This window comes from Gouania willdenowi, chromosome 9 (genome assembly GCF_900634775.1).
Source record: "Gouania willdenowi chromosome 9, fGouWil2.1, whole genome shotgun sequence".
Taxonomy (NCBI): Eukaryota; Metazoa; Chordata; class Actinopteri; order Blenniiformes; family Gobiesocidae; genus Gouania; species Gouania willdenowi.
In genome coordinates this window covers 30,057,811-30,201,989 of record NC_041052.1, presented here as the reverse complement: position 1 = coordinate 30,201,989, position 144,179 = coordinate 30,057,811, and the positions used below count along the sequence as shown (strand labels likewise).

The following is a 144,179-nucleotide window of genomic DNA, read 5'->3' as shown; positions in this document are numbered from 1 at the left end:
TACTGCAGTGGAGGAGAGAGAAATAATAGATATTGTAAATAAATGTATAAGCAAGACGTCACTTGACTGTGTTGGTATAGATATGACAATTGTCAAAAAGGTTATTGAAGAAATTGTTCATCCTCTAACATACATCTGCAATCTGTCTTTCCAATCTGTTAAATTCCCAAAAGAAATGAACAAGGCGAAAGTCATCCCACTTTATAAAACTGGAGACAGACATCAATTCAATAACTACAGGCCCGTTTCTCGACTGCCACAATTTTCCAAAATCCTAGAGAAGCTTTTCACTCATGGATTGGACAAATTTATTGATAATAAACTGCTGTCTGAAAGCCAATATGGATTCAGATCACAAAGATTCACCTCAATGGCATTAATTGAATCAATAGAAGAAATCACCAGCTCCATAGACAAAAAGAAATGGGCAGTAGGCGTGTTCAATAAGTCATGACATTTTAATCAATAAACTGGAGCATTATGGTATCGAGTGTGGTTCTACAGTGGATGAAAAGTTATCTAAGCAGTTTGCAGTTAACAGCAGTTTGTGAAAATGCTTGGACATTGTTTGTGGTGTCCCCCAGGGGTCTGTGTTGGGACCTAAACTATTTATTGTTTGCTGACGACACAAACATTTTCTGTATAGGGGAGGACAACAGCTCAGCATTGAAATCACATCAGAATTAAACAAATTAAAAAAGTGTAGATAAAACAAAATGTATGGTGTTTGGTAAGTGTAAGGGGAAGACTGATATGATATAAAACCTATGATAGAGGGTGTAAAAGTAGAAAGGGTTAAAGAAATGAAGTTTCTAGGTGTGATAATTGATGAAAACATCTGTTGGAAACCTCATATTAAACATGTTCAAACTAAGATATCCAAAAGTGTTTCAGTCCTCAGCAAAGCAACATACTTCTTAAACAACAAAGCATTACATATTTTACACTGCTCACTAATATTGCCTTATTTGAATTACTGTGTGGAGGTGTGGGGCAACACCTACAAATCCTCGCTCCGATTGTTGTGCATATCCCAGAAAAGAGCCATCAGACTGGTTCAAAAGGCAGGATTCCGGGACCACACTAATGCCTTTTTTATTAATTCAGGCTTACTAAAACTCTAGCTTAACTAATGCACAAAGCTAGAAACAAGCAACTTCCAGACAACATACAGAAACTTTTTTACTAGAGAGGGGGATTATAACTACATGGGGAATCTGGACTTCAGAACTAAGAGTGTTCAAACAACAATGAGGAGGATGTGCACTTCAGTCAGTGGAGTGGGGATTTGGAACAAACTCAGTCAAGACCTGAAACAATGTCCATGCATGAGACTGTTTAAAAAAGGCTCAAACTTTAAATATTAACTGAATACAGGTATGAAGTACGGTGAAGAAACTATAGGGTGTCTCTACACTGCAAAAAGGAATATGAGCAATTGTAGATATAATTGTATATATAGGTTTCGGGTGTTTACAGGCATATTGGGAAGGGGAGCACTGTGTGAATGAATGTATATGAATGCAAACTTGAGATTTTATGTTTATATACAGTATGTGTGTGTGCGTGTGTGTTTATATCTGATAAATATGTATATGTGTGAATATTGTATATATACAAATATATGTATATATAAGTCATCTATACTTACATATATAACACTATTTTCAATACAGAAATACAATTATAATATATAACTATTAAATATTGAAGAAGGGGTAGGATTTGACAAGTTTACTTCTTCCTACCCCTATTCAGGCATGCTAATCTGACATGAGATATGTATGTATGTTGATAAGTATGTGTATAACTACATTTTTATAAGATATAATTAATTTTATTAATTAACATCAAATGGTGTATATTTTTTGAATGTTTGTAGGTATAGGAATATTTTAGATGTATGTGATTGCACAACATTTATTAAATGTCACGTCTGAAAAAAAAAAAATAATTTGTTTATTCTGTAGTGACGCTGAGAGCCTCAGTCCTGTGAAATATTATAAAATACAAATATTGTCCACCTTATGATGTAGGCTGACCTATATGAACGCAGCATCAGAGCCACAGACAAGGTAAAAGTAAAAGTGAAACTCATCAGAGTGTCTGTTTATAATCTCACAAATTTAAGCATTAGCACTCATCAATTCCTGCATTAATTACTTGCTGCTTTTACTGCAGCAACAGCGTTGTTTTTGGTCTGAATTATTGATATTAATTCTTCATATTTTTAAAGAATTATTCCTCAATTGTGACGTAAATTGCTTTAGACAGTTTCTCCGAGTGTGATTGGTCTGAAGCTGCAATGTCCACCCGTCACAAGAGTGTGCACGAAGCCAGGCTGAAATCAACTTGCTTAATTTAGCAAGTTGATATCAAGGTTTGTAGTCCAGCTAACGGAGAATGTTTGGCTAGGTAAAGCCTGCTAACAGAGATAAATCCAGGATATAATTATCTAGCTTCGTAATACAGGCCCTTATGAATTAAAGCCTAACAATCATTAATTAGTCATTCATCAGATGTGATAATACGTCTATTTGTGATCAGTGTTTCTGATTAAGTGATGATTGTTTGTTGATAGTTATTGATTATTAGTAAATATCTTAATTTGATTCTCTGATCGCTGATTCTCTAGTTTGTACAATTATTCATTTTATCATTTATTTAATATTTATTCATCTCATTAATCAATTACCTTTTAATTAGTGATTGCCTGTTAGAGATGGATTATTGATCAATTGATTGATAAATTTGATTAATTATATTGATCTCGGCGTGGGCCTAGTGTTACTGACTGAAGCTCCTCCCTCTTTTATGCAGATGAGTTCCTGTCCTTGGAAGGCCCCCCCCCTTGCTCCACCCCTTGCTCCTCATTGGGCAGGATGCGCTGCGTCATCTGTCATCGAGGCTTCAACTCGCGCAGCAACCTGCGCTCGCACATGCGCATCCACACGCTGGACAAGCCGTTTGTCTGTCGCTTCTGCAGCCGCCGCTTCAGCCAGTCGTCCACGCTGCGCAACCACGTGCGTCTGCACACAGGCGAGCGTCCGTACAAGTGTCATGTCTGCCAGTCTGCCTACTCGCAGCTCGCCGGCCTGCGTGCACACCAGAAGAGCGCTCGTCACCGTCCACCTGCCGAGCCCGCGCATGCTACTCACTCACCGCCCGCGCACACACCGCAGCTCAGCGCCGTCACGCATGCCGGCCTGGTTCACCACATCCCTGCGATGGTGCTGTAACTGCTGACATGATACAGTGAAACTACAGACATGATACAAACTACAGACACGATGTAGACAAACTACAGACATGATACAGACAAACTACTGACACATGACAAACAAACTACAGATACCATACATACAAATGAAGGACAGCCCACTGACGCTTTGTCTGTTGCTTTGTGTTGCATGACGACTCGTGTTGTGTCCGTGGTGTTAGCATGTTGGCAAGTTTTGCTGCTTCCCTGTTAAAGTGTGTGACGTTGGAAGCTAATGGGCTAAGCTCACTTCCTGTAGAAGACGAGGACTTCCTGTGCTGTAAATATTGTAAATAGATGCTGAAGTGTGTCGACTTTAATGCGGTCTGCGCTCAGAATAAAGTATTACTGTAACCACGGCAACCACCCACACTGTTACTACAGTTTTGTGTGAAACTAATGACAAAAGCAACAGATGGACAGAAACAACGTTTGGCAGCGTCTTCTTGAGGTGATGATATGACCACAGCAGTGACGTCACATTTCATTAGTGAATTAATGTCCTCTAAATGTCTCCACTGTCCTCCCAGTCTCTGGAGAAAAGCTACACCAACTTAAATAAAGAGTTTAATCAGAATCAATGACTTCACATCACCATGATTGATTTAAGCTAAAAAATCATTAAAAAAACTACTTCAATATATTTGTTTTATAAATTAATTTGGACAGATTTATTTTATTGGTAACACATGACGTTCTTTACATTTATACTGCAGCTAGCCTTTAAGCTAACTTATAAACAGGCTTGTACATGTGCACAGTGTGCTCTCAGTGAACTTGTGTCTCCAAATATTTGCTTGTATCGCTTTGATTTGATTAGCCTCTGAGGAGCTGCCAAGAAAAAAGAAGTAGGTTTTACGACTAAAGTAACGATCAGATATCCTGACATAATTGTCCCACATCAGAACAGTTAGGACCTAACTGCTAGGAAGGCTCCACATACACGTAAAGAAAGCTTAAACATTAATGAAAGTGTCTATTTATCCAGTTGCCGTACAGACAACATCCGGTGCTATTGTTACAGTTACCTAAGTACAAGTACGTAGCATCTCAGGGTTAGGGTTAGGTTATAACCCAATATTTCAACAATTTTTAGAGTCAAGGTTAGGTTTAAGCAAAGCCGTATGAAGAGAGAGTTGCGACAATGGAAGTCCAAAATGTTTGACCGTCACGTGATTCATGTAAAACTGAATTTGTTCCCGGAAGTTAGTGGCGGGCCATTGGAATCCATTGATTCCTAGTGACATAACTTGGATTTTTGGTAATTTTTCATCAATAACTGCATTGATTGAACATATTTATACAAGACACCGTCATATGTATGTTTATATACAATATATGTTTATGTAGTTCCATAAATAGTTTTTACTGAGCAGCCAAAACACTTTACTAGTTAACTAGTTGAACACAGATGTCCACTAGTACCCTGATGTGTTGACTACTAGTTAGCATGTGACGGACACTTTATCTAACTAGTTAACTAGTACTGCCAAAAATATCCTGACTAGTACAATAAGTGGACATTAACTGGTGCAGCTAGTGGACATTTTGACTATTTGTAATTAACTAGTACACATTTAAGTACTCACTAGTTTACTAGTGAGGACTTAAAGACTCAAGTAGTGATACAAGTGTGTGTTTTGACTTTTACTAGTACTGCTAGTAAACATCTTGAACCCTACTTGTACAAGTAATAAGACTGACACTAGAGGTACTAGGGACATTTATGCCCTTAGGAATTAACTAGTTAAGCGTTTTGAACCTAATTACTTTACTAGTAAAGTCCAAATGTGTTTTACAAGTGTAACTATTGGGCATTTGGTCCTTACTAGTTAACTTGTAAAGGTCAACATGCAGTCCACTAGTAATACTAGTGCCACTAGTGGACTGCATATTAATGAAGCAGGCGGGACAAAGGTTTTGATTGGTCAGTGTCAAACCTGTGTTTTTGCCAGCTTTAAAGGGCCAGTTCTGAATAATATCTTGAGTTATACCAGCAGTAGATTTTTCAGAATTTGATGACCCATGCACGTCCGATGTCACATTTTTATTTCTCTAGTCCAATAAACTTTTTTATTTGTACTAAAAATTTCTGATGAATAATAATCCTTGCAGTATTTGTGGGAAATAAAACAATAAAATGTCACTGAAATATACAGGTGTTAATGTAAAAAAATAAACCTTTTAAATAGTGTTTTCTTTGTTTTTTTAACAATAGGATTAATTTATTTTTGTTATTTCAAATGACACGTTTTCATGTGAATTGGAAATAAACCAACCTAGTCATAACGTGATTTAAAAAAGCAAAATAAAAGTTGTATCAAACAATGTCTTCTTTTAAGCAACATATTACATTACAAAATATATATTTTATTTAAAATAAATTAGTTTTCAACTGTTGGCGATTGATGGTGATTGGAAAATCAATATTCAACCATGCTGTTTTTTAAATATTGTTTCTAAAATGTGATTAGATTTATCATAGCAGAATTTTAATGGAAACTATTGTTATTGTAAAAACTACATTCATTATTACAGACAAATAAAATAGTGTTTTCATTGGAATCTAACATTTTCATACACCCAGACACAGCCTACAGCTGAAGCATTTTAATCTTTTTCTTTTTTTTTTTTTTTTTAAAGATATTCACAGTAAGACTAGTACTAGTTGGAGTCAAAATGTCCACTGGTAGTAGTAGGAGCTAAAAACGCCCACTAGTAGTAGTAGGAGCTAAAAACGCCACTAGTACTTCTAGTAAGTAGGGATGTCCCGATCAGGTTTTTTGCACCCGAGTCCGAGTGCTTTGATTTTGAGAATTGGCCGATACCGAGTCCCGATCCGATACTTCTATAAAAAAAATTTTTAAAAAAAAGAAGAAGAGCAAAAAAACTGATCCAGTGTAACCAATGGGAAGGCAGGTGTTCCCTTTTTGTGAATTAAATATCACTGCTAGTCTGGCAAGAATATGAACAGAGGCCAAAGTGGTAGCAATATATGTTATTTTATTTATCTTCAACAATCGTAATAAAAATACTTCTTTTATTTCATGATATGGTTTAAAAGCTTGACAAAATATAATAAACTTTCAACACCAACAAAACTTTACTAAACAGGGTGAAGTTTAGAAAATGAAAATATTAACAAACTTAAGGTTAGTAACTCAACCAAAAACAACCCAAACGTTAGACAAAGATTAACAAAATCAAACTAATCAGCTAAACCTCACTTCATTCAGTGTTGTGCATGGTGCTTCGTTTCGTAAACATGATTGAGAGCCTATTTGAACATGATTTGAAAACTGACAAGAGCAGCATTTCTCCATCAATGCAAACTCCATCTATAGCCTAACCCAGTGACAGGGCAACAATAAGTTAAGTACATTATTACTAAAAAAGTTTGAAGAGACTAGTACTGACATTTAGCACCTGACAGTACAGCCTAGGAGCCCCAAACACGCAGATGCTACGGCTTGCTCACCTGCTTATAATCCTTATAATCAGAGGGTGCGGTTAAGAGAGCGTCCGGTAGACGGGGTATATGACGGTGGGAAACTACCACACTTTAACTGTCTGATTACATCTACCCCCCTAAATGAATCGGTGGCCCACCGATTAATAAAACGACCTATGACCATGGGCGAAATATGACAGTCGTTAGGCTGCTAGCACCTTGGTAAAGACCCAGAGCTGTGAGGCAAGACGGGAACAGGAGGAGTTGGAATAGGAGGCAGTTTGTGGGTGAGTGGTTCAACCGGCGTAGATGAAGCACCGACCGTTTCTCTGACCATCAACCAAGCCCCCGACTCAAACTCATCATCACTGGCATCCTCATCTGCAGGTAGTCCTTGTGGCCAGACCTCCTGGTTCATGTCTTGAGGAGGGAGCACAGGCTTTAAGGCGGAACGGTGCATTTGCCTTACTTGGTTGAGCCTGTTGACTGGGGCAATGGAGTAGACCACACCTCCAGGGGTAGGTGTTAGTCAAAGATCAACTCCACGTTAGGTCTTTATTTTTTTCAGTGAAATCATAACCACACCGTCCAGATAAAAGTTACAACTGAACCACACCCAGCATGTGTACATGTGTCCTCCAAAAAGGAGCGCTAGAGCCCCCTAGCTGTAGGGCATGTAAGGTGAACATAAAACCAAGAGCTAACAAACTCACTCTCTTTAAACAAAAACAAAAAAAAATATTATTTAATTATTTATTTTTTTACCCTAACAAAATGGGCATACTAACCATAACATTAATGAACAGAAATATTTGTCAAAACAGCACATTCAAGTGTTCACTCAACAGCCCACTGTCCTTCATGGAGCGTCTTAAAGGGGACATATCATGGTTTTAAATCCTTCCTTTTTACATATAAATCATACAGGTGTGATCTATATAAAGCAGAACTGCAATGCTTGGGTCTGAATTCCTCATTATTATAGCTCCACCCCTTTTCTACCCCTTTTCTGATGTGTTTCTGAGAGCAACTCGTTTTGGTGCGGTCTCTTTAAATGCAAATGAGACACTCCATACCCCGCCCCCTCTTCAGGTGACACTCGGTTCAACTCCACCCTGCTCGGCCATTTTTGTAGTGTGATAGAAGAGATATGGCTATGTACCGGTGCATTTTTATTCAGAGGTTATTTACAAAATGTCAACAACAGAAGACTTGTCCATCCAGCCTTACATGTTCGAGCCAGAGTCTGACCCAGCGGAGCAAGATAAAAATGAAGATGATGAACCTGCAGAACCCTAACAAGTGAGCTAACACAAGCACCGAGCTAATGCTAGCGCCAAGCTAACGTCACGAAATGCATTTTAATACAGTCTTTTCAAAGACAAAAACGGCAAAATGAAATGACTAATGAAAACTTTAGACTTAAATTAAATCACGTAGGCCATATAATCAAGGATCTAAAACGAGCACACAGTGCTAACATATGAAGTCTGAAGACGGTGCAACTGCTAATGCTAACAAAACAATGACAGGGACGTCTTATCATCACACTTTTTAGCATTATTTACAGCTTACTGAAGTGCTCTGTTCGTCGTCTCCAAAGATAGAAGGAATTGAACCCTCAATCAAAGTCTTTCGGCAAATCCTTCTTTATACTGGCGGAGGTTGCAGAAGCAGTCATCCTTGAAGTGCTTCGCGCACACAAAAATGATCTTACCCACAGATGTGGGTACATTTCAGTGAAAAATAAAACTCAACCAGGCACTTTGAAAAGGTTCTGATGCTGGGAGACGGTGTAATGAAGCGTGTGGGTTACTACATCCAACAACCAAACATTTTGACTTATCCTCTCGTAACTTTGGCATCCTTGAGCTTGGAATACAAAATAAAAGCGAGAAATAAAAATGGCGGATTGCTTGAAGTGTTGGACCTGGAGTTGATGTCTTAATTTGGCAGTTCCGCTGCAAATACTGTGATGTAATAGTTCAAAAAACGTAATAGAGAATAGAAAAATCAAAACAGATTGAAAAATATGAGCAAAACAGAATATAAAGATATCTACGGAGCACCTGAAGAGACTAATTTGATTTTTTCTGTACTTCTAAGCACTCTAAATTTACAACAAAATGCATTTAAGGGCTAAAAAAGTGGATTTAGCATGATATGTCCCCATTAAAGTAAAACTGGAAAATTGAAGTAATATTTCTGTGTGTAATAAACTGGTAGCCCTTTGAATTATTTAGTAACTTTGAAGTAGCTCATGGTTTCAGAAAGGTTGGTGAACCATGGTTTAGGTCATAAACTAAAACATTTCCGTTAATGATGCGTGACTGTTAACGTGACGTTGTGTTGGTTTGAGATAAGACGGTGAGCAGGTTACATGTAATTTTTTCCTTCTGTGTCTTTCTTTGCAGGTTTGATTTGAAGAAACTCAAAAGCAATCAGTTACATTACTTAATACGGAATTTATGAATTTAGTCAAGTTAAAAGGATTTAGAGATTGTTTTCCAAGTAGGAAATTAAAGCCTTCCTTTGGGTATTATATCACTTCTTAAACAAAGAGAAGGAAAATATAATTCAAGAGGGATTTGTGTTTTTGAACAAAGTACATTTATAACAAATGATAAAGGAATATATGTTTCTGTTTATGGTGTTAAAGTCTGGAATAATCTTGAGGATCATTTTAAGTTAATGAGTTCACGGTCTGTTTAAAAATTCTTTAAAAAAAAAATCTTTAAAAAACAAAAGGCTTTGCACCTATTGAATCATAAGTTTATAAGTTGATGATTAGAGCTGTTATTGAGTTGGATTTATTGTTTTTATCATGCTGTTTGGGGATGGGCTCCGATAAGCTGTTACTGATTCAGCTCATTCCATTTTTACTGTTTAAATGAATGTTTATTCTTTGTATTGAATTGTCTATGTTGGAAGACAGTCAACAGCCAAGAGCAAATCAATCAGTTGATCAATATTAGGAGTAAGTTGCTGATTCAATTTTTGTCAGGTAATTTGTAATTGTGCTAGATTATTAAAAAAGAAAAAGTTACCCTACAAACTCTGCCTTTTTCAAAACGGTGTTTATGTTGTTCAAATCATTTTGCTATAGTTATTTTTAGGATTTTCCTACGTTTAATCTAGATACATCTTCCAGTTATTCATTTGTATTAGGATAATTACTTAGCACCAGAAAGATAAATAAGTAAAATGTGAGAATAAAATGGTCATGGACAGATGTTGTGAAAATGTGGATAAAGTATGGATTGCTTTGATACTTAATGAGAAGAATGTTGGTGGTTTGGGAGCAGATTGTATTCTGGGTGAGTATGTTTGTTGGTGGATTTAAAGTAAGTGGAGGTTTTTTATGACCGCTACAGGAAGTAATGAAAACAGATGAGCTGAGGAAGTTTATGTAACAGATGTGGATAGGATAACTGGTGATGGAAACAATATGTCATGAAGAAGGTTGGAATTCTCTAAAATTGTATATATTCACAAATAACATTTTGTAAAAGTAAACAAATGACCAAAATACTGAAATATGTCAAAAGGCTAAAGGAAAATGTTAACACCACAGATCATTATTTTAGTAGATTCTTCACTGCACGAGTGTAAAAACAAATAAAAATTCTGTTCTTTGACCTGAAACTTAGTAAATTTGAAAATAATACGAATACAGCCTGTCTTGTTTCAGCAACATTGGAATTAATTTTACTTACACAAGTTGAGCGTTATGAATTGGTTTATAATCTATTACACTGGGGAAAATTTAATGGGTTTATTTTAAGATGGTCAAGTTTCCGATTTAGAGTTGAATCAAACTCTTACAATGTATGGTGTGTACCTACTACAGGCCACTGAGATGAAGTGTATGTAAACCTTTTGTATGTTGTTTCTCTAATATGTTTTCCTAGTTTCTATAGGTGACAGAGTTCTTCATGGATGTGTTTGAAAAGTTTGGATCCTGAAATGTGTTGACAGGTCAGATAAACAGGACCACATAAGATCACAAAAGAGATGTCTGACCAATAACAGGTGACACGTGACACTGACATGGGATCCCATGACTTGACTGTGACTGACAAAATGACCAAACATCTGAACAAAAGCATTCTGGATGCAGCAGGAAAGCTGTGTTCATAAAATGCAGAAATGTCCTTTTCTTTTTTCTATTCTTTCTCCATCTATATTAACATACTAACCTCTTCACTGATTCTGTTGGAAAGAACACAAAGGTCCTGTTTGGTTTACAGGTTTATATGTTTCAAATGTTTAAAAGTTACATTTGTTGGAGGTTTGACACCTCCAACAAATGTCCACCAGAGAAACCACTGAGCACCTGGAAGGCTCTGGGGATGACATGAGTATATTGAATTATATCAGGAGATGGAGATGGAGCAGCTCGTCTGTGGAGTTGTGTTTGTGTTTTTTTGTCTGTGGTGGTGTGTTTTTGTTTTTACTATCTGGAGCCACACCCAGGAAAGCAAGAACAGAAAAGGAGGAGCCAAGAGCGCCAAACCCGTGAGTATGGGAAGAGAAAGTTTGGGGGAACAGGTGATTTACATTATAGAGACACGACCACCACATTTAGATTGTTTTGTGATGTGATAAATTGTTCTGAAAATGAAGATGAGTTACCAAAAGTATGATTTGTACATGTAATTTATACAATGATCTAATATTTGACATCACTTAGTGGTAACCTGTGGGAGTTCTGGTTTTAGATAGATAGATAGATAGATAGATATAAGATAGACATAACATCAGAGATGCACTGCAGAACAAAATTATGTTGCATTTAGCGACAACAAAAAGCGGTTGGATAAATAAGAATAAAAGGAATTAAACGGAATGAAATAAAACCAGGTTAGGAAGTTTATGAATAATGTCTAATTATTGGGAGGAGTCAACAATGAAGCCACTTCTTTAATGAACTTAGACATATGAAAGCCCCTTTGGGTCCAATTTCGTGTTATTTCTATGAAAACACAGATAGTTGATTGTATGAAGACATTTGACACTAATAAAGGTTAATAGACTACTATGGCTGTAATAAAAACAGGTTACAGTTATTGTGGGGTGGAACACTACATGTTTTTTTGGTCCTCCAAATTGGAGGCGACCTGTGTATTTGTCTCTTTAAATCTCCCCATACAGGTTTATGTAGTGGGTTCAAGATGGAGAAGGTGTGGAAGAAGAAGAGGTAGAAGGTCACCACCTATTGTGGAGAAGTTCAGCCACTGATCCATCTACATTGACTCAATAGTCATCTCCAGGGGGCTGGATGAGTAGAAATTAGCAGATCTAATCACTGAAGGTTTGGACACCACCATCTATGGTAAACTGGATGAATTATGTTTGAAAATGTGAATAGTGGTGGGTTTATATCCCACCACTAAGGGGGGATTAGGAGTCTTACGACAGCCTTAGGAGGCTAATAAATCTAAGGAACTATGGGACATAACATGCCCTAGAAGTTCTTTTCAGAATAAAATAAATGAGATCATCATTTGATAAAGACAAACATGCAGGAAGGTGTTTTTCATTTATACCTATCAGTGTTGTTTAATTAAAAGAAGGTTAATTAATCAATTAGGAGATATGATGATGTCAGCATAAACATAGATTAATGGGTTAAACAGAAAAAGAACAAAACAAGACCCAGTTAACTACAAATAGTTAGAGGATCTAAATGAAAAATAAATAACATGTGTACATGTCTGGAAAAGGGAAAGCTATTTTTATCAGCTAACAGTTAATTTTGTCTGAAAACAGTTTAATTATGAGCAAACTAAGTTTAAATGGTTGTGACATTTAATAAGAAGACAGCAAAAGGCATTTGAATTTATTAGATGAAAAATTAGTGGAATTAAAAATACTATTGGAACAGATAACCATCTGAACACAGTCAAAGATGAAGTCATCACTTTTTAATAAAAGTTCTAGAATAAATGACTGTAACACAACTAGATAATAGATAAAATGACAAGAAAAGATGAATTTAATTGTTGAAAATAACAATCTGACTAAGTTTGAAAAGTTCAACTGTTAAACTATAAATAAATAGATTGGGGAAAGTGTGCGTTTATTTGTTGTCCTGGTTGATGTTGTATGAATGTGATGGAATGTTTTTGGAGTCATCAGTCCAGATGCCAAAGGTCAAAGGTTAGAAGTTCTACCATTGAATCATGTATCTATACAGTTAGATCAGATTTATTTAGGAGAGTAATATTAGAATATGACAAATCAGACCTGACGTTGTAAAAATATGAATTGAAAGTACAGCAGATTAGATGTTAACAAGAGATAAAATAGAGTTGTGGTGACAGGATTATAATGAAATAGGCTATTAGAATTAACTTACACTGTGTGATGTCATGATTTAAGGGAAATAAAAAGGATGCGATGAACAAGTATGAATATATTGGGAGAAATATCTAAACTAGATTTGATTTGTTATTCGTCACTTAAAGAGAAAGTAAAGTTGGATTCATAAATAAGAAAAATTTTATTAAAAAGAGTTTTCTAAACAATGTGTCTTTACCTAACACTTAAATGATGCAATTGAAATGTGTTTTTAAGAGAGAGAGACAGTCCACCTGCATTCAAACCATGGAATGCTTTATCAATTACAGTTCTTTTTATTAACATATAAGCTTAATTTCATACATAAGGAAGGACAATTTCAGTTTTACACAGAAGTCCATTGCTGTGCGGTGTGTTGTGTAGAACACAGAGCTGTGTGAAGAGTATAAGATTAGTGAATACTATGGTGTGTAAGGTAAAATGAAGACATAACAGAATTAATCACAGTGGAATGTGAGAATAATTTGGGGGTACAGAAATTAAGCTAAATTACAACAGAGCCAAGTGATTGTTTGTCAAATGCAAAAAGTTTCAGATATAGGAATATAACTTTATTATTAAGCAAAATTTAATATGGTTTGATAAAGTTTACACTTGAATTGGTAGAGGGTTTATCGATAGAATAACCAGTCATAAGAGGACTGTTTGGCGATAAGCAGATGAACATCAATACATGGAAATATGGACACTAAAACGTTTGTGGCTGAAAACTGACCACTCTTTGCCCTGCTGTTCAAAAGAGGCCTAAAACTGGGAGAGACAATAAAACCACCTGTGAACGCTGTGCGGTTGGACGCTAAGAACAACCACGTCATTGTGCTAAAGAGGAAATAAAGAGGAGCAAAGCAACTGAAAGAAAATAATTGGTTTGTAACCTGACATACAAGCCTGTGTTGAGGAGAAACTTTGTGCTGCAGTGATCTTATACGATTCGACTGAAATCCCACGGGGACAGGCCGGGGGTCCTGCTGCTGTGTTCTGCTGATGCTTTTTCATTCAGTTTGAAAACAGCTGTGCTTTCTCATTTAGGAATTCATGTCAATTCATATGCATTACTTGATCAAATCTGTTTATAAATAGATTATAAAGACACCACTTAAGATGAACTATTAAAATATGTTTATGGTTTCTATCCTGAGTGAATCCTGGGTTACATCCTAAAATACCTTAGAAGATGCTGCACAATGGGATTTCTGTGTAAATATTTCTCAGGAAAACATTTTTTCTGTAAATGTAAGGTCACTAATGGATATTTCAGTTTAAATTATGAATTTAAAGTTTCATTGACACAATGAATTGTGGCTGTGAACAGGTCAAGGATTGGATAAAGAAGTGATTCTGATACACAAAGACAACAATAAAATAAACAGAGAGGAGCCTATCAGATAGACAAATAAATTAGAATAATGTCAGCAAAACATAGGTTACATTTCCTGTTGCAGTGGAGAGTATATGTGTTCATGTGAGATTATTTGGTTTAATATAAAGGGTTAGAATTCTCAGATTAGATAATCTGATTTTATCTTAAACAGCCAGGCAGAGGCGTTGCAACGGGGTAGGCAACACAGGCAATTGCCTAGCGCCCTGAGCTGAAGGGGGCCCCCGAGGGACGGCTGACATTAGTCAATTTCAATGACAAAATAATGTACAGTAACTGCTTTGAGACGCTGCAACAACAGCGCAACAAAAATTCCCTGCACGGGGCCCTTTCAGAGTAGTCACTGGCTAGTTGCGAGTAGGGGGCCCCGACAGACGGCAGATATCAGCGACACAACTTGAAAACCCCAGGACACATTACAGTGTTACGTCGGGAACCTACCTAATGGGGCCCCTCTACTACCGGTCCCTGCATCAACTTGCTGTTGTTATCCAACACACACCGAAAAAATGAAACGGACATATTTCTCAGGGCACATAAAAAAAAACAAAACAAGAAGATGATGAAAAGAAAAAAACGTGATAGTGGTAAGTGTGAATGTGTAAGCTGTGTGTTACATTATAAAAAAGTTAGTCCCAGGCACTTTCTTCCAAACTCCCAGTCATCCACCCAGCACCAGAAAAGTTAACTGCACATTTAAGTCAGTGTAAAGTGAATTCAGCCATTGTCTTCTAAACACATTGATAAAGTATGTTTATATGTATATATTAATCATTCAAATTTAAAAGTGTGATTAACTACAAACTTCTGTGGTATGACAAACTTACTTTACACCATTTTTAACAGCTTTATGTTAAGAAGTAGGTCCAGCTTTGCTTACACAATCATGAAATCTTGTTGCCAATGGCTGTGTACATACTGTACATTCATAGTCACACAATAAGTTGGTCCTTTGCTGCCAATGATATTTTCTTCCAGAATAAAGTATTTGTTGTCAAATGGTAAAACTTTTATTTTTTTTTTTTTCTCTTGTCTGCACATGCTGTCAAAGGTCAACACTACAAGAAGTGCAATCATTATGAGAAAGCAATGCATGTTTTGTTATTGCAATAAAATAAATTGAATTATTTTATTGCTTAATTGTGACCATCGCCAGCCCTCCCTAAGGAAGGGTAAGAAGTCTTTTATTATAGGGAGGATATAAAAAGGGAGAGCAGTGTTACACCTAAGTGGAGGGGGAGGGGAAAGGGAGCAGGGAGGAGAGACTCAAGACAGGAAATAGAAAAGGTGGGGAAGAATAGAAGAATAGCATATGTGCAAAAAAAAAAAAAAAAAAAACGCTACTGCAAGCCCAGGAACTGCCCTGGGCCCGCAGATGCAGCCAGACCAGCAGAAAGAGAGGAGGCCAGGGAGCCCCAGGCAACCCCCCCGTGGCCGAGCAACCCCCCAGATGCCCCCAAGATCCCAGGCCGAGAGGCAGCCACCGCCCCCCACACACACATCCGAGGAAGCCCCAAGCAGCCGAGCACCCAGCGCATCCCCCCACCGACCTCAACCCCCAACCCCAAGGCCCCCCGCCAGCATCCAGCCCCCCCCACCCACCCACACCCAAGCACCCAACCCCCCGAGGGAAGGGCCCAGAGGGCCCCCCGCCCGAGACCCCAGCAGAGGAGCCAAGGTCAACACTACAAGAAGTGCAATCATTATGAGAAAGCAATGCATGTTTTGTTATTGCAATAAAATAAATTGAATTATTTTATTGCTTAATTGTGACCATCACCAGCCCTCCCTAAGGAAGGGTAAGAAGTCTTTTATTATAGGGAGGATATAAAAAGGGAGAGCAGTGTAACACCTAAGTGGAGAGGGAGGGGGAGGGGAAGGGGGAGGGGAAAGGGAGCAGGGAGGAGAGACTCAAGGTAGGAAATAGAAAGGGTGGGGAAGAATAGATTGTTTTACAGTGAGGGTGAGATGTGAAGTTGTAGAATATATTGTGCTTATTATGTTGTGTAATCAAGCCAGTATAGTGACAAGTGTGAAGCTTAGCTATAATGGTGGTGGCTGTGGACAGGGGGAATGAGTGAGTGGTAATACCTAAAGCAGGTATTTGGGATTAACGTGTCTAAAGTTAAGCCCAGTATGAGTTTTATCCCACATCCCAAGGCGTGCCAGTGCATCGTATACCAGTAAATGTGCATAAAACCGCTACCGCAAACCCAGGAACTACCCCGGGCCCTCAGATGCAGCCAGGCCAGCAGAAAGAGTGGGGGCCAGGGGGCCCAGGCCATCCCCCTCGGCTGAGCAACCCCCCAGACGCCCCCAAGATTCCAGGCTGAGAGGCAGCCACCGCCCCCCACACACACATCCGAGGAAGCCCCAAGCAGCCGAGCACCCGGCGCATTCCGCCCCCCCCCAACTACCCACACCCAAGCTCCCAACAACCCAAGGGGAGGGCCCAGAGAGCCCCCTGACCGAGACCAGCAGCAGAGCCAAGGCCCACGCCTAGCATACGGCCAGAGCCGCGCCGAATGGGCAGCCGGTGGGCAGCCGCCGATGGGCCCAGAGCCAGCAGGCACCGGACCCCAGGCCAGAAGGACCTGGAATGGAAGCAGCACCGAGAGCAGCGCCCCCACGCTATAACTCTCATTTACAACGTTCAAACAGCCTCATTTTTGATACACATGATTACTGTCCATCCCTAAACAAGACTCAATGTCAAAATTACCCATCATGCTTTGCGTTTTCAGAGGGTGCCGCTTTTAGTGGTGTCCGACGCTAACAGCTCTAGCAGAAAGACGATGTGTCGTGTTGACTTCAAAATAGTGTTGGATGAATCTTATAAGATGGGAGCAGGTCGCTTGCTAGGTTAATGCCAATGTTAGGCTAATGCTATTGCTAGGTTAATGTTATTGCTAGGCTAATGCTAATGTCAGGTTATTGCTAATGCTGGGCAAATGCTAATGTTAGCCCAATGCTATTGCTAGGTTAATGCTATTGCTAAGCTAATGCTAATGCTAAAACATTTTAAATGCAATATGTCGGCTATTTTTCCACCCATTTGCACCAAATTTTATCAGCTCGAAAACCGATATCTAGCAATGCTAGGCAGATCCCCAACAACTCCGGCCACTTCTTTGAACCCTAAGACGCCCCTTGCAGCTTTAATTTTAGCTGTTTAGACCAGGTCTGGCTGATTCGATTGATGTATAACAGAAGTAGGCATCTTTTATCACAGCGGGGCCACAAAAATGTGTTTGTTTGATCGGAGGGCCACATGATCTACATTCATGTCAGCATTTAGTAGAACAAAGAGTGTTTATATAAATGTTGTGTGTTTTTCTATCATTCTGTGTATGTTTGTTGTTGGTGTACTCGTTTTGAAGAATTTTTTGCATTTCTGTAATCCTTTTGTGTATTTTTCCTGTAAAATGTATTTTGTATCTATTATATGTTTTTTGAAGTCATATTGTCTGTGTGCTATAATTTTGTGTTTTTTGGAGTAGTTTTTGTTTATTTCTGTAGTCGTTTTGCTTGTTTGTTAGTACTGTGGGTTTGCAGAGTCATTTTTCATGTTTTTCTAGTATTTTTGTGTAATTTTCTATATTTTTGTATATTTTTCTGAGTAATTTTGTGTATTGCTGTTGTCGCCTTGTTCATTTTTGTTGTATTTTGTGTGTTTTTCTCTTGTCTTTCTCTGTATTTTCCTGCAATGTTTTAATGCTTTGTGTTTTTTAATGTGTTTTTGCTCTTGCTTTGTAAACATTTACTTTGGGGAACGTATACAATTTGACCGTGTGTCAAATTTCACAATGTTTTCATCAAGTTATGCCTTTTGTCATTGAGGAAAAAAAGTAAATATTGTGAATCTGTACAGTGTAATAGTAGATAGTTGATGAGTGAGTTAGCAGATCTTGTGAATTTTACCTTCTTTCCTCATAATTGTCATTTTTTATCATAATTTCAGTTTTTTTCTTATGCTCGTTTTCATTCACTTTACTGCACAATAACATGGATTATCTTTATCTTTGATACATGGATTATATAAATAGATCCGATGGATCTCTTGCGTGTGTCTTGTTTGTGTTTCCCCTTTCGCTTATCTAATGTTGACATTAACAGTTTGTTAATAAAATCGGTGCTTACCACTAAAACAAACGTACAGACCGTTCAAAAACAAAAACACAAAAACAGAACCCAAGCTGCCTGAGGTCCAGTGTGAAATATCTGCAGTCAGTCAAGATTTTGGGTGCAATGTTCTGTTCTGTTCGATCGCATTCCTCCAAACCCTTGGACATTGATTCCTGAATGAAAGCCATACCTTACTTTCATCAGAAAAGAGGACCTTAGACCACTGGCCAACAGTCCAGTCCTTCTTTTCCTCTTTTTTTCTGCAAAAACTGAGAAATAAATGGTGATTTCGTCACAGTATTCAAATTTTTTGAAATCCTGTTTTTGTGGGTTTTATGAGCTGGAAGCCCAAATTATGTAAAATTAAACAAATAAATACTTGATATCGTTAAATTGTGGGCCTTGAATCTATAATCTATGAAAGTTTAACTTTTTGAATGGGATTATGGAAATTAAATGACTTTTCCATGACATTCTAATTTTTTGGAAAGGGTCTGTACATATGTCTTTTCTTTAAGAAAAAAAATTTGCTTTTTACTGTTGGGTCGGACTTGGATGAGAAAATGCGGCCTGATCCGCACTCTAACTGTGACACTGTTATTCATTTACTCATCGTTCATGTGACTGTTCACTGCAAGACCTGTGCACATGCCTCTGTGTACATCTGTGGACAAGTACACTCATCTATATACTACTAGTGTACTAAGTATATACTTTTTGTCCACATTTTAGTTTATTAAAGTATACTTAGAGTATACTTTTATGAACTACACATTTTTTTTTTACTATTTTACTTGTTGTTACACTTTAAGCATACTTATAAGTTTGCTATTTGTTGCATACTATCTATATACTTGAAATATGCTTCTTAAAGTTAAGTCATTGCAGTCTAGTAACTGTATGTACACTAAACTGCAATGTACTTGATCAAAAATGTCAAGTCAAATGTTTCTCTGTTTTTGAGTATGTTTTTAAGGTACATAAAGTTAATGCAGTTGAGCACACAAACTGTTTACTGTAAACTTTTAAACTCCAGCACTATGTGATGTTGAACATGTAAGTTTATAACAGGGGTTATAATTCAAAGTAAATGTGTGTACTTTTTTTATTCTGCTAAATGAAATGTAAGCACAATGACTTGACCTTATTCTGTACTTGGATCAAGATACTAAATAATAATACTTTGTGGTAGAAAGAAGTAAAAAAAAAAAGTATACTAATGTACAAGTATAAGCTTTTGTATTAAAGTACAAGTGCAAGTCTAAGTTCAATGTACTTAGTCTTAGCTTATACTGAAAAGCATAAAGAAAAGTCTAAGTATACTTCATTATACTTTTCTTAAGTATATAAAACATAGTATATAAAAAGTATACTTGAAGTATACTGCTTCAGTTTTTGTATAAAATAAGTATACTTGTAGTACAAGTATAAGTTTTAGTATTAAAGTGTAAGTCTAAGTATTATGTACTTAGACTTCTTTATACTTTTCAGTATAAGCTAAGTATACTTCACTATACTTTTCTTAAGTATATAAAACATAGTATATAAAAAGTACACTTCAAGTATACTGCCTCAGTTTTATTATACAATAGGTATACATGTACTGCACTTGAATAATCTACTTTTTGCTAAGGGTACCACAGTCTTACTCAAAGAGGTTTGTCAGTGCACTGTGTCAGTGAAGATTAAAACACAGGAAGTGATTTAAAATGACCTGAGATAATGCTGACTCACGGCTTCTGTGTATGACTAAGATTCACAATGGCTTGTGTGTTTTTTGTGTTTGCATGATCATGGTGCATGAGACCAGTGTTTGGCATAAGAGAACAGTCACACACACAGTCAGTGTGAACCAATACTTTAGTACAAATACTTGTGTGTGTGTGTGTGTGTGTGTGGCCCAGTAATGGTTTATAAGGACAGAGTGAAATATACAAGGTCATACAGTAAAATACACTATGTCACATCACAGTTTTACATGATTTTAAATATTGGCATGACAAAAGCATATTTAGGATCAAATTTCACCATGTTTTTATCAAGTTATGCCTTTTCTTATAGAGGAAATACAGTAAATATTGTAAATCTGTACAGTAATGTTGAGATGATATTTGATGAGTGAGTTAGCAGATTTCACCTCATGATTGTCTTTTTTTTTTATCATAATTTCAATTTTTCATCTAATAATTTCACTTTTTTATTATGCTCGTTTTCATTAACTGTTATTTATTTTATAATTTATTGATAGGAAGAGGTGTGTTTGCATTGGAGCCAATTAATAAAGGCTCATTCATTTTGGAGAAGACTGCAGCATGGAATGAGTATACATACTGTACATTCAAATATAAAGGAACGGAATATTGGTTAGTAAGATGAACTGCAGGATGTTATTCTTGATCAAAAGCCAAACCACATATGACCAGTGTTGTACTAGTTACTGAAAAAAGTAACTAGTTGCTGTTACTAGTTACTTCATTCACAAAGTAACTCGGTTATTATTTTGATTACTTATACCAAAAAGTAATGCGTTACTGGAACAAGTAACCTTTTGAGTTACTTAGAAATTGTGTTATTTTTTGGGTCATTAGTGTCCGTACAGCTTCATATCAGTGCTGTATCAGAAAATAAACCACTGATGATCAGGTGGACGAATAGTGGTTAAGGAAGCTGGCTTGTAATCAGAGGTTCAGTGGTTTGAATCCCTCCTACCCCTACTGCTCCTGTATTAACATTGCTTTGGATAAAAGCCTCTGATAAATGAAATGTTTTTGTATCCAACCCTACAGTTTCTAATCATTTACATTCACAGAACTAAACTCTACTCAGTATTAGTTTTTACAAACACCAATCTGACTGAAACACTGAGTATTCTTTCAATGCCAGTTTATTTACTTGAAACCAGCAGAAATTGAAAATGTTACAAGGAATTGTGCAATCTGAATTAACATTCGAAATAAATTCTGTAAACTCTGCTTTACAAAAACAAACAAAAATGATGTGCATATAAAGCACAAAACCATTGCTCAAAATATAAAACTGCAATTTTTCAACCTTAGCACAGTAATGTAAAGTAAATTATTCCAGGTGCACATTCTGCTGTTGAAAATGCTTATGAATAAATACAAATAAATGTGGAAAAACTAATTCACATCATTTTTCTCAGCTACACAATGCTAAACATACCAGTCTAACGAGCTGCTGTTAGCGGTAACACAGCAGTAGCGAGACTGCTTATTTACGACAACATACCGTGCAATAGCTTTGCTAATCTGTCCCTGGATAATAGTTACAGTCCATTAAAATCCAGCCACTGTTGTTTTGGTGCAGAGGCTTCCCTCACGTCCACCAACGCAGTGTTAGCTTAGAGCTTCACCGATGCATGTATCTTTTGGAGACAAATTGGTAAAATGCGCGTATTTCAACTCTGAGAAGCTCGTCCTGCTCTCGCATTGACTCACCATGATTGGTGCACGTGATGTAAACAGAGACACGCCGGCAATGCTTCTTCTTCTTCTGTTTTATCGTGGTTGGCACGGCATCCCGCAAAAAAATGGAGCGCCACTGTAAACAGGAAGTACACTGCAGCTAAAAAAGTAACGGGCAAAGGCACAATATTGTAACGGTAACTGCGTTATTTCTTTAAAAAATATTGCATTAGAGTATTACTGTCAAAAGTAACATTAACACTGCATATAACCCATGCTTCTACTATCAGGCAGAGAGGTTCGATGTCCGTGTAATCATAAATATGGCCTTACACTTCATATCAGAACAAAAATGAGATCCATGAGGTCAAAAGAACTGAAGAAGAGCTTGGAGACTGCTGTAGCGAGACACAGATCTGGACAAGGCAGTTTATTGGTGTTTTTTCTAAGAGCTCAGTGGTCTCCATAATTCTGATATGGAAGATGTTTGGGTCAACCAGGACTCTTCCTACAGCTGACCGTCCAAACAAACTGAACAGCTGGGGAGAAGAGCCTTGGTGAGAGAGGTAACTAAGAACCAAAAGATGACTGACTGAGCTCCAGAGATCCTGTGAGGAGATGGAGAAAGTTTCAGACTACACGAAAGGCAGGATAGGGTTTTCAAAAACACACCTGAAGGGTCCAGGCTGTGAGTAACTCAGTAACTCTGTGATGTCTTTTTATTTGTCTTTCACTGAGGAGAAGTTTTCATTAGTCCACTCTGCTATAGAGCCCAGTTTTGGTGCAGAGCTGCAGCAGTGGTTGTAGGCCTGGAACTTTCTCCATCTGCACACAGGATCTCTGGAGCACAGTCACAGTCGTCTTGAGGTTCCTAGTTGCCTCTCTCCCTGAGGTCCTTCTCCGCCAACTGCTCAGTTTAGCTGGACGGCCAGTCCTGGTTGACCTGAACTTCTTTCATATCAAAATTTTGGAGACTACTGAGCTCTTAGAAACAATAAATGCAGCAGATTTTTTTCTAGCCTTGTCCATATCTGTGCCTTCTACAACTCTGTCTCTGAGCTCTTGGGGCAGTTCTTTTGACCTCATGGATCTCATTTTTGCTCTGATATACAGATACATTGATTTAGACAAGAATTCAGCTGAACTCCACAGCTGGACTGTGATGAAGGTATAGAACCATCTAATTTTTTGACATGAAGTTGTAAAACTTCATGTCCACGGGCGACCGTGGCTCAGGTGGTAGTGGGTTGTCTTCTGATCGAGAGGTTGGGGGTTCGATCCCAGTACCTGACTATGTGTCGAAGTGTCCTTGGGCAAGACACTGAACCCTAAGTTGCTCCCAGTGGTCGACTAGCGCCTTGCATGGCAGTCCTGTCCCACTGGTGTGTGAATGTGAGAGTGATTGGGTGAATGAGCTGATGTGTAAAGCGCTTTGAGACTGCTTCAGTGTGGTGATAAAGCGCTATATAAAATCAAGTCCATTTACCATTTAAAACATCCTCACCCTCGGTGCCAACAACAGTGACTTTTCCCCCATTGCGTCCTGTGAGCAGAGTTCTGTCCTGGTTTTGGTGTTGAAGTAGATAATTCTAGCTTGTTTACTGGGGTCTATAATTATATAAAAAATATAACTAAATAAGAAACGATCTATCTTTCGAGACAAATAATCATAACTCTTCCGCAATATAAAAAATAAATAATATTTTGGCTGCAAGGAGTTGACGTTGTTGATCTGGGCTGCTAAGGCATCAGCCGTCGCCGGACCCCGGACAAATCTGCCAGCCTGGACACATTTGGTATTTACAATGGCAACATCTGGCAGGGGGACAGCCAATGTAAATCAGCCTCTGGCTGCAATAATGTTTTTTTTTTTTTTTTTTTTTAATATTCAATGTTGCACATTGTCCCGTTAAAATTAAAAAATTGAAATTGAAATCTCTTAATTGGGATAGCAAATGTTCTTTAGAATTGTTAAGTCAATATGTAATGCTACACAAAAATTGAAGGCTTCAAATTGACCCTGTGATTGGTAAAGGTTATCGTGCCAAAAAATCCTAATAGGAGCACCTTTAACGTCGACCACATTTTTATGGGTGAGTAAGGCTCCAACACCAACAACTGCTGCATTTGCACTCCATTTTGTGTTACAACAGCTTGTGTTTGTCAAGTTTCATACTCTTTCTCAACATGCAAAACTTGAAAGGCCTAGAAAACGCAGATAACTCGGTTCCTTTTCCTTTCCTTTTTTGAATTAATTTTGTTAATTCAGAAGGACGTTCAGTTTCAGGTTCATAACCTTAACAAATCATAAAGGAAAAACACAATTACTGTATTATCAGCATTCATAAACAATAAGAAACAAAAATTACTACTACTTTACGTGCTGTTAGAGATTTTAATCATACAGCTCCATATGTCATTGGAGAGAGGAGACAGGAGCCCAGGATGCCTTGTGTTGAAAAGGTTTATTTACTTGATCAAGGAGAAGTGAATGAAAGATCAGTACACATTAGGTTCTGACGCTCCCTTCAATTCGGAAGTGCCTGTTCTCTGGGGAAAGTGCACAGATAATGCCATAGGTTTGAGTCATGCCCAAATATGGGCAGGTCCAACACATTTACAATATACAGAATTTAGTCTACTGGTCTATAGACAAAACATTGCTTCGATGCCACTCAAGATCTTCTAAACCCAAGGTTTGGTGTGGCCTTGCCATGACTGCAAAGCCTAGTTTCATCCAGTGCATATTAACAATGGCAAATTCCCTAACATGTGCTGCTTAAAGTAAACAAAAGATCAAACTGTAGCTTGGCGTCTCCATTAGCTATTCTCTCATATAATCTTGAAATTAATAAACAAATAATGCAAACAATCAGTGCCTTTTAATGTTTGTCAGTCCTCTTAAACCATTACCTGGTTTGTGTTTGTGTGTTATATGTAAAAAGGCCTCATAAACACTGTTGGTTTCACAAACCATGTCCTCCTAAGCATGTGATATGTCACATATTTTTCTAAAAGAGAAATTATGATTTTGAAGTCAGATTTGTGTTCTGCTAAAAAAAATCTAAAATTTTGATGTCTTTTAAGTTCACCAGAAGGGTATTCCATAAAGAAGGGTTAACAAACTCTGAGTCTATCCATATACTTTCGGTCAACATACCCCGGGATGGGAAACTCTGGGTATCAGATTCTATTACAGCTGGTATGAAGTGGGTCAATCAACCCTGAGTACGTAAACCATGGGTTAATTACGTGCACGCACGCGATAAAAAGCCATCATCAATGGATCGAAGATGACTTGAGCTGCCATGACAACCACCCGGAAAATAGTGATTTATTCACCCTAATGCGTGACAAATAAGCCAGTGTTGAGGAATATGAGCCTGTTCTAAAGGTCTTCAGTCTTCAGTGACTATAGTGGCTTAAATCATCCGTAATTAGTCACACTTTTTGGTCGCTTCATCACTTTATCTCTTCAGTGATGTGACGAGCGGTGAATAATATGAATAAAATGTGTTTGAGGAGACGTGTCAGCAGCATAGGATGTCTGCATAGAGAGCCCTCCGTGTTACACTGGATATTAAGACAGTAAACGCCGCTTGATATTGCATCATTTATATTGACTTTTAATGTAATATTGTCGCCAGAGTCATCTCAACGTCCTAAAAATGTCATAGAAAAAACACTGAACAGGACACGAACCCGCAACCCATCGCTTTCAAGAGCAGCGTCACAACTCACTGCACCATCATATCTTGAAAGAGATGCGAGTCACAGATGTAACTGAATAACAATATAAAACAACAATCGAGCCTTAAAAGTGGATTCATTTAAATTATCATCTCCTCCTTTACATTATCCACAGGTTTGTATCCAGTGAACTTTACTACAGACGTCAGTAGATGTTTTAATGCAGATCAACCTCTCACTGTCTTTCACTTAATGATCTGCATCCACAAAGAAAACCACCGTTTGCACACAAAAAAAAAACAAAAAAAAGTAAAGCCTGTGTGTGTGTGTGTGTGTGTGTGTGTGTGCGTGCGTGCGTGCGTGCGTGCGTGTGTGTTTTATGCTGTTTATTGTGTGTTTGTTGTAATCATTTTTGAGAAATAGCGGGATATCTGCTTACCGTCAGACCTGGAGTTTGATTCAATATTTGCGAAGGTCACTGAACTTAAACACTCCTGGTTGTGTACACACATCTTTGCCCCCCTCCATAATAAAGCCCTGCTGTGTGCGTGTCCCTCAGTGTTGCCTATATGTGTCTCCAGGATGAAGGTGTGTGTCCTGCTGTGTGTGTGTTTCTTCAGCCTGAAGATGGGAGCCACATCCAGGTCGTAAGTCAACAAGTCTTTGTTGTTGTTATTGTTTAGTGTGTGTGTGTGTGTGTGTGTGTGTGTGTGTGTGTGTGCGTGCGCGCGTGCGTGTGTGCGTGTGTTAAGAAGAGCCACTGTGGCTTGGCTGTCGGACGCGACACAGACAACCTACTGACATGATGTAGACAAACTACAGACACGATGTGGACACACACGATATAGACATACTGCAGACACAATACACACAAACTACAGACATGATACAGACAAACTACTGACATGATGCAGACATACTACAGACACAATGCAGAAAAACACAGACATGCTGTAGACAAACTACAGACACCATACAGACAAATGAAGGACAGCCCACCGATACTGTCTGTTGCTTTGTGTTGCATGACGACTCGTGTTGTGTCCGTGGTGTTAGCATGTTAGGATGTTTTGCTGCTTCCCTGTTAAAGTGTGTGATGCTGGAAGCTATGGGCTAACCGCTCACTTCCTGTAGAAGATGAGCACTTCCTGTGCTGTAAATGCTGAAATGTGTCGACGGTAACGTTGTCTGCACTTAGACTACAGTATTACTGTAACCATGGCTACCACTCACAATGTTACTACAGCTTTGTTTGAAATTAATGACAGAAGCAACAGATGGACAGAAACAAACGGTCTCCCTGTTGGCAACCACCACACCGCTGTGTTGGGTTTGTCCATGACCTTCAGATCATGAGACACTACAGACAAACTACAGACAGAAAGGCATCAAACTGTCAAGCCTCCTAAAAAAACCTGTCAGTCAAAGTTAAACCTCAGCAAACATTAATCTACTTTTTTTAAACAATCTGATATTTTATAGGACATACTGTAATATTATTAATATTAACATTAAGATTTACCAGGAGTGCCATCTGGGATTGAGGTAAAATGATGTGATGTCATGGTGTGGTGTCACGGTGTGATGTTGTGGTGTGATGTCATTGTGTGATGTCGTGTGATGTTGCGGGGTGATGTCATGGTGTGATGTCACGGTGTCAGGTACTTGGTCGCCGCTCCGCTCTCCTTCCGTGTGGATGCTTTGGAGACGGTGCTGCTGCAGCTGTTTGGTTTTACTGAGGAGGTGACGGTCTTCGTGTTCCTGAAGACCTCTTTGGCCCCAGATCACCAGGTCCTGGCCCAGGACGTGGTGAAGCTGAACGCCCAGAACCATCACCAGGCCACGGCCACAGTGCGGGTGGGTGGAATTACAGAGTGACCACTGACCTCTGAAGGTTACTATGTGTTTCTAACGCTGTGCTGGCATCTATCTGTAGCTCCTCCCACAGCTAGACAAGTCCACGACGAATGTAGTCCTCCACATCCAGTGTCCTCACATCAACGAACACGTGTCTGTGCCTGTCAGTCGCTCCAACGGCTTCCTGTTCATCCAGACTGATAAACCACTCTACACGCCGCATCAGCTAGGTCAGGGTTACTTACTCTGTGTACACACACACATGACACACTGTACACACACACTGTACACACACTCTGTACACATACACTGTACACACACACACACACACACACACACACACACACACACACACACACACACACACACACACACACACACACACACACACACACACTGTATTACGCTGTTGGATCTATTTGAATTTTATGTAAGTATTGTGATCGGCTTTAATGTCTGTTTTTGCCGATCTGATCAATGATGTAACATTGCTGCTCTGCCTCTGGCCCCATAACGTGTTTTTTTGTGTTTGCGCATACGCAGTCAGTTCCCCAAGATGAAAACCATTTACGCAAAAAGGCAGCTCTCTATGCCGCCTTTGAACATAACCGCGCTATGCTAAATGCTATACGTACGTTCAGAGTGCATTAGTAAATTGATAGAGTGTGGCTACGGCTGCTATGTTCTCTAGCTAGTGGGCAGGATAACACTACAGGCAGGATGATAGCGCTAGAGATGATGGTGAAACTTTCTTTTGAGGAAAAACGACAGCTTTTAAAAGATGGGAGACCAACACCTGAACCACCAGACCTTCAGCAAAGGTAAGGTCAGAACATGTTTCATACTTTCCACAGTGAATGATACAAAAGGAAGGATTGGCTTTGTGGATGCGCTTCACTGAGGCTGTTCCGAGTTCTTGTTGTTGTTGTCATTTTCTCTGTGTTTCTGTGTTTCCAACACAAACAATGGATGTGCTGCCGTGTCATGAGATATATCTTGTTGGGAGAGTATGGAGGCTATATTAAATAATTGCTTGTTTCTTTAATGGTGTTTTACGATGTTGATTTTGTTAGATTAACACTTGCCAGCTGAAACATATAGAAATGTCATTGGTGACATTGATTTGCAACGCCCTGCCTACCCAGCCCTAGTGCTCACGGCACGTCACTGCTCTCTGTTCTCTGTGTATCTCCATCCACATCTGCATCTCTATCCGTGTACCCAGCGGAGTCTGGTACTGATGTATCTTAGCTAAATATCACAGAGCAGTCTAGCTCTCCTTAGCTCACTCGCTAACCTTGAGGTCATGAAAACAGTCCACGGTTGTGTGAGTGTTACAGAAAGACAATTATTATATATAACTGTTAAATATTGGAGAAGGGGTAGGATTTGACGTTTACTTCTTCCTACCCCTTTTCAGGCATGCTAATCAGATAGGATATATGTATGTATGTTTATTGATAATTATGTGTGGGTCTATTTAAACATTGTTTATATATATTTTTTGTTTAACTTTATTTTCATGATATATAATTAATTTTATCTATTAACATCAAATGGTGCAGTGACGTGCAGTCAGGGTAGGCAAGGTAGGCAGTGACTACACAAGGGTGAATTGATATTTTGATTTTTTTTTTAAATTATAATATAATTATAAATTATTTATTTTTCAATTTCGGATAGCCTACAGTACCTATAAGTTTGAAAGTGTCAGCATTTTGTGCTTTTCATCGCCCAAATCGCTAAACATCGTTATTTTCTAAACGCTGTAAGGTAGGAGGAGGCCACACCCCTTCTCAAAAGCACATTGCTGCTCTGCCTCTGTTCCCATAGCGTGTTTTTATGTGTTTGCGCATGTGCAGTCAGTTCCCCAGGATGACAACCATTTACGTAAAAAGGCAGCTCTCTATGCTGCCTTTTTACATTAGTACATTAGCCTTCACAGTACATTAGTGAATTGATATCACGTGACTGCTGCTGCTACGTTCCCTAGGTAAAAGCGGGATAACACTACAGGCAGGATGACAGCGCTAGAGACAAAAAAGAAACTTTTTTTTGAGGAAAAATGACAGCTTTTAAAAGATGGGAGACCAGCACCCGAGCCACCAGACCTGAGACATGAGATATATCTTGTTGGGAGAGTTTGGAGGCTATATTAAATAATTGTTTATGTTTCTTTAATGGTGTTTTACGACTTTGATTTTGTCAGATGGCTAAATGCTTGTTGATGTGGATCTTGTTGGGTTTTTTCTTTCTTATTATGAATTTCATATTTTGTAAAGCGCATTGGTATGACTTTGTTCATTGCGCTATACAAAGAATTAAATTGAATTGAATTGAATTAACACTTGCCAGCAGAAACATATGAAATTGTCATTGGTGTTGACATTGTTGGTCTCGATTTGGAACGCCCTGCCTACCCAACCCTAATGCGCATGGCAAGTTACTGAAATGGTGTATATATTCTGGGATGTGTGTACGTATAGGAATGTTTGATATGTATGTGATTGCACAAAATGTATTAAATGTCAAATGCCTGAAAAAAAAGGGTTCAAATTAAAGCAACATAATATCAGGGCCTACAAGACAGTGAAAAATGCAGAAATTCCCATTTTTACATGATTTAATCATGTCAACCCAAAGACACACTGCAAATAACTTGACTTCTTCAGGTTATTCTTACAAACAGAGATACAACATTCTTGATCCATGTCACATCATATACAGTTCAGTGTATGGTTAACTATGCTAATTGCTTGAACCACGCTTTCACCCCAAGAGTGTGCTTCCACAACTTCATGGCCACATCAAGTTTCCCACTAGAGGTAATCATATTCTGGACAATGTTTACACTGTAAACAAAGGGGCCTACAAAGCCCTCCCCCTCCCCCACCTCGGAGCCTCAGACCACTCCACTGTTATGCTAATGCCAGCATACAGGCCACTGGTTAAAGCCATCAAACCAGTTAGGAAGCAGGTACGGGTGTGGCCTGAGGGGTCCACAGAAGCACTCCAGGACTGCTTTTCCACCACTGACTGGAGTATGTTCAAACAAGCAGCCACCAACAATAACATCACCGACCTCCAGGAGTACACAGAGACCGTCACGTCCTACATGGAAAAGTGCATGGACGATGTCACGGTCACCAAGACCTTCACCATTCGGGCCAATCAGAAGCCATGGCTGACAGGTGAAGTCCATAGGCTCCTGAAGGCCAGGAACACTGCCTTCAGAGCTGGGGACGCGGGGGGCCTAAGGACTGCCAGGGCCAACCTGTCACGAGGCATCAGATTGGCCAGGAGGAAATACTCCAGGAGGATCGCAGACCGGTTCACCGACAGCAGAGACACCAGGAACCTGTGGCGGGGGGTCCAGACCATCACAGACTACAAGCCCCCTCCGCAGACCTGTGACAGCTCCACCTCTCTGCTAAACAACCTCAACAACTTCTTTGCTCGTTTTGAGGCAGACAACAGCACCCCAGCACAGAAGACGCCACCTTCTCCTGGCGACCAGGTACTGACGCTTTCCCGGGATAGCGTGAAGCGATCCCTCCAGAGAACAAATGCACGGAAAGCGCCAGGTCCTGACAACATCCCAGGTCGTGTCCTGAGAGACTGTGCAGAGGAGCTCACAGATGTCCTCACCGACATCTTCAACACGTCACTGAGCCAAGCTGTTGTCCCCACATGCTTCAAAGCCACCACCATCATCCCGGTCCCTAAGAAGCCGTCTCCATCCTGCTACAATGACTACCGCCCGGTCGCACTAAGCCCCATCCTCATGAAGTGCTTCGAGCGGCTGGTCATGCAGCACATCAAGTCTGCCCTCTCCTCCACCCTGGACCCCTACCAGTTTGCATATCGGCCTAACCGATCGACCGACGACGCCATCTCCACTGCCCTCCACTCAGCCCTCACCCACCTGGAGACCAAGGACGCCCACGTCAGAATGCTGTTCATCGACTTCAGCTCAGCATTCAACACCATCATCCCGCAGAAGCTCATCCACAAACTGGACAACCTGGGCCTAAGCACCCCCATGTGCAACTGGCTGCTGGACTTCCTGACAGGGAGACCACAGGCAGTTCGGGTCGGCAGTAACACCTCCAGCACCATCATGATGAACACGGGGGCCCCCCAAGGATGTGTGCTGAGCCCCCTCCTCTTCACTCTGCTGACCCATGACTGCGCCCCATCTTCCAGCTCCAACCTCTTCGTTAAGTTCGCGGACGACACGACTGTGGTGGGTCTCATCAACAACAACGATGAGTCAATCTACAGGAGTGAGGTGAGCAGGCTGGCCTCGTGGTGCAAGGACAATAATCTCCATCTGAACGTGGAGAAGACGAAGGAGATTGTTGTGGACTTCAGGAGAACGCACACCCAGCATGCTCCTCTGACCATCGACGGTGCTGCAGTGGAGAGGGTGAGCAGCACCAAGTTCCTGGGTGTGCACATCTCCGACGACCTGTCCTGGTGCCTCAACTCTGCATCACTGGCCAAAAAAGCTAATCAGCGCCTTTACTTCCTCCGCAAACTGAGGAGAGCAAGAGCCCCATCCTCCATCATGCACACATTCTACAGTGGCACCATTGAGAGCATCATGTCCAGCTGCATCACCGTGTGGTACGGCGCTTGCACCGTGTCCTGCCGTAAGTCTCTGCAGCGCATCGTGAGAATAGCTGAGAAGATCATTGGTGTCTCTCTTCCCCCCCTTCTGGTCATTTACAACTCACGTCTCACCCGCAAAGCCACCAGGATTGCAGGTGACCCCACCCCGTCCTACAGCCTCTTCAGCCTGCTGCCATCTGGGAGGAGACTGCAGATCCTCCGTGCTCGAACGAGCAGGCTCAAGAACAGTTTATTCCACCAGGCTGTCAGGAGACTCAACTCCCTCCCTGCTCTCCCTCCCATTCGTCCACTCATCCCCTTTCCCTTTCCTGCCAGTGCCTCCATCCCCCCTCCGCCTCCTTCCACCCTCTGCCCTCAGTTCTCTACCCTCCTTCACCCCTCTGCCCCCTCTGCCCTCCATCCCCCCCCCCTTCATCCTGCCACAGTCTGCCCCTACAGGACCTGGCATCACCCCCCTCCACCTCCACCCCCCGCGTGCTCCACTAATTCACGCACCCTAAACTCTGCACAGCCGTCATTGTATTGTTATGCTATTTGTACTATTTGCACACTACCTCACTTTTTAACTTCGTAATTTAATCTGCACTCTGTTTATATTATTAATACTGTAATTTATTTATATTCTACCTCATAGTAATTTCTCCACATTCTACCTCATAGTGGAACACTCACAAGTGCCTTGTCTGTCGATTGTCTGTTGTTCGTTATTTGTTGTCCGAATGTCTTTAGTTAAGTTATTTGTTGTATAGTATTGCTAGTTGTTTTTTTGTGTGTTTGTTGTGTGTTTTTGTGTTTTAAGTGCTCTTTTTATGCACTGCAGGTTTGCACTGGGGGTTGGGGGGGGATTGCAATTTCATCTGTGCTGTATGTTTAACATGGTGCATATTTGACAATAAAGAACCTTGAACCTTGAACCTTGAACCTTCATCAACGGCGGGTTAGGTGGCACTCTTCTCTTCATGGACAGTGCTTTCACCTTCAATCCAGTCTCATCAACAACTACAGATTACTTTTGTAACCCTGGTTTCTATGAGTAATATGAGTGAGATGTCTCATTATGGGATGTTGCCTCTGCTACATTTCTCAGAATGCCTATTTCACTTTGCCAATCCTGATTGGCCGGTGAAGCGCATCAGTTTGATGGGAGAACCTCCTTCCTCCTACAAAAGGAGGGGACAAACTTAGTGCATTCTTGATAAGCAAACCTCTTCTCCTTGTTTGAGAAAGTGCCACGCATGCGGTGGATACATTCAACATGTAAAAGCGGACAAACGTGAGGGGCGAGGTTCAGCTTACCGCCACACAGATGTCCTGGTCAGACAATCCCCTGAACAAGGCCCAGGGTGTGGCAAGTCCTCGAGTTGAGTGTGCAGGCAGACCTGCAGGCGGATGCAGACTCTGACACGAGTAAGCCAAAGCAATAGGCTCTACCACCCAGTGTGACAGGCAATGTTTAGAGACAGGTTTCACCTTCCGGGGTTGGCCCAGGAGACAAACAGCTAATCGCTCCTCCTGAGGCCCCTTGTCCTGTCCATGTAAGTGCGGATCTCATGAACAGGACACAACAAATGAGGCCACTGCTTACTCTGTCAGGCACAAAAGGCCGGCAGATAACATGAACCCACAACCTTTGGCACAAAGGCCGGGTTGGGTCTCAGAATGATTCTCGCATCACCTGGGGAAAGCTGAGCGCACGACAGGTGAACCGAGAGCGCATGAATGTCACTGACTCTTTTGGCCGAAGCCAGAGCCAGCAACAAAACAGCTTTAAGGGAGGCAAACTTCAGGTCAGTCTCACCCATTGGTTCAAACGGGGTTCCCTTAAGACCCTCCAGAACCACCGGCAGATCCCACGATGGAACCATTGATCTGGACACACGGGAAGGAGCCTGTGCGCACCCTGCGCGCACCCTTCATAAACCTTCATATCAGTGGATGCTGACTTGCTGGTTTGCCCGCAAAGCCTACGTGACAAATACACCTTCACAGTGTAAAAGGCTTGCGCCTGTCAATCAGGCCCTGCAGGAATGACAGAATCACACCCACCGGGCACTGAAAAGGAATGTGGCCTCCCTGGAGTCCTCAAACGCCTTCCACTTGTAGGGTGGAGATCACATCCTGTGATAACCCTATGGCCGACAGATTGCGCCACTCAGGGGCCAGGACCACAGCACTGTCTGGGCGTGGATGAAAACCATGTCTTCCGCCTGCGACAGCAGATCCCAGCGCAGCGGGAGCTGCTAGGGGGAGCACAGAGCAGCTGGTAAATCCCCGCCAACCGGTGCATAGCCAGCCAGTGGGGAGCCACCAGAATCAGATAATGGCCGCATTCCCTTTCCCTGTGCAGGGTGATAAGAATCAGAGCCAACAAAAGGAAGGCGAAGAGAAGTACATGCGCCAGTGCATCTACGCCAAGGGGAGCAACCGTGCTGTGCAAAGAGAAAAACCCCTGCGTACAGGTCCACTTCGGCCCGTCCATAACGGGCCCACAGCTGTCGCACCACATCCGGGTGCAACATCCATTCCCCGTAAATGACCCTGGAAAGCAGGTCCGTGCCCACGTTCATGATCCCCTGGATGTGCGTCGCTCTCAGCGAGAGGAGACACCCACACCCCAAAGAATCAGTCTGCGTGCCAGCGACAGCAACTGACGGGAGCGTAACCCACCCTGCCGGTTGATATACGCCACGACCCTTGTGTTGTCCGTCCTAACCAGGACATGATGTCTCCTGAGAGACGGGAGGAAGTGGATCAGTGTGAAAAACACACGCTCTCACACACGGTTGCGCCCTGCAGCCAGAGAGTTTGAGAGCGACGAGATGGCACCCTCTGCCTGAGGACGTTCACATAGCCTGTGGTGGCTCTCAAGTAGTGGCAGAGCCCCCTGGCGGCGGCGGGCCGCTTGCAACGAGGAAATCCATCTGCGGCCTGGTGGAGTCCCCTGCCGGCGGCCGACCGTCCGACCCCAGAGGGACTACTCCCACAGAGGAGCCCCCTGTTGGCAGGACAGCGCCATACCCCCCGGAGCAAGACGCCTCCCTTCAAGTGAGATAACGGGTCCCGTTATCACCCTGTTTATTGTGGCAGGCAACACTTTCACATTTAGGGTTGCCTTTGGCCTTTGGCCGAGAGGCATGAGCGATGAGCACATCACTCTGTTTTTGACGTGTGTAGGTGCATGCTTGTGGACATGCAGGAGGGGGCAACAGCCAAATGTCCTGTGGAACCTGTCCTTCTCTCCCGGTCATCAGAGGGCCAAGCCTTGGCAGAGCGGTAGGTGAGAGCGGTAGGGGAAACGCCCGTGGAAGCGCCCGTAAAAAGCGCCCGTGAAAGCGGAACAGCTAGAGCCGACGAACGGGGAACAGTCAGCTTCAGCTTTGGGGCAAGAGAGGAAGGCGGTCAGGCCGTCTTTTTCTTTTTCTGTGCCTGCGTGCAGTGGGATTACTGCACCGGTGCAGCGGCAGCTGGGGCCGGGGACTTCCCACATAGGCTCAGAGCCTCATCATCCCTTTTCTTTGCTTCGCAGCGTTGCTGCATGGAAAACAGGGCAGAGCCAAAAATTCCCTCAGGAACGATGGGAGCATTCAGGATGTCGCATTTTTCAGCATCCGTCAGCGTTGCAAGGACGAGTCAGCGAGCACGCTCCTGGATGACTATATTACCCATGACCCTCCCCATAGTCTGTAGTGAGCAGGCTTGGGTACGGAGGCACACATCCGTCACAATGGACATCTCCTCCACTATCGCTGGGTCCTGGGACAAAGCAAAATCCTCACACAGTTAAGCCTGATAGGCAGTGAGGAGGGAGAGGCTCTGACCGAGTGGCCGCATAGGTCCTGTGGGACAGGTCTTACTGGAGACGGTTCAGTTTTGACGGCAACATGGGTCTCCGTGGGAGCAGGTGCAGGACCACCTGCAGCATCCTGAGCAGTCCGCGGGCCTCAATGGCCTCGCAGTCAAGGACGGAGTAGCCTGCACCCGGAGTCCTCCCGGTGAACGGGTGGGTCTGCCAAAGATGAGCCACTTCCTCAAGCAGCTCAGGGGAAGAAGTTTGTCTCGGAGCCCATCTGAAGAGAGGAAACTTCTTTCCCTCGTAGTGGGTGGTTTTCACGGCAACGGGGGGCCATGCAATAGCACACTTCCACCATATCCAGGCTTGGAGGATGAGAGACGGGTGTGGAGCCCTCCATGTCCTCCCGAGAGGCAGTGAAGGAGACAAACAGGCAAACACCCTTCGTCCACCCCGGACAGAAGTGTATCGGAGGAATCCCCATCATATTCTCCACAGTCAATATCTGCCAGGTTCAGCTGAGAGCCGCAACTGGAGCCGTGAACAGCAGTTTCCATGGAATCCGTCTTTACTGCATCCACTATGGCCATGCCGTGTGTGTAGAAAGAGGGGCCTTTCTCGGGCCTCAGAAGCCATGTCAGTCTCCTGTGGAGGCACCAGGTGCTAAACACGGAACAGTACTGACAGGAGGCCGGAGATTCAATCGCCGTTCGGGCATGCTCGATGCCCAGGCATACGGAGCAGGCCTCGTGTCCGTCCTTGTTGGATATTTTTCCACCACATGGAAAAAGGTAGAGTCATGGTGCATCCCGTGTCGGCCTTGTGTTCCATCGCTGAGTGATGCAGGCGGGAGAGCAGGTGGTTTAGCTTGTGCTACCACGAGGTGGCTAGCACAGGTGCTCACAGGGATGCAGGCCAACGTGCAACGGAGCGTCCAAGACGTCGGGGACAGCGTTGACTTTTGTACAGCAGCTGGGCCGCTGGAACTCCGGGGCTCATATACCGTGGTATAGGAGCTAGTGCTGGGCCAAACACCGCAGTGTGGGCCCAGGAGGGAGACAAAAGTGCGCAGGAGCCCAGAGGATGTCGAGGGCCATGATCTGGGACGGCAGCTATGGTGAGCTGGGGTCCACAAGCTCTTGTCTTGTGGCACAGAACTAGAGTGGGGCTGTCACCATAGTGAGAGGCTGCTGAAGGCCAATGAGTATGCCAGAGTGGCAGCGTTGGAGGGAGCAGACAGCCGAAGCTGGAGCTCTGAACTTCAAGCCTTGCGGCAGCGAAGGACAGCACTCACCACGCAGAGCGAAGTAAGAGCTGTTTAACCTTACCTTCCGACCTGGTGTGGTCTAAAAAGCTAAGCGTCAGCCCTGCCAGCGTTCATCGGCAGGAAAAAGGAAAATCCCACCTGTGAACACTTAGCTAAAAAATGCGAGGTAGCTGAGAGAAGAAGAGGTTTAAGAATGTTTGTCCCCTCCCTTATAGGAGGTGTGAGGTTCTCCCATCGAACTGATGCGCTTCACGGGCCAATCAGGTTTGGCAAAGTGAAATAAGTATTCTGAGAAATGTTGCAGAGGCGACATCCCATAGTGAGACATCTCACAAAATATTATGAAATAGAACCAGCTCTTCTTTCATCTGTTTAACCAAATTCAAGAAGTCAGAGTCAGCAGAGACACTTGATTATTTGGATGTAGGAGCAATTTCATGGAAGGTTGGTGGATCCCCCTCAGAGGTAGGGATTGGATTGGGTTTCTCTTGCTGCTCATCCTCCTTGCATCCTGACTCATTCTCCTCCCTCTTATGCAAAGGCAGTTCTTCCATTCTCTTTTCCTTCCTTGTGGTTTCCTCATCTGATGTTGTATGTTCTCCTTTGTCTTCATCCGCACTCATAACAGAGCTTCTGGTGTAGTAGAACAGGTTGGTTTTCAGAAGTTTCACTCAATCCTTATTCAGACACAATCCTTCTGATTTGAAAAAATGTCTGCCATCTCAGAAAATATCAAAGTTTTCTATAAAACTCAGTTAATATTCAGCAGACAAAAACTTATTCAAATTGTGAATTTTGTGTTTCCTCCTGTAAACTGGAGGAATTTGACCGCTGATATACACAGGCTGCAAATAGCTCAGAATTTCCAACAGATGAACAAGGTCTTTCTCTAACACCTCAGAGGACTCATTCCTCATGATTTATTCCTAAATGCATCACAACATTTTTCCCATTTCGGTATTTTTTTCAGGCAGGCAGGGGCGTTGCACCACATTTTGGGCCCTGGGTACAAACCATCTTTTTGGTCCCCTACTGTAAGTTATGTACACTTTTTTTTTTTTTTTTCGCACGGAAACTATACTTGTCTTCTTGCATTATCCTATAAGCTTTCTTTTTCCTTCACAATAACCTAATCACTCCATATCTATTGCTTGTATTTTATAAATCTGTTCTACTATATTTTTGTAGTGTATTGAATATTGTGTTTGTGACATACTTTTGCTACAGTTTAGTGGTGGCTGGTAAATATATATATTTTTGGAGTGGGGTATAACTAAAAAAAAAAGTATATATATATATATTGTTACGGTTACAAAACAATAGGCCTTAAATCAACAAACAGAGACACAACTGAAGGACCACAACAAAGAGATTGTGCATATCAGGCTTTTATTCTTAGGCAGAGCACTTTATAACTATACATTGCACCAAAATAAATAAAATTTCGACCCTTCTCTTCATGTTTTGATTCAAAAAGATATCACCACAATTGTTGAAAATATTTGTAATATCCCCATATATAAAAACAACAACAGGAGTAAGGGCCAAACAAACAAACTAAAAAATAGTCTCAATGTTAGAGTGCCCACTGACGGGCCTTTACATGAGCAAACGTGCTAATCAAGTTGTTTTTTGGCCAACTGACTCTATTGTGAGCAATGCTGGGCTGTTCAGTCTGCCCTGGGACATTGTTGATCTTAAATAGTTTTTTACTAATTTAAGTTTACCGAATGCTCGCTCCCCTCCAGTCAGTGGGAGTGTGCAAAAGATCTGCAAGCCAATGAAAACTTCTCCAAAAATGCTTTCTAGCTGCATTTTGGAAATGTCATTCAGCAGCTCCAGTGATGAATGAATATTTGGAAATGTAGCCCCATGAATCATTCTCAAATGAAACATTTCATTTTCAAATCCTTCCATAAGGTTTGTGTTATATTTCTTCATCAGAGCCTGGCATGAAATCCTCATTTGCTCATTTGTCATGTTAGAAATCTTGAAAAATGGTGCTAATGTGTCATATATAGATGCTGTGGTTTGAAACCTTGTCGTTACAGTAAGTCACTGATGATCAAATTCATTGCCACTTAAAATATGTTTTGTTTGAATATTTGCTGAGAGCTCTAATGTTTGCGCCCAGAGACACTCCATTAACTTGTATTGAAGAGGAGTACAACTTTTAACGAGAGTGGACGGTAAAGATTAGTGCGCCCCAAGGAGGAAACACATCACCAATCAGACACAGATGAACGAAACAACTTTATACAGAAGCATTATCTATATAATATTTACTATGGTAACCTAAATTAGGGCCGGGACAACGCGTCAACGTAATCGATGACGTAGACACAAAAAATACGTTGACGCAATTTATGCTCGCCAATGCGTCGTCCGACCAAAACAAAGATGGCGACGCCGGAGAATAACTAATGCAAGTGGCACCTCCTCCTTATGTCTTCCTTCCTGCAAATTGACCTGAAAGACTGTGCAGTAAAAAGGCCATAACCTTTTCCTTCAAAGACCTCCTGCACTAATGACTGATAAAAGAGGCAGGACTCTATTGCTGGGAGGAAGTGTCGGAATTCGTACTAAAATAAAAATATATTCCCTACCATTTTTTTTAGGCTTTTATTTCATTAAAGTGTCTTAAACTGTCAGGTAAGTATTGATAAAATCTGTTTATAAATATTCCTATAAGAAGAGGCAGTATTTACCATATTTATAATTGGAGGGCTTCAGAAAAAAGGTCCTTTCCTGTAGGACGAAGTGTTGACAGCCAGATGATCCCAGAGTCGGACGGTCCTCTGTCCCTGAAAAGTCGGGTAAGAGGCAGATTCTTCTCTTGGGAGAACCTGATGGCAAATCTACGTCCGTCTCTGGTCCCCGACAATCAAACGCTCATCCCATCCTCATCGCCAAGTTTGTTGTGGAATTTTTCTTGTGCTGCCTTTGAAATAAAGTATTTAAAACAGTTTCTGCACAATTCTGATTTGTGATTTGTGATTTTTTTTTTTAAAACAGCAAAGCTAGAACCTCCTATTACTCAATTTTAATAGAGGAAAACAAAAATAATCCTCGGTTTCTATTCAATACTGTTGCCAGGTTCACCAAAAGCCACAGCTCTGTTGAACCATTTATTACTGTCAACCTGAGCAATGATGACTTCATCAACTTCTTTACTGATAAAATTCTAACAATTAGAAACAAAGTTAATGTCCCCCTGCAGGAGTGCTCAATAATGTCTTAAACAAAGCAGCTCCTGAAATGAACCCAACATGTAGCTTTTATTTACATAGTTTAACTCTAATTTGGTCTATCTGAACTGACCTCAATAGTTGGTGCTTCTAAACCAACAAGCTGTCTTTTCGATCCAATCCCAAGTCCACTATTTAATTATGTTCTTCCACTAATTAGCACCAATATGGTGAACTAGATCAACAAGTTATGTACCACAGGCCTATAAAACCACTGTAATCAAACCTCTCCTTAAAAAACCTACCCTCGATCCAAGTGACTTGTCCAATTATAGGCCAATAGCCAATCTCCCTTTTGTTTCCAAAATTCTTGAATGTGATCACCTACATAGGAACAGTTTATATGAGAGCTTTCAGTCTGGCTTTAGAGCCCATCACAGCACAGAGACTGTCTTATTAAAAGTAACCAATGATCTCCTCTTAGCCTCAGACAGAGGGTTGGTCTCAGTTCTGGTGCTCTTAGATCTCAGTGCAGCCTTCGATACAGTGGATCATCATTTATTACTGCAGAGACTGGAAAGCGTTTTTGGGATTAAAGACAGCGCTGGGTTTGTTTAAATCCTGCCTATCAGACAGAACCCACTTTGTTCATGTTAATCTATCCTCACCGCACGCCAAAGTTAATCATGCAATTCCACAAGGTTCAGTTTTGGGACTAATACTCTACCTTATATGTGCTTTCATTAGGTAACATTATCAGAGAACATGAAATAAATTTCCATTGCTATGCAGATGATACACGGCTCTGTTTGTCAATGAAATCAGATGAAACTCATCAGTTATTAAAACTCCAGGCTTATCATTAAGTCATCACATCCTGGATGAGTTGTAACTTTCATCTTGTTAACCAGGATAAAACCGAAGTTATTTTATTTGGTCCAAAGCACCACAGATAGAAATTATTAGAGCAAATAGTGTCTCTGGATGGCATTACTCTGTCACCTAGCACCACAGTAAAAAACTTAGGCGTTATCTTTGATACTGACTTATCTTTTAACTCTCATATTAAACAAATCACAAGGACAGCTTTCTTCTACCTCCGTAATATCTCTAAAATCAGGAATATCATGGCCCAGAGTGATGCTGAAAAACGAATCCATGCATTTGTCACATTTAGTCTAGATTATTGTAACTCTCTACTTTCAGGATGTCCCAATAACTCACTAAAAAGTCTCCAGTTAATTCAGAATGCTGCCGCCAGTATACTAACTGGAACAAACAGGAGAGAGCATATTTCCCCAGCATTGGCTTCCTGTAAAATCTAGGATAAAGTTTGAAATCCTACAAAGCTCTGCATGATCAAGCTCCTGTATATCTTAGAAACCTGTTAGTGCCCTATTGTCAAGGCAGATCACTCCCCTCTCAATTTGCTGGCCTTCTGGAAGTTCCTAACATGTCTAGAAGTAGAACAGGAGGAAGAGCTTTCAGCTACCAGGCTCCTCGTCTTTGGAACCAGCTTTCAGTCTCAGTACGGGAGGCTGCTACCCTCTCCATCTTTAAGGCTAACTCAAAACCAACTTATATGCTGAAGCGTATACTGTATAATAGCATTAACTTAACCGCTAGAGTGGACATGGGCTCATCCGTAAACAGTCGCATTTAAAAAAAAAAAATGTTTTTATACCTTTTATTTACAATTTTATGTTACATGGACAACAAAGAGAAAGAAAAACAAACACAAAATAAATAAACTAATTAATTAATTAATTAATTAAAAAAGAAAAAACTTAGGGGGTCGTGCTCCTTGTGAATATTCAGTCCTTCATCCTAATAATCAATCCATTTTGTCCAGCGTTTCCCAAAATGTTTCAACTGGGTTTTCAGGTAATGAGTCCATTTCTCCATTACGTATATTTTCTCCAGTATATTTGTCCATTGGGTCACTGTTGGTGGGTCAACTTTCATCCTTGAGCTGGTGGAGGTGTGCTGCGTGCCGCACGTGCCGTATCACTCATCCTCATATTTAACTCCCTTCCCCACTTTTGTTTTATATAAAAAGTGTTTTGTATAAAAAGGTTCCATTTTGTTTTAGGCTTTTATGCAGTTTTGGGACCACCTTAGAGGGAGTGGCTTTGTATGCTTCTATTATGATTTCTACTAAATAATTTCCTGCTGAAAGCTCTTTTCTGATTTCAGTGTCAAAAATTTTCCTTATCTGTAGATATCTATAGAAATCGCCATTTTCCAAATCAAATTCTTTTTTAAGTTTGTCAAATGATTTTAATGTTTTAGGTGTTCTATCTTTCATCATTGTGCATAGCACAGTCATCCCTTTATCTCTTCATTTATTGAAAGTGTCGTCTATTTTTGCTGGTGTGACTCAAGGTGTCTGGGAAAGCCAGATTAGCAGTTTCGAGTAATTTTCCCAGTTACATTTTTTCCTTATCATTTTCCATAGTTTTAGTATGTGATCTACGATACCATTAGCACCCATTAATTTTATTTCTGTCTCACCTATCAGGGTTTGTGGTTGGGATTGGCCCATATTTAATTAAAATTGTTTCCATTTAGCCTGATAATCTGGAGAGCACCAGCAGACAATGTATCTCATCTGAGCAGCTAAATAATACTCCTTCAGGTTTGGTAGTGACAGTCCGCCCTTATCTTTGTTCAGATGTAAAGTCGTAAATTTAACCCTTGGTTTCGTTCTTGCTCAAATAAATTTTGAAATTTGTTTATTCCAGGCTGAAATTTGAGATTCTGGTATCTTGATTGGTAATGCTGAAAAAAGAAACAGTAACCATGGTAACATGTTCATTTTATAGTTTCAATTCTAGCACTGAAATCTAAGGATAGTGCCGTCCATTGTGAAAAATCGTTTTGTATTTTGTCATTTATTTTAGTGTAGTTTGTTTCATAGAGTTTGTTTATGTCTTGTGTAATCCAAGTTCCCAGATATTGAATTGAGTTTGTTTCTTTTTTCAGTCTGTATTCTTTCCTTATCGCCTTCTATATAGTTGATTGAGAGTATTTGTGTTTTAGAGATATTTAGAGAGTAACCTGAGAGAGAGCCAAAATCATTTAACGTTTCCATAACTGTACGGAGTGTCTCATTAGGGTTTTGGAGGTATAAAATTACGTCATCAGCAAAAAGTCCAATTTTGTGTTCCTCTTTAGCTAAATTGATTCCATTTATATCTTTATGTTGTCTAATGGCCTGAGCCAGGGGCTCTATGAATATTGCAAAAAGAGTAGGACTTAAGCCACAACCCTGGCGAGGACCTCTGTACAGTCTAAAATTGTTTGTGAGGTGTCCGTTTATATTAATTCTAGCAGTTGGTTTACTATACAGCGCCTGAATGCACTTGTCGAATTTGGTGTTGAAGCCCATTTTTTCCAGTACGTTGCTTAAAAATTTCCAGCTCACTTCACTATCATATTTAGAGTTTGTCTTTTATTATCTTGAGTTTGGCGCCCTTTAATAAAGCCTGCCTGGTCTTCGTCTATTAAATCAGGTAGAAAGTGTTCTATTCTTTTTGATTAATTGATGTGAATATTTTAGAGTCAACATTCAACATTGATATTCACAGTATTCCTTGTCTTTGCCCTCCTTGGGAATAACAGAGATGGTAGCCTCTTCTCAAGATGGTGGAATTTCTGCCTTTATCTAGTGTCCAGTTGAAGGATTTCAACATAACTGGTGCAAGGGTCTCCTTAAAGATTTTATACCACTCGTTTGGAAAACCGTCACTCCCGGGGGTTTTATTGTTTTTCAAATGAGTGATGGCTCTATGTATTTCCTTTATTGTTATGGGGGCTAATAATTTGTTGTTTTGCCAATCTCCCAGTGAAGGGAGGTCAAGAGCGGATAGATATTTCTTTGTTTCCATTTCATCAACTTCGTCCTTGCCAAGATGATGCCTGTTCCGTTTGCTGATGTCCGTGTGTGTGTGTGTGTGTGTGTGTGTGTGCGTGTGTGTGTGTGTGTGTGTAATAAGTCCGTGTGAATCTCCTCATGTTTAAGCCTCCGTCCATCCACTCTTCTCATTATGTCCATGTCTTTTATGGCTCTTATTGAATAACTGTAGTCCGGGCGGCCGTCCTGGTGATTAAAGAGTGGTTTTGTGTTCTCAAAGATGGCGCCAGCGTGTACCGGCTGCCGTCTGCCAGCTCTGCTGGAACTTCTGTTTGTCTGTGTCCTGATCGTTCTTTTGTGCCAAAACATCGATGCAACAGAATTGACATACGATCGTCAGGCACTAATGGACCTAAATCATGCACATGAGGTACGTCTGAGCTGCCCTGAGGATCAAACCTCCAGACTTCCTCCACACTTGGCCTCGGTGCCTGCCTACCTGCTGCGTGCACCTGTCCCGCGTAGGAAGCGTGCCAAGAGGCGGGGCAGACGCGCTGGACTCCTGGTGAAGGTGAAGGCGTACAGGAGGTCTTGTCCTGGGACTGCTCCGGGACACCCGCTGTCAAATGGATTACGGTGGATTCAGCCTGTGGCTCCCGTGCGTCCGATCACCGGCCTGCGTCATCTGCCGCTCGTAGCGCTGCTTCACCGGCGCCTTCCCAGACACCGTGCCGTGGATTATGGTTGCCTTCGCCCGCTGCAGCGCGACTCTCCACGGGCCAACACGGAAGTGTCGCTGCGCCTTGGATTACAAAATGCCAGATCGCTGGCAAATAAAGCGCACATCCTGAAAGATGTTTTCATGTCCCGCGGGTTGGACCTGATGTTCATCACAGAGACATGGCAACGGGAGAACGAGTACGTTCACTTAAATGAGCTGCGCCCTGCAGACTGTTCTGTGTTTGGAACCCCACGGATCACGCGTCGCGGAGGAGGATTGGCGCTCGTTTTCCGGGACACATTCAGCTGCAGATTGTTGGACACGAATGCGTTAAACTCCTTCGAGCTCCAGATGTGCAAGGTTGGAAACGAACACTCTTTTCACTGTGTTTTACTGTACCGACCGCCTGGTCCTGCTCGTATATTTTTAGATGAGTTCTCTGAGTTCATGTCATCTATTATAACACTTGAGAGTGTTTTAATCCTTGGAGATTTTAACCTCCATGTCGATAACTCCACATGTCCTATGGCCACTGAGTTGATGACTCTTATGGACTCTTTTAACTTTGTACAACATGTGTCAGGTCCAACACACACCAAAGGTCATACTTTAGATTTAGTTTTTTCTTTTGGTTTAAAAATAGACAAATTAAGCATAAATGATTTACAGTTAAGTGACCACTGCTGTATTTTATTTAACCTGTCAATCACTCTGACTAAAATCCCTTCCAATGTGAAAAAACAGCGACGCATCCTAAATGAAGCAGCTTTCAGTGGGTTTTCTTCCTCCTTTGACCCAACTTCCTTCGCTAGCTGTGATGATGTTGACTCTTTTATGGCTAACTTTAATAATCACTGTCTGACTCTGTTAGACACAGTAGCACCAGCTAAAAACGTTGTTAGCACTCATAAAAAACCTTGTCCATGGATGAATGAAACCATTTTTAACTTCAAAAGAAGCTGTCGGAAAGTGGAACGGTTGTGGAAAACAACTAAACTGGAAGTGCATCGACTCCATCTTAAGGAAAAGATAATGGAGCTAAATGAAATAATAAAGCGCGCCCGCTCTACTTATTTCACTAACCTTGTTCTACAAAATAAGAGAAACCCCAGAGTCTTGTTCAACACTATTGAACATCTTGTTACACCCCCACCGTCCCATGTCCCTGTACACACAAGGGATGATTGTAACATGTTTTTAAACTTCTTTGTAAATAAAGTAGAAGATATTAGGGCCAGTATCACGACTCCTTTGGTCAGCTTGTGCACTTCTGTAGCTCCCGTCAGCACATGGTCCTCCTTCTCTCCTGTCAGCCTACAGGATATTCAGAATCTAGTGAGAAAAATGAAACCCACATCGAGCCCTGTGGATATTATTCCAACCTCACTGCTTTTAAATGTTTTTGATGAAGTCGGTCCATGGTTGGTGAAACTGATCAACCTTTCACTTAAATCCGGCACAGTCCCCAGCTACTTTAAACACGCCCTAGTAAATCCCATTCTCAAAAAGCCTAATCTTGATCCAGGTCAGCCTATAAACTACCGGTCCATATCTAAGCTTCCCTTCATGTCAAAAATGATGGAAAAAGTGGTAGCCAAGCAGCTAACATCAATCATGGAAGATAATGATCTTTATGATAAATATCAATCTGGTTTTAGGTCGATCCACTCCACTGAAACTGCCCTTGTGAAGGTTTCCAGTGACGTGATGATGGCTGCTGATTCTGGTCGCTACACAGTTTTAACTTTATTGGATTTAACATCTGCTTTCGACACCGTAGATCACAACACACTGATCCATCGTCTCAAATCAGAAATGGGGTTTTCCGGTGCTGTACTACAGTGGTTTGCCTCGTATATAAATGGTAGAACTTTTAATGTGGCTTTTAATGATGTAATGTCCAATGTGTCCACCCTGTCATGTGGAGTACCCCAGGGCTCTGTTCTGGGGCCTGTTTTGTTTTTATTGTATCTGATGCCTCTTGGTCGGTTGATCCGTGGTTTTAAAAATGTTTCTTATCATTTTTATGCTGATGATATCCAGTTATACTGCTCTTTTAATGACTCAGAGTTTCACTTTTTACCTGAGTTCTTGGACTGTATCTCATGCATCAAAAACTGGTTTTCATCAAACTACCTCCAGATAAACCCCAACAAAACAGAAACTCTGATCATCGCCCCTGATAAAAAGATCCCACTTATTAAGATCTCTCTCGGTGATTTGGGTTCATCAGTGAAATCCAGCATCAGAAATCTTGGGGTTGTGTTTAACCAATCGATGTCTTTGGAGGGCCACTGTCGTCAACTGACTAAAAACTGTTTTTACCATCTGAGAAATATCTCAAAAGTGAGGCATCTACTGTCCAAACCTGATCTGGAACTGGTCATCCATGCTTTTATTTCATCCCGCATTGACTACTGTAACTCAGTTTTTACCTGTTTTAATAAGTCGACCCTGTGTAAACTCCAAATGGTTCAAAATGCTGCTGCCAGACTTTTGACCGGTACGTCCAGAACATCACACATTACCCCGATACTTTCCTCCCTGCACTGGCTCCCTGTCAATTTCCGGATTGAATATAAAATACTGGTTCTAACATTCCGGGCTTTGCATGGCCAGGCTCCTCTATACATTTCAGACATGTTGTGTCCCTACACTTCAGGACGCAGCCTTCGATCCTCAGGTCAGGGTCTACTAAGGTTCCCAAAAACTAAATTTAAAACCAGAGGAGACCTGGCGTTCCAGGCTGCAGCCCCCAGACTCTGGAATGGTCTGCCCCAGTCTCTCCGGGAGATGAACTGCGTGGACACTTTTAAAAAAACATTTGAAGACTTCGCTTTTCAAAAAAGCTTTTAGTTAACAAGATTTTATTTTTAATTTTTACTGCCCTTTTATGATGCTACACATGTGATGTAAATGTATGTTTATTGTTTCCGTGTATAGCACTTTATTTTTTTTTTTTTATTTATTCAGTTCATTTCCGACATGTTTGCATTCACAGAAATTCATTTGACATTCAGAGCAAAATCACATCGTTTTTTTTTTTTTTTTTTGTCCTTTTTTCATGCCGGAAAGGGCGACGGAAAAAAGCATTATGCTTATCTAGATCCGTCCCCTAATTTGAACACAGATAATTTTACATCCAACCTCGTTTCTTCCCTTTTTTTTTTTTTTTTTGTGATGTGTTCTCGTCTGCAGTCATTGTTCCTGCTGTTACTCCTCTTCACAGTCTTTTTCCTCCGTATTTCCACGAGCTTTCTTTTCCAGTCGTTGTTTACGTTCCTCCAACTCTCCAATCAATGGAGAGTTGACTTGAGATCTGTATGCATGTAGAAATGTCCTCCTCGTTTTCTCCTTAAATTGTTTCAGATTATCGGACTGTTGTGTCTCTGCGTCAAGGCTGTTCCAGAGGTTCATGGCTCTATACACAGTACTATGTTTGCCAACGTTTGATATGATCCTGTTTGGTCTAAACACATTATTATGTCTGAATTCATAGGGATTTTGATTGTATGTGAAACATTTTTGGATTTGATGTGGTAATTTTTTTGATGAAGCCCTAAATGCGTGTATTTGTGTGTTGTAGTGTACTATTTCTTGCAGTTTTAGATATTTTGACTTCTCAAATAAATCGTTTGTGTGTTGTGTGGTACTTTATGTAAAATTCTTATAGCTTTTTTTTGTTGTTTAAATAGTGGTTCAAGATACGTTTTGTAGTTATTACCCCATATTTCGGAGCAGTAGTTTAAGTGCGATGCTATGAGTGAAGAATAGATTGTTTTAAGTGATTTGGTATGTAGGATTTGTTGAAGCTTCCATAGGATGTAACTGCTTTTGGCAACTTTGTTTTTAACTATTTGTATATGTTTTTTCCAGGTCAGCTTGTCGTCCATCCACACTCCTAGTGCCCTATATTCTTTTACTTGTTCTATTGTTTCCATGTTTAGTTTCAGTCTTATATCTCCTGTTTTTTTTCTCTTTCCAAAGTTAATGAATTTTGTTTTACTGACGTTTAGGGCTAATTTATTTACATCTAACCATGTTTGAATTTTTAATAGTTCTTCATTTGTTGACTCTATTAGAGTTTTAATGTCTTTGCCTGAGCATAGAATGGTTGTGTCATCTGCAAACAACGTTAGTTTGAGGCAGTTTGAGACTTTGAAAATGTCGTTTATGTATAGAATGAACAGTTTTGGCCCTAAAATTGAACCCTGTGGAACACCACATTGTATGGTTTGGCATTTTGATGTGTGTTCTTCAAAGTCAACATATTGTCTCCTATTTGTCATATAGCTTTTAATCCATTTTAAGGCGTTGCGCTTTATTCCGTAATTTTGAAGTTTTTCTTGTAGAATATCATGATTAATTGTGTCAAAGGCTTTTTTTAGGTCCAGAAAAATTCCGAATACAAATAGTTTTTTTTCTAATGCTTCTCTTATATTCTCCGTGATGTCAATTATAGCCATTGCTGTTGAACGTCCTTTTCTAAATCCATATTGTCCTTCATGTAGTATATTATTGTCTTCTATAAATTTGTCGAGTCTGTTCATGAACAGTTTTTCCAGAATTTTTGATAGTTGTGGTAATATTGATATAGGTCGATAATTAGTGAAATTACATTTTTCTCCACCCTTGTAAATCGGTCTGATTTTTGCAATTTTCATTTTTTCTGGGAAAACACCATTCTTGAATGAGAGATTACTTATATGTGTTAATGGCGGGGTTATTTCAGCTGTTATGGTTTTTATTAGACTCATAGTTAGATTATTAACGTCTCTGGATTTTTTTGAGGTACAGGTAGTGATTATTCTGTCCACCTCTGCTTCTGTTACTTCTTCGAGTACAAGGTACTTATCAATGTCTTTCTTCTCATTGTCAAAATGGTTCCATTTAAGTGTTGGGTGTTTATTTATCTCTTTCTCTATGTCTTTTCCAGTATTTATGAAAAAACTGTTGAGTTCTTGTGCTATTATGTTTTTATTGTATTCTTTTACATTGTTTATTATAAAATGGTCTGCATTTTTTTCTTTGCATTTGCGCATGCTTATGTTGTTTATTATTTCCCACAATTTTTTGTTTTTGTTTTTATTCTCTTTTAATTGTTTTTCATAATATTCTCTTTTTTTTTCTCTTAGTAAATTATTAACTTTGTTTCTGTATTTTTTATAACGTATTTCTGCTTTTAATGTTTTTTCTGTTATATATTTTTTATATAATATGTTTTTCTTTTTGCATACGTTGGCTATTTTCTTGTTAATCCATGGTACATTGTTTATTTTACTTTTGGTTGTTATTTGTTTCAAAGGGCAGCATTTATCGTATATTGTCGTTATTGTGTCTGTAAATGTGTCATACGCTACGTTCACGTCTTCTTCCTTGAAGACACTTTCCCACGTCTCTCTTTTTATCTGTTGTTTAAAGTTTTCTAGTTGTTTTTCTCCTTCCAGTCTCCTGTATGTCTGTGTGTTATGATTTTCACGGTTCTTCTTCTCTTTTGCGTTTAGTATCATAAATATTGGTAAATGATCAGAGATGTCATTTATTAATATACCACTCTTTATATCTGTGTTTTGTATGTTTGTGAAGATGTTATCTATCAGTGTTGAGCTGTGTTTATTAATTCTGGTTGGTTGCGTTATGAGAGGTTGTAATCCATTTGTGTACATGCAATTGGCAAAGTCTTCAATGTGTGTACTTTTTAGAGGATTTAAAATGTTTATATTGAAGTCTCCACATATCAGTAATCTCTTATTTTTGATTTCTTCTATCATTTTAGTTAGTTTCTCATTAAATATGTCTATTTTACAGTCAGGTGCACGATACAAACAGCAGATTATTATCTTACGTCCCTCTGGACTTGTAATTTTCACTGTTATGCATTCCATTACTTCTTCCACAGTTAAACTCAAAGACTCTATAATCTCCATATCTATATTTTCTTTTATGAATAGTGCTACCCCTCCTCCTGGCTTATGTAATCTGTTCTTATAGACAAATTTATATCCTTTTATCATAAAATCCATGCCTTTTTTTTCATTCATCCAAGTTTCTGATAGTGCTATTATGTCAAATCTATACAAAGTAGAGATGTAATCCTTAATGTCTTCAAAATTTGCATACATACTGCGACAATTACAGTGAACAAGTGACAGACCTTTTTCCTTCTTATTTTCCACTTTGAAGTCATTCTCTGTGTAGAAATGGCTGTTCGTGTATTGTTTCCAATGTGAAAAGTTGTTTGGGTCCACTTCGTCTACTTGATTAATCTCCCGTTGTTGATGTTGATGATGTTGCGGATGATTTTTAGTGATTCTGTCCATATCCATGACTTTTATCAGTCTTCTTTACTTTTAGGCACCTCATTCGTATTTTTCCAGGTCTTCCATCCTTTGGACTAGAACGGGTTTTCCATTTTCTCCTCCTGGAGGTGTGATGTAAATCCTGCAGCCTCTGGTCCAGTTTTTCACAATTTTTCCTCCTTTCTTCAGTTGGCGTGCTTTCCATGCGATACTTGCATTCTGCTTCGTCAGGTTCTCGTTCATAAACACCATCGTTCCCACAAGTTTTCTGCCTTGTCTCATTATTTCAGCTTTATATTTCATGTTGGTGAATGTAATTTTCACATCTCTGGTGTCTTTGCTTTTTGGCAGCAGCTGGCAGTAGTTGATGTTGTCTGGGTTCACTTCAATGCCTTTCGAGTCCAGGTAATCAATCACCTATGTTCTTCAATCGATTTTTCGTCTTCGCTGGTCGGATCCTCTGTTTGTCTTGTTGCACTGGCGTAGCTCCTTGGCCTTATCTTTAGGCCCGTGATGATGACATCCTTTTCTCTTTCTTTTCTTTCCAGATCTTCAACCCTCGCATCCAATGTTTTTGTCTTTTCTGCATTCTTTACATTTTCTTCTTTCAGTACCTTGACATCATTCTCCAGTATTTTCAATGATTTCTCCAAGGCATTCGTCATGTTCTCCATCTTCGTAGATAGTTCCTGTCTTAAGGACATGAGATCCTGTTTCATGTCCTTAATCATTTCTTTAAGCTCTTCTTTGAATAGCTTAAAGTTCTCTTCCATTTTTGGTGGCATGTCTGGGCCCAGTTTTCTCTCTTCAGATGCAGCTGGTCGCTGCTCGCTGGTAGTCAAGGTCGCGTTATCAGACGAGAGTATAGCTTTCCCGGAGAGCTCTGAAAACACGTCTTCTCTCTTCCTTGGCTCAGGAAGAATGATTTGTGATTTTATCTGCGAAAAGCGCTTTATAAATAAATACTTACTTACTTACTTACTTACTTACTAACTTGTCTTCCCTCTGAATATAGGGATTTGTAGTAATTTCTGAATATTTCATTAATTTCTTCTGGATCAAATAGTTTATTTTTTAGTTTCGGGTTCTATGTATTGAGTTCAGAAATGTGTTTTGCTTTAAGTTGTTTTGCCAGGATCTTAGTCACCTTTGGTGTAGATCCATAAAAGGTTTGTTTCTTTCTTAATTGGTCTGAGGCTTGTTGAACATCTTATGAAGTGAAAACACCAGCATCCCAGCTTTCACAGGCGCTTCGACCTCGAGATCAGCAGGCAAGAGCAAAACAGTCAGTGTAAAGCACAGGATGAGAAAAACAAAAAATTCAAAGACACTTGGAAAAGTGATTACATGAAGAATCCACATGATTATAATTTTGCCACAATAGTACCTTGCTTTGAATCCTGCTGCTTGCAGCCTTTCTCCATCAAAGGACTTATAGCTACTATTCGATTCCATCTACGCTACATGGATCCCTTCACCAACAGCTTGTTGGAAAACCCATCCATCTCCTGCTAAATGGCCTGATGAAAGAAAAACCACAAGGCATTGATGCCCACCTCCCTCTCACTCTCCCACTCTTCAAAAAATTCATCGCACATCTAAGAAATGGGTGTTTCAATCCCTAGACAGATCCCTTATTAGAGACAGCCTTCCTCACAGTGTTTTATGGCATTCTAAGAGGTGGTGAGTTCACTTCATGCTCAGGATCCTTCAACCCTTTGCATGGTTTGCTTCTCACCTTTGCCTCCTTTGCATGCAGGCTCCAGCCGGAACGCTACACTGCCCACTCCTTCCTCATCTGAGCTGCAGCAACTGCAGCTTCTATTACCCCATTTTCTATGCTCAAGGCAATGGGCCACTGATCATCTTCTGTTTATGAACGTTGCCTATGACCTGAGGCCAAAGCCATCCCCAAGGCTCAAAAGAAAAAAAAAAGCTATGTCATTTTAGGGGTCATGCTGACCACTCTCCCTGCTTAGGTAATTCCACCGCATAGGTACTTCCACTCAGGTGCGTGAAAGGCACGGACAAAGTAAGTAGATAGAAATGAGGAATGTTGCTAACTGACTATTCTCCTTGTCGACTAGACTGATTTTTCCTTATCGACTATTGACTAGTCTATTACACATGGTTTTTCAAGAAGAGTTCAATTTAAGCACAACATAATCTATAAGGTCAAAACATGTCTTAAAAATATTGTGTACCTTTAATATTTATCAGAAAATCTCTGTATTACTAGTTATTAGTTTAGATACTAGTGAGATGTTCACACTGTGAGAGATGAGCAGCTGAACTCTGCTGAACGTCCAAGTATTTCCTCAGGATTAATCCAAAGAAGCAAATCACACTGAAAACAATCCAATGAGCTCTGGAATCAATGTGTGGCATTTTCAAGCATTTCTTTAATTTAAAGCTTTCAAATATTTGGACAATAAATAGTCCAACAGGCAGAAACAACAATGTTGAGCAATAATCAATGTGATCAACAACCATATGTAAATGGCAACTATACAAAAAACAAAAAATAATAAATCAGTTACCAGAATTACAGTTGAACTCTAATTAAGAGCATGTTCAGGCATCACATTTTAACAGTGAAATGTAGAATGAGAGAAATGTGATATCCTCCATTTCCTGAACAAAAAAAAGCTGTGACTGCTTCATCTTACAAGCAGATCAGCCATGAAATCATTAGCAGTATTAAACCATCATATTAAAAACACCTGCAATAAAATACACTTGTACCTATTAAATGTCAGAGGAAAGCTCCGTGGTTTAGCTCTGAAACTCGCACACTCAAACAACCCGTAAATTAGAGAGAGTCACGAATACTCTGGCAGGAAAGCCATAGTAAATACATGACAGCCTTACAACATAGTCGATCTACATACTACTCCTCACTATTTGAAGAAAATAAAAATAATCTGAGGTACCTTTTCAGCACTGTAGCCAGGCTAACACAAAGTCAGAGCTCTATTGAGCCCATGATTCCTCTAGCCCTCAGCTGTGAGGACTTTATGACATTTTTTAACGATAAAATTCATAAGATTAGAGATAAAATTAGCCACTCCCTGCCTTCACCTGGGCATGCTGTACCATTAAATGTAAATAGGCCTAACCTAAACTGTTTCACACATATAGGACTTCAGGAACTTAACTCTATTATTTCATCCTCCAAACCATCGACCTGCCTTTCAGATCCGATCCCAACTAAGCTGTTTAAAGAAGTTGTTCCCCAGGTCTGCCCATCTTTGTTGGAGACAATAAATATATCCCTATCAATAGGTTACGTGCCACAGTCCTTTAAAGTAGCTGTAATCAAACCCCTTCTCAAAAAACCTACTCTTGATTCCAGCACTTTAGCAAACTACAGGCCTATATCTAATCTTCCTTTTATTTCAAAGATTCTTGAGAAAGTTGTGGCGGCTCAGCTCTGACTTCCTTCAAAACAACAGCCTGTTCGAGGACTTCCAGTCAGGTTTCAGAGCTCAACACAGCACAGAGACTGCTTTAGTTAAAGTAACTAATGATCTACTCTGGGCTTCAGATGAAGGATGACTCTCAGTGCTGGTTTTATTAGATCTTAGTGCAGCTTTTGACACTATAGATCACTATATTCTACTAGAGAGATTAGAGGAATTACTTAGAATCACAGGGACTGCCCTAAACTGGTTTAAGTCCTACCTATCTGATAGGTACCAGTTTGTACACGTGAATAATAGGTCTTCTGTGTACACTAAAGTAAGCTACGGGGTTCCTCAGGGCTCTGTGCTAGGTCCAATCCTCTTCTGTATCTATATGCTCCCCCTTGGTAATGTTATGAGAAAATACTCTGTTAACTTTCACTGCTATGCTGATGATACCCAACTGTATGTATCAATGAAGCCAGGTGAGACAAATCAGCTATCTAAACTTGAGGCCTGTCTAAAGGACATTAGGGCCTGGATGGACCAAAATTTTCTTCTTCTTAACTCAGACAAGACTGAGGTCATTGTACTGGGCCCACGACACCTTAGTGAAACCTATGCTAGCCTAACTGCCCTAGATGGCATTACTCTGGCCCAAAGCACAACTGTTAGAAACCTTGGGGTTCTATTTGATCAGGATTTATCCTTCAACTCTCACATAAAACAAACTTCAAGAACTGCCTTCTTTCATCTCCGTAACATTGCTAAAATCAGATCTATCCTGTCTCAGAGCGACGCCGAAAAGCTAGTCCATGCTTTTGTTACCTCTCGACTGGATTATTGTAATTCTCTTTTAGCAGGCTGCCCGAGCAAGTCGCTTAAGACACTTCAGCTGGTTCCAAATGCTGCAGCACGTGTACTGACTAAAACTAGGAGAAGAGATCACATTACTCCTGTATTAGCCTCTCTGCATTGGCTTCCCATAAAATATAGAATATAATTCAAGATTCTTCTTCTCACTTATAAAGCCCTAAATGGACAGGCACCAGTCTATCTCAAGGAGCTTGTAGTGCCATACAATCCCCCCAGAACACTACGCTCTCAAAATGCTGGCCTACTCGTTGTTCCATTTGTCTCTAGAAGTAGTATAGGAGGAAGAGCTTTCAGTTATCAGGCCCCACTTCTCTGGAACCATCTACCAACCACGGTTCGGGGGGCAGACACCCTCTCTACCTTCAAGGTTAGGCTCAAAACATTTCTCTTTGGTAAAGCTTTTAGTTAGGAACCAGCTCATAGTTAAGATGCAATAGGCATAGACTGCCGGGGGGTCTGGCAAGCTCGGTTGGAGAGAGGTTGGAGAGGGCGTTAAGAGAGAGGTCATTTAGGTTAGAGAGGGACTGGAGAGGGTCCCATTCCTCTCTCAAACACTCCCTCTATGTCTGCTTCTTCCCTTGTGTGTTTGCTCCTGTACTCCTGGCTTTTGTCTTGCAGGTCCGTGGGATCCTCAGTGTGGAGTTACAGAGTCTCAACAACTCTGTCTCCACCCTTTCCTCTGCACACACCCAACACAGCATAACGTGGATGGCTGTTCATCATAGGAATGGGATCCACACAAGGTTCCTGCTGCTTAACAGAAGGTTTTCCTTGCCGCCATGATGAATTCATGTTGGGTGTGGGATACATATGTATGTGTATATACGTATATATATGCATATGTGTGTATCCATAAAATGAAGAGTCCGTCCTTAAGACTGCTCTACTGTAAAGTGTCTTGAGATACCATTGGTTATGATTTGGCGCTATACAAATAAAAGACTAATTGATTGATTGGCACCTTTTCACATGCACACACACAGCGTCTGCAAGCTCACAAACACAGTTAGCTGAGTTATCTCTCTATTGATCAATTATTCTCTGCCCTCACATCATTACATTGATACCCAACATTGAAGAAAAGCTAACATAAGCTTGCTAACTGTGAATAGCCTGTGTGGTGACGGTTGCCCGGTTGAAATATCCGGAAAGTTTGTTAAACTTTGTCACTCTTCTGCTGAAAGTGTTTTAAAGCCATCATCTCACAGCATCCATAAGTGCTCTGTGCTGCAGAGACCACACAAGAAAAGCTTTCTCCCCAGTTCAGGCTCCAGCTCTGCCTCCTGTTCCACGTCTATTTCCCACTGCTCATCTTCCGACATCATTAGATTAAGTGACCGACGCAAATATTTTTTTTTCACATTTCTTCTGGGAAAAGCATTGCGTTGCCATATTGAGAGTGAATAAACCCGCGAAACTGAGAAGTAACATTGTATAATCCATTGATTTTAACAATGTACCTGTAATTCGATTATCAACCATTTAAACTGTAACTGTAACGGATTAAAGTTACTCATTCTGATTACGGAACACCGTTAGATGTAATCTATTACTCCCCAACACTATATATATATATATATATATATATATATATATATATATATACGTCTAAGCTCCCCAAAGTAGCATCCCGCATCTGTTATTTGATCATAGCCAGCTACTCTAGTTAAACTAGTTATTCATTATTTATTAATTGTTAATTTATCAATCTATATATATATATATATATATATATATATATATATATATATATATATATATATATATATATATATATATATATATATATATATTTATTTTTTCAGTTATGTTTCTACTGGCTTTTCCATGCAAGCACATGAAAGACGCAAAATCTGTTATGGCGTTTTTAGGCGCCAAGCTGACCGCTCTGACAGCTTAGGGCAGTAATTCCATGCAGGAGCGTGAAAGGCATGGCAGTGAGGTTGGGGGTCCTGCTGACCGGTCTCTCTGCCTATTCCTTTCCATGTAGCTCATGGAAGAGCGAGGGGGAGCTCCCTTCTCTTCGGGGTTTTCACGTTCTGCATAGAAGGGCAGAGAGGTCCCAGAACACAGCTTTACCACCAAATCTAAACTGCATGCTAATAAACAATTTGACTAAAGTGATCCTGACTGAAATTGAGCATCGTGTTAGTTCAGGGAGGCACAGAAGTCAAGCTAGCCCAGCTCCATCAGCTGACAGTAGCTGTCAACAACCGACAGCATCCATCCCCTAATTCAGTTAATCATCCAGCTGATCATGTTCCATTCTTCTCATTGGTTAGAGTTAGTCACGGTGCTGTATTTAAACCACTGGAACATGCCTACTTTTGCACACTTCGATCGCAAACGCCTCGCCACCCACCCCCCAGCTCCTCCTCTTCTGTCTAATTAAACAGTGTCTCCTGTTGCCACCTAACATCTGTGTTTCGGTTCGAGGAGGTCTTGCTGACCACTCTCTCTGCTTATGCCTTTCCATGTAGCTCATGGAAAAGTGAGGGGGAGCTCCCTTTGTGTTGGGTTTTCCACACAACTGTGTGGTAGGGCAGAGAGGTCCCAGAGCAGAGCCTTACTGCCAAATCTAAACTGCATGGTGTTAAAAAAAATTGACTAAAGTGATTCTGACTAAGCACCAGCAGACCTTTGCAACCCTGGAAACAGGAACAAGCGGGTCATAAAATTGATGGACGGATGGATCCTGACTGAAATACACACACAGGTGGGCGGAGGAAGAAACCTATGTCCGTGTCTGCGTCTATCTGTGTATCTTTATGACTGAACCCTCCTTGCATCCAGCGGAGTCTGGTACCGATGTGTCTTAGCCATATATCAAAGTGAAATCTTGAGGTCATGAAAACAGTTCACGGTTGTGTGTGTTCAAACCAAAGCAACAGAATGCCAGAGCCTACAAGATAGACTTAGATATAAATAATCTTTTCGCTCTATAGTTCAAGCATTTTACTCACATTTGTACACAGAAGTGAAAACTTATGATGAAATGAACTCAGAGCTCAGTCGGAGTGGCTGGGCCTGGTCTGCTCCACCAGTTTATGGAGTGATCACAGCTACAGCCCTGATGTGACATCATTGTGTGTCCTGTTTTGAGCAGTCAAAGTTCGGGCCTTCTCCTTGAACCAAGAGCTCCGACCGGCCAAACGCAGCGTCCTTCTCACCTTCAGGGTGAGTGCAATGACCTGCTGGACCAGCAGGGGGCAGTGTTCACCTTGTTTTTACAGTATACGCTCATGTTTTTACATTATTTGATTAATAACATACAGACAGAATTTGTACATTAGTGTAGTTTCCATTAGAACGACTCAAAAAGTGTTCCACTGACCTCCAGGATCCAGACCACAGCACCGTGGACATCGTGAAGATGATCGACCCAAACAATGGAGTTCCATCCATGCAGAACCCGTTTAGGATCCCAATCAGCCCAAAGTAACGCACGCACGCACGCACACACACACACACACTAACATGTGTGTTCAGGTCTTACTAGTCTCATGTGTGTTCTAGTATTACTGGTTTCATGTCTGTTCAGGGGCCTCATTTATAAATGCCGCTCCCCACTGATCCTCCAGCTTTTTGTGAGACTGAGCTCCGCCCCTTTCCTCCACCTGTTGAACAGACATTCTTCCTATGAGGAGAGATCCACATTTTCTCCTCCGCTTTTAGTGTGATCGTTTATTTTTCACCAGTCACAGTCTACTGAGGCAACGCAACATGATCTGCCTTTCTATCATTTGTAATGCACACTGTGTCACCACATTATGCTCTCCTGCGTGTGTTCACCTCAACAATTAATACCTCCACCTCACATTGAGTGAAATTTGTTTTGTTTCATTTGCTCGTTTTCCCCTTCGATGCAGCATGATTCGTATTTGTGAATATTCATTTAGAGCGTTCACCTGACCTTTTATGGGCACCAAATGGGCGGAGTAAGGTGTTTTTTCATGTGCGCCAACCTTCGAGTTGATTGTGATTTATGAACGGAAACAGGCATGAGACGTACGTGCGCCCTCGTTTATAAATTGTAAAAAAAGATTTGTACGCACTTCCTGGTTTTTAGTGTACGCCAGCTGAAGTGTGCTTACCTAGGAACACTTTTATAAATGAGGCCCCAGGTCTTACTGGTCTCACGTGTGTTCAAGTCTTACTGGTCTCAAGTGTGTTCAGGTCTTACTGGTCTTGTGTGTGTTCAGGTTGGGGATTTGGACCATCACAGCTTCGTACTCTGAGGACTTTTCCACTTTGGCCCAAACAAACTTTGAAGTTAAAGAATACGGTACTTTACTGATGCTTCCTTTGATGACGATGATGATGATGACGATGATGGTAATGGTGATGATGATGATGGTGATGATGACATGATAAAATTTAGGGTAGGAAATTAAATGTTCACCCTCGGTCCAGTTCTTCCCAGTTTCACCATCAGCATTGAACCAGAGGCTAACTATATCAGCTACGATCGCTTCAGTCGCTTCAACTTCAAGGTTTCTGCCAGGTGAGAAAGTGAATGAAAAAATGAATTAATGAGCAGAGGTAAAAGTCACTGGTGTCAGGTGCCTTCATGGAATGAATGAATTAATTAATTTATGAATGAATAAACAAGCTGAGGCAAACATCGCTGGTACCTTCAGGTACCTTCATGGAGCTCCAGTGTCCAATGGTGAGGTCTTCCTTCGCTATGGATACATCAGTGGGAACAATCGTCCAGTCATCATCCCCAACTCAGTCAGGAGAGTAGTGGTAAGAGGGAGGAGCTTTTCTATCATTGGTCATTATTGATTATTAGGGGTGGAGCCAATCACTGAGTTCACCATATGATATGTCTGTGTGTGTCTATCTCTCTATTTCTCTCTCTCTCTGTGTGTGTGTGTGTGTGTGTCTATTTGTGTGTATGTGTGTGTGTGTCAGTGTGTGTGTGTGTGTGTTGTGCGTGTGTGTGTGTGTGTGTGTGTATGTAGCTGTCCTCCTCAGGTCATGTGATGGTGATGGTGAACATGCAGCAGATTCTGTCCAATCACAACATGGTGAATGATCTCAGTGGGCTGATGAACAAGTACCTCTACATCGCCGTCCTGGTGAAGGAGAGATATGGTGCAGCTCTCTAACCACGAGTTGACCAGGTTAACCAGGCTAAGCCGCTGAGTAAACTAACTAGTTGTCCTGTGACAGGAGGCATCAGTCAGGAGTTTGAGTTCGCTGCAGTGAAGTTCGTCAAGTCTCCGTTCACTTTGAGCCTTGTCTCCACGCCGCCGTTTATTAAACCACGACTCCCCTACAATATACAGGTGAGCTTGCTACCTACCAACCAGGAGCATGTTCAACACATGTTACAGGTGCAATGGAGCCATCGGAGCGGTGCATGGTCCGAACAAAGGGAAAGGAAATCCTTTAGAGATGGGTACCTTTCACTTTTGAACCGATACCACTACCGATACTCGGTATTGGTATTCCACCCATCCATTAGTTTTCTGACCCACTTGGTCCTTTTTTTTCAAGGTCACGGCGATCTGCTGGTGTCTATCTCCAGCTTCTTTCATTGCGCATCCATCACAGGGCAACACACAGACAAACAACAACTCACATTCATTCCTATGGCAAATTTAAAGACTCCATTCAACCTAACAGCCTAACAATTTCTGATAGTAGGAGGAAGCTTGAGTCCCAGAGTAATATATAGAGTTTATATATTTGGGTTATTGAAGTCTGGATAGTGTTTTGATAGTTCAGATGGAGAAAGAGAGCGAGAGTTTGAGGATTTTTGAGGGAGGAGAGTGTGGATCAGGGGTGCACACACTTTTTCAGCTAGCAAGCTAATTTTTTACCACTGACAGCGTTTCCTGATCTACTGCGTTGGGAAGGGGGGGTATTGTAAATAATTAAATTGTATTATTTATGCTATCACAATTATTATAACTATATTATTACAATTATTATTATAATTTTTTTAATACCTTGTTTTTATTAGACATTTTTACACAAAACAAACAGCAAACAAGGATATAACAATAAGGATAGCACACAGGGTCAGTACAGGTTCAACGTGCATTAATTCCTGAGTTTGATCTTTTTGAAAATGTAAATCAGAAGCTGAGAGCCAGAAACACATTAATCTGTACATCATATTCATCAATATCCTCTGCAAACGCAGGAAAAAAAAAAGATATTAATTCTACAAATTATAGAGTAAGACATTTGTACAGGACAGAGCAAACACTTTCATTGTTCCAGATTTGTGTAAGATTTCCATGGTTCCAGTACCTCTCAGACTTAGCACTGGCATATCTCAGAGAGAAGGTCAGACGCTCCATAGTATAAATCTCTCCAATGATCGCTTTCCATTCTGAAGTAGACGGTGGCTCTTTACTGAGCCATTTTCTGGTTATTGCTTTTTTGCAACTAGCTAATAAAATTTGTATTAAAGACCTCTCTTGTTTTTTTTTAATTTTTGTTGGTAAATTCCCTAAATACATAAGACTGAAAGAGCAGTCTATATCTGAGCCTACAATTAATCTAAATTATCTTATCACATTTCCCCAAAATAGTGAAAGCGCATGACACTCCCAAAAAATGTGGAAATGCCCAGCAGACGTATTGCCACACAACCTCCAACAGTGACCAAGCTCAGACCTGTTAGTCTGGGATCCTTTGATCTTTGGAGTGATCAAAAATCTTAAGATATTTTTCCATGCAAACTCTCTCCACAGACCCGAGCTTGAGGTGAATGACTGTGTTTTGCAGATGTTGAGCCAGTCCTCCTCAGTTATCTTTAACTTAGCTTCCTATTCCCATTTTGTCTTAACATATGTAATTAAAATTAAATTTAATTAAATTTAATTAATTAAATCGGGGCTTTCGCTTTTAATTGGCCATGTAATGTTGTTACATACATGGAATTTGTCCTCTGCATTTAACCCATCCCTGAGGAGCAGTGGGCAGCCATTTTTGCGGCGCCTGGGGAGCAGTTCGGGGTTAAGGGACTTGCTCAACATCCCACAGTGATGGCCCAGGTGAAGCTTGAACCGGCAACCCTCCGATTACAAGCCCAGCGTCCTTAACCACTAGGAGTGACCTCTCTCTAGCTGCAAAGATGTGTACATTTTAGCAATCAATTTTCTGGTGGCATTGCCTTTGTGTGCTTCCATAAATATTTTAATCACAATTAATCATTTCTCTGTTGTCCATTTCATATTTTTGTCATAGCAATATCTCATTTGGAAGTATCTGAAAAAATCAGATTTCTCCAGGTTAAAGGTGTTTCTTCCCACCGAGCATTTTAAGGTCTATTATACGTCTAATATACGTCTAAATGTTCCTTAGACGTCTAGTCTAAAATTGGTCTACCAGGGGTATAGCAATTAAAGTTTTTTAGACGTCTAATATACATTTAGACGTAATAACATAAACACGTTTGTGTGATAGAAACTATTTAACTACTACTCTTTGACCACTATTACTAATATTACTACTAACTACTATTAACTACTTTTTGAGGTGTAAAAAAAATTGCTAGGTGATGTTCTTTGCCTCCTGTAGCCCCCCCCCCCAACCACATCGAGCTGGTGCCTGCTTTAAATGCTCTCCCATCGCTGCTCCGACCTGTTCCTCCATCGCCTGCGGGAAGGCAATGTGAACAGACTCTGTAAACAAAAAAAAGAAGACTTTCCAGTAATAATTGCAGAAATTAGCTAGTACAGTCCAGAAGGATTCTTCATTTGTTTGGAAAATAGCATAACGAGAAGCTTTTAATCTTGGCTCCAACAGAGAAAGCAGGCCCTTAATTACTTTCATGATAACACATTTGAAAGTAAAAGAAACAAACCACTGAACGCCAAGTTAGCACTGACTAATCGATGCTGTTGGGCCCACACTGAGTAAGCTAGCAACAAGCTATCCATCATGCTAGCAACCAACACACTAGGCCTACATGCAAGCAAATGCTAAACTGATGCAATATTGCAAAACTGAACATTTTACTATATGTCCTTCAGCACCTATCTCTTTCTTGCAGAAAGTGACAATTCTTGAACTTTGACGACCTTCAGTCCGACGAACGCTAAGTCAAGTCTAGTCAATCAATGCGCACAAGTGCATTGGATAAGGTGAAGCCGTTTGCAAAGGCCACCTGTAGTCTCATCCGGTGCTCCTCGACCCAGTCCTCCACTCTGCTCTCATTGGCTTGTGAAACCCGGCCAAGGAGGAAGTCAATGGGGAGATATGGTAGAACCATTCATGTACCAAAATGTGAGCCACAGTTGAAGCTCCCTTGTAGCAACAGCCTGTGTAAACTTGGAAAACACATCTGTCATTACGAGCACATTCTCCATACCATCTTGTGAGGTTTCGAGTAAGGTAAAGTCAATGGCTAACACTTCATTGGGTCTGGACGCTAGCAGATGACCCATCGCTACTTTGATGTGGGGCAGTGAGGCCTTGGCAAGAGTACAGCGCTCACAACGTTGACCCCAATCCTTAATGTCCTTGTGCATAAGGGGCCAGTAGCATCTCTGCCTGACCAAATCCGTGGTTCTCTCCAAGCCTTGATGGCCATGTTCATGATGCAGCTGCTGAAGTACTTCCTCTTTTAGGCAGGCCGGCAAAAGCAGCTAGTAACGGTCCTCTCCTCCATCCGACCTCTGTGTGTGGCGATACAGCACCCCGTTCATCTCCTGTAACCGGTCCGGGCGTCTCTGGTTGCGCCAGAATGTCAAAAATGTCCCTATTACTTTATCAGCTTGTTGTAAGGCAATCAACTCCCCTGCTGAATGGTGGGGGGGAAAGGCAGAGATGGTGGCTTGAGTTACCTGGAGGGCAGGATTAGGAGGTGCAGATCTCTGAAGCATCAGTGGGATGGCATTGCTCCATTTTTGGCCATCTTGACAGAGCATCAGCATTAGTATTTGTTCTGCCAGACCTGTAACGTATGGTAAAGTCAAACGACGCTAACTGGGCAGCCCACCCCTGTTCTGCTGCCCCCAGTTTTGCAGTTTCTAAGTGACTAAGAGGGTTATTGTCTGTCCATACTGTGCATCTTTGACCATGGAGGTAGTCCCAAAATTTCTCAGTCATTGCCCATTTTAATGCCAGGAACTCGAGTTTCATGGCGCTATAGTTTGACATGTTTCTCGCTGTTTCTGAGGCCCCGACTGGCATACGCTATTGGCCGCACTTTACCCTCCTGCTCTTGTGAGAGCACGGCTCCGAGTCCATTGAAGCTAGCATCACTTTCTAAAATAAATGGCAAGGAGAAGTTTGCATAAGCAAGAACAGGTGCACTCACCAAGATGGCTTTTAGATCATTGAAGCTCTTTTCGCATTCACCCGTCCAGCTGGCTACCAGAAGTTGCCGCTTGGATTGCTCCTGGGCTTTCTGCACCTCCACAATCAGCTAGTGGAGAGGGGCTGCCATCTTTGCAAAGCCATTGACAAACCTCCGATAGTATCTGGCAAAGCCTAAAAAAAATCTCAATTCCATTGTAGTGTCAGGACAAGGCCAGCCAGCTACGGCGGTGATTTTTTCTGGGTCTGTGGACACTCCATCGGCAGAAATTACATGGCCAAGGTACGTCACTTCCTTTCTGAAGAAGTTACATTTTGAAAGCTTTACCTTGAGGCCTTCTTGTTGCAGTCGGCTCAAAACAGCACCCAGGTGCTGGAGGTGGTCATCTACGGAGGAGGAATAAACAACAACATCGTCAAGGTATAAGAGCAGAGATTGGCAGTGTTGGGATCCAAACATTCTCTCCATTAGCCTTTGGAAAGTGCTAGGCGCATTACATAAACCAAATGGCATCCTATTGAACTCAAATAAACCAAACGGTGTGCAAAACGCAGTTTTCATTTTGTCGTGCTCAGCCACAGGGGCTTGATTCTAGCCGCTAGCAAGTTCTATGGTTGAGAACCAACAATGCATCCAGCGACTCCCTAATCCTAGGTAATAGGAATACATCTCTGCGTGTTTTGTTGTTGAGCTGCCTGTAGTCAACACAGAGGTGTATGGTGCCATCCTTCTTCTTGACAATCACAATGGGAAAGGCGTAGGGGCTACCATTCTCCCGGATCAACTGACTATCAAGTAGTTGTCGTATGTGAGCCTTAACTGCCTCATACTCAGAGGGGGGTATTCTCCTAAACCTCTGTATGACAGGTGTGTTATCGAGCAATGGAATCTCATGAGCAATGAAGCTTGTACAACCCAAATCACTATCGCTAGTGGAAAATACGGAACTATACTGCCTGAGTAAACACCTCACCTTGTCCTACTCATTGGGAGATAAAGCAGAGAGATCACGAGCATCTAAAGGGCCATGCTGTGTACTCTGTGTATCTATCTGAAAATAAATTGTGGCTCTGACCTGCTCAATGGGGAATCCCGCTACCCCTCAGTGACACCCTCTGGTAGACTCAACTATTGTCGGCTGGACTCAACATGCCTACAGGATGCGTGGACGGAGTACGGCATCTGTGGTGCTTGCATTTAACACTGGGATTTACGCCGTGCCTCGATGTACCGCGACCATGGCAGGGGCTATAACCACACCTGCTGGAATAGAACGCACACTGGCCAATGGTTCAAAATGACCTGACTCCAAAAGACCAACCCTGCCTTGAGGACATGTAGTTGGAACAATCTTAACTGTACCTGCAGGAATGCACACTGGTCTCTGACCTCGTACTCTCACCATGCTTGTTTTAAGGCTGCCTCCCTCTACCTGGGCTCTCTGACAGAACTGGAATGCATTAAACCAGGGGGAAGAGGCTCCTGTCACAAAAGGGAGGTCAAACAGTGAGGAGCCATGCTGCTGAAAAAGCTCATTGTAACATTCTCTGATTACATTCATGCCCAGAATGCCTGGGACCTTAGGTTGGGGCAAATTATTAGGAGGATCTCTCACGACCAACACACCACGACCTGGTATCACTTTGCCTAGCACCTCAACATCTGCCTTAAAATAGCCAACATAAGGTATATCAACCCCATTAGCAGCATGAAGCTCAAGCCAATGGCAGCAGTATCACTTCTGCTTGAAGTTACTAGCAAAAAATATTTCAGTGATGGTTGTTACCATAGATCCTTTGTCAAGAAGACAATTCTTGACACAGGATCAATTCTACCCCACTCAGACTCACTGTTACAGTAGGACAAGTTCCTATGAGGTGGGAGACTGCAACGTTTCTTCTAAAGCTGGGGCCAGAGGAGCCAGTATCCTTCCCTTCTGCCATGTGGCTCTGCAAAACAGAAGGAATTAGTTTTCCGCCTGCTGACTAGCTGAAGTGGCCTGCCCCTGTTGAGAACAGGGAGGCCCCGCGCTCTGGCTATGCTGTGGCTGGCGACAGTTTTGGGCAATGTGACTGGGCCGCTGACAATGTCTGCAAATAAGTGGGCCACCTCTACTAAAACTAAGGGGTCTACTACTTTGTAGCTGCAACATATTTTGTCTTAGGAGGTTTATCTGCTCCTGTTGTTTAACCAACAATTATTTAAACTCAGCTACGTCATCCTGAGATTTATTGGAAAAACTCCCCATTCCCCTAGTCTGAGAACACTGAACTGCGCAAAATGATGGTACGGACTGACTGCGCCCCCTAGGGTCAGAAGGTTGGCCCTCTTGCTCCCACCTAATTGCTTCACTTCTCAGATCTAGAAGGGTGTAGTCAGGATGTAACCTCACAAGCCTCTTTAGTTCCCTACGTAGAGATGGGTCCAGCCACATGCTCAACAAATTGGTCTCTTAACCGAATAGCTGATTTTTGAACCACACCTGTAGCACTTTTGGTAACTTTTTTCCATTAAACAAAATAAAGCATGTAAATACTCTTGGAAGATTTTCACCATCAGCTGTTTCCTAGAAAATAAAATTTCTTGAAGAGCAACACATGATTTTGAACACCCATACAGTTCCTGCAAAATTTTTAAAATAGTTTCAGGATTTTTCCGCTCAGCAACAGCTCTGTACCAAATCTCCTCCTTTGCTTCTCCCTCGAGATGATGATAAATAAAATAAGCCTGATCAAGTGGTGAAAGGTACCTAGCCCGCATACTAGCCCGTACCTCCTCTACCCAGTCATTAATACCAATGCCCGTACTCCCTCTAAAAAATTTTGTTCACGAGGAATGTAAAGAATACCTTCACCAGCAGTTGAGAGTCCATGGCCAGAGGTGCTTTGAGTGGGGGTACCATCAAAGTTCTGAGAGGAAGTACCCTCAGCAAGATCCTCCTGAGTAGCGGCTCGCTCGTGATGTAAAGGTTCATTGTCCGCTTGTAGTTGTTTCACCAGATCTCTCAATTGCTGTGCTTCAATGACGTCCATGTCCACTGCAGATGGAGATGAGACCAGCAGAATCAAACAAGTAGTCACAGGTAGGTAGGGGCTAGGCCACGGTCCAACGCCGTGCCTGCTACTGTTTTGTATTTCACTACTAAGGCTACAGCCTATACACTACTGCACCAGTAAAAATAAATCCACAATTAAAAACATGTCTGTTACAAGGTCCTGTCGACAACGCCACTTTGTGACCAAGGAGGAACTGAACTTAAAAATAACTAATGCTAAAATAACAAAGGCAATAAAAATATCCAAGGACACACAGATAAGTTTGTAAAAAAAAAAAAAAAAGGCAGAGACAGTGCTTTCAAAAGATGTAATTTGAGTTTATTAAGACCAAGAGTAAGCATAAAAGGTTAAAAAAGAATATTTATTGCTATGACTAAAATTTAGGTTTTAAACAATGGCCAATACTAAAAGTATACATTCAATTAACACCTTACAGCCCCTGAGCCAGGACCAAACAGAATCAGAAAAAAAAAAAAGTTTAGAACATAACTAAGCAAGGATGGCTGGAGAGAAAGTAGCCCCACCCCAAACAAACCAAAAAGTGCTACCCACAAACACATTAAATAACAAAGGCCCTAAGTACAAAACAGAAATAAGGGAAAACTCCCCCTTCCAAGCACACCCAAGGGAAACAACTCTAAGACTTAAAAGACCCAGGGACCGTATAACTTTACTGGTGCAGAACTAAAATAGGGTTTCCACAATTTACAAAAAGACACCAAATAAACTTTTTAACCAGAATGAAACCCTAAAAACTCTAAACAAAACAGTAGCAGGCTAAAATCTAAAATTAAAAAGGAAACAGATGTTAAATCCCAAATACACAATGGATAAACATTTATTATTAAAACACCTGTCCTACCTTAGAATTGCTCAAAAGAATGGGGGGAATAGCTGCCACCGGAGTCCTAAAACAGCTCTAAAACCAGAAGGATGTGTTAAACAACAGGTTAACATTCTAAAAAACTGAGGAAGCAATTAAAAACACACCTGTCACCAGCCAGCAGCAGTCGAGGACCCTTCCTCCACTAGGCAGGAAGGGGCCTTACCTAGTTAATTGAAAAGGGAGCCCCCTACTGTCCGCTACATTATGGTCATACAATCTCCATACGGATGTAAAGCAGAGGTATTGCAGAGCTACCAAAAAGTTTTTCGTCGCTGATCATGTGGCCTTGTGGCTATGCCGATAACTTTTATCACTCACTACTTTGCTGTGAGCGGAATAAGATTTTGCCCAGAAGTGGTTGCACGATGCGTCACGAGAGCGTGCTACACCAATAAGGTGACTACCTCCCACCGCTGTAGTTAGGCACTGCACATAGAAAGAGCTGGCTATTCTATCAGATTATTATTGTTGGCTTTTTTTCCCTAAGATTAAAATAAAAATATCTAAATACAAAACATGGTCTAGTTATAGATGTTGAAATGCAAGATATTAGACGTCTACATCTAAACTATACTTTATAATGATTTTGCTACTAAAATTATTTTAGTCCAATATTTAGAGATCAGTTCTGCACCTTGCAGTTATTTTTTTAAACAAACAACTATTGAATAATGACTTAATTCAATTGTCTGTATTCGGTCTATATCTAGACGTTGAAATGCAGTAGAGATTTAGGCGTCTAAATCTCGGCTATATCTATACTATACCGTATATCGCTCAACGGCTATCATAATTAATGAATTAATTCAGTATTTGGAGATCAGTTATGCACCTTACAGTTGTTTTTTTTAATAAATAGTTATCGAATGATGGATTAAAGTGCAATATCTAAATTCCGTCTAAAAATAGACGGAATCTAGACGGGTGAAATTGGGTCTAAAAAATTACTAGACGTCTAATATCCATCTATTGTTCAGTGGGTTAGTTGTTGGAAGGTCATTAATCCTTTATTATTTGTTATTATTGAGAATGAAGTCATTCATGCGTTTCTCTAGTATTTGAATCTACTGTCTAGTTTAGCAGGTATGAATTCTGAATCATGTACTATCCAACGTAATGTTTTTGCGTTTTGTTCAAATTCTCTGTCTTTGAGTATTTTTTTCCAGATGTTCAGTGGAACTCTTACCCAGGGAGGCAGTTTGTTCAGATAGTTATTTAGAAGATTTATTTCACCTATTAATGAAGGGAGAGATATTTTTATTAAGTTATGTTCTATGATCTTCCATTTGGTGTCATAGGTGGGGTCACAGCAACAAATTAAGTAAAGTATATGTGCAGCTCTATAATAACCTTCTAGACAGGGCAAACCCATCCGACCTTTGTCTTTTGGGAGTTGTAAAGTCTGGAATTTTATCTTTGTTTTTTTTCTTCCCCAAATAAATGACAAGATCATTCTATTCGATTCATTAAACTGCTTGGGAGGTATTTCCACAGGCAGTGATTGAAAGAGAAACGGCAGCCTAGACAATATGTTCATCTTTACTGCTTCTATTCTGTTATTCATGCTCATTGGTAGTAGTGACCACCGGTTTAGGTCTGCTTTTAATGTCTGCTGTGATGGGGGAATAATTGTTGTCATAAATGGCAGTTAAGTCCTTAGGTATCTGTACACCTATATATTTAATCATGTTGTTTTTCCATTTAAATTGGCATTTACTTGAAATTATCTCAGCGGGATTGTAGTTAAAGGTAAGGGTCTGTGTTTTATGTAAGTTTAGTCTGTAGCCAGAATATGAACCAACTTTTTCTAGAATCAACAGTACTCTGGGTAAACTTGTCTCTGGACAGGTAAGTGTCATCAAAATATCATCTGCATATGCACAAATTTTGTGTTGGGCCTCTCCAATAGAAATACCCATTATATCATTATCCTCTCTGATCGCCTGAATCCGAGGCTCAATAAATAAGGCAAAGAGAGCAGAACTGAAGGGGCATCCCTGTCTGCATCCTCTTTCGAGTAAAACTGGCTTAGAAAAATTCCCATTTATTTTAATTCGGGCTGTAGGTGAGCAGTTTAAAGATTTCAGACATCCTATAACCTGGGAGTTAAAGCCACTGAACTGAGTCAATGTCTTCTCGGCATCTAGGCTTGATTCTTTGTCACATTTGTCTCACATTATCCTGTGTTTGCCTGTTTTTTACAAAGCCTGTTTGGTCTGGGTCACTAATACAATTATTAAAGAATTATTCAATATTTGTATAATATTAAGGCAAGGCAAATGTATTTGTAGCGCGCATTTCATACACAAGGCAATTCAATGTGCTTTCCACGATCAAAAAGTGCATCAGAAAATATTCACAACTGATATAAATTAAAACATTAAATCAGCAGTAGAAACATGAAAAATCTCCCTCTCAGTCATCCGCAGTCGAGAGAAAAAGTTCCTTTAACTTGGATTTAAAAATGTTTTAAAGAGCTAGCTTCAGCTCTGCAGCAGTTTGTTTAACTTTTTTGTATTAAAATAGTAAAAAAAAAGTAAAACAGTTAAAAACTGAGTTTGATTAAAACATATTTTTTAAAAACAATGAAGAAAAACATTTAGATAATGCAAAGCACCAAACACAGCTGCTCACATCATCAAAGTCCCACAATAAAAAGCACATTTAGTGGGTCCAGTCAGTAACACACAGAACATTTCAGTATTTTCATTTTGTTTTTTAGAACAGTGGTTCCCAATTCAGGGTTCCCGACCTTCTGATGGGTTGTGAACCGCCAAGTGGGGGTCGTGAGATAATTTCAAGAATGCTCCTCAGGAGGCGATATCAACATTTTTTTTTACCAAAGTCAACCTGGAAATGATTCTACAAGAAATACAAGATTTTAGACACAAAACCAAACAACATCTGGACGTCTTCAGAGAAGATATCAACAACGCAAATCAAAGAATTGGAGGAGCCAAAAACCGCATTGGAGCGACGGAAACAAAGCTGGAGATGATGGAGCTAATCATGAGAAATGTGCTAAAAACCCTGTTCCAAAATGAATAAAAGCTCATCGACCAAGAGGGCAAGGAGGAGAAACCTCAGGATTTTTAACGTACAGTACCAGAAAACGAAGAACAAGGCAGTTCAGTGATTGTTTTTCTAGAAAAGTTTCTCAAAGAGAAATTAAACCTTCCCGACTCCCTTGAACTCACCATTGAGAGGGCGCACCGAGCTCTAGTGCCAAAGCCAGATGGTGATAAACCCAGGTTGATTGTGGCTCAATTCTTGCAGTACCGAACAAAGGAAGAAATATTGAGGAAGGCCTGGGAAAAGAAGGAAATCTACGTTAACACTCATAGGATCTACTTTGACCACAATTACCTAATGGCCATTTTGAACCGCCGCAAGGAATACAATGAAGCGAAACAGATTCTAAGGTAGAAGATGATCTGGTTTCAGACCCAATACCCATTCAAGCTCCGTGTCTTCTACAAGGGCGAGACGCATGTCTACCAGACGGCACATGAAGCAACGAAAGATATGGTGCCTCCCCCAAAAGACCTGAGGGAGCTGCTGGACTCGGAACCCTCGCATACCGCGGGGAGGAGAGAGACTGACCACCGTGGATTGTTTGGCGGACAAGCTGCGGCCAATTTCAAGCTCCAGGCTTTTAGAATAGCACCTCCATATTGAAGAAAAATGGTGAACGTATGCTTTTATTGTTGTTTTTTCTTCCAGTCTCCATGTTTTCTTTATATTCTAACTAGTACAGTGTCCGTTGGAAGTATGCATTCATGTGCGAGCAAAAGGGGTATAATTGCATCATTTTGTGTATTTTTTGTGTAAATATTTAGTTCTGTGTAGTTTTTGTATAAATATTTAGTTTTGTGTATTTTGAGCCATTTTCATATTTTTGCTGTATTTTTCTGTAATGTATGTTTTTTGAAGTCATCATTATGTGTATTTTTTATCTTTCAGTTGTCTTTTTGTGCATTTTTTGTATAATTATTGTTTTTTGTTGCCATTGTAGTGTGATTCTGGAGTCATTTTGTGTATTTTTTGTATAAATATTTTCATAGTATATAGTTTTTTGTTTTATTTTACTCATTTAGTATATTTTTATTATAAATACTGTGTGTGTGTGTGTGTGTGTGTGTGTGTGTGTGTGTGTGTGTGTGTGTGTGTGTGTGTGTGTGTGTGCGTGCGTGTGTGTATCTACATCCATCAAATGATGTAATTTTATTTTTGACCAAACCTGAAATATCAGTACTGGAACTGATGCATTTCTTTGATAATATGGGCCATTGTCTGGTTACAAACTAAATATTGGAAAAACAGAAACCCTCTCTTATTGGCAACCCCCTAACCATTTTAGAAAGAAGTATCCATTTAAATGGCATACAGACACTCTGAAATATTTAGGTGTAACTCTCCATAAAGATGTATCATAGATTTTGGGGAAAAATCACATTTACCTGAATGTGAAAAAAAATCTGGAAAAGTGGAATCTCATCCAATATCTGAATAAAATCTCCCCATCACTGTCCAAGTTACTCATGCATCAGAGAGCAGGCCTAAAGCTCTGGACGGGCAGGGTACAATTCTAGTGGGAGCCACTTTTGGAAAATGTATACACTGAGAAAAATTCTAAATGAATTTTATTTACACATGATTATTTACATGGAGAAAAAATTTATTTATACATTTTTAGTAATTCGTAGTCATGCCCAAGAGCCATAACATTTTTTTAATGAAAATACAGTATGTGGGATAGAGCTGCCTGTAATTATACATCTGGCCAGTAGGTGATGTTGTGTGCATATAAAGCTTCAAGAAATGAACTATTGCTACTACTATAGAATCGAGAACGTATCCTTACGCTGTGGTGAGTGTCTATTTAATACCCAATGAGCATTGTGCCCCCGGAACGAGGGAAGAACATGTCTTTTTCCTGTGATGGTCAGAGATGGTCATCAAGAGGGCGTGAAGTCTGATTAGTTCATTCTGATACCAACTCATCTTTCTCTTTAATTGCACACACTAGAGAAACAGGCTAAGCCGCCAGGCTCCGCCTCTGTCTGGGCGCTCATCCTCATAATCCATGTCATCACTCACCTTGAGTTCTATTCTCCCATGCGCGTAAGTCAAAAAAGCCATGCAGTGGCTCTGTTTTTGGCTGTGAGCTATTCTCCCCCTGTACTTAAGTCAGTCACTGCGCACCTTCATCCCAATTACGCACTATGGATCGAGTGGCCATGATCTGCTCTGGGCATTCCCATTCAAATCTGGCTTTACGCGCTCCCATCTGCTTAAGTTATTTTCCTCTTATGCGCTTCTAACCCTGGAATAAGTGCAGAACCCCGATAAGGTGAAACATTATATTGCACTAGAAGTATGAACTTAATTACAATTTAAGCCACACAGACTCATAATATTGCAGAAGAGACACCCGGAAAGAATCAATCCAAAGCAACACTGTCACGGGGGTGGGGGGTTTCACACAAGTACGCCAAAGAATTGACCATCAGCATTTCTAATATGTTCACAATTACCACTTCTTAACCGGACAAAATGTGTTACATTTCATGATATTTTACCTGTGCAGCTGACTCCTTGTCCTAGAAGGGGGTGCATCACGGAGTTTATCAGGCTTTCCACACAAACAAACATTAATCTGGCATTAATATGAGGGGAAAAAGAGAGATTTTAACTGTGGCTCAGACAGAAAAATGTGTCTGATCTTCAACCTACAGTAATCTGATCAAATCAAACTGTTGTTTATCAAAAAAAGGTGTTTCAAATTAAAAATGCACTTTATCATTTTCAGAAATTTCATTGACATTTACAGGCATTGGGAAAATTCCATGTTCCGTGCATGATTCGTTGCTTCAGGCCGCCTTCATTCATTGACTACATGCTTTTGGTTGATTTATGCGCGGTGAGCGTTTCAGCAGCCTGCACTGGAAAATACGCACAGGAGAGAAGCACATAACTGCAGGCGCGTAAAAAAGCGCTTAAGTCTAGGCAGGAGAATAGGGCCCCTTGTGACCACAAAGGGCCCTTACCATTTAGCGAGTTATTCAGAGTTGGATGTAGGGAGTAATACAAACACCTTTTCTGCTGGCTCCGCCTGTTATACAGGCTCTTCTGACACTACTGGGCATAGGGCTAATTTTGAGGTATCCTATATAACTCAATGTACTCACCTTCCAGGTGCTGGTGAAGGATCACCTGGACCACCCGGTGAGCCAGGTTCCCATTCATCTGGTGGAGCGGCGTGTCTTCAGGATTGGTCGAGACAGCCAGGAGGTGTCCTGCACCCCTAAATCCCAAATCAGCCAACCAGACGGCATTGCTGTTTTCAGCTGCAGCATCCCCTTAGAAGCAGTGAGGGCTGAGCTAACGGTAAATAACATCACATAAAAGTATTGTTGTAAACAGATTGCAGTTTACCCATTGTTTATCTGTTGTTTAACTGTTTACCTGAGGGGTATTTCATCAAACCCAGCTCAGGGTTAAGTCCAGATTTAACCCGAGAGTCCAGCTCCGTTAAATCAGGTTCTAACTGTAATGGCCATTTCATCAAAGAGAAAACACCTTAGTTACCACAGTAAAACAGTCCATGGCGCAAACCTGCTCCCGATCAGGTTTAAGCAGCAGGCTTGGCTTAAGCCGCAGATGCAACTCTCATGAAACCACGTCATCATTTTGAAATAAGTCATTTAGTGAGGCTTTAAAACACTCAACAAATATCTACAAAAGGAAAAATAAGTCAAAAAGACTTCTGTTATACTTTTTTATTATACTGCTTTAATGCAGTATCTTAAAAAGAAAATTGAGCAGAATATCATGGTAAATGGTTAAATATGATTTTATATCGATACAAATGAAGATTGAATCTCTCTTATTACGTGTTTAATGTGTGCCGTATTTTAATTAGATGATCACAGTCTCCGTGTGTTTAAACCATCAGTTATATTACCGTATATCTACCTAAGGATACATGCGTATCCATCGCCTCCAATTACAGCACGGTATAAATGTGTCCATTTATTGAGGATCAGAGATTAATAATGAGAAAGCTCTGAATATACAGACAGAGAGAGGCTGTTCAGGGACAGTCACAGGGCAGAGTGAAGGTTGCCCAATGCCAAAAATAATGCTCTTCAGGAGGTGCACGCAGTGCGCGCATTCCGTCACCTGCACCGGAAGCGTCTGCAGTGTTCGACGTGACATCCAGCAGCGCACACAGCACGGCTGAGCTGCTCCCTCTGTTCATTTGAATTTAATGTTTAGTGCTGAGCTCAACAAACACACACAAGTCTCATAAATTTCATATTATTTAAATATGAGTTACAGCTTTGTTTTTTATTGAATGCTGACAGGTGTTAAAAAACGATCAAACTCACATAATTAGTGCGTGATCACATGCTTAATTTGTTTTCTATGATAACTTGACTAAATAACACCATCTTTTACCCTTTACTACTTTTAAAATGTTCAAACCACAGAAAGACACAGATGATGTCACGTCCTGTTGGTCTCAGCAGTGGTTTCTGTTGGCTGCTTAATCAGAGTGAAAGCTGAAGCGCATGCACCCTCACGCCTCTAATCATTAAATCTGTGATCAATCTTATGGGTCTTATGAAGACATGCACTTAAGCTAAACACTGTCAGCTGGCTTGGTTCAGCTGGGGAGCTCCAAGCTGAGAAGAGTTTGATGAAATGGAAAAAGCCAGCATGGTCACGGACGGCTTGGCTAAACCAGGGTCAAACCGTAAGCTGGCTCTATTAAGAACACGATGATGAAATATCCCATGTTGTTTACCCATTGTTTACCTGTTGTTTACCTGAGGGATATTCCAGAAAGAAGTTTCAACAAAGAGTCTATCCATAAAGTCATCTAAGTCAACATACCCCGCGATGGGAAACTCTGAGTATCCAATTCAATATCAGCTGGTATGAAATGGGTCAATCAACTCTGAGTATGTAAACCTTAAGTTTTATTTGTTTCTTTTACCCTTAGTTATGTGGAGAATTGTGTGTCTGTTGATTCTTTCCGTGGAAGACATCTGATTGGAATTATGGTAGCAGGCATGCTAAACTGAGTTCCCCTCTCCCCTCCCTTCCTCCTGTTTTTCCCACTTTTCTTCTAAATATGACAGCGCCGCAGAGGGCCGCCTTGATGTGTTGTTGTGTGTTCTACGCTCCAACTAAGTAAAATTCCTTGTGCTGTTTTTTAAACTGTAGCTGGCGAATACTTTCCAGTTACTCATGTGCATAAGCATGAGAAAAAGCCATCATTAATGGAGCAAAGAAAACAGGAGCTATCATGGCAACCGGCCCAAAGAGAGCAATTTATTTCTTAACGATGGGTGAAATATGCAGGTGTGTTTGGGGAATATGAGCCCATTCTAAAGACTACATCATTGTTGTAAAGAAAACTACCATTTGCAAAAAAAAAAACGTAAAGCAGCACACAACATTTGTAACAATTTAAGCACACATCCGTGGTGTGTGATGTTACAAATATATGGTCCGAGAAGAGTGTCAAGGTAAATTAAAGTGTTCCTTGAGAAGCGGTAGCGTTCCCAAAGATATTCCCAGTGTCCCTGGGGGCGCTGCTCTTGGTGCTGCTTCCGTTCCGGGTCCTTCTAGCCTGGGGTCTTGTTCCTGCTGGCTCTGGGCCCACCGGCGACACAACACAATAAGCACAATATATTTTACAACTTCACATCTCACCCTCACTGTAAAACAATCTATTCTTCCCCACCCTTTCTATTTCCTACCTTGAGTCTCTCCTCCCTGCTCCCTTTCCCCTCCCCCCCCCCCCCCACTTAGGTGTAACACTGCTCTCCCTTTTTATATCCTCCCTATAATAAAAGATTTCTTACCCTTCCTTAGGGAGGGCTGGTGATGGTCACAATTAAGCAATAAAATAAATCAATTTATTTTATTGCAATAACAAAACATGCATTGCTGTCTCATAATGATTGCACTTCTTGTAGTGTTGACCTTTGACAGCATGTGCAGACAAGAGAAAAACAAAAAAAAAAGGAAAAGAAAGAATATCCGTCCGGCGAAGAGCATCTGTAATTATTTGAGCCTCAACATCGTTCGGATTTGGAATGAACAGTTCAGTTCAGTTCACGGAGAATGTTACCGTGGTGACATACTCTGAGTATTCTTTATCTTGCATTCTACAACTCAGTTTCCCTTATTTGAGCCTGAACATACTCAAAAGTTTGAACATAACCCGCTTTCTGAAATGAGCCCCTGATGTTTACCCATTATTTTATCTGTTGTTTACCTGTTGTTTACCCATTGTTTACCTGTTGTTTTCACTGTTGTTGTTGACTTAGTTTCAGACAGCTGACCCCGCCCTCCCCGCCCTCAGTCAGGCACGCCTCTCCCTGTCAGCTCAGGCCTATCACTCTCCAAACCAGCGTTACCTTTACATTGACGCGCCGGGAGGCTCCACCCTCACTGTTGGAAATTTTGCTAACATTAAAGTTTACTCTGCGACGCCGCAATTCATCACCATCAGATCCATCAGCTACATGGTAAACAACAAAAAAAGCACACACACAGAACAACACACAAAGAACACTTGTGGATGTTCATGTCCCCTAAGGTCGTGTCCAGAGGTCGCGTGCTGACCTTTGGCACTCAAGCCATCTCTGCGAATGAGGGCAACAGACACACCCTGAGCTTCAGGCTGACGGGGGCAATGTTTCCCTCTGTCCGCCTGCTGGTTTACTACCTGCTCTTCTCTGAGGGCACGTCGGAGCTGGTGGCCGACTCCGTGTGGTTAGACGTCAGGGACACCTGTGTCAACGGACTGAAGGTTTGCCTTTCTGTATCACATCACACACACAATGCTCTGATTTAAGTCCCCACAATGTCACAATCTCTGTGTGTGTGTTCTAGACTGAGCTCTCCGTTGAGGGGCGGAGCTACAAACCAGCTGAAAAGCTCACCTTGAACATTCGAACCAATCAGGATGGCCTTGTAGCTCTGTCAGCGGTCGACACCGCCCTCCTTCACCTGAGGTCCAACTACAGAGATCCTGTTGCCATGGTAACACTCTCCCCTCTTATTTTGAAGGGCGGTGTAGAGCCAACTGTGCATGTTGCAGGTTCTCAGTCACTTCAACCTTTTTAAATTAATACAATATTAAAATTTCACCTTCACTACGTGACTGAATGAAAGTCATTCTCTTGGATGCTCTAACAGGTCGTGCGGCACATCGAGCAGAGCGATCTGGGCTGCGGTGGTGGTGGAGGTAAAGACGGTGCCGACGTCTTCAGGTTGGCCGGACTTACTTTCATGACCAACGCTAATGCACAAGCGGCGAGCAGCAGTACGTAATGAGGACAGGAAAGCAGGAGAGACATTGTGTGTGCACGCTGACGTGTGTGTGTGTGTGTGTGTGTGTGTGTGTGTAGCCCAGGCGTGCACAGCGTTAGTGCGCCCTAAGCGCGCTCCGAACGAGGAAGCCAGGAATGCGAGAGGTGAGCATCTGAGTAACCTGCTACAATGGTAACCAGTGACCATAGTAACTTGCAACCTAGTAACATGTAACTGACAGAACATACAGACACAGAAGGATGTGAAGGAATGCAGGTCTAGGGTCTCAGTAATCATGGTAACCAGCATCGTCGTGCCCCCGTCCAGTGGCATCCAATGATTTGTTAAAGATGTGCTATGAGGGAGAAATATGGTCCGTACTCACAAAGGCAACCAAAGGATTTGTCCTGAAGGTTGACCGGATGCCAATGCATGGCCAATGAGAGATGAGTTACGTGCACTCTGACCCATGTGCGTGTGTGTGTGTGCGCGTGTGTGTGCAGCTGTGCCTTCGAAGCGCGCTCTGACCGAGGAGGCCAAGGACACTAAAGGTGAGCGTCTGAGTGCAGAACAAATGTAGGGCTTCGTCAGAACTGCGGTAACCATGGTAACCAGATGTCCCACCCCCATCCAGCGGCATCCTATGGTCGGGCAAAGGTGTGCTGTGAGGTAGGAATGCGCTTCGTCCCAAAGACCGTCTCCTGCCAGCAGTTTGCCCAGCAGGCATACAGGAAGAAGCCACTCTGCCAACGAGCCTTCAGAGAGTGCTGCCAGTTCATCCAGGACAACCTGGACCAGGACCAGGACCTGATCCTGGGCCGCAATGGTGAGTCCTTGCAGTGCTTAATTTGTAAATCATCAGGTCCCAGAACAAACTTCGGGTATTGTTACGGCACCAAGAGAGAAAAAAAAATGGCATGCAATACAATTTTTTAAGCTCCCTTTGCGAACTAAATGGGCCAATAATATCACATGAACACAAACAACCAATCACAACCAAAGGACAACAAGGACAGCACAAAATCACCCCTGATTTAGCCACATATGTCACTAAACTTTCAGAACACAAAAACCACAAATACAAACCATTTACAAACTTTTACACCCATAACATAAGGCCATAACTCACCTAATGAATCAGCATCACAGCATAAAATGAAAATAAAATGCACGCTTACCATTTTATTTGTCAATATATAAAATAAAAAAAAACAGCCATGGAGATCTTTGTACCTCACAACTGCCTTGTCGTTCATAATCCAAGAGTAGCAGCTCATCTTAAGTCCACCTTAAAGGGCACATATCATGCTAAATCCACTTTTTTAGCCCTTAAAGGCATTTTGTTGTATATTTAGATTGTTTAGAATTACAGAAAAATTCAAATTAGTCTCTTCAGGTGCTCCGTTGATATCTTTATATTCTGTTTTGGTCATATTTTTCAATCTGTTTCAATTTTTCTATTCTCCATTACGTTTTTTGAACAATAATGTCACAGTATTTGCAGCGGAAATGCCAAATTAGTACATCAACTCCAGGCCCAACACTTCGAGCAATCCGCCATTTTTATTTCTCGCTGCGATTTTGTAGTCCAAGCTCAAGGATGCCGAAGTTACGAGAGGATAAGTCAAAATGTTCGGTTGTTGCATGTAGTAACCCACACACTTCATTACACCGTCTCCCAGCATCAGAACCTTTTCGAAGTGCCTGGTTGAGTTTTATTTTTCACGGAAATGTACCCACATCTGTGGGTAAGGTCATTTTTGTATGCGCGAAGCACTTCAAGGATGACTGCTTCTGCAACCTCCGCCAGGATTTGCCGAAAGACTTCGTCTGATTGAGGGTTCAATTCCTTCTATCTTTGGAGACGACAAACAGAGCACTTCGGTAAGCTGTAAATAACGCTAAAAAGTGTGATGATAAGACGTCCCTGTCATTGTTTTGTTAGCATTAGCGGTTGCACCGTCTTCATATGTTAGCGCTGTGTGCTCATTTTAGACTCGTTTTAGCCTACCTGATTTAATTTAAGTCTAAAGTTTTCATTAGTCATTTCATTTTGCCGTTTTTGTCTCCGAAAAGACTGTATTAAAATGCATTTCGTGACATTAGCTTGGCGCTAGCGTTAGCTCGGCGCTTGTGTTAGCTCACTTGTTAAAATCCTTATAAAGACGTTGTTTTGCAGGTTCATCATCTTCATCTCGCTCCGCCGGGTCCGACTCTGGCTCAAACATGTAAGGCTGGATGGACAAGTCTTCCGTTGTTGACATTTTGTAAATAACTTGTGAATAAAAAGTTTCTGCGCTGCTAGATAATCTTATCTCTTCTATCAAACTACAAAAATGGCCGAACAGGGTAGAGTTGAACCGAGTGTCACCTCTGCAACCTGGAGAGGGGGCGGGGTATGAAGTGTCTCATTTGCATTTAAAGAGACCGCACCAAAACGAGTTGCTCTCAGAAGCAAATCAGAAAACGGGTAGAAAAGGGGCCTGTGGAGCTATAATAATAAGGAATTCAGACCCAAGCATTGCAGTTCCGCTTTATATAGACCACAACTGTATGTAAAAAGGAAGGATTTAAAAGCATGATATGTCTCCTTTAAGTCCTCCTTATGTTGCTAAGCTAAATGCTGCTGTGCTGCTGCTGCTCCGCAATTTTCACAGAACCTCACCCAGGGTTTCCACTGGATACGTCTCCGCTGCGCCATGGCACCAATCCGGTATTTCACCGCTGTCCGCCGTCCGGTAATTCACACCGGTTGCGTTTTGAGTGCGCCTCGGTGCGCTCCGGTTGAACGACTCTGACGTCACGAGACAGAGCAGTTCTCACAATATTTATATAATCGCGCGAGAACGCGGTTAAATGTATGTGTTCTAAACGCAACAATAAACAGATAAACAGGTCAGTGCTCCTAACGAAGGAGTACAAGAAGGTTGGACTCTCTGGATTTGTCATAGCCACATTTTTTTTTTTTTTTTTTTTTTTTTTTTTTTTTTTTTTTTTTTTTTCTTTTTTTTTAGCAACAGCCAACAGAGAAGAGATAAAACTGCACCAGTAAAACTAAATCAAAGTTGCTGCAGTTTCCAGTACACTTACAGTATGAGAGGAATCAATATAGTGGATGTGAATTTGTTTTTACACATTATGACGTTTTGGTGACGTAATTACTTGAAATATAATCTGAAGTTTTTTATTTTGAAAAGTAACCCGATATTTTATTGCGGAGTACGTGCTTAATTTCCTGTTTGACTGATGCGTCGTGCTCCGGTATCCGCCAGAAATAGAAGCGTATATCTGGCGGAGGGCACTGGACTCCCGCATCTGGGAAGGAGCAGACACGCACCGCAGCGGACCCGGTGGAAATGAACACATAGACTAAAGTGGAAACCTATCAGCTCCGGTGACGCGGCGGTGACGTAACAGGGCGGAGCCACATCCAGTGGAAACTGGGGGTAAGGCTTAGCTTCACTTATTGGCGTAAAAAAGCTCCTTAAACTGCTTGTTTTTTGGGGGGTTTTTTGCCATTTTCTACCGTCTTCCAATTTTTAAGCAAAATCACCCTAAATGTAGCGTAGGAGGGCGTGACTTGACTTTCCACTCTCTTCTTCATTCATGCTGTGTCTACATTAAATTTTGTGTTAACAATGAAGTTTTCAGTGATTTCAACTAAAAAAAAGTCACAGCTGTCCAAATATAATACTCAAAATATAGGCATAAGTGGCAAAAAACAGCCCTCGCCTTTGCCGCGCTGCCTTTGTTTGCGCCGCCTTCACTGCGCCTCTTTGCCGTGCTGCCTTTTCCTGCGCCGCCTTTGCCGCTCCGTCTTTTCCTGCGCTGCCTTCGCCGCGTCGTCTTTGCTGCACCACCTTTGCCACGCCGCCTTTGACATGCCGCTTTGCCGCGCCGCCTTTTCCTCGCTGCCTTTGCCACACTGCCTTCACCAAATTGCACAGCCTTTCGACAATCTGCAGCGCCTTTGCCGTGCTGCCTTTCTAGGAGGCAATTTCAGTTTCCACATTGAGCTGGTTTAGGACCGGGAGTTTAACAACTGAGTCACATTTGACGTAAATCCAACTTTGTATGTGCAAATGGGAGCATTTAAAAAAAAAAGAAAAAAGATTTGGCCAAGATTCACTGCTCCACTCTGCAAACACCGTAAAAGTTATCAAAAATCCATGGTTATCTTTTGATGTCCCACTTCTCTAGATAATCTCCAGCAACTTTGAGCCCTGTCGGTGAAACGCCCTAGGAAAAGTCTTCTAAAATAGGACATTTGTCTCATATTAAAATATCTTCATTCTGTAGGGGGCGCTAGCGCGCCAATGTCCGTTTTTCCACATCGAGCTGGTTTAGGGCCGGGGGTTTAACAATTTATTCAGTTGATGAAAATCCGGCCCGAGTGAATTTTTAATTGAATAGCTTTAGACTGTCCTCTACGTCGGTATGCCTTTTTCCTCTTGCTTTGCCGAGTAACCATTGTGTTCTATGCTGAGATGGAGACTTATCCTCCTGGAAGGTCCGCAAATGCACTTTTACTATCGATTGTATGTGAATGTACATTGACTTCAGTGGAGCAGCCAATGGTAATGCCCAATACAGCTCTAAGAGCACTCTGTAGGAAGATTTCTGATTGGCTGAAATCCAGCCTAATTATAAAGCCAAGAGAAGGAGAAAATGTTGACTTTTTGAATTTCAATATGCTCAAAGGTAATTATGGATTTTTGACAAAATGAAGCCAAACAAATGTACATACTGCAGCTTAAAGTCCAGTGTGATTTCCTTGTATCGATACAATTGATTGATTACCTTTGGAAATTATTTTAGATCGATATGTGTCAACAGGATAGATAACTTGATGAGCACCGATCTATGTAATTGGATAGTAGATTCCAAAACACAGCACAAGATGTTAATGTCCTTTAACATCTTGTTAAAGCACGCACAAAAGTTGATGAAAGGGCCTGACCCAGGGAACAGGACCCCCCACCCCCCACAAGGCAAGTAAGTGCCTAGGATGCATCATCTGTAGTGTTCTTCTGGATCATAGGATGTTTCGTTCATTCACTATACACCCTCCCCAGAGGCAGCCAGCCACAGGCTGATCAGCCCATAGCTTGCCTCCCAGGCCCACACATGGCATGGGCACCCTGCCCCTTGAGCCAAGCCTGAGCCGACCGCATACCCCTAACCTGCTATTTGGGGGCCCAAGAGGTATTGTTCCTCTTCAGCCAGAGCCACCGGTTGCTTCTCTTTGCTGACTCTGATGCAGCTTTTATGGCTGTGCGCTGGCTCTGGCCCCTGACTACCAGGTATCTGAGTAGTTTGGTGGTAGATGTTTGCCATAAACCCTCTGCATCCAGCCTCCACTGGGCGGACTTCTGTATTTCAGCCGCGATGTTGTGCATCTGCAACTAATTTGGCATCGCGCAGGTGTTTTCGCTCATATGCCTCATCTACGGAATCCTCCCAGGGTATGGTGAGCTCGATGATGTAAACCTTCTTTAGGGAGCGGGACCAGAGCACCAGATCAGGTCTTAAGGTGGTGGTGGCAATCTCTGCAGGAAACACCAGTTGTTGACTGATATCTACCAGCATTGCCCAGTCACATGCTAAGCACAGCTGGCCTCTCTCTGACGGTGCAGAGGTGCTCCTGGTTGCTTTAACCTCTTCACTGACAAAGGCAGTTTGTCCATGTAGGGTTGGATATCGGTGGTGGTAGGGAGTTGATGGCAGATCCTTTGACCTCCAAGGCGGCCGCAAGGCTCTTTAGAACTCGGTTGTGGCGTGAAGTGTACCGTCGTTGGGTGAGACTTGCCTTACACCCTGTTAGAATGTGCCGGAGGGAGGCTGGCCTGGAGCAAAGGATACAAGCTGGATCCTCCCCAAACCACTGATGGAGATTGGCAGGTGTTGGAAGGATGTCATAAATAGCCCTAATGGTAAAGCACAGACACTGTGCTTCCATGGCCCACACCTCTCTCCAGCTGAGGCTCCTCCTCTCCACATTGTCCCACCGTGTCCACTCTTCCTGTTTGCCAAGGGAGACCGCCTTGGCCCACCTTGCAGCCTCCTCCTGACGCCGTGTTTCTTCCACCACCATCTTCCTCTGTGTCGGTGCAGTTGCCTTGCTCAATGCTGGGTACATTCTCCTGAAAATTCCCCACAGTGTCAGCATGTCTGAGAGCTGATGTTGCCTCCTCCACTGCTGTTGCTGGAGTCCATTTGCGCCCAGTAGCTAAGGTTGGTGCGTTGTTTCTCACCACTTTGTCTTTGGATTTGTTCACTGTCATCTGTAGTCGTGTTTTAGCGCACTTGAGCTCTTCCGTGAGACTGGTGAGGGGCTACTTGGGGACACCATCTCCATAGAGGCCTATGTTGGTGAGGCATCGCGGAATTCTAAGCCACTCTTTGATGTATGCTGTGACTCCTCTTTCCAGCTTTTCTACTGTTGAAATGGGGACCTCATACACTGCAAGGGGCTTACAACACCTGGGGTAGGAGACCAAATTCAAGGCAGCAAATCTTTAACTTCCCAGATAGCTGGGTGTTTTTGAAGCCTGATATCCCTGCCTTCTGTACAGTTGTATCGATGTACTAATTTCTTTGCAGGTACTCGGCCATCCTCTGTGCAATAACACTGAAGAACACTTTACCCTCCACATTCAATAGGGAAATTGTGTGGAACTGGCTAATGTTCTTTGCATCTTTCTCCTTCAGGATCAAGACTCCACCTGCCCTGCACCACACATTGGGTATAATCCTCTTCTGCCATATTGTCCTCATGAGCCTCCAGAGAAATCTCAAGACATCTGGAGCATTCTTGTATACTTTGTATGGGATTCCATTTGGCCCAGGGGCTGATGCTGTTCTTGCCCAATGGACTATGCTTTCCACCTCCTTCAGGTTGGAGGACCAATCTCAAATTGATTTTCTGGGGGGGCAATTGGTGGGATGTATGAAGGGATGGCCAGATGTTCGTAGCGCCTTGGATCAGAGTGCGTTGTTTTCAAGTGCTCCTCCAGTTCGTCTTTTGTTGTTTGTAGGGCACCGCTTTTTTCCTTGGTGAAGAGTTTTAAAGAATCTGAAGGGATCCTTGTAGAACTGTGTTCGTGTATGTTCTTTCTTTCTCCTTCGTTTCCTTAAATTCTCTGCTCGGCGGAGAGATGCCAGACAGGTTTTAATGTCAGCTTGGAGAGCGTTTATACACTCCTTTTCTACTTCAGAGCCTTTCTTCCAATGTTTCCTGAGCTATCGCTTTTCTTGGATGAGACGCTTAATCTTCTGCTGCCTTCTGGAAACTGGTGGGGTTGTAACCTTTTTAGCATCTTCAACCTCTTTAACCCCAAACCGTTCTGCCCCATACTGGTAGATGATGTCTCCCATTTTCTCCAACTTTTTTTCCACTGTGCCTTGAAGTTGCTCAAGGGTCTGTGTCAGGTCAGTATTCATCGTTTCCCACAGCTTCTTGTCAGCAGCACCGGGCCATTTCACACGCAGTCTGCACCCTGGGAGCCTCCTTTCAACTGTAGGTCTGGGAGGTTGAGCGGGTTCCACAACTCATGTTTGTTCCACCACTGATTCTGTGCTTGAGTTTTCATCTTCCAGGACATTGGTGCTGATGCACTGCAAGCTATGGTTTGTGTCCAGTTGCTGTGCTTCACTGGACTGAATTGAGCCCTTTCTCAGAAACTAGTCATCCTCCCCCCCCTCCTCCACCTTCGCTCTGCACCTGCTCTCCCGTTGGGTTGGGCGTTGGGGGGCTCCTGTCAGCCCGGGATGCTGGTGGGGGGGCTGTGGCCTTCGCTTGGGGGGCAGGTGTTGCTGCGCCGGGTGGAGTGGCTTGGGAGTGGCACTAGGGGTGGCTACTGCTCGGGTCTTGGCATTTTGGCCTGTTTCCCTGGGGAGCGCCTTCGCTGAAGATGCCGCTGGCATCTTGCTCGGCCGCCTCCTGCTTTGGTGGGGCGGGTCGCTCTGGGCCGGCGGGCGGTGGGGGTGACCCCCTAGACCGCTGGGGGATGTGGCTGGTGCCCGGCTGCGCCTGGGGGGTGGGGGGTCCTGCCGTGCTCCATGTGGCCGGCATGGTTTGGAGGGTGCCGCGGGGTGGGTCTCCGGCTGTGCTGTTTGGCGAGTTCCTGGGGACCCGCAGTGCCGTGTGTCCGTCTGCGCCATCTACCCTCTCCGGCTATGCTGCTCGGCGCGTTCCTGGGGACCCGCAGTCCCGCGTGTTCATCTGCGCCCTCTACCCTCTCCGGTGGCCGGCCATGTGGACAGGCCGGGCTCATACCAGACAGGCTTCCTACGTGGACACTTCACTTCACTCACTCCCAGCTGATCTGGCTCACCCACTTGGTGCACCACACACATATACCCAACCCTTGGGGGGCTGGATGATGGGGCTAGGGGTGGAGGGGGCCACCACCTGTGCTACTAAGTAGTGGTGCTGGGGCGGAACTCCCACCTCTGGCTGCCCTACTAATCCCTCCAATTTTAATTACACCTCAACACACCACCCGGAGGGTGGGACCACCACCTCCACCCAGCTATTCCACCACATACACATATATACACATTGATTTGTAAAGTGTGCATCCTTTTGACACACACACACACACACACACATATACACATAGATTTGTAAAGTGTGCATCCTTTTGACACACACACACACACACACACACACACACACACACACAGATATAAATACCCAGAAGATAATTAAAGAAGCCAAGAATCATCCTGCCTATTCATTGCATTGTGACCAATGCACACTCAGCGACACCAACTTTACTGAACGACAAGATATTGACAGAGGCTGATCTTTCTCAGCAGTCACTGGATAGGTACAGATAGTTAGATTCCAAAACACAGGACAATATGTTAATATCTTTTTTGTGCGAGCACGAACAAAAGTTGATTAAAGAGCTTGTCAATACCCACCTGCACCGTCTGTGATGTGTGACTGTTGTGGCGAGGACTCAGGAGATCTCTCTAATTCATGTGTAATTGTGCTATACAGTGAGTTGTAGTGAATCCAAAGAGAAGCTCAAAGCCATACAAACAGATGATTGTGTCCTAGGAGAGGAGCAGAAGAAGATCTATTCGGTCCTGCCCTGTAGATCTTCAGCTTTTGAGGAGATTATTGTGATCCAATCATGGATTAGGTCAAGGGTGTATCCCTGCCTCGCGACTGAAGAAAGCTGGAGATAGGCACCAGCAGACCCAGAGTATGTGGTGCATGACAATAGAATGTTGTTCAGTTTTGTGTCTTTGCAGATTTTGGACCTGACTTTGACACGCTTCCAGTTCTGGTGCGGAGCAGCTTTCCGGAGAGCTGGCTGTGGGATGTGAGGCCCGTTCGGTCAGTGAGACCCCTGACCTCGTGGGGACCTTTTGTGGGGACACCTGATGTGTGTGACTGACTCTATGTGTGTCTGCAGGTCCGGTCAGTTATCTGTCAATGAGTCTCTGCCTCACTCCCTCAACACATGGCAGATCCAGGCCATCGGGATGTTCGGTAATGGTACGTTTCCTCCAAACTTCAAACTCGTTGGTAGACGTGGGGCAAGACGTCACCACATTAAAATGTCACGCTGACTCTCTCTACCCTTTGGTGTTGTTCTTTGTTATTATTCTTCTTTAAGTAGACTAGTTACAGCAGAGGCATTTTGCTGCCCCCGTAGGTCAGCAAAGAGTGTTTGGACCATAAACAATCTGTGGTGTAGACCAGACATGGGCAACTTCCATCACAGGGGGCGGGGCCACAAACATATGTTTATCTCCCATGTTAGGGTCACATGATCAACATTTATGTCAGCGTTAGAATAATGACCAATCAAAGTGTTAACACAGGAAACAACAAAGAGAGCATTTGTGTGTGCGTGTGTTTTTTGTTGTTGTTGTTTTGTGTGTTTTTTGAGTCATTTTGTGATTTTTGTTATTACAGTTTTACAGTTTGTGTATTTTTCCATCATATTGTGTGCCTTTTGTGTTGTTTGTGGACTTTTGTTTTGCATTTTTACAATCTCATTCATCTAAACTGCCACAACTATTATTTAGCGTGTTGTGTGTGTCTGTAGGTATTTGTGTTGCCAACCCAGTGCAGGTGTCGGTCAGTCTGCCCCTCAGCGTGGACGTTCCTCTGCCCTATCAGGTGGTTAGAGGAGAGCAGGTGGAGCTCAAAGGCTCTGTGTACAACCAGAGGACAGACGGAGTGATGGTAACACGGACACACACACACACCACACACACACACACAGAGACAGAGGAGCTGTTTTGATCTCTTAGTACTGCGTGACACTGAGGGCAGGCCCAGACATCTGTCTGCACCAATCACAGCCGGACACAGACGGCCAGCACTCCACGGCCTGCAGTATGCGCTTTCTGCCTGCAAGGAGTGTGGGGGCTGTGAGCTTCACGTTGCTGGCGTTTCAGCCTGGAGAGCACAGGCTGACCTTCACCCTGAGCACCACGGAGGGAGGGGGAGACGTGCTGCAGAAGAAGCTGAGGGTGGTGGTGCGTCTCTGACACTGACACATACACACACACACACACACACACACACACACTAACATGTGTGTTCAGGTCTTATTAATTATTAGTCTTGTGTGTTCTAGTATTACTGGTTTCATGAAAGTCACACAATAAATAATCTGGGTTTTTTTTCTAATTGAAATACTGAAATACTGAGTGTTCAAGCTGGATCTGGATTATTGCGCAATATTTATTTTTTGGGATATAAATAGAAATATTGCACAATAACCTCCACTAAACAGAAGTAGTCGATTTCCTTCTGCTCCTCTCAAAGTGGAATACACACACGTGCACGGGAACACAATTGAGTGTCTGCTGTGTGTCTGCAGCCTGAAGGCCTGAGACAGGAAGTAAACTCTGGAGGAACCCTTGACCCTCAGGGTGTCTATGGTACTTGCTTTTTTTTTTTTTTTTTTACCTGAGGAGGAAACCCAGCATTGGTGCATACTCAGCAGCTTTCCTCACCTCAGGCTCAGAGAAGAGGACGGTCTACCTGACGAACAAGCTGCCCCTCAACATGGTCCCCAACACGCCTGTGAAGAGGATGCTGAGCATCAGCGGTAAGCCAAAAGCCTCACCCCTACGCCATTTACCTGCAGCTGCTCCTTATGACACGTGTGTGTGTGTGTGTGTGTGTGTGTGTGTGTAGGGGAGGTCCTGGGGGACACCCTCACCCTGGTCCTCAGTTCTGATGGTCTGCAGGAGCTCGTTAACCTGCCCAGTGGCTCGGCGGAGGCGGAGCTGGGCAGAGTCCGCACCCTCTTACATGTGTACCAATACCTGGAGGCGTCAAGCAGCTGGAAGCTGCTGGGCCACAACGTGCAGAAGAGCTCTGAAGAGTTGAAGCAGAAGATCAGAGAGGGTGAGACACACCACTCAGTCACCAGATAACACAATGTTACTGCAAACTCGTCAGTGCTCATCAGCAGGAAGCATCAAAATGTCTTAACATACGGAAAGTGTGTGTGTGTGTTTGTGTGTGTAGGTGTGGTTAGCGTCTCCTCTTTCAGAAATGAAGACTTTGGTTACAGCATGTGGAGGAAAAAGAAATCCAGCACTTGGTAATATGTGAACATTTAATTCCTCAGTGCAGTCTGACAGGCTCACTGTATTCCCTCTGTGCTGTGTGACAGGGTGACGGCTCTGGTGTTGCAGACGTTGTCATTGGCGGATCAGATAGTGACCGTGGACCATCAGTCTCTGTCTGACTCCATGTTCTGGTTGATCTGGAACACTCAGAACTCAAACGGATCCTTCAGGGAGTTGTCCTCCTTCAGGGCCAACAGAGCCATGGTCAGCAGGTCTACCTTTCACAGTCCTACTCAGGGTTAAACCCTACCTAGCTGATCCCTGTGCTCTGATTGGCTACAGGCCGAGGGGGCGGAGCCAGTGGAGCGAGACGTGTACTTGACCTCTTTCGTGCTGATTGCACTGAAGCGAGTCACGAGCATCAACGACCCCATTCTACAGATCAGAGTGGGAAGATCCCATAATACAGATGACTGATTTTTATTGGACCAATCACTGATCAAAAAATCTCACATGTGACATAATCAGATCAAACAATCTGGGATTAAATCATGTGGGATGATGGGATTAGACAATCTGTAATCAAAACTCCTTCTTTTTCTGGGTCAGGTCCAGGATGCCAGCAAGGCCTCTGCTGAAAACTACATTTCCCAGCATGCATCTGGAGTGAACAGTGTGTTTGTGCGTGCGGTCGCAACTTTTGCTCTGACCCTGAATAACCCCAACAACATGGTTTCACCTCAGCTTTTCAAAAGCCTGGAGGGGCTGGCCCGGGAGAGTGGTCTGTACCGTCTGTCTGTATATATCTGTCTGTATATACAGTATCTGTCTGTACATATCAATTCTGTATCTGTCTGTCTGTCTGTCTGTACATATCAATTCTGTATCTGTCTGTCTGTATATGCCTGTCTGTACATGTCTGTTACTTCTCAGAACAGAATGTATAGCTCAGTTAGATGAATTTCTGAGTGCACATATTGTGCAGCTGTTTGTTAATAAATGAGCCTGTGTGGCATTTTGCACCAGCAAATTTAACCCAGAATTGTTTTCTGGTCAGACTTTATTTGATAAAATTATCGAGATTTATATTGTATATCACCATTTTGAGAAAATATATTGAGATATGAGTTTTGGTCCATATTGCCCAGCCCTAGGAATATTCACCGCATTTCAATGTTAATAAAGGTCGACCTACCAGATTCTAATAACATAATCGTATTTTTAGTAAGTGGTTGACAAGTGGGTATTTTAGATTTCTTGTACACCTATCTTAAAATATAAGGGATACTGGAGCTTGGTTGGTTGGGTGGGTGGGACGGCTCGTTGTGGGCTCCAGAAAATTTTCCTTTTTTTCCAATCCAAAACTTGACAGGTATGGAGTAGTATAATTTCAATGAGGTTTATTCCAGATACAGCCATAATAAAAGTACACACACAGGTGGCCGGAGGAAGAATCCCATGTCTCTTTATTATATATGTCTGTGTGTCTCTCTTCTGTTCTCTCTGTGTATCTCTGTCTGTGTCTGCATATGTCTTCATGACTTGGCCTAAAGCTAGGCGAAATGGACCAAAAACTCATATCTTAATATTTTTTCTCAAAATGGTGATTTACAATATAAATTAGGGATGTCCCGATTCAACTTCTTAACTTCTAATGCGATACCGATATTGCAGCCTTGAGTACTGGCCGATACCAATATTGTTTCGATACAAAACCAGCACGAATCATACATACTTTTATTACTTATTTTGTAGTGTGAAATGTTAGAAAAGGCTTCATCAAGTTATGTTCCTCAGAGAACAATAATCATCAACAGTAGGTGTGAGAAAAAAATGTACCTTCAACATAATATCTAAAGTATTCTACAATTGAATAAATATGATATAATATAATATATATCAAAGATTGGACTGGCGCCCTGTCCAGGGTGTATCCCTGCCCAGCGCCCAATGAGAGCCGGAGATTGGTACCGGCAGACCCCCGCGACCCTGAACAGGAATAAGTGGGTTTGAAAATGGATGAATAAATGAATATATCAAAGATTTGAGATGCAGTCCGATGAAATCCGATTCGTTTTCTGGCTGATATCGGACCGATATCTGATATCAATATCGGATCGGGACACCCCTAATATAAATTTCAGTAATTTGAACTCAATAAAGTCTTAACAGAAAGATAATTCTGGGTTAAATTTGCTGATGAAAAATGCCATACAGGAACATTTATTAACATAATTTGTGCCACTTTTGACCTTTTCTTCTCTAAGGGACAGCACAGTCTGGGTTTGGACGCACTCAGGAATCCATCTAACTGAGCTTTTCATGCTTTTCTGAGAAGTGGTGAAAGCAGTCACTCCTAAAACGAGTATTTTAATACAAAATAAGCTAAAGAATATTTATCTCAGAAATATGAAAACATTGTAAAGAGGGACACTTTTTAATTGTACTCTATGAACAATATTAAATACTTGTATGATGGGATTTATATTGTATGCTTGTATAAATCAAAACAAGTTAAGAAAAAATATAGATACTGTATATCTCGATATAGGCAATATTGTCATTTTCTATATTGCCATAGCAGAAAACTCGATATATCTTGAAACTCAATATATTGCCCAGCCCTAACTTGGCCCTTCCTGTACCCAGTGGAGTCTGTTACAAAGTTACAAATATATTTCATAGGGCAGTCTAGCTCTCCTCTGCTGCTGACCATGAAGTCAGGAAAACAGTTCAGTTGTGTTCACAGTTGTGAATGTTCAAACCAAAGCAACAGAGTCTATATTGAAAAATATAGAAAAAATAGAATTATCTTTCAATTCCCTATTTTGACATGATTTACTCATGTCATGGATTAAATCATGTCATGTTCTAGCCATGTGATAAATGGCTAGAACATGATCCAGCCATATATCACAGGGTAGTCTAGCTCTCCTCTGCTGCTAACCTTGAGGTCATGAAAACAGTTCAGTTGTGTGAGTGTTCAAACCAAAGTAACATAGTATCAGGGCCTGCCAGACAAACATTGAAAAATGCATAGATAATAGAATTATCTCTCACTGCCTAAGTCTGTCTTAATATGTCTGTCTAAAACTGCTGCCACGCCGCCGTCACAAGAAACACAGTCATTGGTGTAATTGTTGATGAAGATGTTTGTGCTTGCTGTCTGTTGTCTTTCTTTCTGTCTGTTGTTTGTCTGTAGGTTCCCCTGCTGAGCTGCGTTATTGGCAGGACTCTAATGTTTTGGCTGAATGGGTTAATCCTGATCAGACCAGCAGTCAGACTGTAGAGACCACAGCCTATGTCTTGCTGACCACACTGCTGCTGGTATACACACACACACACACACACACACACACACACACACAGACACACACACAGACACACACACAGACAGACAGACAGTTCCTTTCTCTTTCTCTCTTTCTCTCTTTCTCTCTTTCTCTCTCTCTTTCTTTCTTTCTTTCTTTCTTTCTTTCTTTCTTTCTTTAGTGTTTATTCATTTTATTTGTTATATTTCTTGAGTAGCTGTAACACTAGTAATCTCCCCCTGGGATAAATGAAGTACTTCTGATTCTGATCCTAATTTGATCTTCACTGTGTTCAAAGGGTAAAGTTCAGTACGCTCAGCCCATCCTGCTGTGGCTAAGACAGGACCAACACTACGAACAGGGCTTCTTCTCCACAGAGGTACACACACACACACACACACACACACACACACACACACACACACAGACCTCTGACTTTTGACCTCAGGACACGGTGCTGACCCTGGAGGCTGTGACTGCGTACAGCAAAGTAATTTCTAAAGCCGACCTCAACCAGGACATCAGCATCCGCATCGGCCGCAAAGGAGAGCGCCAGGTCGTCTCCCTGAGCAGCAGCCAGCCTGTGATCACACCCATACAGGTGAAACAGACAGGCCACGCCCATACATGTAAAACAGACAGGCCACGCCCACACAGGTGAAACAGACAGGCCACGCCCATACATGTAAAACAGACAGGCCACGCCCACACAGGTGAAACAGAAAGGCCACGCCCATACAGGTGAGACAGAACGGGATGAAACAGACGGGTCATGTCCATACAGGTGAGACAGAGGACCAAACTCATACAGGTGAAACAGACAGGCCACGCCCACACAGGTGAAACAGATATGCCACGCTCATACAGGTGAGATAGACAGGCCACGCCCACACAGGTGAAACAGAAAGGCCACGCCAATACAGGTGAGACAGAAGGGGATGAGAGACGGGCCACGTCCATACAAGTGAGACAGAGGGGCCAAACCCATCGATCAAATAGATTTTAATTAAACTCCTTTTTTTCCCCACAGTAAGTATCGATGTTCACTCTTTATGTGTGTTAAAGCATTAAAGCTTTACCACACGCATTTATAGAAAGTATGTGGAAAGGTTCATTTAATCACTGTTTACAGACACACAGAACGAATGCCCCTCCCACCCATGATGTCACAAACAAAATTGAGGATCAATTGCTCAAAAAATGGTTTATTACAAAATAATTAGTTTAACTTTCCCTTAAAGTAGACTTTGTGTGTTATGGTCCCTGTTAATATCAAAGATGATTTATCCTCAGGTGACGACTAATGATGACATCAGGGTAACAACAGGTTTTGGAAACGGCGTGTCCACTGTGAAGGTAAATACATTTAGCCCCAGCCCCTCAGTGATGGTTATACACCCAGCAATGCTCAGCACTGCACTTAGATATCATTGTGTGTGTGTGCAGCTGAAGACAGTGTTTTATGAAACCTCTCCATCAACTCAGAGTACGTGTAACTTTGATCTCACCATCGAGGCCATCGGCGCCGACCTCAGCAACCGTACGTAACACACACACACTTAGGCTAACGTTAGCTAATTAAAGCTAAGTTAAAGGCTCCTCTAATGGGAATGTTCTGTGCTTGATGTTCTGGCACAGACCAAAGCCTGTGAGCCAATCATAAAGATGAAACTAACCCCACCCTCTCCTCAGGTCAGGTGATGCGAGCCCCTCACTTGGTGGCCTGTGTTAAGTACGTAACCAATGACATGCTGTGATCATGACCTCTTATTAGTGTCAGCTGACTTCTGACCTTGGTGCTGTAGGTACAAACCTCCCGAAGGGGTTGTCACTGAGTCCCGTCTGACCATTATGACCATTCAGCTTCCCACTGGAGTGAATGCTTACGTGAATGACCTCAGACAGGTGAGAATGCTTCAACTGCTCTACACCAGGAGACCTCCAAGTAAACACACAAAATCACTCCACAAAACACATAACTAGATAAATAGATGCTAGATATGCTTTGTTGTTAGTTCATGATTATTCCTTTAACACATAACAACCTCCTTCTGCAGATATAATTAGTAATTAATATAACACTTTTTAAATAACCATACCTTGCTCAAATTTCAACCAATTTTCAAACAGTTTGGTTTGTTATAAAAGTCAGAGGTCAATCAATCAATCAATCAATCTTTTATTTGTATAGCGCCAAATCATAACCAATGGTATCTCAAGACACTTTACAGTAGAGCAGTCTTAAGGACGGACTCTTCATTTTATGGATACACACATATGCATATATACGTATATACACATACATATGTATCCCACACCCAAAATGAATTCATCATGGCGGCAAGGAAAACCTTCTGTTAAGCAGCAGGAACCTTGTGTGGATCCCATTCCTATGATGAACAGCCATCCACGTTATGCTGTGTTGGGTGTGTGCAGAGGAAAGGGTGGAGACAGAGTTGTTGAGACTCTGTAACTCCACACTGAGGATCCCACGGACCTGCAAGACCAAAGCCAGAAGGAGTACAGGAGCAAACACACAAGGGAAGAAGCAGACATAGAGGGAGTGTTAGAGAGAGGAATGGGACCCTCTCCGGTCCCTCTCTAACCTAAATGACCTCTCTCTTAATGACCTCTCCAACCGAGCATGCCAGACCCCACCGGCAGTCTATGCCTATTGCATCTTAACTATGAGCTATGAGCTGGTTCCTAACTAAAAGCTTTACCAAAGAGGAATGTTTTGAGCCTAACCTTAAAGGTAGAGAGGGTGTCTGCCCCCCGAACCGTGGTTGGTAGATGGTTCCAGAGAAGTGGGGCCTGATAACTGAAAGCTCTTCCTCCTATACTACTTCTAGAGACAAATGGAACAACGAGTAGGCCAGCATTTTGAGAGCGTAGTGTTCTGGGGGGATTGTATGGCACTACAAGCTCCTTGAGATAGACTGGTGCCTGTCCATTTAGGGCTTTATAAGTGAGAAGAAGAATATTGAATTCTATTCTATATTTTATGGGAAGCCAATGCAGAGAGGCTAATACAGGAGTAATGTGATCTCTTCTCCTAGTTTTAGTCAGTACACGTGCTGCAGCATTTGGAACCAGCTGAAGTGTCTTAAGCGACTTGCTTGAGCAGCCTGCTAAAAGAGAATTACAATAATCCAGTCTAGAGGTAACAAAAGCATGGACTAGCTTTTCGGCGTCGCTCTGAGACAGGATAGATCTGATTTTAGCAATGTTATGGAGATGAAAGAAGGTAGTTCTTGAAGTTTGTTTTATGTGAGAGTTGAAGGATAAATCCTGATCAAATAGAACCCCAAGGTTTCTAACAGTTGTGCTTTGTGCCAGAGTAATGCCATCTAGGGCAGTTAGGCTAGCATAGGTTTCTCTAAGGTGTCGTGGGCCCAGTACAATGACCTCAGTCTTGTCTGAGTTAAGAAGAAGAAAATTTTGGTCCATCCAGGCCCTAATGTCCTTTAGACAGGCCTCAAGTTTAGATAGCTGATTTGTCTCACCTGGCTTCATTGATACATACAGTTGGGTATCATCAGCATAGCAGTGAAAGTTAACAGAGTATTTTCTCATAACATTACCAAGGGGGATTATATAGATACAGAAGAGGATTGGACCTAGCACAGAGCCCTGAGGAACCCCGTAGCTTACTTTAGTGTACACAGAAGACTTATTATTCACGTGTACAAACTGGTACCTATCAGATAGGTAGGACTTAAACCAGTTTAGGGCAGTCCCTGTGATTCCAAGTAATTCCTCTAATCTCTCTAGTAGAATATAGTGATCTATAGTGTCAAAAGCTGCACTAAGATCTAATAAAACCAGCACTGAGAGTCGTCCTTCATCTGAAGCCCAGAGTAGATCATTAGTTACTTTAACTAAAGCAGTCTCTGTGCTGTGTTGAGCTCTAAAACCTGACTGGAAGTCCTCGAACAGGCTGTTGTTTTGAAGGAAGTCACAGAGCTGAGCCGCCACAACTTTCTCAAGAATCTTTGAAATAAAAGGAAGATTAGATATAGGCCTGTAGTTTGCTAAAGTGCTGGAATCAAGAGTAGGTTTTTTGAGAAGGGGTTTGATTACAGCTACTTTAAAGGACTGTGGCACGTAGCCTATTGATAGGGATATATTTATTGTCTCCAACAAAGATGGGCAGACCAGGGGAACAACTTCTTTAAACAGCTTAGTTGGGATCGGATCTGAAAGGCAGGTCGATGGTTTGGAGGATGAAATAATAGAGTTAAGTTCCTGAAGTCCTTTATGTGTGAAACAGTTTAGGTTAGGCCTATTTACATTTAATGGTACAGCAGGCCCAGGTGAAGGCAGGGAGTGGCTAACTTTATCTCTAATCTTATGAATTTTATCAGAATCAGAATCAGAATCAGAAGAGCTTTATTGACCAGGTACAGTTTAGAACAATACGAGGAATTTGACTAGGTAGTTGCAGTGAAAGGAGACACATCAACACACCGGAGCAGCCATTTGCGGCGCCCACATATTTAGGTGAAAAAAAGGGATCAATAACAGGAGGAGAGGAGGGGTGAGGGGAAAAAAACTGCCAGTTTGAAACTGATTTCCCTAAACAGAGAAAGCAGTGTGAAACCAGGAAAAAAAACCGCCTCTGCAAACATAAATGTAAGCATGACACAGTCAAACAACTCGAGACAAGGCATGTAGGAAGGGTTGGGTGGGAGGTTGGCTGGGGGAGGGGGTCAGGTGGGAAGAACAACAGGAGTCCAGCCGTTTGGGGACATGGGCGTGCTGCCAGTCGGCGCTGCAACCACGCCTCCATGCAGCTGTGGATGGGAGGTGGGGAAAGATGGCCGACGAGGCATTTGAAGTTGAAGACCTGTAGCTGCGTTACTGACAACCAGATGACTCCTCTGTTTTATTGGAGCGCCACATTCTCTCTAATTTACGGGTTGTTTGTTTGAGTGTGCGAGTTTCAGAGCTAAACCACGGAGCTTTCCTCTGACGTTTAATAGTTTTTTCCCTCAATGGGGCAATTGAGTCCAAGGTGGATTTTAGTAGACTAGCAGAGCTATCGCAAGCAGATCCAGTTGAGAGGGGTTATAATTAATATCATAGTTATTTATTGGATGGTGCACTGAGTTTAAGGCAGCAGGAATGGCCTCTTTAAATTTAGCCACAGCACTATTGGACAGATCTAGGATAATGTTAAAAGATATTAAAAAGTGATCTGATAGCAGAGGATTTTCAGGGTAGACTTTTAGTTCATTAATATCAAGGCCATATGTTAGAACAAGATCAAGAGTATGATTTAAACGATGAGTAGCTTCATTAATAGTTTGAAAAAAGCCAACTGAGTCTATTAGGGACATAAAGGCTGAGCTCAGGCTATCACTATCTTTGTCAACATGGATATTAAAATCTCCTACTATCAGTATTTTATCAGAACTGAGGACTAAGTTTGATATAAACTCAGATAATTCTGATAGAAATTCAGAATAAGGGCCTGGAGGACGGTAAATTATCGCAAATAAGACTGGCTGGCAGGTTTTTGATTCGGTATGAGATAAATTTAGAACCAGGCTTTCAAAGGAAGTGTAACTGGTCTTTGGTTTAGGATAGATTAGGAGAGAGGAATGATAAATAGCTGCTACACCACCTCCACGGCCTATGTCTCGTGGCATATGAGTATTTAAATGACTGGGAGGAGTGGCTTCATTTAAACTAACATATTCATCTTGATACAGCCATGTTTCAGTTAAACAGAATAAATCAAAGTTATTTTCTGAGATAAGGTCATTTACTAGTAGAGATTTGGATCTCAGTGATCTAATATTTAATAGAGCACATCTAATGGTTTTATGTTTTGGTGTTTCTATATTTGAGATTTTAATTTTTTTTCAGATTTTTATAATTGATAGCTCTTTTATTTGATTTTATGTTAAAATCATTGTGAAATTTGGGTCGGGGGACAGACACCGTCTCCATAAAATAATATTCACCACCATCACAACAGTTGTCATGGCGATGAACACAGCTATCATAATAGCAATGGGAGGGAAACTGTCGTAAGGCAAGCGCAGAGGGGCGTGGAGGACTCCACCTCTGTAACATGGTCTCATTCATGAGATGTTATAACAGTGACTGTGCCATGTTTTCCGATAGTAGAGATGCTCCCTCCAAAGTAGGGTGGATTCCATCTCTTCCTATCAGGTTCAGTTTTCCCCAGAAGGATCTCCAATTATCAATGAAGCCCACCTTGTTTTCTGGACACCACCTCGATAGCCAGCGGTTAAATGATGACATGCGGCTATACATGTCATCACTGGTCAGATTTGGTAAGGGACCAGAGAAAATTACGGAGTCCGACATTGTTTTAGCATAAGCACAAACTGATTCAATGTTCACTTTGGTTGCTTCCGACTGACGACGTCGGGAGTCATTAGTGCCGACATGGATGACTATCCTATCAAACTTACGGTTACTCTTTGCCAGCAACTTTAGATTTGATTCTATGTCGCCCGCTCTGGCCCCTGGGATGCACCTCACGATGCCCGCTGAAATCGCTAGCTTCACATTTCTCACTATGGAGTCGCCAATTATCAGAGTTTGTTCCCCGGTGAGTGTGTTGTCCTCACGGAGGGGCTTTTTGACCTTCGACTATGCTTACCACGGACAGTAACCCAGTCATTGCTGGCTGGGGGGGAAGCTAAGCTAGAGCTAGCACGGTCCGCACCGGCTAGGTCCAGCTTGCTAGCTTCGGTTTTGGTATCAGGGGTGCGGAACCGCTTCTCCAGATTGTTGATCCTCGCCTCCATATCTAACAGTACGCTACACTTTATGCAACTACCATTGTCCCTAAAGGAGGACGAGGAGTAACTAGACATCTGACACACCGGGCAGGAGAGCGGAGGGGAGGAGAGAGAAGCCATAGGTGCTAAATTTAAGCTAAGCTAAGCTAAGGACAAAAGGAAGTTTAAAGGAGATTACACTGCCTCTAAGAGGCGAGATTGCTTTTTACTTAACCTTCGTATGTTTAACTATACGGTAAAAAATTTAAAACAAGTGTTTTCAAGGCTAAAATATCAATGACAACAAGTTTGATTAGCCTTAGCAGAACACAGTAGTAGAGCGCTACAAGCAGCGGTAGAACGTAAACAGGAAATGATCGATACGTCACCACGAGGTGTAGTTACAACTGTCACGGCCGGTATGCAGAGGCTCAAGCACAGGACAACAAGACACGACAATGAATGATTTTTCAGAAGGATTTATTACAACTCAAATACAAAGCACCAAACTCACGAGAACTCGGTAATATCTGGCTAGGAAGGAGATATTTAAAGGACGAACTAGATAGGTTGGCGCTAATCTTAACAGTGTGCAAACTCAACTAAAACTATTTAAGCACTTATCTGTACCAGTGGATAATCGGGAACAGAGCAGGCTTGTTAGGTGAGGGAGAGGTGGCGACAGAGGATTGGGGAACCGGCAGACTGATGTAGTGGAGGATGATTGCTGAGCAGATCTGTGTGAGGAAATCGAGTTCAGAGGTGAAGCGGACGCAGCAGGTGGAGTGTATCCTGGAGTCTTAAAGCAGTGGTTACTTGGGCTCACTGTCAAGGAGGCGGGTGGAGAAACCAAACTGGAGACACAGAGAAAGGGGTGAGTGGCTGGCAACAGAAAGTGGCTAGGCAGTACAGGAATCATAACCAACTCTTTAGCTGTTAACAGTCTAACACTGGAAAACACACTGGCTGCAGCTTTTATGTGAGGAACAATCACTCCTGCTGTAGCTCACTCCCAGGTGCGTCTCGTCATTCGAGGATCTGCAACAGCCACCAAAGGTCAACGCCCACCTAAGGAGAAGGGAGGGGAAGGGAAGAGAGGGAGAGAACTGCCACTACTTGGTACTCCCAGTAGTGGCTGTGACAATAACACTGCAGTTATGGATAATTATGTTACACTTCCAGTCGATGGTTTGGGATGACCTACTTATTTCCCCATTGGACTTCAGATAGGTGCAATGAATACACACACACTCACAAATTGTTTATGTCAAATCAGTATATGAGATACTAAAACTCAGAGTACAGAAACTTTCTTGCATTATAGTATAGAGTAGTACAGTGTCCCTCGGAAGTATGCATTCATGTGGGAGCTTTAGTAGAGTTGTCAATTATGGCCAAACGAGTATGTGTTTGAAGGTTGGATGTACAAAGTAGTACAATTTCCCTGGTTTAATGTGCATGACAATTTTTGTAGTTTTTTTTTACTGTGTGCCTCCATCTCCTCCGGCGTTATCTCTTGCACGCATGCGTGCACATTATCTGTCGCAGGTTATTGAGAGATTAAAAAAAAAAGAGAGAGAGCGAGAGAGAGACGGAAGTACCACGAAAAATAAATGTTTTGCCAAAGTCGCAACTCTCTCTAAATGGCTCTGTGTGAGTTCATTATTTTCATCCCGGTGTAGTGCACGCACGCGCATCAGCCGTGTGTGTGTGTGCGCGTGTGCGTGTGTGTGTGCGTGTGTGCATGTGTGTGTTTACATCGTAGCTGCTAGCATCTTAACACATAGAATAATATAAGAAGAAACACTCACCCTTGCGCAGAACAAACAATAATCATAGTGGAGCCATGTTGTGAACCCATCTGCTCACAAAAAAAAAAAGTTACGTTCTTCTGTCTGAAGAAGCAGAATGTTTGTGATGTGGTCGGCTAATGGCCATCAGCACAACCACCGCCCACAGTCATGGAGATGGAAAAGGAAGTTAAGTCTGTGAACCGCTATTTAAAGGAAGCTTGGAATCACAAGAATAATTTTAAATAACCATGAAATATTAAGTTAAATAACTTTTACCAGTACAAAAACGTTTTTAATATTGACCTTCTTTTTTTTTTAACCCAAACAAACTGCGACACAGTGATGTCATGAACTTGGAACCGGAAGTAGCACACATTATCGAGAGGGCCGTAGTCTTGAAATGAACGTTTTGAACGTTTTGCTACACCAAATTACTCCAAAATAACGGATGCACACACTTGGGGCATTTGGAACCCATTGACTAAGTTTCAGGTCGAACTCATTCCGCGTCGGGGAGTTATTCACTCCACACACGCACACACACACACACACACACACGCTCACACGCACGTTCACACACACACAGGCCTTTTTTTCTTTTATAGATAGATAATGATTCACACCAGCGTTCCCCAGTCCAATGTGTCTGTGTCTGTTTGTGGCTGTGTGTGCCTATGTGCTCACGCGCGCCCTTGAACCACACTCTCCTGCTCAGTAGCAGTTTACCAGTGGTGTTATACAGTATTCAGTTGAAGGAAAACCAAAAAAGTGTCATTTTATTTAGTTTCATTAGTTTTGATAATGTGTTTTAATCTGTTTTGAATGTGTGTCTGCTTATGTTTAAATGACAGCTGAGGTTAGTTTAATATTTTAATTTCAGTCTCATTTAACATTGTGCTGCTGCTCCACAAATCAACAAACTCAAATTATCGTACACAAGCTCAGACCTGTCCTGAGATCTGATCGTAGCGTATGCTCATGTCTCAACTGATAAATACTGAAGTTTGTGTGAATAGTTTGCGTGTCCAAAAACCAACAAAACGACATCATCATTGGTCATTATTCTAATGTTTACATGAATGTTGATAATATGACTCTAAGATCAGAAACAATCACAGGTGTGTACCTTTGCTACACACAAACACACACATCAGTACAAACAACTGTTTCTTTGTAATGTTTCAGTTCAGCGACGTTGAGGTCGCTGATGCTGTGATCTCTCACTACGAACTGCAAGGAAACAACGTCATCATCCAGGCTGAGAGTGTGAGTCTCTCTCTCTCACTCACACACACACTCACGCACACACACACACACACACACACACACACACACACACACACACACACACACACACACACACACACACACAGTCAGTTGTGTTTGTGAAGTGACTATGTTGTTCTTTCAGATTCCCTCAGATGTTTTCGTCTGCTTTGGCTTTCGGATCCGGACCAGCTTCAGAGTGGGCGGAGCCACCCAGGCTTTGTTTACTGTCCACGAAGCACAGCACAAAGGTCAACCTGCAGGGCATGCTGGGAAATTTAGCTTGACATTGACACAATGGGCCTGTACTACGAAGCTGGATTAACTCTTCCTGATAACTCTCTGTTAGATCATCTGTTCCATGATGCTGGTTATCATAAGGTTAACTTTACCTGGATCAGTGTGCTCACATCAAACCATGTGATCAATCACAGACAGAGCAGCCATACTAGCATGGAGGAACAGGCAATTATTGTTACCAAAGAAGAAAAATTAGAATGTAAAGCAACACTGTTGAAAGGAAGGAATGCAGACAGACAAACAGACTGTTCATGTGTTAATTTGTGAGATTATCCAATATTAATTCATTAGCAAATGATCAGCGCTCCAATCAATCACTGTCAGACGTGTTTCTATTCACATTGTGAAATCTCATCTTTTGTTGAAAAGAACCGAGACTCCTCTTTGCCTGGAACTGAAACACGAAATATATATCTTGTTAAAATTTGAGTCTGTCAGAGATTTTTCTTCTGATTTAAGTAAGTGAGTTTCTTGAAAGAAGACAATGTCTGCATCTCATTAATTAATTATAGAAAAATAATGCACAAAAAAATAATGCAGTTAATGGCTTTTTTTCACTTCAAACAGCACGGAAACTTAAAGGTGCGTTCACATTGAACACAACTTCAGCGACTCTGGCGACTAGATTACATTCAAAATCAACGCAAATGACGCAAGGTCAAGCGACCTCCTTTCAAGAGACTCAACTGGCGTGATTCCAGTGTCTCACTCGCGCGATGAAGCGACCAAAAAGCACGACTATGTTAAAGCGACTCATCTCGGGCGATTTAGGCTATAGTTGCATTTGCTGTGAACACACCTTAATACTGATGCACAGATTACAACACAAGAAACAGGAAAGGAATTGTGCGCAAATTGTGCAAGAAAGGGTTTGTTGATCACCAGAGCTCTTCTAGCCTCAGCTACCACCTCAATGCTAAACATGTAGCAGCTAGCACGGACAATGGTCCTAGTCTATGCAGGCAGTGTCTCCAAACCACACTGGACAAGATGACATGGTTCAGAGCCAAAAATGAATAAGTCCATGAGTGACAAATGACCAAAGTCTGTGGATAAATGATTGTAGTGGACAGTTGACCACTGTCGGTGGTAGAGGATGTGGGCGGGGCTAGAAGCGGTGCTACAGATAGCATCGTCTGACCTAACTTATCAACTACTTTGTAGAAAGACTACATCTTTCAAACTAAATCATCAGCTTCCACAGTTGCTCTGTTTATTTCATGCAGTTGTGAAAGTAACTAATTACAAGTACTTGCGTAACTGTAATTGAGTTGCTTTTATGGGTACTTGTACTTTTTTGAGTATATTTTTAAATCAGTCATTTTACTTGTACAGTACATTTTAAAATTAGTAAACTAATTTGTTACATTTCTACACCCAAATGTTACTGAATAAATTATTATTTTTTGTTTTGAAATGATCAACAGACATTGTACAAAAAATGAAATGACCAGACAACAATCAAATGCATCACACCATAAGCCAACCAACCAGATTAAACGTAATGCAAGGCACCAAAACGGCTTACTGTTGGTTATTTTTATTTTGAATTTAGTTTTATACAGATGCCTTTGCAGTGAATGAATTTAGTTCCATATATGTAAAATTTGGTCATTTCCTTTTTAAGTTTATACATGAGATTTTTACTGTATGTACTTGAGTACAATTTCATCAAGTAACAGTACTTCTACTTGAGTAGCATATATCACTACTCTTTACACCTCAGATTTCATGCCACAGATATTCTAACTATTTTACACTGTTCAGTTTCCACTTCTCTGGAATGTTCTGTACTAAGTGCTGTTTTTTTATTTCAATACACAAAACACATTTGTTTTAGAAAGTTTACAAAAAATGCAGAAAAGCCTAAATATAACCATGGGTTAGCTGTTCACACCATACACCGATTAAATCTCGAAAGTTAGCAAAATAATGGCATATTCACACCAAACGCGTCCAAAGCATCAACAGCATCAGGTTTACATAGACAAAATATGGTAAATGCGCTTCTAGGGAGTGTCAGAGGTCCCGCTGCGCATCCCAGGCCTCCTGTGTGATGCGTTTTTAAGATTTTTGCACAGCAGATGCTGCACGTTTTGAGATTTCAAGCTTTTGACATGCATCCGGCACCTCCAACGTGGCCGACGCTGGAGTTGGGATTGTTGAGCTTTTGGGGTATACTGCAGCGCGTCGACAGAGCTTTCCCCAACCGTGATGTATTCAGAATAATGAGGGGAAAAAAACGCTAGCCGGAGACAGATCGACAGGCACTCTTCTGCTGGCATAGAGCGCCTGTAGTTGGTGTCCTGGTAGGAGATGCGAGCGCCAATGCAGGTCAGCGGGTCGTCAAACTGGGCACGGAGAGATGGAAATAGTGCTGAAAGCGACTCTCGTCTGAGCGCAGCTCTGGTGAATCCAGAAACGGCGCCAAGGCGCAAATAAAGCCAAGCCACTTTCTCCATATTGGAGAACCATTGAACGAGAGACGGAGGCAGCGTGTTCAGCAAGGAACTCCAATCTTTATTTTTCATTCAATCACACTTTTCTATAGCACATGCTGAATCACTTCAAAATACATACGACCGGAAACACCACCTTCCCAACACAATGTTCCCCACCACTTCACAGTCACTGGGTGAATTATGAACGTAACTGATCGCCACAATATCATCCATTATATGAGCACCTACCGGCAACAGAGAAGTCACTCCCATCAACGCGTTCCCTTCCCAACTTGTTTGGTCCTGCGTCCCAAGCATCTTTGACGCTGGTGACAAGGAGTGAGGCATGATTTTGACGCCCGAAACGCGTTTGGTGTGAATGTACTAAAAGAGGAAATCCAGCTTCATACTACAGGGGGCCTGTAGTATGAAGTAGCTGATAAAGTAGCTGATAAAGTAGCTGATGTAGTAGCTGATAAAGCCTGCATGCATCGGTTGCTTTCAGACCGATAAATTCATTAATTCTGTGGCGACACTGAGAGCCTCAGTCCTGTATGGAAATACAGGCTTTATAAAATACAAATAATGTTCACCTTATAATGTAGGCTGCATTAGAGACAAGGTCTGTGCCTTAGTAAAAGTTAAACTGATCAGTGTCCGTTTATTCTCCCATTAATTAATGTTGTATAATCTCACTAATTTAAGCATTAACACTCATCACTTCCTGCATTCATTCCTTGCTGCTTTTTCTGCAGCAACAGTGTTGTTTTTGGTATGAATAATGGATTTTAATTCTTCATATTTTTAAAGAATTATTCCTCAATTGTGACGTAAATTGCTAAGCACGGTTTCTTTGTTTGTTATTGGTCTGATACTGCAATCTCCAACCCTGTCACAGGAGTGCGCACGCAGTCTCTCTGAAATCACCTCAATTAATTGAACGTGTGGATATTCCGGTTCGTAGTACAGCTTCTCTCTGATGGAGAATGTTTGGTAAAGCCCGCTAAAGGAGAGATATCCCAATATACATATCAAGCTTAATAGTACAGGCCCTTTATGTTTTTGTTGTTATGCTGTTGTTTTTTGTTTCATTGTGGTGATGTTTTCAAAGTTCAGAGCTTTGTCACTCGATTTATCTGCTGGTTGTCATATGTTTTGTGTTTTCAGGAAGTTTGTGTACCAAACATTTCAGCTACGAGCAGACGAAGCTGCAGCGCCTTTGTGTGGAGGAACAGTGTCAGTGCATGACAAGTAGGAATTTCCTGATTGGCTGCAGACATCTCATGTTTACATTATGTGTCTATGTTGTCATTGATGTGTTTATGTGTAGTTAAGGAGGGTATTTGATCAAACACATCTTAGGATTTGATCCAGATTAAAAGTGAGAGTCCGTCTCAGTTAATTCTGGATTTAATTGGAACAACCGTTTCATCAATGAGTTTAATGATGGGGCGTGGTGAGTGAAGGAGTGGTCAGAGGGGGCATGCTGAGAAGGGGTGGTCAAAGAAGGAGTGGTCAGAGGGGGCATGGTGAGAGGGAGTGGTTAGAGAGAGAGAGTGATCAGAGAGGGAACGGTCAGAGGGGGCGTGGTTAGAGAGGGGGCATGGTAAGAGAGGGAGTGGTCAGAGAGAGAGTGATCAGAGGAGGCGTGGTTAGAGAGGGGGCATGGTAAGAGAGGGAGTGGTCAGACAGAGAGTGATCAGAGAGGGCGTGGTTAGAGAGGGGCCATGGTCAGAGGGGGAGTGGTTAGAGGGGGCGTGAGTAGAGAGGTAGTGATTAGAGGGAGTGGTCAGAGAGAGAGTGATCAGAGGGGGCGTGGTTAGAGAGGACACATGGCCAGAGGGGGCTTAATGAGAGAGGTAGTGATCAGAGGGAGTATGGTTAGGGGGGGAGTCTGATATAGAAGGCCAGAGGTTCTGGTTCTTCATGCACTAGTCACTTGTTAATTTGTTTGTTGTTTACTTTCTTGCTTCCATGTTGTTTATGTTTTTATTACGCACACTGTTTTTGTTTGTGTTAGCGGGTTGTTTATAATGTTGTTTTGTCAGTCATTCATGTGTTATTTACCCATTATTTACTTGTCGCTGTTTGTGTCTCGTTGTGTAGCTGCGTGTGCAACTTTCAGGGGAAAAATGGACACTACGCTGACGGTAGCAAATCGCACAGCAGAGACGTGTCAACCTCACATCAGATACGGTGACAGAAACTGGTTTAATGACTTCATTAACATAAAATTTAATGACCTCCTACGCATAGTAAATAATAATAAAACATGCATTAGAGACTGTGTGTGTGTGTGTGTGTGTGTGTGTGTGTGTGTGTGTGTGTGTGTGTGTGTAGCGTATAAAGTGTCGGTGAAATCTTCAGAAGCTGAAGGAGACTTTTGGACCTTCACAGCAACCGTAGACCAAGTGCTAAGGAAAAACGATCCAAGTGAGAGCTTTAAAGTTTATTTGTTTTAGCTTGTTTAAATAGATGTTTGTCTTTTATGGATGTAATGTTGTTTCAGGTTTTCTTGTTTTTACCTTCTTTTGTTGTTTATTTTATTTTTCCATGTTTTTGTATGTCTCGATATGCCTGTCCTTTGAGCCTGTACTCTGAAGCTGGATCAATATATACTGGATTAGTATATCCTGACATCTCTCCGTTAGCTTCACCTAACCAAGCATTCTCTGTCAGAGAGCCCCTGTCCTACGAAGAAGGATAACACGTTCACTAACTCAGGTGATTTCAACCTGGCTATGTGTACGTCCTGTGACAGGGGTTGAGATTGCAGCATCAGACCAATCACAATGACAGATCACAATTGAGGAATAATTTTTAAAAAATATGAAAAAGTAAAAACCATAATTCAGACCAAAAACAGCACTGTTGCTGCAGAAAAATCAGGAAGGAATTAACAGAGGCAGGGGAATTATAAGTGTTAATGCTTAAATTAGTGAGATTATACAATATTAGGCAACGGTTAGTTCCGACCATGTAATTTGATTGGAGAGACATTTCAAGAGTGCTGATATAGAGCAACAACAGCACCAGGACTTTTTCTTTTTTACAGATCATGTCACTCCGCTGTACAGCTGATCTAAATACTGTTACTTGCCATTACATCTTGGGCTACACACCTCTGTACACTGTCACTACATTCACACTGCAGGTCTTAATGCACAATTCAGAGTTTTAACAAAATATGTTCACCTTTTTATAAAAACACATTAAAAGGTGGCCTTTTTGCACTTAATATTACGCACGTTCGTTGATTCCTTTTAGCTTTTGCTAGGCAACAGTGTTCTGTTGGTCTACGGTTTCTGAACAAAGCTAATGGTGGCTATAACAACAAGAGAAATCCCCCACAAAAACATCTCTTTTGCTTCTCTAAGCCAAATAACGACACTAAGTCAAAGATATCCAGACGTTGGCCCCATAATATTGGTACGGGATACACACTTAAAACATTTTTGTTCTGACAAAACTTGGTGATCTGCTGCTAAGCTAATGGGCACGAAGGCAAAGTTACGTCTGAAATCAGACGCGGTCGCGACAGAATTTCTTCACAGAAAATCTCTATGCAGCTTGTAAACGTACTTGTCAGAGCACTACTACGTTTCTACTTTTATGGGCAAGTGTCAGGGCACTAATCCAGTACTTCTCAGTTACTTTCTGTTACGCCCCCCCCAGGGAGAAGAAAGTACTTTGTGCTCCCCCCACTCTCTGCCGCAACTATAAATAGTATCATTTATCTATAAAATTGTTATACGTACATCTCTGCATAACATTGTATCCTTATTAACATTAAAGAAAACAACAAAAGAAAGAAATGTCGACTTAGATCAAATAATAACTTTATTAACATGATTTTTCTTTAGTCTGTAAATGAATAGATTTAAAGTGCATCAATTTGCCTGAAATTAAAATAGCTTATTATTTAAGCTATAAACATTTTCAGAATCAGTTTTATTCACCAATTTAAAAACAATACAAGAAGTTTATCTTAGTGGGTAGTGCGAAGAACAAAAAACAAACAAACCAGAAACACTATAATAATAATAATAATAATAATAATAATAATAATAATAATAATAATAATAATAATAATAAATGATGGATATATACTGTACATATATACAAGTGTTGCAGGTAATTTTGACAGACTTGAACCATTTGATACTGTAAAAATAAACTCAATAAATAATAATATTAATAAATTCAAATTAACCAGCAGCTATAACTCGAGAGCACAATATATAAAACACTTTAACCTACAAAACAACAATTAATAAAACAATTTGTGGTGATTGACAAAAAATTAGATCCTAACACAGGTAGTTTGTTATGTCAAAATGTACATAAGCAATAAATAAACAGTCTGTGTTGCTGTCAGTTGCTTCATCAAATTGTATTTTTGCGGCACTTGTTTCCTCCTGATGACAGAGACCATGTCTACTGCTACAGGCAGTATCAGCTCCTCAGCTGTGATGTGGGCTTTTTTACACTGAGCATTCTGGTATGCTACATCATAAACATGAATATATAGACTCCTCATTGAGCACTGGATCATACATCAACGTTGCTGCCATATTGGAGATGGCAAAAGCGAACAAAGAAGATGTCATGTTCATTGTGCTGCGTAGAATTGAACCAACCGATTTACTGTTTAAAGTAAATCTCATGGGATTACCTTTCACAGGTGTGACTGAAAAAATAAGTTTGCTTGTATTTGGCCATTATATAATTACTTTTTGAGCAGATTGTATTGACGTTGTGGCTCATTTTATGTAGTCCCGCTCATCATACCATGGATTCCAAGAAGTCTTTCCTATTTAACTAGATTATCGACTCTGATTGTTTCTGGGGGGGCACATTCAAGATTTACAGTTTGGGATTGACAACCACCATTTTGTGTCTGTCTTCTACAAACTGAGGCTGCACCACATTGCCAAACTGAACACTCATCAGTTGCAGAGTGGCAACACACGTAAGATACTGTGCAAGACCGTTCTTTTTTAAGGTTTTTAGATTGCACACACACACTGCATGTGTTTCTCTTCTCTAACTCTCTGTCGCTCCTCAGCAGAGATCTGCTACTGCAGCTAACGGGGCTGTTTCCACAATCTTAAAGACACAGTGTCCTGAACGTAATTTACTTTAAAAATTACTTTCAGCAACTCAGAGCTGCCCTGAAAAAAGCAACACTACATAATTGAATCACATTTCAGGCTCAATGAAGGAAAAAGTCAAAAGTGACACAAAATGTTGTTATTCAAAGTTCAAAGTTAGGTCAAAGTCAAAATAGGTCAAAGTCAGTGGCTCCACTGACTTTGACCTATTATTGTTTTTTTTGTAAAACTATTGATAAAAAAAATAAATGGTATATATCACCTATTGCCATTTTGAGGAAAAATATAGAGATATGAATATTGGTTCATATCACCCAGGCCTAACGTAACCAAAACAGCAATGTTTTATCTTGTAAATAATATTATTGTCCAAACTGTGTGAAATGAAACGTTCAAACACTGCTTAGTGTAGGATTTTATTAATATGAGTGTTACCTCAATACCAAATAGAAATCACTAGACTGATATGCTGCCTTGTTATGTAGCAAGTGTTGCTAATGCTAATGCTACACTACTTTAGTTAAACAAAGTAAAAAAGGCTGTGTGTGACTATAAGAACATGTCAGCCCTTTTGTTTGATGTTAATTGTGATTGCAACCAGTTAGATAAATTGCTTACATACATTTAAAAAAAATTTGAAAATGACCTTGTCCTAAATGATCTTTTATTCCTTTTTCTATTTAGGACGATGATTTTAAGTAAATGAATTGGTTTGTTTCATTGGTAAATAACTTTAAAATAGTCTAAATAATTTGAATGAAAAAAATCTTATTGTGATCGTGATTTTACAAAAAAATTGTGATGTGATTTTTTTCCCCATATCATACAGCTGAACCAAATTTAAAGTGACCATCAGTCCAAAAAAAGCAAAATTTTAAGTGTTGTTTTAAATAATCAAAAAATCTTGTTTTTCTTTTTGGCATGTTGAAGGAGAATGAGAGGAAGCAAACAAGTAATAGTGCCAATGTCATCGACCAATCAGCATCGAGTTGCAAACGTGGAAGACTTTTGAGCTTTTCAGTTAGTTTATATTGCAAGGCCGCATACAAGAAGCAAGTAGTTGGTGAGAAAGGTGACATTTAGTCCTCTCCTAACATACAACTTGGATGTTTCACTTTATCACTGATGGAGTGGTGACACTGCTGCTTTGAGCCAAGAGTTAACAGAAAAACTACACTTCCTACAATGTAAACAGACCTGTTGCGTCTCTACCTCCCACAATGCAGCATTTATTTAAAGCAACAGGCCAGGCCGATAAATGATAGTGTGTCAAATCCTGTCCAAAATGGCGGCTCTCCATAGCTTATGGCCCAAGTCCTTTTAATGTGTTTTTATTACTAAAAAGGTGCACACCTTTTAGTTTATTGCTAATACATTAAACAATTGTAAATTGTTATCTACATTTTCGCTACAGGTACTCTTTAAATAAACAAACAAATAATTCATAATCTCTTGTCACTTATTACTGTTAACTAATAAAATGCACTTGTATAACTGTTGTATAAAAGTAATATCACACTCATCTGATGCTGCGTTCATATACAGCTCAGCCTACATCATAAGGTGGACAATATTTGTATTTTTTTACAGGACTGAGGCTCTCTGTGTCACCTACACACTGTATGAACACATTAATGAATGAATGAATGAATGAGGCTTTGACTAATGCAAGTCCATCCATCAGATATAAATATATATGTTTTTTATTGGATGTCATCGGTAAATGAAAGGATTGATCGATCTCTTCTCTCTCTCCTGTCAGCTGTCAGATGCAAAATGTCTAAGATTGTATATTAGGAGGAGAACGCTCTATGGAAGAGGAAGTTTGTGAGTTGTTTCTTGAAGGATTCCACTGTCTGTGGGGTTTTGATGTGATCTAGGAGAACGTTCCAGAGGCGGAGTGCGGATGAGCAGTCCCCCATCGGGCAAGCCTTAGTTCTGGGTGTGAGGAGGCAGTTTGAGTTGCTGGACCGGAGGCGTCTGCAGCTGGTTTGGGTTGTTAAAAGTTTTAGATAGGATGGGCCGTTGCCATGGATGAACTGGTCGGTGAGAAGGGAGATTTCATATTGGATTCTGTATTGGATGGGGAGCCAGTGAAGGGATATCAGGATTGGAGTAAAGTGATCAAATTCATGCAGTTTCATCCTAGCTGCGCTGTTTTGGACATATTGGAGCTTTTGAAGGCTCTTGCTTGGGATCCCGATGGAAGGTTGGAGATGGTGAGGGGGTAGACACAGAAGTAGAGGGGTCCGTTTGTGTATTGTCAGCATAGCAGTGGAAAGATATTCCATGTCTGCGTATGACGTGGCCGAGGGGAAGCTTGTAGAGTGTGAAGAGGGTTGGGCCGAAGACTGAACCATGGGGGACTCCACAGGTGGAATAAAGGGTATGGGATCGAGCTTTCCAGAGGACTACATATTCTGACCTGTCGTTGAGGTTGGATCTGAACCATTCCAGGGCTGTGCCAAATAGACCAGCAGTGAGGTGTAGATGTTGGAGCAATATAAATGGCATCAATAGCAATAACAATAATACCAAGCATAAACACTATGTACAGGAAATATAAACGGCATCAATATGTACACTTTCACTTGTGGAAAGACTGATCAGGTCAGATTAAAAACCACACACAGTGAGCGGCATTAGTGATATTGATTATTATGCATCTGAGTCATGTGGCAGTGTTCGGCTCGAGGTCACTTAACAATATTAACAGGTCAAGAAAATTAATAATTAATATTGTTAATTATTAATCCAAGTTAAAATGGAAAGAACTGATGTTAACCAGTAGTCATGGCAACTGAGGGTAAGCTCTGTTGACATTTAGTCATAGCAGGTCAAGCGCAGTGATGACACCTCAGCGATGACACTATGTTCTGAAACTACAGGATAAATTCGACTCTGAAGTCTTGGCATAATTAGTTGCACCAAGTGATTGAGCCAAGACGGTCGAAACCAAATTGTCACCAGTAGACACAGCCCATTGGTTTATAACCTGTAGTCCACCACTGTGGTCTGTGGTCTGTGAACTATGGTCAAATAATTTTCAATAAAAATCACCAAAGACAAACACAAATTATGACATCGTGTACCAACTGGCTAGCCTTTTTAGAGGGCTGAAATCAAAGTTCCGAACAGTTATAAACCAGGGTTGTCTTCAGTTGTAAACCAAGGCCCAGTCCCAAAGGAAAGCGGACTGTTCCAACTTTGGAGCAAGGAAGACTGAAGACAGGAATAGTCATTAAAGGCAAGGCAAGGCAAATTTATTTGTATAGCGCATTTCAGACACAAGGCAACTCAATGTGCTTTACATGATAAAACATTAAACAGCTTAAAATCAATAAGAACCTTTAAAATCATCAGGAAAATCAATTAAAATCATCAACAAACACATTACATCAACAACATGACCAGAAACCTCTCTCTCAAACATATGCAGGAGAGAAAAAAGTGCCTTTAACTTTGATTTAAAAATGTTCACATTGGATGCTGACTTCAGCTCTGCTGGCAGTTTTTTTCCACTTCTTTGCAGCATAACAACTAAACACAGCATCACCATGTTTACTGTGAGCTCTGGGCTCCACTATCTGACCTGTGTCTATAGATCTGAGAGACCTGCTGGGTTCATACCAGTGAGACTATCATCAGTGAGACTAACATCTCACTGATGTATTCTGGACCAAACCCATTCACAGATTTATACACCAGCAACAGAACTTTAAAGTCTATTCTGAGGCTGACTGGGAGCCAGTGTAAAGACTTTAAAACTGGAGTAATATTCTCTGACCTCGTTGTTCTGGTTAAGACCCGAGCTGCAGCGTTCTGAATCAGCTGTAGTTGTTTGATGCTCTTTTGGGGGATTCCTGTCAGAAGACCATTACAATAGTCCAGTCTGCTGGAGACAAAAGCATGGACCAGTTTCTCCTGATCTTTCTGAGTCATTAAACCTTTCACTCTGGAGATGTTCTTTAGGTGGTAGAAGGCTGTTTTTGTGATAGATTTGGTCTGACTACTGAATGTAAGATCTGAGTCAATGAGAACACCAAGGTTTTTGACTTGGACTTTAGCTTTGAAAGATCGAGACTCAAGATACTTACTGATAGCAGTCCTCTTTTCTTCGTTACCAAAGACAATTACCTCCATCTTGTCATGGTTTAGTTGAAGGAAGTTTTCACTCATCCAGCAGTTCACTTTTTCTAAGCAGTCACAACACCTCAATGAGACCATAGTCATCTGGGTTCAGTGATAGATATAGTTGTGTGTCATCTGCATAGCTCTGATAATCAACCTTACAGTTCTGTAAAATGTGTCCTAAAGGAAACAGAAGGGGTCCAAGAACAGAGCCCTGAGGAACCCCACAGGGCATTGGTAATTTGTCAGATTCAAAGTTTCCAATGCTTACAAAATAACTTTGCTCCTCCAAGTATGACTTAAACCATTGCATTACTTTTCCATTTAGTCCAACCCATGTTTGAAATCTGTGCAACAAAATTGTATGATCTACAGTGTCAAATGCAACACTTAGATCCAATAGAATGAGAACAGATACTTTTCCTGAATCAGTGTTCAACCTCATGTCATTGGTCACTTTGATAAGAGCAGTTTCTGTTCAGTTTTAATGTTAACAATTGACTCAGTTGGTTGAAGACCACCTTCAATGATCTTGGCCATGAATGGAAGGTTGCTGATAGGTCTATATAGAGGCAGTATAGAGGCATCCAGTGTTCTCTTTTTTAACAGAGGTTTCACAGCAGCTACTTTCAGGGATTTTGGTATGGTGCCTGATTGGAATGAGCAGTTAATTATCTGACACAAATCAGTGACAATTGACTTTACAACAGTTTTAAAGAAGTTTGAGGGTATTGTGTCAAGGCAACATGTTGATGGATTCAGCTGCTGAACAGTTTCCTATATTGTTTATGGGTTCACTGTAATAAACGCTAACATTGTAGTTGACTCATCCCTCAGTGATTGAAGCTGTTCAAGCTTTTTGTTATTTTGCTGGTTTGTTCTGATGTTTGACCTTCTTGATTGTATTTTTTCATCTGATCTGGGGGGTTGTGAGCTTTTCAATTACAGAAAACAACGTGCGAGAATTGTTGACATTTTAAGCAATAATTTCAGAAAATTATTCAAGACACCATTGAATTTTCGCAGACTTATTTTGTACAGTTCTTGATTAATTTGGAGACGTGGATGTAAGGACCTGCTCTGCCATTCCCGCCCCCTTCATCGCCAGGGCTCGGCAGAGGAGCTCCAACATGCCCACCACCACCGTCATGGAGAGATGTTTGGAGGTTGGTGGCACTGGTTCCTGCTGAAGACAAACAGGAGGTGAGAAAAGTCCTCACCAGGGGTACCCAAGATCTATGTGATTTGTTACTTAGAGGGTAACCCTGGGAGGCAACTGAGCGATTCAAGGGCAAACATATACTCAGTAGAAGGAAAGGTGGTGGGGCCTACCTCCTTAGTTAGCCTTGTACTTGTGGTCATTGTAAATGCTTGTACAAGTTGGACGTCAAGCTCGGAATCCCAGTGAGAGGGTTAAGTGACCGTTGTTTATTTATTGTGGCCTCCATGATCAGTCGGCCAAGTGGGAGGTGTTCGGCTCTCTCTCTTTCAGGGTGGATGTCTCAGTCTGCCACTGAAGGAACTTCTCAGAGCCCGCACAGTGCTATGCAGGGGGTGAGAGGAGTTGTCCATGATGGATGTCAGCTTCACTAACATCCTCCTCTCACCCACCGCCTCCACAGAGTCCAGAGGACAGTCCAGGACAGAACCGGCCCTCCTAACCAGTCTATTCAGTCTCTTCTTGTCTCTCTCTGTGCTCCCTCCTCCCCAGCTGACCACTGCATAGAAAATTGCAGATGCCACAACAGAGTTGTAAAAAGTCTGTAACAGAGTCCTGCACACTCCAAAGGACCTCAGTCTCCCCAACAGGTGCAGTCGACTTTAGCCCCTCTTGTACAGGACGTCAAAGTTGTGTGACCTGTCCAGTTTATTGTTAATGTGAACACCCAGGTATTTATATGTCTCCACGATCTCAATGTCTAAACAGTGGATATTCACCGGTGCAGACTGGGGTGACTTCTTGAGAAAGTCTATCACCATCTCCTTTGTCTTGCTGGCATGATCTGAAGGTGGTTGAGCTTGCTCCAGTTGACAAGGGGGAGAGCACTGTCCCCTGTGGGGCCCTTGTGCTGCATACTACCATGTCGGACTCACAGTCTTGAAGTCTCGCATACTGTGGTCTGCAGCCAGGTGGCAGTCTTCTCACGCTTTTTCTAGCTTCCCCCTGAGCAGTGTAGGCTGAATGGTGTTGAAGGCACTGGAGAAGTCAAAGGACATGACCCTCACGGTGCTGTCGGCATTCTCCAGGTGAGTCCAAGATCTGTGCAGCAGGTAGATAATGGCGTCATCTACTCCGGTGTCTGGTTGGTAGGCAAAGGCAGGGGATCCAGGTTTGAAGTCACCAGAGGGCGGAGGTTGTTAAGGATGATCCTCTCCATGGTCTTCATCAGGTGAGAGGTGAGGGCCACGGGTCTGAAGTGGTTAGGCTCCCTGGAGTGTGATGTCTTTGGGACTGGCACCACGCAGGATGTCTTCCACAAAGTAGGGACCCTCTCCAGACTCAGGTTAAAGATGTGCAGAAGAACCTCACAGAGCTGGTTTGCACAATCCTTCAGGAGTCTGTGGCTGATGCCATAGGCAGGCCTTCCTCACCTTGATCTTTCTCAGCTGATTTCTCACCTGACCAGCTGTTATGGAGAGGCCGTTGGTGGAGGAGGATGAGGATGACAGGGGGATTGATGGGGTGACAGGGTGCTCAGGTGAAGTGATTGGGCTGGTGAAAGCTCTGTTGGTTGGCAGCTCGAACGATAAGCTGGAACCAGAGGATGAAGAAGTGTACATGCCTGTCTCTGCCAACAACGAAGAGTTAAGTGAACAATGAGACAAGTAAATTGTGTTACTGCAAACATAGAGAAGATGCTGGACAGCAAACTGGCCAACATATTTAAACTGGTTAGCAAATTCTCAGGGAAGCTTGACAGCTTAATACATAGGATGGGAACGGCCGAGCAGCACATCTCAGACCTCGAGGACACGTCGGCAGCAACAGCACCCCAGGTAAAAGCCGTGGAAGGCTAGCTGCAGAAGGCATTGGATCATCTGGAAAACTTTGAAAACCAAAGTCGACGTCAAGTGGATACCAGATGTGTAGGGTATGCAAACCGATCGCATTAAGCTCGACAGAGCCCACCACACGGGCCCACCAATAAGACTCAAGAGCCGTCCTGGTGATGCTGCATGATTGTACCACCAAACAGAAAATCCTGGAAGCAGCCAGAAACAGAGGCACACTAAGCATCAACGGCAGCCACGTCTCATTCTATCAGGATTTTTCTATGGAGGTTGTGAGGAGGAGGAAGGAGTCCGCCAATGCTCGTAAACAGCTGAGAGAAGCTGAGATAAGATATTAATTTCTGTACCCCGTTGTCATCAATGTTTTCTATCCCAACGGCATCAGCTCCTCATTCTCCACCACAAAAGAAATTGATGATTACGCCAACAAAATGACTGCATCTGAATAACCTCTGATTGTCTGGTTAACCACATTTGGACAGCTCCAGGTATGACCTAAATGCAACATAATCAATGTGATTCATGCCTTAAGATGAGTGCTCTGTATTTCAAGGTTTCATTTTTCTCTTTTACAATGTGATATGTTGGTAATTGCATGTTCAGTCCACACTTGCCAACCTTGAGACCTCAAAATTAGGGAGATTTTCAAAAGAGCGGGGGAGGGGGGGGGGGGGGGGGGGTAGTTTGCTTTTGAAAGAGAAAATGAAATAATTCAGTTTCACAGTGTTCTTTTATTTGAAAAACACATTTAAAGAAAAGAACAAATTCCACAGTACCCGTGCAAATGGTAAATGGTGGTAGTAGTAGAATAAATAAAATAAATAACATAAAATTAAACAAAAAAGGCATACATTGCATAAATTATGTGCATGTGCAGAAACCTTGTCACCACCTCCTGAGTTTTCGGATCACAAACCCTGGCCAATATCACAAACTCCTTTAAAAAAAAGAATATTTATTTAGAAAGCAATTTTCACTGATAGCACCCACAAATTGTTTTACAAGAGAAGTGTAAATACAAAATACATACTTTATCCATGTTTCGGCTTGTGCTTTCATCACACATCAAACCAAAGGGTTGGTTTTGGCACAGTTCGATCACTCCCTTGTCTAATTCCGGGGCAATGGCACCTATCAAAGTACATAATAAAGTAAAAACTGTTTTTCTACTAACTGTTTGTTCTGCTTACACACACACACACACACACACAATACTAAAAATGCTAATTCTTAGAAAACAATATTATTTTATATACACTTACCTTTCACTATTTGAGTAGCTTTTGTTCTGCCATTTGTGTACTGGCGAGCGATCTCTGAATCCGGGAAAATATCCTTCACGGATTTGTTGAAAACATCCGCAAACGTAAATGGGATGTTACTTGTAGCTAACAGCATAGCCATCTTTGTCTCAGCAAAAGTAACTCCCTCAGGTCTCCATTTGGCCAGATGGCTCGAAATACTGGGCTGTGAACGGTGCTGCATTGCAGCAGCCTTGTGCTTCTCTGACCGTTGATGACTCGTGATGTCCGTTTGGCCACCGTGTTCAATCGAGAAGTCTGACCTACACACATTGCAGGCCGCATAACCCTTCCCTTTTGAGCTGTCCTGAATAAAGTTAAATAGTTTTTTCCAGTCATTTTGGAATTTGCAGGCATATTTCTTCTTCTTACATGCCGCCATGTCTCTTCTTCCTCTTCTCATGCGGTGTAATCGTTATTATTGTCCGGCCGTAAACGACGCTCAGTGAAGGATGGTCCGCCCGGACAATGTCAGGGAGAAAATCGGGAGAATGGTGGCCCCGGGAGATTTTTTCGGGAGGTACACTGAAATTCGGGAGTCTCCCGAGAAAATCGGGAGGGTTGGCAAGTATGGTTCAGTCCTGCGGGGGAAGCTGTTCTCTCTTGTTGCTTCTGACTTCCATAGCTGTGCTTTTTTTGTTTATTAACAGTACAACTAGCGACATTTATTTTTTTATTTTTCTTCTAAGTTTTATTCTGAGGGGAGTGTATATTCATAATGCACTCTCTTCGTGTGTTAATCTTTGTAGTGCTTTTGGGCTTGTTTGGTTTTTGCTCAAAACACATTGCTATGTTTGTTAAACTGTATTCTACATTTGGAGCTGCAGACTGGCCTCTTCCACATTAAATGGTTAAACGTGAAGGTGACATACAATCAGTGACGTGCCGTCAGGGTAGGCAAGGTAGGCAGTGCCTACCCAAGGGTGAATTGATATTTTGATTATTTGTTTTAATTATAACTAAATTATGAATTGTAAATTATTTATTTTTTAATTTCCAATAACCTACAGTACCTATAAGTTTGAAAGTGTCTGCATTTTGTGCATTTCATAGACCAAATTACTAAACAGCGCTGTTTCCTGCAACAGCTGCACAGTCTCACTCTGCTGTAAGGCAGAGGGAGGCCACGCCCCCACCCAAAGGCACATTGCTGCTCTGCTTCTCTTCTCATTGCGTGTTTTTACGTGTTTGTGCATGCGCAGTCAGGTCCCCAAGATGACAAACATTTACGTTCAAAGGCAGCGTAGAGAGCTGCCTTTGGATGTAACCGTGCTATGCTAAATGCTTTACGTAAGTTCACAGTACATTAGTGACCATGTGACCGCTGCTGTTACGTTCTCTTGCTAGTGGGCGGGATTACACTACAGTCAGGTTGAAAGCACTAGAGACGATAAAGAAACTTTTTTTTTTGAGGAAAAACGATAGCTTTTAAGAGATGGGAGACCAACACCTGAGTTACCAGACCTTCAGCAAAGGTAAGGTCAGAAAATGTTTCATATTTTTCACAGTGAATGATACAAAAGGAAGGATTGGCTTTGTGGATGCTCCTCACTGAGGCTGTTCCGAGTTGTTGTTGTTGCTGTCTTTTTCTCCGTCTTTCTGTGTTTCCAACACAAACAACGGATGCACTGCCGTCTCATGAGATATGTCTTGTTGGGAGAGTATGGAGGCTATATTAAATAATTGTTTATGTTTCTTATATGGTGTTTTACAATGTTGATTTTGTTAGATGGCTAAATGCTTGTTCATGTGGATCTTGTTGGGTTTTTTCTATCTTATTATGAATTTTATATTTTTATAAGCGCATTGGGATGACTTTGTTGGAAAGTGCGCTATACAAATAAAGTTCATTTGAATTGAATTAACACTTGCCAGCAGAAACATATGAAATTGTCATTGGTGGTCTCGATTTGCAACGTACCTACCCAACCCTAGTGGTCACGGCACGTCACTGCATACAATTCATAATATAATTGGGTTTTATCAGAATCAGAATCAGAATCAGAATCAGAAATGTTTTATTTGCCATGTACAGTTTTGAGGACAGTACAAGGAATTTGACTTGGTGGTTGGTGCACAAAACAAGCAACAAAAAGAAATAAAAGAAATAAAAACAAAACAACAAAGAACAACCCAGCAACAATAATAATAATAATAATGATAAATATAAAGGATGAGGGATAAATAAAGGATAGATAGAGAATAAAGGATAAATAGGATAAATATAAATATATATATATACAGTGCAGCATGGTATCAAGCTGGTGGAGGTGGTGATCGGGTGGTGGGGGGGGGGAGGGGGGTTCAGTGGGTGACTTGGGGTGTGTTCATGTGGATGGTGGCAGAGGGAAAGAAGCTGTTTTTGTGTCTGGAGGTTCTGGTCCTGATGGACCGAAACCTCCTACCAGAAGGGAGAGATTGAAACAGTTTATGACCGGGGTGGGAGGGGTCGGCCACAATCTTTCCTGCACGCCTCAAAATCCTGGAGGCGTACAGGTCCTGGAGGGAGGGCAGATTGCAGCCGATGACCTTCTCTGCAGAGTGGATGATACGCTGCAGTCTGGCCTTGTCCTTGGCCGTAGCTGCAGCGTACCAGATGGTGATGGAGGAGCAGAGGATGGACTGGATGATGGAGCTGTAGAAGTTCACCATCATCTTTGTTGGCAGACTGAACTTCTTCAGCTGCCGCAGAAAGTACATCCTCTGCTGAGCTTTTTTGATAAGGGAGCTGATGTTCAGCTCCCACTTGAGGTCCTGAGTGATGATGGTCCCCAGGAAGCAGAAGTACTCTACAGAGCTCACTGTAGAGTCTCCAAGGGTGAGGGGGGTGAGGGGGGCTGGGTTCTTCCTGAAGTCTGCTATCATCTCCACTGTCTTTAAAGCATTGAGCTCCAGGTTGTTCTGGCTGCACCAGGACACCAGCCGGTCTGTCTCCCACCTGTAGTCAGACTCGTCTCCATCAGCGATGAGACCGATGATGGTCGTGTCGTCTGCAAACTTCAGGAGTTTGACCGACTGGTGAGAGGAGGTGCAGCTGTTGGTGTACAGGGAGAAGAGCAGAGGAGAAAGAACACAGCCCTGAGGAGATCCAGTGCTGATGGACCGGGGAGCAGAGATGGTTTTTCCCAGCTTCACGTGCTGCTTCCTGTCAGACAGGAAGTCTGTGATCCACCTGCAGGTGGAGTCTGGCACGTTCAGCTGGGAAAGCTTGTCCTGAAGGAGAGCTGGGATTATTGTATTAAAAGCAGAGCTGAAGTCCACAAACAGGATCCTGGCGTAGGAGCCTGGGGAGTCCAGGTGCTGGAGGATGAAGTGGAGAGCCAGGTTTACAGCATCGTCTACGGACCTGTTGGATCTATAGGCAAACTGCAGGGGGTCCAGGTGGGGGTCGGTGATGTCCTTGATGTGGGAGAGCATGAGGCGTTCAAAGGACTTCATGACCACAGATGTCAGAGCGATGGGTCTGTAGTCATTAAGTCCTGTGATCCTCAGCTTTTTAGGGACAGGAACGATGGTGGAGGCCTTAAAACAGGCTGGTACGGTGCATGTCTCCAGTGAGGTGTTAAAAATGTCTGTGAACACTGGAGACAGCTGATCAGCACAGTGCTTTAAGGTAGAGGGAGAGACAGAGTCCGGTCCACAAGCCTTACGGGGGTTTTGTCTCCTGAAAAGTCTATTCACATCTCTCTCTTTGATGGAGAAAGGTGTCTCTGTAGGAGGGGGGGAGGAGGGGGGGAAGATAGGGGAGAGAGCCTCTGTAGGCAGCTGGGGTGAAACTGTAGCTTTGATGTGGGGGGTGAAGGTGTTGGAGTGAGGCTGGTCAGAGGTGTGAGGGGGGTTGGAGTCAGGTCTGTCCCATTGTCTGTCAAATCTACAATGGAAGCTATTCAGACTGTTGGCCAGGCAGAGGTCGTTAGCAGCAGCAGGGGCTCTGGGCTTGTAGTTTGTAATTTGCCTGAGCCCTCTCCAGACAGAAGCCGAGTCATTTGCAGAGAACTGATGTTGTAACTTCTCTGAGTACAAACGTTTGGCTCTTCTCACCTCCTTTTCAAACGTGTACTTCGACTCTCTGTACCTGGCTCTGTCTCCACTCCTGAAAGCGACCTCTTTGTCTGCCCTCAGCCCTCTGAGCTTAGCTGTGAACCAGGGTTTGTCATTGTTATAACTCACCCTGGTCTTTGATGGAATGCAGCTGTCCTCACAGAAGCTGATGTAGGACGTCACAGCGTCTGTAAACTCATCCAGAGAACTGTTCGCAGACCTGAAAACATCCCAGTCAGTACAGTCCAAACACTCCTGGAGTTTCTCCACTGCTTCACTGGTCCATTGTTTAGATTCCTTCACCACAGGTTTACAGAGCTTCAGCCTCTGTCTGTATGAAGGAATCAGATGGACCATCAAATGGTCCGATTGGCCCAGTGCAGCACGGGAAACGGCGTGATAAGCACTGCTTAGTGTGGTGTAACAGTGATCCAGTGTCTTCTCCTCTCTGGTCGGACATTTAATTAATTGTCTATATTTGGGGAGATGGTGTGAGAGGTCCCCTTTATTAAAGTCACCAAGCACAATGATAAAAGAGTCCGGGTAGGTCCGCTCCATGCACAGGATCTGGTCGGCGAGTGTGCGCTGTGCCTCGCGCACATCAGCTGACGGTGGGATGTACACGCCAACCAGGATGAATGAAGCGAACTCACGGGGAGAATAGAAGGGTTTGCTGTTGATAATAAAGGATTCCAGGTGAGGAGAGCAGTGCTGGAGGATCACTGTCACGTCGTTACACCAGTTACTGTTCACATAAAAGCAGATTCCTCCACCTTTCTTCTTCCCGGTGAGCTCCGCGTCTCGGTCCGCTCTGTGAAGTTGGAAGCCGGCCAACTGCAGCGCAGAGTCCGGTACCGCTCCACACAGCTCCTATTAAGATAAGTACATGGAATATCTGGGGATCTAATAATATAGTAAAGAGGAAGGCTGTCCTAAATTAATTTTAAAAAGACAAGATTCAAATAGCCTTTCTCCAAGAAACACATTTGAATGATGAAGAACACAAGAAATATCGTAGGGAATGGGTTGGTCAAATTTTCTTCTCATCACACTCAACAAATAAGAGAGGCTTATCTTATTGTACAAAAATCTTCCATCTTCAGCCTCTTTTAAAGACACCGAAGAAAGGTTTGTTTTGGTTAAAGGGGTACTACAAAGTCAAACTATTGTATTAGGTAATGTTTATGCCCCCGATATTCAGGATGAAGCATTTTATGCATCATTACTTAGCCATCTAGCTGATATGGACTGCCCTAACATCATAATTGGGGGTGATTTTAATTGTGCGCTATCGCCAATGATGGATAGACTCCCCTCTAATGCAATACATCCAAAAATGCTAAGGCTGTTTTAAATATCAATATGGAACTCAATCTGGTAGACATATGTAGGCATTATAACCCACTTTCAAAACAATATACATTTCACTCTCAGCCCCACCTATCTGTTTCACGTATTGACTACATTTTTATTTCTAGTTGTCTTCTGTGCTTAGTTGAACACGCAGACATAGGCCTCATTGCTCTTTCAGACCTTGCTCCTGTGGTAATAGCAATACAACCTCCTAGACCGAGTGAATGCTCATTCTCATGGAGAATGAATGCAACCCTACTTATGGATGAAAAATTCATCAAATATTTGACAGACTTATTTTTAGAAATTAATGATAAAAATGGAGCTGCTCCAAGAATTGTGTAGGATACATATAAAGCTTATATGAGGGCTATGATTATATCCTATACAAGTCAAAGGAAGAACGAGCGAGCTGCCAAACAACTGGAAACAAAACGTTTTTTTTTCTTCGAATTGGCTAACAAACCAAATCGCCTTTTAGCACGCTTAGCAAGGAATGCCCCTATCAAATCCTATATATCAGCTTTACAGAATGAAAATCAACAAAGACAAACTAATCATCATCAAATTAATGAGAGCTTCAAAATATTTTACACTAAACTGTACAGTACTGAGATTGATGAGGAGAGACTTGGGGCCGGAAGCCTTTTAGATCACTTATGTTTTCCACAAATATCAGAGGATCAGTCTGACCTTTTGGAATCACCTATCTCCATATTAGAAATAGATCAGGATAGAAGTTATGTCCACTCTTCAGTCGGGGAAATGTCCTGGTGAAGATGGCTTCCCAGTCAAGTTTTTTAAAGTGATGAAGGGGAAAATTAACAAACGTCTGTTAAGGGTCTTTAATAATCCACTTTAGGAGTCTGTGCTCCCTGACTCCATGTATAGGGCTAACATAACACTAATAGCAAAGAAGAATACAAATCCAGAGCTATATGCTCTTATATACCAATCAGCCTTCTTAACATGGATAACAAAATACTTTCCAAAATACTGGCTCTTAGGCTGGAAAATGTTGTAAAGCAATTGTTGATGGAGATCAAACAGGATTTATCTGGGGTCAAAACGCCTATCACAACACTAGACGCCGACTTCATATTATTCATCATCTTAATACTAATAAAAATGCCGGGTGCTGTTGTTTCTATGGATGCCGAAAAGGCATTTGATAGAATTGATTGGGAATATGACAAAACCCTGAGGAACAATTGGCACCAAACCACATAAAATTTTACTGTACGCTGATGTACAGAATATTCTTTTCACATTAACAAAACCCTTTCAATCATTAATAGCTTTAACTACTTGTTTAAAAGAATTCAGCCTAATATCTGCATATAATGTCAATTTTGATAAGTCAGAAATAATGATCCTCGATAATGACAAAAACAGAACCACCTTATATTCAGCCTTTTTGTTGGGCTCCATCTGGGTTGCCACCCAGCTCAATCAGTTATATTCAGAAAATTTTACTCCTCTGGTTAAAAGTGTCCAATAATTGTTAACAAGATGGAAAAGTCTCCCTGTGTTGTTCCTGGGTAAAATCAACCTCATCAAAATGACAGTACTTCCAAAAATAATATATGCCACATCAATGTTGTTTGTAAATTTAGGTACAAATGACATTACAAATATAAACAAAGCACTTATCAGTCTTTATTTGGAATGGCAGGAAACAAAAGGTTCACTCAGCAAGATTACAACTTCCAGGGGAGCAAGGCAGATGGGGCCTCCTAACATAGAATACTATGTGCTATGTTTACAAGCCAGGATTATCTCTGCGTGGGTGAATGGAAGCACAGACTCCCCTTGGTTAGACATTGAATAATTTTTATGTAAACCCCTCTCTCCTGTGAACCTATACTGGGTAAAAGCCTGAAGGAAATTCCACACACAGCAAAGAATAACCCTTTGATAACTAGTGGGCATGGAAGAAATATGTGAAAATATTCAGTAACACTCATCCTCTCTCATTTGAGTCATTGAAGGATCAGTATCATATATCAAAAAAAGACTTTTACAGGTCAGGCACTTGGTGTATATGAAGAACTCATTGGAAATCCCAAACGACTCACACTTACTGGATACATTTTTTATAAAGTGTAAGCAACAAAGACACTTCATATCAACATTCTATTCTGAGATATTCAGCTTGAACCTGAGTCCTGGTGTACTTTGCTTAAATGTGTAATAGATGATGATTTGTGGGATGAGATCTTACAACTGCCTTCCAGAATTTTGATTTGCAACAGATATAAAGAATTGCTGTATAATATATTGCACTATATTTACATCTCTCCGCATATCTGTATAGAACATGAACCTCCCCAAATTGCCCGAAATGTAAATCTTGCATAGCATTAGGTTGCACTGTTTGTGGGAATGCAAAAAAATCCAAGCATTCTGAAAGGCAGTATGCTTAAGTGTTAGCAAAGCAACAGGTCTACAGGCGTCAGTAAACCCACTTATGTGTCTGCTTGGATAATTCCTGCCTCTCCTAAAAACAATGAAAATATAATCCAGTTGCTTTTAATGCTAGCAAGAAAAACTATAAAGTGGGTTGGAGAGGACCCCTCTTCAATCTCTGTGTGGAAATCTCTGATCTCAGAGGTTGTGACTTTGGAAAAAAACTTTTGTACATTGCATCAATGGAAGGACTCATTTTTTTCTGCAAGAATGGAGGAAGCCACTGGAACTTTTAGGACTCGATTATAATCTGGATTTAAATTGGTAACTTCATTTGATTTTTTTTTTTTTTTTTTTTTAATCATTGAACAGAGGACACGGGTTTGATTTGGGTTTGAAGATGAGCATATTGGTAAGTGTCACCATATAGTATGGGCAAATACATAAATGTGGCATTATTTCAGTGTGCTATTGATGCCACATACTTTATCATTTGGGCCAGTCTCGCAGCTCTATTATTGTTGTTGTTGCAGTATTCATGTTTGTTCACTGTGTAATGTTTGTGTATTTGTTTCTGTGAAAACTAAAACTGTAATAAACAGAATACACAAACAAACAAAAAAAATATCGTATTAAAGCGGTATTTAAAAAAAAAAAAACAGAAGTCTTTTTGACTCTTTTTTAGTTTTGTAGATCTTTGTTGAGTGTTTTAAAGCATCACTGAATGACTTCTTTCAAAATGATGATGTGGTTTCATGAGAGTGCATCTGCTGCTTAAGCCAAGCCTGCTGCTTAAGCCAAGCCTGCTGCTTAAACTTGGTCGGTAGCTGGTTTGTGCCACGGACTGTGTTACTATGGTAACGAAGGTGTTTTCTCTTTGATGAAACGGGTTAATGGAACCAGACTCTCAGGTTAAACCTGGACTTAAAGGTCCCGTGTCATGCTATTTTTCACCCATCTCCATTTGTTCTAAGAACTCTAAAAACATAGTATTTGAGGTTTATTTTCCCAAACTCGCCGGTTTTCCAGGATTTTAGCCTCTGAAATTGATGATATTCATGAGTGGGTGTGTCTACACACGGGACACTGACTTCCTCCTCCCCACACGGTGACGTATGGCCAGAGGACGGCACGCCCTCCTCCCACCCACTCCGTAGCCAAGCTCATGCTGCTTTATAGACACGAGACAGAACGTGGGGGCGGGGCATTCACTAGTACAAACATAGACTGTAGAAAATAACTCTGAACTGGGTTTGATGAAATACCTCTCTGGCTCCGACCAGGTTAGGTGTTCAGCCTAAGTTACCATAGTGATTTAGCACAGTAAGACATTAGCCAGCATCATAGTATAGAACAAACTGAATATATCCTGGAGTTAGAAAGAAAAGAGGAAATACAGCTTCAGAATACAGGACGCTTGTGTGTCTCTGTTTATTTGTTTACTAATGTTTGTTTTTTGACAACGTGTTTGTTTGTGCTTCTCAGCACTGGCGGCAGTCTCTGCCAGATCGGAGGTGGAGCTGGTGAAGAAGGCGACCTGCTCTGAGGTCCACATTCAAATAGGACGTCAGTACCTACTGATGGGAGCCAGCAGCGCAGAGGTCAAAGGTCAGGGCGGCCTCAGGTCAGCCCCGCCCCCCTCACACTTCACCCCCGTTGTGAGTCAGTTGTGGTCAGGTGTTGTGCGTCTTCTCTCAGGTACCGCCTGGCACTGGACTCTGACGCCGTGCTGGAGGCGTTGCCCTCAGACTGTAGTTCTACTGAGTGTTCGGATTACAACTCCCTGCTGGACGATTTCATTACAGACCTGCAGCTCTTTGCCTGCTGAGGAAGAGGAGGAGCATGTTTGTAGTTCCACTCTAACGTGTAGTGTACGGGAACTAACACAAAATACAGCAATGATCATTAAACAATTGGAAAATAATTTTCCTTCATTCATTCATTCATTCATTCATTCATTCATTCATTCATTCATTCATTCATAGCTCTATCTGCAACTTTCCAAAGTCATTTGGAATGAAACATTTTCCCACAAACAAAAAGAGCCACAAAATAATTTCCTTCAAAGAAAAACCAAAACATTCACATGTGACAAAAAAAGCATTAACTATAACATTGAAAACATTCAAAGCAAAAACAAGAACTATATGAAAAATCGATTGAATTTTTGTGGTGCAGTAGAAGATAATGCTCGGTTTTGTGCTGTGTGATGCTCACATTTGTCTTCATGGGCTACTGAAGCTGGATAAATATATTCTGGATCAGTATATGATGATATCTCTGCGTTAGCTTCACCTAACCAAACTTTTTCTGTCAGAGAGCCCCAGTCCTTTGAAGCAGGATATAAATAGGTTCAGTAACCCCGGTAATTTCTACCTGACTACGTGTGCACTCCTGCGAGAGGGATGGAGATTGCAGCATCAGACCAATCACAGAGAAACTGTGTAGAGCAATTTATGTCAGAAGTGAGGAATAATTCTTTAAAAATATGAAGAATTAAAACATAATTCAGACCAAACACAACACTGTTGCTGCAGAAAAAGCAGGAAGGAAGGAACACAGGCAGGAAATTGAGTGTTAATGCTTAGATTAGTGAGATTATACAATATTAATTGATGGAGAATAAACAGACACTGATCATTTTCACTTTATTGAGACACAGACCTTGTCTGTGGTTCTGATGCTGCATTCATACAACTCAGCCTTCATCATAATGTCAAGTCAGTCTGCTTTATTGTTGAATCCACTACGTGCACAAGACATGGACAATCGAAATTACTGTTCTCTCTGCCCCAAACATTTACAAAAACAAAAACATGACAATGTAGAATGTATAAATTATAAAGGCAAGACAACAACAACACAACAAGTATTTACAATATTTACAGTGAGAGTGCAGATATGAATATGAAAATAAATATATATGTAGCTCAAAAGCTTCCTGGCACTCTTTGGTCCACAAACTTTCAATCCCCTGCTTGGACCCTGATGTACTGGTGGCGTTCAGGCAGGTGTTGACTATGTCATGTAAAGGGCCTGCCAGTTGAGAAAACCCTTTTATGAACCGGCGGTAATAACTACAGAAACCTCGGAATGATCTTAAATCCTTCACTGTACAGAGAACTTTCCACTGCTGTACTGCAGCTATTTTCCTAGGACCAGTCCCTATGCCCTCAGTCGAAATCTGATGACCTAGGAAGCACACCTCAGACCATACCTTTCAAGTTTTGGATTTGAAAATAAGGGAAATTTTCTGGCGCCCACTACGAGCCGTCCCACCTGCCCAACCAAGCTCCAGTATCCCTTATATTTTAAGATAGGTGTACAATAAATCTAAAATACCCACTTGTCAACCACTTACTAAATACAATTATGTGATTAGAATCTGGTAGGTCGACCTTTATAAACACTGAAATGCTTTGAACATTCCTACTAGGGCTGGGCAATATGAACCAAAACTTATATCTCAATATATTTTCTCAAAATGGTAACATATGATATAAATCTAGATAATTTTATCAAATAAAGTCTGACCAGAAAAACAATTCTGGGTTAAATTTGCTGATGCAAAATGCCACACAGGCTCATTTATTAACAAACAGCTGCACAATATGTGCACTCATTAATCATCCAACTGAGCTTTACATTCTGTTCTAAGAAGTAAAAGCAGCGACTCCTAAAACTAGTATTTTGATACATAAGCTATGATATTGTAGGGAACCAAACCCTCCAAGTTGATCTTTGACTTAGCACACTAGTTTCACCAGTCAATGGAGTCAGAGAGTCTGTCTCCTACTGTGAAATGCAAACATGCCCCACAGGGGGATCTTCTCCCTCTTCCTGCCCGAACAAAAGAACAGAAGAATCCAAGAACAGTTTTCCTCCTATATCACCTCTCTGCTACATTACGATCAAAAGGAAACAGTCAGTCAATGTTTACATGCTAAGTTTTCAAACTCTGGGCTCCGACCCCCTGCAGATGTTGTCACCTCCAGAACCCAAACCACTGGTCACACAGGATGTTGGAATAACACTAGCTCTCCTGCTCAAAAGAGAACAAAGAACATGTGCTTGACTGGAAAGTCACAAAAGAAAGGATTATTGTTACGGGTTCCTGCAGAAATTGAAATTGCAAATAGTATCTGTCCTATGCCACTCTTTTCATGTAATTCAATAACCAACAGAATGCTATTTTAAAATGTTTATCATTTAAAAGGTGCTTGAAATACTAGAAAACATCACAAAGCTTAGTTCAAGGTACTGAATGTTAACCATATGATAAAGAAAATTCCTTAACCCGAATTTTGACATTCAGGTTTATTAAGTACTAACTATGCTATTTTTCAGCAGTGTCTGGTATCTAACTGTTTCATTATAGATGATATATTAAGATATGATGTTGAAAAGATGTTTTGAAATATGTGGAATTAATTATTAGGCATTCTTTTATGTTTAGGAACTCCCTCTGTTGTCTATGTCATTCCACTACACACCCACACTTGAGACACACCCACAAGCTGAAAGCAGACATTGACCAATCACCGATATGATCTCAGAATGATCAACCAAGACACCTCCTCCAAAAGGCGTCTCCAAATTCTTTTAAAAAAAAGACTCGCTGCCCGAAACTTTAGTTTTGGGACGCTGGCGTTTCATACTCAACGCGTTTCCCTTCCCCACCTTTTCACTTATTTCATTTTATTTTTAGTTGAAACAGTTAGATTTTTGGAATGAACAGCTGCTTGGTTCGGACGAGTCCAGCATCTAGTGACGTGCGTAACAGCCGAAAGAAGCCCGGCCTGCGACCCATTGGGGTAAGCCACGAGCCATTCTCTAACCTAGCTGCGAAGGCCAGAACTGCCTGGATCGGCTGAAGGGGCTACACTCTGTTGAAACGCAACAGAACTCAACGGTGGCACGTCCTGCTGCATTGCTTCAAACAGCACCTCCAGGTCCAACCCTGACATCATCTTCAAGGTACCTGAATGAACTTTCATCAGCAACTTCATCCACAATAGATCACATCCATACTTCCATAACTACAAACTTACACACACTCACAACATGTTCCACACACAGTTCATCTCATTCATGTTTGTTCGTCTCCCCTGTCTGTCTTCCTCTCTTTGTTATGAGCTCTCTTTATGATTTTATTCTTTGATTTTATGATCTTATTATTCGAATATGTATCCTGCATTTTTATTCAATATTTAGTAGACTAGAATTCTCCTAGAATAGTGATTTCACTTTATTACATATAATCCTCACTTTTATTAGCCTAGAAATGCATTTTATCATGATTTAATTATCCCATTTCAATTGATATTTTGACTGTGTTAATTGTTGACTTTTGAATAAAAGGTTAAACATAATCTTTGATTCCTCTGATTCATTAAAGCTGTGATTATGGTGTAGATGTTGCTGTTAGAATTCACTTTCCCCTGGTTTCACATTGATGAGTCTAGTCTAAAACTTAGACATATTTCTCCTGTTAAAAGGAGTGGCACCCCGCAAAATTTGAAGTAATATTAATAATCATAATTAATATTCTTAGTTATATAACCCATTAATAATAACTCATCCTCCTACAATATATATATATATATATTGATATATGACATAATATAGTTTTCTTTATCGCCAAAATAGAAAACTTGATACATTTTGAATCACGATATATCACCCAGCTCTAATTCCTAAATTATAAAACAGCCTAAATAAAAACATAAATGTGTATATGAAGCACATGTGTTTATTTAATATACTTACAGTTAATAAAAAAGTTAACACGTTGCATATTTACTGTTAATTTCACGTTGCTTGTCTTTAAGTTAGACAATAACATTTTATTTTATTACATACTGTATTTTCTTATAATTTCTCATGCTCACTCGTGGTTCTCTGGTATTCACTAATGACTTATTAGACACATTTATTACAGATTTTACATCCTTTAACACTTTTTAAAGCAGTGTAAATTTGTGGAGCTTGTGATTGGCTGATTTTTCATAGTGACTTACGTCGTTCCTTTCGTTGTGGTAGACGCTAAAATCTCAGTTATTAATCTAACAGAACGTGTCACTGTGTCACATCTTGCTACTCTTTAGGAAGATAAACTCTCTGTCACATTTTCCAACCAGTTTTTTTTTTTTTTCACCGGAACGTCTTCATTCATCCATCTCTTTTCTGAGTTGTTTCCAGGTTTGTTGTCGCTGTCTGCACTAACCTCGCGGGAATTGCCACCCAGGCCATTTCAGGTGGCAGTTCTCGCGAGTCTAGTGACGGCGTTCAGTTTAGTAAGGCATCTTTTAGTTATTATTACATTAAAATACGGGATATTTATGGGAAAATGCTAATACGGGAGATGGTGGGAAAGAGGGGTAAAATACAGGAGTTTCGCGGCCAAAAACGGGATACTTGACAGGTATGCCTCAGAATGCAAAAAGTCACTTTTCCACCTTAACCTTCAGTCCGGTTTCATTCAGTCTCTGTAGCACTTTCTCAAGCCTCACTAGATGATCCTCAAATGACTCTAAAAACACCAAAATATCATCCAGGTAGACAAGCATGATCTGTAACACCAAGTCACTCATTGTAACCTGCATGGGTTGCAGAAAAGTGGCTGGCCGGTTGCATACTCCAAAAGAGAACTGAGAATACTCGTACAGCCCAAAAGGTGTTGTGAAAGCGGTCTTATGCCTATCATCTTCATTTATAGCAACCTGGTGATGTCCACTAGCGAGATCAATAGTCAAAAAGAACTGTGCACCATGCAGAGCATCAAAACACTCATCAATCCGTGGTAATGGGAAAGCATCACGTCGAGTCTTAGCGTTTAGCTTTCTATAGTCCACACACAGTCGCAGACTGCCATCAGCTTTCCTAACTAGGACCACTGGAGAAGCGTAAGCGCTTGTGCTTTCCTGGATAACACCCTTCTTAAGAAGCTTTTTGATGTGCTCTCTAACCTTGTTATACTGTGTCGGTGGAATGCGGCAGTTTGTTAGGCACTTCCTGAAAGTCAAGGTCTGATGTCTGCCTTCCTTTCTGGCCTACCGTGATTTCTTCCTGATCAGGTGATATACGCTGGAAGCGTACCTTGGTCTGATCTTTGTCAACCAACTCCACCTGAGACAAAATGCCTAACCTGGTCCGGGGACGCAACCACACATCCTCCTGAGAGAAGTTCACTACCTGTACAGGGAGCAAAGGTTTAGTGGCCTTTACTAATGTTGGAAGAACATCAAGAGCACCTGGCAATGGGGTCTTTGCTGGCTCCACCAACAGACAGGTGTTATCATCAAACGTGGGTTAGGGGCCCTTTGCATAAACTGTGGCTACAGAACTAGCAAGTACTCTGACTACATGTCTGCTTGCAAGCCTCGCTGTAGTTGTCTTTTCGAGCACCTCACGTCTGTACTCATTGAAACACTTACCCCAATATGGATCCCGCTCCCCCTTAAGAGTTGTGTCAAACTCCGCTGTAACCAACTGCTTGCATCTCTTTATTATGTTCATCCTAATGAGACCCTGCGCTGCTTCCTGATGACTCTGTGTCCGTGACTGGTTTAACTTTTTGCCCTCATCTCCCGCCTCCTCTTGGATATGATCTCTAACAATTAGGAACCCGCACTCTGGTATGTTCAGCCCCATAGCTTCCATGTCATGTTCAACATACCCAATGTAGGGGATTGGCAAAGAATTTGCTGCAGTTAGTTTTAACCACTTGGCTACAGGAAATACATTCTCCTCACTACCTAACAGCTGCTGTTTGAAGAAAGACTCAGAAATGGTGCTAGCCTGACTTCCTGTATACAACAGGCATCAAACTGGAACCTCACCAATCTTGACTGCAACTTCCCTACATTTACCCACAGCCCTCTCCATAAACCTCTCATGGCTAAGAGTCTCAGAGCCTGTAGCCTCACCTCGGATTGCCTGACTCTTGGCAACCGAGGAAACTAGTTTTCCTGAACAGATGCACTTGTAGCAGAAGGCTGGCCTCCTGACCTGCGCTGCATACACTCCCTTCAAATGTGCCCCACCCCTTTACATTTAAAGCAAATGAGCTTCCCCATCTTCTGTAAACATGGGTTTAAGTTTAGGCCTACCACCCATGTCTCTGTGAGGTTTCTTCCTGAAAGCAAGGCCCTCCTTCAATGCAAAAGTTAGCTCTCCTATAGTTTTTCTCTGTTCAGTGACCACCCAAACAATGAAATCTAGAGTGGTAGACTGCTTTTCCTGGGGGTGACCAGGATGTTGACTCTCTCCACTGACACTGTCACCTACTACCTTCCAGCTCTTAGCACTCTTAGTGTTACATGGCTTGTCTTCAATGGACCAGGCAATAGCTTCCTCGCGCACATCAAACAAAGTAAACTGGGGGTTATCTCTAACCATTTTACGCAGTTCACGCCTAAGAGAAGAATCCCTCACACCCTCTATGAACTGGTCTCTGACTGCAATTTTAGCATCTGCCACCGCATCAGGATTTTGTTTTAGGGCTAAATGTAAAACATGGGAGAGTGCATGGAAGTAAGCCTGGAAATCCTCATGCAGCCAGACGAGCAGCTCACTAGGCCCAGTAGGCTCCCCATCTATGCATAGCCTTATCTCTTCTAGGGCAGACCCTCTTAAAAGATGCAGAATGAAATCGACCCCATCTTCAGAACTTTGCCCCCGAGCCCTGATCACCCGCTCAACCTCTTCGATGAACTCATCAACTGAGCATCCATCCTTGATTGGATCTCCACTAAAAGGCTGGATTTAGCGTTCTCTGGGCACATAAACATAGGACCGATGGCTTAAGGTGGCGATAGTCTCCATAGCTTTTTCATGTTTTTCACTCAGTTCTGAAAGCTGTCTTTGTAACTGTTCAATTGCATCCAATCCTGCAAATGGTTCTTGCTCGTCGTCGGACATGATGGAATGCTTTGTGTTGACTTAGCTCAACTCCAGTGACTTGAAATCCTACAGGTAAGGTCGTGGTGATGAGTGCGTTGTCCTCCAATCGTGCCCTCAGTGCAGTCTGAGATCCCGGAAGAATCGTCTCAGAACCTCCACTGCAACTCCAGTCTGGCCTCCTCCTTGTCTCGGATCCTCTGCAGCACCGGAACGGTACCTTTCCACTCCAGTTGTTTATGCACCTGACAAATCTGGCCTGGACTACTGTTAGGTATTTGCAAGTTTTTTTGTGTTTATTATATTATACATTCATATGACTTTAAGACATTGTTCTTTTTATTTCTTGGTCATAAGGTAGTTTTTAGTTGTGATTAAATCACCTCTTCTTTATTTTTATACTGTTTTCCAATTTGGGGATTTTTTTGTTTCAGGCGCTTGAAAAGCCTACGGCTCCGCCTATAAATAGGCTGGGCCTGGAGTGCGCGCTCTCTCTCTCTCGCTCATTCACCTGCAGACGTGGAGTTCGGCGGAGGTCTGTTCCTGCTCCTCCACCTGCGCTTCTCTTTTTGGGGTTTAGGTATGTTTTGTTTGTTTCTGATGGGACCGGCTGTCCTGTTTTCGTTTTCAGTTGGTTTTCAGGAGTAGATTGGGTTTTCTTTCTTAGTTTGGATGTGGTACTGGCTTCTACGGCCCTGTATAGGGTTGGCTTAGTACCGCATCTTTTTCTTCTTTTTGGCCGGCCCATCAGGTAAACTTTGTTTAAAGTTCATTAGTTTAAGGATATGGGATGGTTTGGGGTTTTTTGTGTCCTTTATTTGTGTTTAACATTATTCTGTTCTTCAGGTTCCTGAGCTTTCTTCTTTTTTTTTTTTTTGGAGAAGTAAAATAATAGTTAACAGTTATGAATAAAAGTTATAAAATCCTAATTGTTTTCCCGTGTCCTTCCTAATGTGTTTATTCCCTTTTCGGGGTGTAACAACTACTCTATTCCCAAATGTTCAAAAATTTAAAAAAAATCTCCAAATAATTAAGGACCCCACTCCTGGTACCAAAATTTGTAGGCTAGTGAAATGTAAAATAACACCAGACACAAAACTAGATCTCTGGATCTTTTATTCCTTGACTGCTCAAAGAAAGAGGAGCAGTGTTAAATAAATTTGAAATTTTGTTTTTTTTTATTATCACAAAAGCATGAAATACACTTAACCCATAAATTTCAGTGCGTCAACGTTCTAATGTGATAGTCGTGCATAAACAACTGTAGTTGTTGTCCCTCAAGAAATACACACAACCACATAGTTAACACATGTTCACACTAACAGCAGATATTATAATACATCAGTATATTGTCGTGAGCACTTGGGGACTGTTCTCTCACCCAAGGGGTTGATGGGTAGGAGGTGTGATTTTACGCCCTATATAATGTGTTGGTGCGCTTTGTATCATTTTTCGTGTGATGCTGCTGAACTGATTAAAAAGCTGTACTAACCTCCACCTGAGTAGTTCCTCATCCTGCCACAATATAAACTTTATATACTCACAGTAGTGAGTAGTTTTTTTAGCTTGCTGGGCTAGTTCCACATACTCTTGTCACTGCAGGGCACAAGCACCATTTTCTCTGTAGACAGTCTTTCCCAGCAAAGAACCCACACGCAGATGCTCCAGTAAGCTCTTCTTCTTCTGCTTCCTGTGGATTCCTGCATTGCTTCACCACACGGGGCACAGCGCCCCCCGTGGCACCACTGTGAAATGTCAGTTTCCCACTCGGCTACATATAAATATAACTATGATATACTGTATTACAGTAGTGCAGAGCAGTCTGATTCTGCAAAAAGTGGCTGGTATAAACTGTTATTCCAGAGTTATTGTGTGCAGAGGGGGGAGAGGGGGCAGTGCACGGAGGGAGTTGAGATTTCTGACTGCCTGGGGCAAGAAGCTGTCTCTCAGTTTGCTGGTCCTGGCCTGGAGACTTTGCAGCCTCCTCCCATATGGCAGCAGACTGAAAAGGTTGTGTAGTGGGTAGGTGGGGTTACCATAATACAGAGGGCTTTGCGGGTAAAACGAGAGGGGTCCACCGCGCCAGCGGCACCCTCAGCAAAGGCAAACCCCGGGGAACCAGGCCAAGGCACCCAGACCGGCCGGCGGAGCAAACCACCGCAACACCCCGCCACCCAACAACCCAGGACGCAAGCGCCGCCCCCAAGAGTAGCCACCCCCAGCGCCACCCCCACCCCGGACCCCCCTGTCCCGAAGCCATGAACCCCACCTCCCCAGGCCCCCAGACGAGCCAACCCCCAAGCTACCCACCCGGCGCAGCAATGCCCGCCCCCCAAGCGAAGGCCACAGCCCCCCCCCACCAGCATCCTGGGCCGACAGGAGCCCCCCACGCCAAACCCAACGGGTGAGCAGGCGCAGAGCGAAGGCAGAGGAGGGGGGAGGACGAGACAGGGGGACAGAAAGCAAGAGGAAAGAGTGGCAGAGAAACACGCAGGCCCCCAGCCCCAAGGGCCACCCAGACGTGCACGAAGGGGGCAGGAGAGCAACACCAAACTGCCCAGGGACCACAAGAGCACCTGAAAGGGACGCACGACCCAGCAGAGGCACCCAAAACACCCCAGCAACCCACTCAAGCCACCCAGGTCAAGACCACCCCACAAGCCCATGGAGGTCCAGGACTACAGTTAGATCAGTGTGTTAGTAAAGAGTGGTGCTGGCAGTTCCTTGCAGGCTAGATCATCAGGCTGAAAAAATCAAGATTCAATGCAATTAGAAAAGGAGTCCAACGCTCCTCAAAGCAGGTTATTTTATTTTTTCTGAGAGCAGACATCTTTTCCATGGAAATAAATTCTATGAGGAGATTTCGCCATTGGTTTATGTTTAAGGATTTTTTATCTTTCAAATTCACTAATATTGTTTTTTTTTTGCTATGGCGAGTGCCGCAAGGATGGATTGTGATTGGTTTGCTGAAAGATCAAGCATAGTCAGGTCTCCTAACAGACATAGATTTGGAGATAGAGGAATCCTGTAGTCCAAAATAAAGGACAGTTTTTCAGTGATTAGAAACCAAAACTGTTGAACTGGCGAACAAAGCCATAAGGCATGTAAATATGAATCAGCTGTTCCCTGGGTGCACTGAGAGCAGATGTCTGCTACGGAGAAGCCCATTTTATACATTTTCTGTTGGGTAATGTGGGATCTGTGGAGGACCTTGCATTGAATTAGCTGTAGGTTTGTGTTTTTAGTCATCTTAAAGGTATTGCAACAAATTTCTATCCAGAAATCGGTGTTTGTGGTGATTGAGAGTTCAGCTTCCCATTTAGCGATTGGTAAGTGATTAGAGTTAGTGTTCAAGAGTACTCTGTATATTTTTGAGAGGTTTTTGTTTTTGTTGAGATTTTTTTTATATATATGGCCAGTTCTGGAGGTTGCAAGGTGATTAAATCTATTGCCGTATTTTTCTTAATTGTCTCTGTTACTTGTAAGTACTGAAGAAAATTACTTTTATTTATATTGAATGTTTGGGTTAGATTGTTATATGTCCTGAGCTTATCATTTTCGAAGAGGTCTAGGAGATGAATAATTCCGCTCTCTTCCCATGTTTTTAGATAGAGCGGTGTTTTTCTGTTTCTAAAGTCAGGGTTGTGCCAGATTGGAGACAGCATGCTAGTTTTTAATTGAACATTTGTAATGTCCAGGGCTTTCCACCACGCAGTCAGGGTGGAAGCAATCAGTGAGTTTTTAAAGCAGTTATGATGTTTGAGGGTTGCAGTGATAAAAGGGAGATCAGAGAGTTTAATATGTTTGCAGTCTAGCTGTTCTATTTCTAGCCAAGTGTTGTAGTTTTCTTTTGGTTTTAGCCATTCTGTTAAATATGGAATTTGGTTTGCTAGGTAATAATGTGTGAAATTAGGGGCTTCCAACCCACCCTCGCTTTTATTTTTTGTAGGGTTGAAAGGCTCATTTTTGTTTTTTTATTCCTAGCATAGAATTTTGTAATTGCAGAATCTAATCTTTTGAACCATTGCGTTGGTGGTTTCAGCGGATCATAGAGAACAGATAGTTTATTTTAGGTAAGATTTTCATTTTAACTGAGGCTATTCTGCCAAGGAGTGAGATGGGGAGATTGTTCCATCTCCGCAGGTCTTCTGTGACTTTATCCAACAGTGGGTCTAGGTTCAGTTTAATTAATTCATTTAGGTTTGGTGATATATTTAAGCCTAGATATTTATTTGTATTTGTGGGGGAGGGGTATTGTGGGTTTTGGGTTGCTGGATTCCATGATTTTTTTGTTAATGGAAGGATTGATGATTTTGACCAATTAATGGAATAGTCTGATAATTTAGAGAAGCTGTTTATTAGTTTAAATACTTCTTCTAATGAGGATTGGGGTTCTTCCAAATAAAGATTAATTTTGTGTTCTGAAATTGACGAGTGGATTCCTTTAATAACAGTATTCTGACAAACAGCTGCTGCGAGAGGTTCAACAAATATTGCAAAAAGCAAAGGTGAGAGTGGGCAACCTTGTCTGGTTCCCCTCTGCAGTGTGAAGCTTTGGGATGTTATTTTGTTTGTGGTTACTGAGGCCTTAGGTTTAGAGTATAGGGTGGAGATCCATTGTATGAATGATTCTCCAAAGCCAAATTTGCCAAGGACATCAAGGAGGAATGACCAGTTGACTCTATCGAATGCTTTTTCTGCGTCTGGTGACAAGATTATTGTTTTCTTTTTAGAGTTCTGTGCCATGTTGATCAAATTAAACAGTCTTCTAACATTGTCTGTGGAGTGTCTATTTTTAATAAATCCTGTCTGGTCTTGGTATATAATTGACTGTACTACTTTCTCTAACCTGGAAGTGAGTGCTTTGGAAATCATTTTTATGTCTGTGTTAATAAGTGAGATGGGACGGTAGCCTGTAACATGGGGTTTTTGTCTGGTTTAAGTAATAATTTAATGTTTGCTGTATTCATGTGACCTCCTACGTAACCTTTATTTTTAATCTGTTACTACTCTGAAAAAGAGCTGAGCCAGCATTGACCAGAAGTGTTTTAGGAATTCAGCAGGGAACCCATCTGGACCGGGTGCTTTGCCTGTTGACATGCTATCCAAAGCATTTTGTAGTTCTTGTAAAGTTAATGGTGAGTCTAAGGTGGTTTTCTGCTCTATGGTGAGCTGTGGTAGGTTTAAGTTATTGAAGAAGGTTTTAATATCTTCAGGGTCAGGGTTTAAGTTTGATGAGTATAGGTTTTGATAATAATCATGAAAAACCTTATTAATGTCAATCAATCAATCAATCTTTATTTGTATAGCGCCAAATCATAACCAATGGTATCTCAAGGCACTTTACAGTAGAGCAGTCTTAAGGACGGACTCTTCATTTTATGGATACACACATATGCATATATACGTATATACACATACATATGTATCCCACACCCAACATGAATTCATCATGGCGGCAAGGAAAACCTTCTGTTAAGCAGCAGGAACCTTGTGTGGATCCCATTCCTATGATGAACAGCCATCCACGTTATGCTGTGTTGGGTGTGTGCAGAGAAAAGGGTGGAGACAGAGCCGCTGAGTCTCTGTAACTCCACACTGAGGTAAGTTTAAAGTTTGACCTGAATTATCAGAAATTGCTGCTATGAAATAGTTTTCTTTGTTGTGTTTCAGCTGATTTGCTAAATGTTTGCCTGATTTATTATTGTAGTCAAAGTTTAATGGAATCAGAACAGTATCATATTTTTAGATAAATTGATGTCCAGATTAAGTTTTGTATTTTGGAGTTTTTTCCATAAAAACGGGTTAGCTGCGTATACTTCCGTAAGTTTCTTAATATTTTCTTCAATCGTTTTTTCTGTTTCTGTTTTTTCTTATAAGACGAGTATGATATAAACTTTCCTCTGATGACAGCCTTGCCGGTTTCCCAGAGTAAGGACGGTGACTTCCAGAGAATCGTTTGTTAATAGAAAGTCCTCCCATTCTTTTCATATAATTTTACCAAATTCAGTGTCATTAAGTAATGAAGTATTAAAGCGCCATAGAGAGGATGATCGCTAATGATTATAGGATGTATTTTAGAGAAAACCTTATGTGCGATGGAATTATTTGAGAGAAAAAAATCAATTCGGGAGAAGGATTTATGCACAGGGGAGAAGAAGGTGTATTCTTTTTTAGTTGGGTTGTTCAGTCTCCATACATCCAAGATCATCCATGTAATTCATTAATACTTTAGCAGATCGAGACGGTTTTGTATTTGGGCACTTACTGGATCTGTCTAATGATGTGTTGAGTGCCAGATTGAAGTCACCTCCGATGATTAAAGATGAGTCTGCAGATATGTTCGATACCTCCGAAAAAACTCTGTGGAAGAATTCAGGGTCGTCATTATTGGGGGCATAGAGGTTTAGAAATGCGAAACAAACAAACGTGTCCTTTTCGCTTTAGCTGGTGTTGGGCACAGAACCTCCTCATGGACATTTGGGAGGATTTAGAGACTCCTAAGTGTTGCAAAGCTAAATATATCACGGAATGTGTAACGCTCCACTTCCGGGTCACATACTTTGGCCGATCAGTAATGGAGAAAACGAATAAAGGTGTTCGTTTTCCGTTTTTCGTTTTCTGTACCGAAGCAAAAGAGCTTGAATTTGAAAAACAGGGCGTTTTCCGTTTTTTCATTTTGGTTTTGGAAACAATTATCAATTAATGATAATTTTTTCATTTTTCATGTTTTTGTTACATAATAAAAAATGAATGAACGAATGATACACGGATTCATGTACCCTTCGGTCTTTGGTTATTTAGTTTGTTTTTCTGTTTTATTAATTTAAAACCAGAAACAGGAAAATGAAAAAACCAAATTCCAAAAAAACGTATTTGTATTTCTGATTTGTTTTAAGTTTAAGATAATCAAAATACCAATGGCAACATATTGTTTTGTCTTTTTTCAAAAGTACAGTTGATTCTATATCTATACCAGAAAATATCTGGTTTTGAAAGAAAATAATCGAAGAATTAAAGCAACTTTTTCCAAATGAACCTAGTTCACTCACTGATGCTCAATGTTTTAAATGGTTTTTTTTTTCAGATGCATGTTTCAATTTTCAAAAAAGATGTCAAACCTGAGGTGAGCTGCTGCACAACGTGCTGCAAGCAGTATCACTGCCCCATTTGCCCAAAACTACAGCAACTACAGTCATTTAAGTTATATAAATTGGAGAAGCACTTTGATGCCCAAATGAAAAATGCAATAGCATTTAAAGATAAGATTCACATGCAAGCAGACAGCCTATTGTGTCAATGCACATCTGATATCAATGCTGATTAAAAAAAAAATTGCTTTGTG

General features: G+C 41.7%; 2 protein-coding genes across 2 annotated transcripts in view; both read left to right on the top strand.

The window, feature by feature from the left end:
• Positions 1-3,807, top strand: part of prdm12b (PR domain containing 12b) — a 12,292-nt gene extending 8,485 nt beyond the window's left edge. Inside the window, exon 6 of the mRNA XM_028457827.1 lies at positions 2,821-3,807. Within this exon, the coding sequence (XP_028313628.1) occupies positions 2,821-3,239 (419 nt within the window). The 3' untranslated portion in view covers positions 3,240-3,807. The remainder of the gene's footprint in view (positions 1-2,820) is intronic.
• A 22,466-nt stretch (positions 3,808-26,273) lies between these two features.
• c5 (complement component 5) lies at positions 26,274-129,828 on the top strand. Its single transcript, XM_028458185.1, has 42 exons — positions 26,274-26,338; positions 27,353-27,548; positions 27,628-27,778; positions 58,691-58,761; positions 58,925-59,022; positions 59,787-59,869; positions 59,998-60,088; positions 60,225-60,327; positions 60,552-60,684; positions 60,763-60,878; positions 75,011-75,202; positions 78,160-78,360; positions 78,432-78,644; positions 78,728-78,877; positions 79,034-79,160; positions 79,246-79,311; positions 79,782-79,973; positions 88,415-88,499; positions 88,579-88,661; positions 89,218-89,357; positions 89,426-89,653; positions 90,001-90,061; positions 90,142-90,231; positions 90,321-90,533; positions 90,657-90,732; positions 90,805-90,964; positions 91,043-91,147; positions 91,310-91,478; positions 93,903-94,027; positions 94,310-94,390; positions 94,460-94,612; positions 95,305-95,367; positions 95,458-95,551; positions 95,704-95,743; positions 95,817-95,916; positions 103,751-103,831; positions 103,977-104,082; positions 107,740-107,823; positions 108,679-108,768; positions 108,913-109,005; positions 129,419-129,557; positions 129,632-129,828. Exons 1-42 carry the CDS (start codon positions 26,274-26,276, stop codon positions 129,759-129,761), a joined length of 5,037 nt encoding a protein of 1,678 aa, XP_028313986.1. The 3' UTR covers positions 129,762-129,828.
• Positions 129,829-144,179: the final 14,351 nt, after the last annotated feature.

What these genes read in the sequence shown, in the direction of transcription:
- c5 (XM_028458185.1), top strand. Translation starts at nt 26,274, where the DNA reads ATGAAGGTGTGTGTCCTGCTGTGTGTGTGTTTCTTCAGCCTGAAGATG. An exon ending in AGGGCTTCTTCTCCACAGAG is followed by an intron (nt 94,391 to 94,459) that starts GTACACACACAC and finishes TTTTGACCTCAG; the next exon opens with GACACGGTGCTGACCCTGGA. An exon ending in CACTTGGTGGCCTGTGTTAA is followed by an intron (nt 95,744 to 95,816) that starts GTACGTAACCAA and finishes TTGGTGCTGTAG; the next exon opens with GTACAAACCTCCCGAAGGGG.